The following is a 121,650-nucleotide window of genomic DNA, read 5'->3' on the forward strand; positions in this document are numbered from 1 at the left end:
AATTCTTTTATTTATTGAACATTACACGTTATTAACACAGAGGTAACTCTAAGACTAGAGGGTCCCGAAGAAACGTGCACAACTTTTTGGCTCAGCTCTGGTACTATCTTCGGTCCCAAGCTAATCGATGCACCCCTTGAAACATAGGAAAATCCACGAACCCCTCATTTTATCGAATCAAAACAAACATAGTGTAGTACTAGAATTTCGTCTAGAATGGGATAGTTAATCGTTAATCGATTTGTTTGGGACCAATAGGCTAGTCAAGTAGTGAGCCAATTTTAAATCGTTAGTTTCGTATTGATTGTTGGTACCAGAGCTGAGCCAAAAAGTTGAGCACGTTTCTTCGGGACCTTCTGGTCTTAGAGTAACCTCTATGGTATTCCCTACAGGTCCTTCAACACCAAGAAGATTGGACGTATTAGTCGGTTATAGGGTTAACTACCCCATTTCCGGCCTATTAAACATAGCCCGCACTTAGTCTTTCTTAATCTAGTTCAGTTTAGCACCAAACGGAATGTTATTATTACCGATGGCTCCCAAATATATTTACCTTTCCGTATGTACCGTAAGATTTGAAAACGAGAAACCAATCGTTGAGATATTGTCAAAAGTTCAACACTGCTTCTTGACGCCAAACTCGGCCTACGGATTCTAAACTCGGCCTAACGCATTGAAACTCAATTGAAACGCCAATGAATTCACTTCGGCCTATAGGATGAAGATAAAAATTGATTCAGTCGGAGCGCTTCTTTTGTTTTTGGGAATAATATGTGCAAACCTTCATACCACGCGTTCTCATTGACTTCGTTCGGTAGCTTATTAACTAAAGTATCGTACCAAACGCATAATTGAGTTGTTAACTCTGAAATCATGGATTTATTTGAAGTTTTCTGCTCGATAGGCCCAAAATGGGTGATTAGGCTCTTTATAGCAATTGAAAAGATCAATTATTTGTTTTTTTTTTTTTTTTTTTTTTCATCATTTATTGGAAGATTTGTCATGGTATAATATAATAAGTGCATATATGTTCACATGTTTTGTCATAGGCCCTATTTTTAATCTTTTTCAGTCGAAAATCTTTGTCAGTCGAAAATCTTTGTCAGTCGAAAATAAGCTTCGCTCCTATTTTATTATCCGAAATTGGAATAAAGCAGTGATATTTGTGAGTACCTGGAATTATTTTTGTTTGCTGATGAATCTCATCCCATTCAGCAGCGTCTTCTTCATATTCTACTTCTGAAACATAACAAAATGATATTGCTGTAAAATTGCCTTGTTTTCTCTTACGGAGGCGAACCAGCCTCAGGCCAACAGCCTATCTGATAAAAAAAAACTTAACTTAACTTATTTTCCCTTACTAGCTTAATCATATAATGTTTTCGTACTTGTTATTGGATCCCTAATAAAATTTGTATGGTTATTTTCCATTAATAACGACGTGTTCAAGGTATCATCCAAACCTTTTGTGGAATAGCTCTATCGTTTGGGTTATCGTTCGGTTATGGCATTTTATTTTTATTAGGGATGTTCATGTTATCTAGGCAAGCTTGTTCTTGCTGCCATTCGGTTCAGTTTGCCGCCAATTGTATCACACGGTCCCGTACCATGCGATGTTGTGAAGAAATGCCACTCAAAGTTAATGTTGCATTTCTCCTTAAAATTACAGAGTCTTGCAAAAATTTTCCGATTTTTGTATTGGAAAGCGACCCATCAGACAAAAAACTAAGCATCCTTGAATCCATATAATAAATAACAAACGGATGAATTGTAGCTTGGTCATTATTTCAAAGACCGCTTTGAACAGCATCCTGAAGTACACATTAATAATTCTGTGCGAAATCACAAATAATAACTACACACTTAAAAAAATTCATGTAAATTTAGGTGCTCAGAGACTGACATATACGAACGTCATTTTTGACATAAAATTGAGTCGTAATAGACGCAAAACTCAGCTCAATCAGACGTACTTTTCGTCGAGTACCGAATTTTTCAGTCTCGGAGCACTTAATTTTACATGACATGTTTGTTTACGTCTCATCCTTTATGTCAAAGATGGATTCCGTTACGTGTAAAGTTAGGTATTTCTAAGTGTGTACTTCTCCTTCTTTTAAAGAAGTTTTTGTATATTTTAAAAACTGGGACTGCTTAGTTTTTATATAAGCATGAGTCATACAAATTCATCGCCTGGTTACAAAAGTGTTTCTAAATTACATCTATCTTTAGTAATCCACTGCTCGAATGTTATCTCAGACAAATCATGGTGCTCAATTTCTTCTAAAAACCTTATCTCAAATTCGGATTGGGTAGGACAATTTGCACATTCGCGGAGATAATATTTTGATTGCGATGATGAATTACACAATATTTTTTTTTTGAAAAGTTGCTTATAATCAGTTTTGAATGACACAAAATGTTTAAAGACATTGTCGTGACTCGAGATGGGAGATGACAGGTGGGCAGGAACTCACGGTCTCCCAGTGTTGGTGAGTTCTTTGCCGTTAATGTTCACGAAAAGTTCACTATTTTGCTATACAAAAATTCAAAACAAAATTTTTTATCTGCGGATTTGGACAGTATTTTACCTGTTTCATACGACCGGAAGATGTATGCTGGTCACAAATGCCGTGCCAAACTGATTTCCTACGCAATTAATCAATCTTTGATGTGAATTTCGCTAATAAACACAAGGAGCATTTCTTATAGCAAACTTGCCATAACAAAATGGGCATGCACAGCAAAAAAAAGTTGTTGAATATTACATCGAAACTGCTGCAACCAGGTCAATCCATCGGTTGTGTAATATCACATTGTACGATGTACATCGATTTTGCGAACAAAATTACATCCATTGATGTAATATTGTATCTGCTTTTTGCTATTACATCATTATTTCATACATCAGCTTGAATTACGTTGATCGGTATTACATTTTTTTTTTGCTGTGTGGTTCATTTAAGTAAACAAACTAACACTTCTTCCGACTGTGGCACCTCTCTTACTCGCCTAGGACGTGACCGAACCGAGGTTTCCAGCTTCGGCTACACGAATTAATGGTGCAGTTCCCACGGCGGCGGCTGGTTCCAATCCTTCTGATATTGTTGCTGCTGTTCCTTCTGCTCGTCCGTCTCCTCAAAAATTTGGTACAAGACTGCCGTCAACGATCTTAGGTACCTGCTAACCTATCAAAAGTCTCGAACCAATGAGATTCCGTTTAAATACGGTCTATCACGCTTCACGCTCACTCGATTATACTCATTCTTTATTCCACGCTAACTCTATCTACTACACGGTAAAAAATTTATCAAATCTAATCCAAATGCTCTTGCACTTGACTCAGTCTGTCATCCCAAGTAACAATTTTGGTTTTATGAGGGTTGTGTAGACCATGATTTAGACTTGTAGAATGCTATAAAACCTCTATAAAGCTTGCAATGTTACTTGGGATGCGGCACTACGAATCGAAATTGATTTTGAAGTTATTTGTGTTTTGAATCAAAGTGATTTGTCGTTGAAAAATATGTACTGTACAACACCTTTATAACAAAATGATTATCATTTGAATCGGCACGCCTGTTTTCATCCATTGAATTTGATTAGTTTTGCTTTTGCAAGCAAATGTCAAAAAAATCACATGACAAACATTACTCGCAAAGATGGCAAGTCAAGAACAAGACAAGTGAAGTCAAGCGAGAGAAACGATAATTCTCCATCTCCACCAGAAATAATTTACGTTCTAGAGCGTGAGTAATACGAAAATGTTGCTGTATTCAATAGTAGTGTGTTATTCAGATAAGTTCGATTACAAAACATGTTCAAGCTTATCATATTTATTGCTCAAATTCTCGTCTTGCTTCTACTAAATGCCTTGCGATGTTGTTCAAAATCAATTGGAAATATGTGACCTGAATAACAAATAACAAAGCTTGCAGTATGAACAAGGCTATATATTTATTTAAACCCATTTTCAGCAAAAATTAAACCCAAGAATAAATTTAAACTTATATCCCGTTCATATTACAGCCTATATCACGTAATATAGCCTGTCTTGCAATGAGCACTCATACATGGTATTTCCAGTGAAAACCAGATGTATGAGTGCTCATTGCAAGACAGCGTATAATACGTGATAGAGGCTGTAATGTGAACGGGGTATTAAAGTAATAGATTGTAAATATCAATATGGTTGACATTTCGAGTTCAAAGCACAGCACATCAACAACGATGTGCAATCCAATATAAAATGAAGTGATTGCTGTTGATTTCATCGTGCTTCGATATGATCTCTTCCAAGGGATTTGCACATCGAATTGCAATGTTTGGGAAGTAGTGTAAATTCAACAGCATATCACTAACAATCAATACGAAACTATCGATTTGATATTGGCTCCCCTAATAAACAAATACCATAAACGAACTGCATCGCGGATGGGTAACTCTAAGCCTAGAGGGTCCCGAACAGGGGCCTGGCAACCCTATATCAATCCTATGCGTTTGACAGTAGACAACATCACGGGCCTTATTTAAATACGGCCCGCCTGACGTATACATGGCGGAAAGGGACGGAAAATCGTATTATAAGCAGGAAGACAAGAGCAGATGATAGCATCAAAAACATGGCCGCCAGCCAGGCCCCTGGTCCCGAAGAAGCGTGCTCAACTTTTTGGCTCAGCTCTGGTACTCTCTTCGGTCCCAAGCTAATCGATTCACCCCTCGAAACATTGGAAAAACCAATAACCCCTCATTTCAGTGCTAACATTTGAAAACGGCACAAAAGCCATTTGTAAACAAATGGTTTGTGGGCCCTTTACTCACTACTTGAAGTACACCCACGCGACACAACAGCAACATCGGGTAGGGGAAATTTTCCCCTTCCTGACGATGCTGTTGGTTTGCGTGGGCGTTCTTCGGGTAGCGAGTAAAGGGCCCACAAACCATTTGTTTACAAATGGCTTTTGCGCCGTTTTCAAATGTTAGCACTGATTTTATCTGTCAAACTTTCATAGCGAATCCAAACAAACAAAGTGTAGTACTAGAATTTTGACTAGAATGGGGTACGTTAATCGATTTGCCTGGGACCAATAGGCTAGTCAAGTAGTGAGCCAATTTAAAATCGTTAGATTTCACCGGTTGTTGCTACGCTGTAGATGAAGAATCACGAGAAACTTATGAAAAGGGATTATGTCTTAAAAACGGCTACGTTTAGGATGTGGGTTACCAAAATCATTTCGATTTGTTACGACTTAAAGAATCATATTCAATTATTGTAATAGTTTTTTTTATGAATTATAATTTTGAATTTGAAAAAAATCATGATTTTTTTCTTCAAGAAACTTTTAAATTTGAAACTGCTCCATCTTGGATTAACATATATAAATTGTCTAATAACATAAAGTCATCGCAGAAAAAATGAAAAAAAAACCGTACGTTGAAATGAAGAGAAAATCAACTTCTTCTCAGTCACAATTTTGATACAATAAACGGTTTTAGAGTTAGAAATTTTTTAATAATTCATATGTGAAAACACACATGCCCTTTTCAAAAATCAGTCTCGAGTCAAAAAGTAGAAGAGTATATGCCTAGGGGCACGAACGGGAGCTTGACGTATGTGAAGAAAAAAAAGAGGGGGCGACCCCGGCGAAGTGGTTAACATCCATTCCTCTCACGCCAAAGTCACGAGTTCAAATCTCACCCCCGGACAAGTCACGAATGATCCAAGAGTTTTAAAGTGACTAAATACAAAAAAAATGTGAAGAAAATTTAGTTCTATTAATTCTTGCGTCACTTTTCAAATAGACCAATGTAACATATCCACCATTTTGAGAAAATCGAAGTTGAAGTTCGACAGATTATTATTTTAACTGTTAAAAAACAATACATTTTCCAATACTATTTTTAATGTAGTCATTGTATAAAAACGTTGAAAATTAAGAAGAAACGGTAAAATCCGATAAAATCACAATTTTACTTTGAATATCATGCTACAACATAGAAAAAACTACATAGGACTTTTTGACAAGTCGAGTTGTACATCGGACATGTTATATTGGACGATTTTTCTCAATGACATAATCAATGAGTGTTACATTGGACGTTTTGTCTACATGATACTAGATTCCCTTTCACATATTTCAGAGTAGAGTACCTAACTTTAGATTGGAAAATGAACACCAATCATGTAGGCAGTCCGAATGACCGAAGTAACAATAATGTACCCATCATTTCAAACTGTACATTGGACAATTTATAATCAATGATCAGGGTTCTGCATTTTCGAAAAAAAGAAAAGAAAATGAACTCTCCACAAATCGTTTCATTCCGAGCAATATCATTTTCGTGTAAGTCATCGTGTTTCTTGTTATCGAGTCACGATGAACATTCCTCTTTTCAAACATGACAGGACTATCACTTGTTTCGTTCGTCGAGTGCTTCAGTTCATTTCATTTGAAGCAAAGACTTGTTTCAATTGACGCAATGAATGACTCGAAAACTGCTTCCTTCGTTTTTCCCACTTGCACTTCACGATCTGACGACGCAGGCATTAAAATATAGTATCCGGATAGTATCCGCACAATATAGGTTGCCGATAGGGAAGGCATCCAGATTAGGTGTAGTAATAATATATTATTTTATATTGAACAAAAATTAAATTAACGAGGCCATTCTGGACTCCAAGATGGCGGCCATCGGGGTCAGGGAAATTCTCAAATACCCCACAATATGGGTATTTTCGGAACAAGGACGACATGAAGGTGCGGAAAATCGATATTCGACGTTATTCTAGAGTCCAAAATGGCGGCCATCAAGTTTCCTAAAACGTGTCAAATACCCTAAGATATGGGTATTTTCAGAACGGAGACAACGCGTGGCTGCCGAAAATCGATATCCGATGCTATGTTGGACTACAATATGGCGTCCATAGGGTTTCAGAAAAGGTGTCAAGTAACCTACAATATGGTTAGTTTCAGAACAGGGACAATCTAACCTCGAGAAGACCGCGAGTAATCGGTTCCAATCCTTTAATTTTAGATTTAAGACATTTATAATGTATAAAGAAAATGATAACTTGGCTCTGTAAAGTTTATTCGATTGAGCCTGTACAAATAAAGTAATTAACAAAAAAAAAAGAACAGGGACAACGCGTAGATGCTGAAAATCGATATCAGATACCACTTTGGAATCCAATATGGCGGAAATCAGGGTTCAAAAAGTGTCAAATACCCTACAATATGGGTATTTTCGGAATGAGGACAACGTGTACATGCCAAAAATCGATATTCGATGCCATTTTGGAATCCAAAATGGCGGTCTATGGGTTTCACAAAAGTGTCAAATACCCTAAGACCTGGGTATTTTACGGAACGGGGACCACGCGTAGATGCTGAAAATCGATATTCGATGCCATTTGTAGGCTATTTGACACTTCTTATTAAATTGAATTTCAAGATGGCGTCGCACATCGATTTCTGGCTTCTAGATATCAGCCCGCTTTCAAAAAAAAAAAAAGACGTGACATCAATTTTCGGCATCTATGTCTCATCCCATAGGGTATTTGACACTTTTCCGGAAATCGTAAGCTGCCATTTGGATTACAAAATGGCGTCGGATATCAATTTCCGGCCTCTAGACGTCATCGTGATTCCAAAAATACCTATATTGATGGGTATTTGACAATATTTCCCACTTGTTCTGAAATCGGAAGCCGCCATCGTGGATTTCGAATTGGCGTCGCATATCAATTTTCGATCTGTAGACTTCATACCGATTACAAAAATACCAATATTGATGAGTATTTGACTGTATTTCGACTTTTTCGTAAATCGGAAGCCACCATCTTCTATTTCAAAATGGCGTCGCATATCAATTTTCGATCTCTAGACGTCACCCCGATTTAAAAAGTACCCATATTGATGGGTAAACAAACCACCCAACAATGATACATTTTACAACCACGTGCACAGAGCTATGCGCACACGCTTAAATGAACCGAATAAACAATCAACAAAAGTAATAAAAACTGCGCGAATTTGGATCCAACAGCTTCGCTTCAATGCAAAAGTAAGTTCATTTGACAATGAAAGAAGAAATGAACACGAGTCAAGCCAAAACAAACAGCATGAAAACCGATCGAAAGTGGTTCTGTTGATGTTGACGGGGATCTGCTCGAAAAGAAGACAGAATGACTTTCAATTGAAAGTGATGGTTGAGAGCTTCATCGTCAGTTGAAGATTTTCGATTGAAAGTTACTTTGTGGGGCCCTGTCAATGATCATCTTAAATAAATGAAAGTAAATTTGGATGAATTTTTTTGTATCACATACAATGATAGAAGAGTAATAGTTTGTATCGCTTAACTCGATTTGTTTACATTTGTTACTTAGGACCTTTTGAAAAGTGACGCGAGAATTGATCGATCATCTATTATCTTAACTCTTTCCGTTTTTGATTTGTAGGCGTGTCAAATTTGTAATATATTTTTTTTTCAAAGAGAAAGTTGATGAAGAGAATTGATCAAAATCATCTGCACCCCTGCTTCCAAGTTTGGTTACAAAATTACAACTCTGGAGAGCATTTTGTGTGGTCGTTGGGGGCATGTGGTTCTGAATATGGACCAACAGCTTGTTGGCCCAGAAAAGGGCCGTTTTGTTGCCAAAGTTGGTGATGATTTAACCTCCGAAACTGTACAGAGTTCGTCTGTCGCTTCAAAGCGTAGACGACATCGATGGCCGCTTACGCTTGGCGTGTTCAGCATAGGTGACAGCATCACGGATCACATGTTCCAAGAACACCTTCAGCACACCTCGTGATTTCTCGTAGATCAGACCGGAGACACGTTTGACACCGCCACGGCGAGCCAGACGACTGCTTTTGCCTGCTCACCACGGCGTCTGAAGCGAAAATGAGTTGAGGCTAGACAGCAGCGCTCTTTTATATCTTTTCAGGTGAAAGCAGAATGATGTGCAACCAAGTGGTACTCGATCTAGGCGAGTAAGAGAGGTGCCACAGTCGGAAGAAGTGTTAGTTTGTTTACTAAAATTAACCATGCCCATTTTGTTATGGCAAGTTTGCTATAAGAAATGCTCCTCGTGTTAATTAGCGAAATTCATATCAAAGATTGATTAATTGCGTAGAAAATCAGTTTGGCACGGCATTTGTAAGCAGCATACCCAACAAACAATTTTAGCTGCAGATTAGCTTATGCAGCCAAAATTTGCCTTATGCAGCTAATTATTGCCTGTATAAGCTAAGCTGCAGCTAAAATTGTTTGTTGGGTACACCTTCCGGTCGTACGAAACAGGTCTAAAACAGTACAAATCCGCAGATCAAAATTTTTGTTTTGAATTTCTGTATGGCAAAATAGTGAACTTTTCGTGAACATTAACGGCAAAGAACTCACCAACACTGGAAGACCGTGAGTTCCTGCCCACCTGTCATATCCCATCTTGGTACTCGATTATGACGACTGCGTTTGGGAACAACGTTTATTTCATGAAAACAGTGAAAAAATTATCACTATTTATTTTGGATAATGCTTGACATTACAACTTTTTAAATAGTTTCTTGTTGAAAATCATCAATTGGAAGCATTGCGTAGACATATTTCTGATCGGTTGGTGATAAAAATTATTGAAATTGATACAGGGGCAGCTGAGTTATTAATGTTCAAAATCTTTCATAACGTAGTCCTACGTCAAAATGTCTCGTGATCTGTGGAGAAATCATAATCTCCCATACTGAAGACACGTTGAAAGTTTGATCAAAATTGGAGCGGGTCGTGCCAAATCGTTTGCTCATTAGACAGATAATTGCTGGATCGTTCTATGCCAAAAAAAAAAGAAACCTACAACCTTAGATTTTTTTTGCCGAGATGGGCACCACCGAGCAGCTCGGCATTTTATTTAACTGGATCTCAGTGAATAATTTGCCGAGATTCAGCAAAATTTATGTTTTTTAGCTGAGATCTCGGCAAAATTCCCGTTTGTTAGCTGAATCTCGGCAAGTTTTCCACTGAGATCCAGCAAAATAAAATGCCGAGTTGCTCGGTGGTGCCCATCTCGGCAAACAAAATCTAAGTGTCTACCTTGCTGACAAGATTTTATTGGCAAATGTGAATTCAACTGACATCAATTCTGTGTGTCTTTCGAAGGGTTTCCTTCAATCAAAAGTTTAGCGAAATTTAAATGCCCGTATTTGATTGCAAAAAGGCATGCTCTTATACTGTATTTGCGCTGAATGTCCAGTGTAGTCGCATCGGATGTGATGAGGAGCTTGACGACATCAACATGACCATTTGCTGCCGCTATGTCAAGAAGTGACACACCAAGCTTGCCCTGGATGTTTACTAAAGCTCCTTGTTCTATCAAATACTTTACAACATCACCATGACCATTTTGAGCCGCAATGTCAAGGGGTGACACACCAAGCTTGTCCTGGATGTTTACTAAAGCTCCTTGTTCTATCAAATACTTTGCAACATCACCATGACCATTTCGAGCCGCAATGTAAAGTGGTGTGGTACCATCTTTATCCTTCACATTCACCGCAGCACCAGAAGCGATCAATAGTTTGACAATCTCAATTTTACCATTTTCTGCTGCCACGTAAAGTGCTGTGTGTCTTTTCTTTTCCATGATATCCACTCTAGCGCCCGAATCGATCAAGTGTTGTACGACATCCAAATGACCATTTTGAGCTGCCATGTGAAGTGGCGTCCATCCGCTAGGCTCCTGTAAATATACCAGTGCACCCTTATTGATTAAACACTTCACGATGTTGACATGACCTTTAAGGGAAGCAAATTGAAGAGGAGTTAGCCCGGCCTCATTTTTTATTTCGATCATAGCTTCAGACTCAATCAACAGATTGACTATATCAATATGGCCATTTTGGGCTGCTATGTGAAGGGGTGTGTTGTGCTGAATGTTTACTAAAGCTCCATGTTCTATCAAATACTTTGCAACATCAACATGATCAAATAGAGCCGCAATGTAAAGTGATGTGAAGCCATCTTTTGTCCTAATGTTCACTTTGGCACCAACTTTGACCAGTAAGTGGACGATATTAGCATGCCCTTCCTGGACTGCATAGTACAGTGGTGTATATCCTTCTTTGTCCTTTGTATAAATCAAGGCATTAGATTTGATCAGTAGTTCAACGACATCAATGTGACCTGCGGCAGCTGCAATATGAAGTGCTGATAAACCATCGTTGTTTGTTTTATTCACTAGGGCCCTAGATTTGATCAATAATGAGACAACATCACTCCTATTGTTTTTACATGCAATTTGAAGAGGCGTCCACCCATTTGGCTTCTGTATATCTACCATGGCACCTTTACTGATCAATTGCTCAACGATAAGCGTGAAACCGTTTTGAGCTGCAATATAAAGTGGTGTCATACCTTCGTTGTTTTTTATATTTGTATTGGAATCATGGTCGCTTAACAGTTCAACGAGTTCAGGATAGCCATACATAGCTGCAATGAAAAGCGATGTGTTGTCATTTGGTCCTTGAACGTCTACCAACGCACCATGATTGATCAGTAGTTTAGCGACCAAGGCATGATCTTTGACTACAGCCAGGTGAAGCGGTGTAGCTCCAGCCTTATTTTGGATGTTCACCACTGGCCGCTGATGTTCTACCATCACTTTGGCAACCTCGAAATGGCCATTGAATGCTGCAATGTGAAGTGGTGTTGTTCCATTTTTAGTTCTAACATCTACCATTGCATTATAATCTAGCAATAACTGGGCAAGTTTAGCGTGGTTATTCTGAACTGCAAAGTAAAGCGGAGTCCATTCATTTTTATCCCTGATGTCTAATGCAGCCCCGTTATTAATCAACAGTTCCGTGACTTTCAAATGCCCTTTATCAGCTGCGATGTGAAGAGGTGTTTGGCCATCATCGTTCTTGATATTGATCGTTAATGGTGCGCATTCTATCAATAGAAATGCAACATTCGTGTGTCCATTTATTGCTGCCACATGCAGAGGTATGTTTCCGTCATCGTTTTTGATATCAACTTTGGCATTAGATTCAATCATTAGCTTGACTATATCAAGAAAACCATATTGAGCTACCATGTGAAGTGTTGTCCACTTGTTTGCCTTTTGGGCGTCAACTGAAGCCTTTCTACCGATTAAAAGCTTTGCAACATCAGCATGATCGTTTTGAGCTGCCATATGTAGTGACGTAATTCCGTTGTCTGTCTTACCATCCACCTGGGCATTATGGTCGCTCAATAGCTGAACGATATGAATGTGACCATTTTGAGCTGCAAAGTGAATTGGCGTCCATTCATTTTGATCCTGCGTGTCGACTGAGGCACCTTCAGTGATAAACAATGCAACAATATCGGCATAACCTAATGAAGCTGCCATGTGAATGGGCGCACTTCCTATTTGTCCCTGGATGTTGACCAAAGCGCCCTTCTCAATGAGTAATTTGACAACATCAGTATGGCCGTTTTGAGTTGCCAAGTAAAGAGGCGTCAATCCATCTGACTGTTGAATGTCTATCAAAGCACCACCACCAATCAATAATTGGCAGACCGGCACATGACCATTGAAAGATGCAATATGAAGTGGTGCCCATTTGTCTTGCTTCTCGGTTTTGTCGAATGTATCGCCTATAATTGTTACATGATGAAGACTCAACTGATTTACTGCAACACATTTGTCGATCAGGAGCTCTGCAATATCGCCATAACCCCATTCGGAAGCTATAAACAATAGTGACTTACCATTTTCATTCACGTAGTCAACTTCAGAGCCACATTCTGTGATTAAAAATTTGCATATTTCAGTGCAATTATTTTCTACACCAACATGCAGCATGGACCCCATTTTGTTATGCTTCAAGCTTTTCAGATCATGATCTTTCGACAAAAGTTTCACCAGATTTATGCAGTTTGCCTCACAAGCATATAAGGCCATAACGTTATCTGTAGGAGCCTCATTTTCCCCATTTTGGTGTGTGTTCAATATCATGAAATGGTCGGATTCTTCTGTTGCCTGCCATTTTTCCACCATTGTGAAGAAAAATTTCCTGATGCCAGGATTTTGCTCAAAAACCGCATGCAACTTGGATGAAAATTTCACAACACGCTCAATCAGTAGTTTGGCTACAAAGTATTCTGCAAACGACAAGTGGGTAAACTGAATCTTGCCTTCAACATATTCAACGAGCAGGGACTTGTCAGATCCTTTATTGATTCGTGTTTTAAACGTTTGGTAAGTGTCGGCTAAGATTTTGGGATATTCCTGTATATCCACAATTTCAAGCTGCATCACTGCCAATGATTGATGTTCCAATATAAATGTATCGTACCAGGAATCGTATTCATCATCACTATAATCGTCATTAATTGTAATATTGAGCTTTTTGCTCATTTTAGCATAAAAGCATTTTCTAACAAACTTTTCAAATAAATCTACAATGTCAAGTGTTTTTGGAGGCAACAGACTACCATCTTCATCACAATCAGGTTTCATTATCAATTGCTCTGAATACACTTCACCTAATATCCTAATAATGAGAGGTGAACCGGTAGAATCGCACTGAGAGCGATTAATGTCCTCATAGTGTTTTAGGAATGAAGTTACCAACGAGTTGCATTTGGTTGCTTCATTAGCATCAACGTTCCTAAATTTCAGAAAGAGCTCAACCTGATCTACAAACCCAAGCGGAACTATTCTCATTGACTTAACGGCAAAGCTTTTTTCAAGCGATTCTTTCACATGTCTTCTACCACTGATTACTATTTGAACACATTTTACAGACATCAGTTGCTTCATAACCTGAATCATTTGCTCGGCTTGTTTGGGATGAACCTCGTCGAATCCATCACAAAATATCACAATTCGATCACTGTTCATTCCGCCATCTCCATCGGTGGCAGCCACTTTGATAATGTTACGATTACTTTCCGAAATTGCATCCCGCAATACATTTAGAGCTTTATCCAAATCAGATATGCCTTTGACTTCTTTCAAATACTTTTGCACACTGTTGAGGTATATTAGAAATACGTGACAATTATCTTCCTGCTGAACTTGAAACGAAATGAACTGCAGTAGGGTTGTCTTTCCCATGCCCGGCTCAGCGATAAAAATCAAACATTGCTGTTTCGAAAATTTGTTCATCATTTGATTGGCAAATTCTCGATCGGTTATCTTAACCTGCGCTTCTTTTAGTAACGGCTGTTTGTCTATTTTGAAATTGGTGGTTCCACCTGATTCTTCAGGTTCACTATCTATCCCGTTCTGTTCGGTGTAAACGATTTGACGGTTTACGTAGCGCCTTTCAAATTCTTCCCAACGCTGACCAGATTGATTTCTTATTTGCTGTATTAGCTCGTTTTTAATTTTTTCAAAAAAACTTTCTCCATCGTCTACTTTGAAATACTTTTTCATTTGTTTCTGGTTCTCACCAGTGGTTCTGTTAAAATCACATAAGTCATTAAATTTCGTTGCCAAAAGGGACACCTGTGTTTCAGTCAGTCTGCCAAAGTCGTCTGGTCGTATCCAAGTTTTTATCCAAACTCGAATATCTCGTTCGATGATGCTCCGAAGATTATCCGGTTGCCCGACAGATAGCACCAAATTGTGTATGAAATCCTCAACTTGAGTTCTTTCTACGCATAAAGGCAATTTTTTGATCCTTGATTGACCGGTTAGGACCTTCGTGATGTCTTTGCTGATATTATGTCGTTCCTTTCCGATGATCTGCTTCGCCTGCAGTGAATCGTACAAGCATCTAGTGTTTGAATCCGGGTCATTCGCTGCGAACTTTTCATGGAACTTCAGAACTCCTTTCCGTATAGACAACACATTTGCAAGAGGTGATTTGTAATGATTTAAAATTGAATCTGCGTGTCCACCGTTGAAAAGTTCTATAATTGCTTTTATCAGGGTCTCAAAATCCTGATTGATGTAATCGTGCAGTTTATTGACAATGTTGTTGGTTGACTTAAGCTGGAAGTGTTTAGCTTCATAATTCGACATGCGTAGCATTTGATGTGCCTCGCAATATAGAAAATTATCTTGTATTGCTTTGTTCAATGTCCGGTTGGTGAAAATATAGCACTTTTTTGAACCACTGAAACGGTTTTGAATTTCTAAGTATGATCTCAAATACTTGAACAGAGAAAAATCCGATTTTTCTCGCTCGTTATTGTTCTCCGGAAATAACGTTGCCCAATCGATGGATTTCGGTGGCCCGTTTACCGTATCAGCATGTTTCGTTTGTATCAGTATCCATTCCTTTTTGTTTTCGTCGTACAATGCTACATCGTCGAACTTTCCGGCATCAGACATTTCGTAGGCCAACTTGAAATCATTCTTTGCTCGGGTCGCACGCTCAAGCATCAAAAGGGCCACATCTCGTTGGTATTCCTCTCCATGGGCACCGGATCCTATGTTACTCATGTAGTAGTCCACATTGCGATTTGTTGAGCTTTGTGGGTCCATATTGGTCTGAAATTGTTCAGAAATGGAAGAGTAAATTGTTATGTGCACTGAAACAAATTGGCATGTAAGGTTTATTGAATCCATCTTATAACACAGCAACACAGACAAACAGACATAACTCTTAGAAGGAAATTCTTCTAAAACATCGTCAAGCGTATTTTACATGCACACCAGCACCATAGAGGTACCTCTAAGACAAGAAGGCCCGGAAGAAACATGCTCAACTTTTTGGCTCAGTTCTGGTACTCTCTTCGGTCCCAAGCTAATCGATGCATCCCTCGAAGTATAGGAAAATCCATGAACCTCTCATTTCATCTGTCAAATTTTCATAGTAAATCAAAACAAACATAGTGTAGCACTAGAATTTCGACCAGAATGGGGTACGTTAATCGATTTGCTTCGGACCAATAAGCTAGTCAAGTAGTGAGTCAATTTAAAATCGTTAGTTTCCACCGGTTGCTAGCACCCTCTATCATGCATATTAGACTGCCAATGAATGTATGGGAAAAATTTGACCACCAAATTTCGCTAACAAACCATATACAAAATGTTTATTGCCTCGAAAAATGACCCTTTGCAAAATGTGAGCTCAATCGGACATGATTTACGGGTGGCGCAAACGCGTCGACAGTTTTAGAAGCCGACTCATCAATCTTCTATATTCCATATAGAACTCATGAAAAAAATCTAAGTCCCAGAAAGTCGATTTAAAAAAAAAATCGAGATACCTAACACCAAATATCGACGTCTCATGCATTTTTAAGACATTTGGCATCAACAATTTTTTTTTGATTTCCGAAATTTCATGTACGGGGGGGGGGGGGCCTTGGGAGATTTTCGAGAGTGAAAAAAGTCAAACTTTGACGCGTTTGCGCCACCCCTAAATCACAAACGAAGTGACAGACGGAGCGGCTCGAAATTTGATTTGACGCACTTACATTTGCAGTTTTCGAGTGTACCTCACGGCAACACTATCTACTCATATGTACTAGCTTAAAGTAGGAAGAACCGTATGTTATCTCTTTTTCTCTAACGAAAATTTAAAGGGAGAGCCTGTTGTCAAACAGCATGTCATTATGACGTTTAGTTGTTATCTGCTTTTCTTTTGTATAACAAAAGATCATATGCCAAAATGATTAGGGGTGAACACATCGGGTTAACATTTGCTTGTATATTTGCTTTGTTGAGCTGTCAATGACTCGCGCTTGTTGCCATTGTTGCTACAGATTTCTTCAGTCCGTGCTTCTAACCAAAGTCAGAGTCAACCGCGACCGAGAAGACATCGACAGAACTCCTCCGTAGCGGAACTGTTGACGGTTTTCGGGGAGTCGGAGGATGGTGATAGGAAGGAGGACCTACTGCATTTGCAGGCATTGCTTGGAGTTTGTCGCGAGGCGGTGGATGGAATTCGATGCCGCTTTGTGCTTAGAATTTATAATTCGGCGGTGAAGTTCAGTGGGAAGGTGGTTAGTTTAGTTTAGCCATAACATTTGATAACGGCATAAAAGCATTTGTAAACAAACTTTCTAAGGCCCTTTACACGCGAACCAAAGTACGCCCACGCAAACCAACATCATCGGATAGGGGCAACTATCACTTTTCCGAAAGTGTTGGTATTCGCGTGTAAAGGGCCTTAGGCCGTTCGCAATGCAGAGTTTCAAAATTGTTTTAAACTTCTCGACAATTCTATAATTTGAAACTGTCAAAAATAAAACTGCAACACGATCAGCGCAACGCACAGTTCTAAAAGATGTTTGTAATCATCATGTTCCATAAACTTTACTATTCTCTATGAAGTTCTCCGTTTTTTTTGTGAAGCTCTTCGAAACATCTTTAAATACATACAAAGAAATTTGAAACAGAGTTCCATTCGTGTTTCAAACTCGCTCAGAAATAAAACAGAATACTCGAGCAGTTGCAAATCTGGTGCAAAATAGTGCTCGAATAATGAAGCTGCAACTCAGCATTGCGAGAGGTGCGTTTCTGTTCTAGTTTAAAATTGAAACAGTCCTTATAAAATACAACAGCATTGCGAACGGCCTTAGAAAGTTTATTTACAAATGCTTTTGTGCCGTTATCAAATTGATTTTGGATTCTGGATTCTGTATAATAAATTTTACTTTTTCAGGATAAACGACACATATTAGTGCAATGCGCTTGCTTGCTGGAAGATTGCACATACGAAGAAGCAAACGGATCAGCAAAAGTTGATTTTGTCTGGATTGGACGTGATCTGCTCCACCACAATTCGATTGTTGCGGCATTGGTCCGAGTCTGACGAGTTGGCGATCCGAGCGAAAGCAGTAGGGATCTACAACGATGTGTTCGATAACTCAACGGCGCTGCTGTATCGACTGTTCACTGTGTATCAGAAGCGGCCAGCGAAATTTTTCGCATCAGTGATATATAGAGAAGTTTAGCGAGATGGAAATGGCAGAATTATTCCACAAGAGTTTGTCTTATTTGAAAATAATTCTTAGCTTGGGTGAGGCTTCCAAGCAGTACATACAATTAGTGGAGATTCTTAAAAGGGTTAACTACCCCCTTTCCGGCCAATTAAGCACAACGCGCACTTAGTCTTTCTTAATCTAGCACAGTTTAGCATCAAACGAAATGTTATTATTACTGATGGCTTCAAAATTTATTTACCTTTCTGTACGTACCGTAAGATTTAATAAAGAGAAACCAATCGTTGAGATATTGTCAAAAGTCTAACACTGATTCTTGATGCCAAACTCGGCCTACGGATTCTAAATTCGGCCTAACGCATTGAATCGCCAATGAATTCACTTCGGCCTTTCGGATGAAGATAAAAATTGATTGAGCGCTTCTTTTGTTTTTGTGAATTATGGGTGCAAAGCTTTATATAACGCATTCTCATTGACTTCGTTCGACAGCTAATTGACTAAAGTATCGTACCAAACCCATAATTGACTTCTTAACTCTGAAATCGTGGATTTATTTGATGTTTTCTGCTCGATAGGCCCAAAATGGGCGATTAGACCGAAGTAGTTCTCTACCCTATTTTTGAAAGAATAGAATCTGAGCCAACGGCAAGATCCGTGTGGATTTTGAGTAAGTATCTCAACTTTCAAAACAGCTCTGTTCTGGATATGAAAACGCTGAAATCCCTATCAGAGAAATTGAAAATCCTCAGTGGGAAATCCCGTCCGGATCATATTTTGGTAGAAATCGTTATATTCATCACACTTCAACTGTGGATACATTTGGATCAAATTAAGCAGGATGCTTCGGAGGTAACCGAGCCGATCATTGAATTGTGCAAATCGGTGGTCAAATTCAGTAAATACTGCCCCAGGAATCAAACCCAGATTTGCTCCCGCTGTGGAAGCTCCAGTTGGAATTTTGTGGATTACATTTCAACGATAGTTATAAACTTGGCGATGACCATGTCCAAGGCCGGCAGGAAATCAGCCCAGAACTGGTCGGATTGGTCAATGGATTTCTGAGGTATAAAATGCTTACTCTGGACGATTTGGTATGCGAAAAGAAGCCATCGCTGCTGGACTCCGGGTTGCGATTTTTGGTCAATTGGATACAGGTTGCTGTGCAGCTACTCCCCGGAAGAGAAATGCTGGACCTTGCTCGGTTGGTCGTCGACTTCAAGTACAAATACGGATTCGATTTTCTAACGGATAGTTATTTGATAAGACTCGTGGAGAACTGCCTTAAGGATGCCGAAGTCTGCTCGGCTGCAATTGATATTAAATTCGTAAAACTATTGGCAGCGCTTCGAGATGTTGCTGACGACTCCAAAGACGTGGACGAAACAATTTATGCGATTGTGAACTTTCAACTAAGCACCAATACCGAACCAATTCGTTGAATATTACAACATATAAGTTGCACATAACATATACACACTAATCCAGTCAGTAATGTTTTTACTAGGTTTTTTAATTAATTATATGATTTGAGTAGTAGCTATACTGAAGATCCGAGAGATGTCGCCGCTTCAGTGGTAGGAAAATCATTTTGGCAGTATGGAGAATATCAGAAAATCCACGATTTGTGACTAAACATGCTTTCATAGAAGGAAACAAATAAACGAGTGTTTACCTTATCACCATAGTAATGTACTCGTGCAATTTTTGTGCATCTAAAACTGCCCATAAAGACGATAATGAATAAAAACTGAAAATTTTCATGCATTTCCAAATGGTTACCTACCATTCTCATACATTCGAAATTGACTGGCCCTCTGGATGTGGATGATGTCAAAAACAACATCACATGATTAATTGCGGACTGTTCGATAAAAGTTTAAAACTCTGCAGAAAATTCAAAAATATGAAACTTATTCCGAACTTGTACAGATATAATAGTTCTGTTAATCTCATTTCTTTTTTTTTTCTTTCTTCCTTTGGTTTGTTTTCGGTCGATCTGGTTTTCCGTGCTGAGCACCAATGCTACCGACGCCAGCGAGCTAGCTCTCATACCTGGATCCTACCTATTTATTACCTATTACCTATTATTACCTACATCATTTTAACATAGAAATCTTGAACCACCATGTAACCGATTTGAGAGATAAATTTGATAAAGTAGGAAAAACGCAGTTTACAGATGTGATAGTCCACAAATTTGACGACATAAACCTCTCACTAGGAACTATTTTACAAACCAAGAGACAGAAACGTTGGGACGCAGTAGGAAAAGTTTGGAAATGTATTGCCGGATCCCCCGACGCAGATGATTTAAAGTTAATCAATTCAACCATTAACAATCTCGTAGCAAATAACAATATACAAGTAAAGATTAACCGAGAAATGGCATTACAGTTTAAAGAGACAGTATTTAAAACAAAAGATGCTATTCAACTGTTCAATTCAAAAACTTCGGAACTATATTCCATAAATATTCTTTTCAACCTTAAGGAATTAAATGATAAAATAAACAACATTATTGATACTATAGCCTTAGCAAAAGTAGGATTATTAAATGAAAAAATTCTATCAAAAAAGGAAATTGAACTGTTTAGGAGAGATTTAGAAGAGAAAATATTACAGTTCACTCAAATTCCGAAGTCGTAACCTATGCCAAGACAGCAATCGCCACCAACCGCAAGAAGATCGTATTATTCATCAAGATGCAGAAGTTAGACCCCAGAATTTTTCGTAGAATCTATGTTTTCCCAACATTCCACAACCAACAACAAATCTACACCACAGAGAGATCTTTCATGATCCATCCGACACAGAAATTTATCGTCAAGAACCTAGAACCCATCATTTATCGAATTGAGGACATTGAAGTAACCGAGTCTACATGCATACCAAACCTAATAGATGCGAAACCAGCCATTTGCAATTATTCATCAAATCCCATACAGCAGGAGATTGTTCCCATCGATAAGTATTATTTACTGGTGAATTCAATTCAATGAGCAATTTCACCCTATCATCAGATTGCAGCACCAATGAAAGAATTCTCACTGGATCATATCTGATTCGATACGAGAATTGCACCACACGAATCAACAACATTTCGTATGCCGGCAGAACTCGAACCACGGCTGGAAATCCGGTCCACCTTCATCTGGACGGAATAGCTATTTCCAATGACAGTCATATATTGAACCTTAGTATGGAACATCTCCACAAACTGCAAACAGAAACACGGAAAGATTTGGACTTACTCCGTTTAAAAAGCTACAGTCTGCATTTCCCACACTGGTTCCTTTTTGGAGGGATAACCATCCTCCCCATGATCGGTATCATTATTTTCCTCAGCATTTTCTCCCGCAGAACAACAAATATCAAACTAGAGACGATGCCAAACACCAACGATCATCGTGGAAAATCGGAACCTGGAAAAAACGTCGGAAACCTAAGTACATCGTCATTTGGATATACGATGCCCCTGGAGGTTCATCACTAAGGAGGGGCGAGTTAACGCCGGTGCCAACCGCAATTGGCAAATTCCATCGTCGGTGCTTTCGTCAGCATCTAGGACGGATGCACAGAACGGCAACAGCAGCGAGCTTCATCAGCATTCCGCAATCGGGCGATCGATTGGACTCCGGATTTGCATAGTGGACACTTTTCGCGAGTGCTAGGTTCTCTGTGGGAATTATTGATTGAATAAAGTAGTTTTTAGGTAGCAGCAGTAGTGAGTAGATCTTTTTTTAAAAAGAACCTCCGACGCTCAAAACTTTAGCTCGCGCAATGAGTGAGAAAACAGCGCCCCGTCAATGCGAGCGAGAACGCGAGTTGCCAGATCATTGCACACAAAACCAACTTGAATTAATTCAAAACAAAAATACTAGCGAACCTGGCGGTGAGGGGCGGAAGGTGGACTAGAATTCTATTACAGAGAACCACATTATTTTAATTAATTTCTTCGGAGAAAGTCGTCTGTAACTTCGTTTGTGCCTAAATCATGTCTGATTGAGCTCAAATTTTGCAAAGGGTCATTTTTCGAGGCAATAATCATTTTGTATATGGTTTGTTAGCGAAATTAAAAATTACCATTTTCGTTGGCAGTCTAATGCATATTCTCAAACATTGGTTTGCAACCGGAGCATCCTTCGTTCATACCAAGGGGTTATCAACTCTGCACACTGTGCCGAATTACAGTATGGCACACTATTCGGCACTTTAGGACAAACGTAGACAAGTAGGATACAATCAACATAATATAAAACGGCAGCACTGTCGAGAGTTGACCCCAAGTAACCAAAAGTTCCGCATTCAACGATTAAAATCACTTCCAAGTTCCGTACAGTTCAAATAAATTTCCGACCGTACCTTCAAGTTCCATAAAGTTCAAATAAAGTTCCGGCAGAGCTTTCAAGTTCCATAAAGTTCGAATAAAGTTCCAACAGAACTTTCAAGCCATTTGAAGCAATCCGCACAAGTCTTTATTAGTAACAAAATTTAATGTACGTAATTATGAAATGATCAGTGGCCCGAATAAATCATAATTCTTATATTTATGCAGTGCATCAAGATTCTATCCAAACATAAAAAAAAATAAAAAGTAATTTCCTGGATTCGAACCCGTGTGTTTTCGGCATGCGATCTACGAACGCTAACCACTGCGCCACAAATGTGTTGGAATACCATGCGGGCAAACACCAATTTTAAATTCATCAAGGTGTTGTGCTTCGTATTCAAGTCAGTCAGCTGGACTGAAAACTCCAACAGTAGGCGGGACAACAGCTCACTTTATTATATCTCAGATGACGCAGCGGTTCGTGCTGGAACTCTCACGCAGAAGGACTGGGTTTTAATTCTTCAACCAGCTGCAATTCTCTACTACTAATGCTGATAAATCAATAGACATTAATACCTGCCTTTAGAAATACCTTTCATAAAATTGCGAACTAAATATAGAATTGGTGTAGAGGACAAAAACCTTTTTTAATATTTTCTAAAAGTTCCGTTCAAGTTCCGCCAGAAGCTGCTTAGAATGCTCTTCAATTATGATACCGGAACTTTCGAATTCTTATAACGACTTAAAAATGAGACTGCTTAGAATTCTATAGACCAACACCAACCAAGCTGCTTAAGCCACAAATAGCCTTTTATCAGAACTTTTGGTTACTTGGGTCGTTTTGCCAATCGTTGCTAAGGTTGTCTTCTTTGTTTATACCTTGTACAGACATTGAAAGTACACTGTCGTACTATAGAGGTAACTCTAAGACCAGAAGGTCCCGAAGAAACGTGCTCGACTTTTTGGCTCAGCTCTGGTACTATCTTCGATCCCAAACTAATCGATGCACCCCTCGAAACATAGGAAAATCCTCAACCCCCTCATTTTATCTGTCAAACTTTCATAGCGCATTTAAACAAACATAGTGTACTACTAGAATTTTAACTAGAATGGGGCACGTTAATCGATTTGCTTGGGACCAATAAGCTAGTCAAGTAGTGAGCCAATTCAAAGTAGATTATTGGAGTCATCTTCATCGGAATCAGCGGACGAATATTTCATGTTATTTAATATTCCTGATAAGAAAAGAAAGACAGAGATTCGGATGAGAGGATTTGTAGCGGATGTTGTCGATAACTATTCAAACGAAGAGGTATGGTTCACAAATTGTTTGTAGAAGTTCTATGAACCAATTTGGCTATATTTTTTATTTTTTACAAGATATTTTGCACATGGCTTGATTGATCTGGTGCATTATATGAAGTGAACTACAGGAAGATTTGGAGAGCCTAGAACATCTGATATACATCTTAATGTATCAAAAATGATGTATAGAGGTTTGATGGTTTACATACAACGGACATTGTACCCATCTTGCTTGATCTTCCCTAATAAAATTGTTATGGTTATTTTGCTTAACGATATACGCCTGAGCTTTTCCACAGTTATATCGCTGTGAAGCAACTGTAAACTCTAGAGGGAATTTATGTATATCTGTAATTGTAACCAGTTCGATTTTGTCATATTTAATTATCTTAAAGATAAATCGTCCAGCTCAAACCTTTGTAGGGGTAAGAGGTGGGACCATCATTATCATCATCAACGGCGTGTTCGGGGTATCATCCAAACTATTTGTGGTATAGTTCTATTATTTGGGTAATCGTTCGCTTATGGTAATTTTTATTAGGGTTGCTAGATGTTTAAATCGGATAATTTGTCTGCAGATTTTTCGTCAATGGTATATGTCAACATTAATTAGAGTCGACCTCGCTCCGCTAATATGCGGCTCTTAAACACGTGACACCCGTACCTTGATGGTAGTCCCGAAAAAAAAATTATAATAGAACAACAAATTTGCAATATTTTTTATTGTACATTTGCTGGAACAATAAAATCATTGTACCGAAAAAATACCGATTGCTGCATAAATTTGATCAAAGTATGCCGGACTTCAGGGAAGATATTTATGAAATTCAAGGAAGTTTATCGAACTTCAGGCAAGTTCTACGAACTATAAGGAGGTTTTACAAACTTCGTGAAAGTTTAACAAACTTTAAGGAAATTTTATGAATTATAGAGGAAAGTTCTACGAACTTCCACGAATTTCAAGGAAGTTTTTAGAATTTTAGGGAAGTTATACAAAACTCAGAGAAGTTCTATAAGCTTCGGAGAAGTGAATTGAAATTCGTAGAACTTCCTTCCTTCAGATTGGATTTAGAATCCAATTAATGATTTAAACGTATGTATTGGTTTTGGTGCAGGCATACCAATACATATAGTAAATTAGCGTTTATCTTTATAAAGGGGGGAAGTATTGTAATTTCGCAGTTTTAAGTTTAACTATAAGATTTTCTAAAAACTCCATGGCAAGTGTAAACTTTAGATTCAAATAATTTCATACATGTAAGGGGTCATGCACTTATTACGTAAGGGTTTATCGGGGGAATTGAGTTCAGCATTTTCTTATTTTTCGAAATTGCGTTATTTATTTATTTATTTTTTTTTTCCTTTGATTTATTTTCCGTCGATCTTGTCTTCCGTACTGAGTACCAATGCTACCAACCGCTTCCTCAGCTGGACATTACCTATCGACCCATCAACTCATGGCCCGGGGACCAACGGCTTTACTTCCCTTCCAACTTGGACTTTTGATGTTTTTGGTTGATGCCTATAGCATATTTAACAGGACATTTATATCTGTAATTGTAACCAGCTCGATTTTGTTTGCAAACCTGGTTAAAATGTTTATATTTAATTATCTTAAAGATAACTCGTCCAGCTCAAACCTTTGTAGGGGTAAGAGGTGGAACCATCATCATCATATTTTTACATTCATTTCAAGAGCCACATGTGAAAAGGGCATACAAGCTTTTTGTAAACAAACATTTGTGGGCCCTATTCTCGCCAACCGAGGGTCGCCTACACGAACCAACAATATCAACGGGAAGGGGAATGCTTCACCCGTTAATCTTGATGGTTTGCGTTGGTGTCATATGGGTGGCGAGAAAAGGGCATAAGAAGGTTTGTTTACAAAAAGCTTGGATGCCCTTTTCACATGTTGTTCTTGATTTGAAAATTGATGTTTTATTTTGAATTCGGTGAAATGATTCTAGCAACCTTGTGAATCAGCCCAACTGAAATAAACACACACACCCTCTGAGATTGTGCCAACAAAACAGGACTGGTCATGTGTTCTCACTGTTGTTTGGCAATGGTGATGACGTAAAACATTTTGCATTTTAAGAGTGCGAGAGTAAAAGAAGCAACAAGCCTGACTGCCGACCAATGCATAAAGAATTGAACAACAGAAAAGTGTAAGTACGGCGCTAGGAGAAGCGATCGACGTTTCCAAATTTTTGCATAGTTCGTTTGGTGAAGTTTTCGCGATTTTGTGCTCGTCGCCGCGGATTTTGACGTTGGATAACGTCTTTCGGCAACATACGGGGGTACAAAATTGAAAACAGTCATTTTGGATGCGTTACGAAAAATTAAAAGATTTTGAACGATAATAACTCAACCATCTCTCGATAGATTTACGAGATAATGGCATCAATCGATTGGAAATATTTCTAGCAATTTGCTGAATGTTTCAAAACTATTGATTTCATTCTGTAAACTATTGAAAAATGGTTAAAAGTAAACCATTGTCTAAAGATGGTGAAAATCGATTGATTTTTTTTATATTCTTATACTTTCTCCAACCGAGACATCAGATGCGAGTATCTGACACCTCTGATATTTTCTATTCTACTATATAACCGTCCAACAAGGTCGCCCGTTCCATCATTGTCTATCCGATCGTCGATCCAGCAGCAGAGCAGCAGAGCAGCAGTACCAGAGCAGCGGCAGCAGAGCCTGGGGGCGAAAGGGCAACTACGCCGAGTGCGTTGGTGCCAGTGCTCCGGTATACTGGGCCGCCGTCATGGAATGCCCAGCTGCTGCAGTTCTCAGTCGGTCGTATTCACCGTCTGCTCCGCAAGGGCAACTACACCGAGCGCGTTGGTAAAATGGCCCTTTTCAGGGCCACAACATTATCAAGAAAGAGTTTAACGTACGTATGCGAGTATCTGACACCTCTGATATTTTCTGTTCTACTATATAAGCGTCCAACAAGGTCGCCCGTTCCATCAATGTCAACAACATCAGCCCAACAAAACGGCCCTTTTCAGAGCCACCAAACTTTCGCAAAAGAGTTATTAAAGAATATTCCTAAAATATAATATACACAATTAAGTACAACACATAACTGACGTTATCCAACGCCAACCATGCGGTCGTATCTAGTATACAACCCTTCCTACTTTTTTTTAACGTTTTAATAATAGTTGATTCATAGACCAACACTGTTAAGCCGTGTACAAGAATGGAAAGTGTTGTGAAATATAAAAAAATGAGCAATGAACCAAAACATTGCTTTTTTGGAGTGAGTTAGTGTAGTGTAGTGAGAGGGTGTGCGTTGGCGGCCCAAAATAAACTGATAGCGCCCCTCAATTGAAATGGGCAGCTTTTTTATCGAAAAAGTAGAAGGATCTGTGCCTTGTGGGCACGAACGGAAGCTTGACGTAGGACCGCTAGTGGACGGAACAAATGTGAACATTTAGTTCTTTTAGTTGATCAATCATCAATTATCTTAACTGTAGTGACTAAGACAACTGTTGGAAACAGAATGAATATTTATTTATTCCAATGATGACTAGATCCTATACTATAATCAAAGATCCTACATCTCTCCCTTCTATTATACTATAAATAAGTCAATTAATTAATCATCATAATTTTACCTATTAATCAATTACTTCTTACCGGTGATGCAAGGGAAAGGATCAGATTCAACCACGTTCAGAAACTTGATGACACCCAACTTGATAGCAGTGTCTCCAGAAAGTAACGAACATTTCCCGCCTTGACAACGTTGTTTCTACGCTTCTTCCTTCAAAGGCTACGTCCGTATTTACCTCGCCGAGAACCTTCAACGCAGTTTTGGATTCATAGGCATTGAATACCTTGCTACTTCCTTTCTTGATACTGTATGCCTCGAATCCAGTAGACTTCAACATCTTCCAGTCATTTTCACTGAGAATATCTTCATCAGCACCTGTATCGATAATCATCCTCAGTGAAACTCCACCCACTGCTGCTGATACGAACCGCTTTCTTGATCCAAGGTGAAATAAGCAAGGTTGCAAATACTCATTTCACCTGAAACAATGTCTTTTTTAATTATGAAATAATTAGATGCCATGATCATATTTTGAATTGGTAGGATACAAGAAGAGGTTGCAAAGAATGTTTTTGACATATTAAACCTGTTTATTTCACTTCATGAGAGTCACAACCAGCGATTTTTCACACACTCACTCACTCACTCAGCGATCAGCAAATCGCTGATTGTGACTCATAGAAAGCATAATTTACAGGTTTTATGTTTCAAACGCATACTTTGTAACATCTTCTTGTAAGTTACATGTAAAACATGCCATCATACCATCTTTTGGTTTTATTATTCCGAAAAACATTATTTTAGCTGAAATGAGTATTTGCAACCTTGGAAATAAGTCGAACACTTCGCTCTCCTTTCTCTGACTTGTATCATCTCCACTAACTTCTCGAAGAAACCTCTTCTTCTGAGTACAATTTTCCTGGCGATCATATTTTGGGAACTTCTTACCTCTCGAACAACACCGAGCAAAATGTCCGATCTTGTTGCAAATCTTACACTTCCGAGACAATGCTGGGCAGATGGAATCATTCAAATTGTGCCGTCCATCACACCGGAAACATATGTTTGCGTGCTTCGTTTTGGTTTTATCTACACGGTGTTCCTTCACATCTGGAGCTGCACCTGATTGCACCGTGTTGACAATATTCTTTTCATTGATTCCACTTTCCTAGACATTCAGTTGGAGCTGAACAGATTCATGAGCTCGACTCATTGCCAAAACCTCTTCCAGTGTATGATCTTTTTCCAGGCATTTCCGTTTCAGTTTTTCATCCTTCGACGATCATACTGTCCGTTTGGTCCTCGAATGAACAGTTTGTTGCTTGTTTCTTCAGACGGATTGCAAACCTATCTAGCTTTTCGTTTGCTTCAGGTGCCATTTGTCGGAATTTTTGTCTTTCATAGGTCTTCGACACACGTGGAATGAAATACTCATCAAGTAGTTGGAGAGCAGCTCGGTAGCGGTTGTCCAACGGATGTGAATCGTCAACATTTATCTTGGACACAACCCTCCGTACATCTGACCCACCGAAGAGCATAAGCGTTTTGAATTTTTCATCATGATCAACTACATTTGTCCACTCAAGATAGGCCTCGAAGTGCTCAAAAGGTTCAGAAGTTATGATTGTTTTTGAAAAAAAAAAGCATTTTTGAAAAACAAAAAAAAAAAAAGACTCTTCGGACCACGCATTGAGGATACCAATTTTCATGAAATTCTGAGACTCACTATATTTTTTTCTTTGAAATTGTTGTTATATTATAATCATGTATATTTTATTGGAGTGGATCATTGAAGATGCTGAGGTTTTGACAGCACCGTACTGTGGCTACCACAGTATTTTACATTGGTTCGTCCGTATACAGTAGCGCCAAATGAAAACTGTGGTGGGTTCAAAACTCAGCCATCTAAAATGATCCGTTGCTTTTAACGATTTTTGACGTTTGTTGAAATGTCGCTTGTAAACAGACATGTAGAAACTATTGGACAGTCATTTTTGTTTGCACTATAGGAGAACATGTATATTAATGGAATACCTTCCGATGATTTTTGACGTTTGTAGATTGTAAACAGACCTATCCCAATCATTAGATAGTTATATAGATTTGCTCTTGGATTTGAAATTAATAGGAAGATGACCTGTGTTTATTTAGTTACACTAAAACTGATATCTAGTAAAAGTGAGGGGGTGACGGGCCTACGCGCTCTTCCCATCTTCCAATTAATTTGTTTGAACATCTCAAGACACATTCTAACTCGGAAAACGCCTAAATGTATGTATCACCTAATTAATCATCGCTGATCAACCAATGATTTTTTTGTAATTTTCGATAACTTATAGCGATTGGATCTGCTTAAAACGTTTCAGAAATTAAGTTTAATTATTACTTTAACTAACTCTTTGGTTATTTTGGTGCTAAAAGAATTGTTGACATGCTTAGTAATGTTTCGAAAATGACCAATTTCCCATACATTTTTTTATGTGTCTTTATATTTATTTCCGAAGGAGAAAATCACATTTCCATTTATTTCCCCTGCGTACATGATGCAATTGGTTATTTCTATGGGTGATATTGTAGCATGATAATGTGGCTTCCAAAAATACATGGTTTAGAATTCCTCTGATTCTTATATTTGGTAGGCGCCATGCTTTTTTATGTGTCTTTATATTTATTTCCGGGAGTGTACAAGTGTATTGGATAATCTTTATGTTTTATTGTCCCATACTTGTGCATTTCACAAACGCCAGAGAAGTCTATTGACTTCTCGACGTAAGATCTCACTAATACAACCTAGTGAGCTTAGCCGTGTAAAATCGATATGTTTATTATTTTCAACCACGAAATCAGCTGTCAAAGTTTTCGACTTGACAGCGGTATTTTTTTTATTTTCAACCAGTAAAATGCATGTATTAGTGAAACTTCAAACTGTCAAACTTTCATAGCGAATCAAAACAAACATTGTGTAGTAGTAGAATTTCTACTAGAATGGGGTACGTTAATCGTTTGCTTGGGACCAATAGGCTAGTCAAGTAGTGAGCCAATTTAAAATCGTTAGTTTCGTATTGATTGTTGCTAATACTAACGATGGTAGAGAACTGAATTACACCGTCCCGTGCGATCACTCTCGATCGCTCAGCAGGAAAATATAAAAACAACACACCTCCCGTATAGATTATCTTAGTTCACACCAAACTTCTGTACGCTATAGAGATTGATACACAGCAAAAAAAAGTAATATCGATCAATGTAATTCAAGCTGATGTATGAAATAATGATGTAATAGCAAAAAACAGATACAATATTACATCAATGGATGTAATATTGTTCGCAAAATCGATGTACATCGTACAACGTTATATTACACAATCGATGGATTGACCTGGTTGCAGCAGTTTGGATGTAATATTCAAAAACTTTTTTTTTCTGTGTAAAGTATGATTGTGTCAGTGATTTGTTTTCATCGGGAAAATTTTCCGCTATGAAGTTTTTTTCCCCGATGAAAACATTTTGCGTATATGTATACGTGACGTAGTGTGCGTACGATAAACGTCAGCAATCTCTATACTCGTTACGTACAATATTGTGTGTGGCAGGATAATTTTTCAAAATGGGATTTTACCACCGACAAACCGACATGAATGACCATACAAAGAACCATTAAATTTCTGATCAAAGCACAAAACTGACATCTGCCACCGTGTTCGCGAAAAATGTGTATCCTAGCCACGATCACGCATGCAAAATGTATGAGTTGGTTCGTGTCTAATCTATTCCCGTCTAATTATTTTTATCTAGATAAAAAATTTCTATGGTTTTGACAGATGGGATCGCTGCACATTCGAATCCGCCGTTATGGATTCTCGATCAAGAGTTAAGTTTATGTTTCATGTCGGTTTGTTGGTGATTTTACCATCTGCTCTGTTAATAGCCGTACGACTGCGCCCATTGATTTAACACACGGCGGCTCGTTATCTAGGATTCGCTCCTCAAGCCACTGCCATAAAATACTATCTAAGTTTCACACCTGAGTATAATTCTTATAGACGAGTGCACGGATGGATTTTAGTTCACTCACTCAACAAAAAGTGACACAACAGCGGGGCCCTGTTTACTAAAAATGAACACATGAATAATACTCGCATAACAATTGAAACGGGCCTATCAACTTTTGTACACAAAACATGTTAAGTCCTCTTCGCACGAACCGAATACGCCCATGCAAACTAACAACACCATCGGATAGGGGAAATTCTCCCCTTCCTGATAGTGCTCTTGATTTGCGTGGGCGTACTTCAGTTCTGGTGAAAAGGACCTAGCAAGTTGTTCACAAAAGTCGACAGATCCTTTTCAAATGTTACGCAAGCATTATCCATGTGTTCATTTTTAGTAAACAGGGCCCCGCTGTTGGGTCAATTTTTGTTCAGTAGATGAACAAAAGTTCACCCACAGACAAACAGACATAACACATTGAATATTTCTCGCTGTAAAAGTAAAACATCGTCGCTAAAACATTGCCGCCATCTGTTGAGTACACTATGGTGGGTAGTACGCAGAACAGATGGCGGTAGTGTGTGAACGTCAAACGCAAGGGAATTGACTATGCGCGCCACATGTGGCGGTACTACCAACTAAGATACTTTTAAATTTACCGTTAAATGCTTGTTCGATGAACAACTTGCGAGTGTTATGTCTGTTTGTCTGTGGTTCACCCGTGCACTCGTCTATGAGCGGCGCGCTTCGACCGTCACCAAATGAGAATTTAACATAAGCGCGACAATATATGCGATAAGACCGACGAGGCGAAGTGTTTAGTTTTCTCCCTCCGATCGAAACCACAGAATCAGCCCATATCAAGGCTAGAATCTGATAGAACTGTCTCCACCAAATACCCCGAACCAGTGACCAACCCCAAATCGTGCCACTCCGCCATTACCAGGCGTGGGAGTCGTCGAAGAGGATTCTTTTGCGCACACACACACGCGGACATTGAACTATGTCAAATTATTAAACACAGATTCTTGTACGATATTGGGGTAAGCTCATAGATATATTTGGGATCAAAAGGCAAGTCAAATGATGAACTAATATTGTGTGGCAGGATAATTTCTCAAAATGGGATTATACCATCTGTTCTCTGTTTATAGCTGAGCGGTTCCATATCATTAAAACAACGAGTAATTTTCATCTTTTTTGATTTGCATGAAACCTTGCATACAAGTTTTTGGGGAAGAAAAACGCCGTTTTGCATACTTGGTTCGCCATTTTGAATCTAGCCTTACTTATGAGAAGGGCCTATGAAAAATGCACATGATATCTTCAAAAAATTGTATCTCGGAAACGGTTTGTCTGATTGGCTTGGTGTCTTGCGCGAAGTTTTAGACAATTGTTGGTGTTATATGTAGAAAATATGCACGGTAAAAAAAAAAGTTTGGTATTTGTGTTTTGAACTAAAATATAAATTTTCCCTTTAAAGTGACATGTCAATATTTTTTTTATTATCCTTATGTTATAGCTGACTGAAAATGCTATTTAGTGCACAGTAGGTTGTTCTGGAGAAAAATAGGTTACGATGAAAAAAATTGTTTTTTAAAAAAATACAATTTTCAAAAAAGCTATTAAGAAAAGTCAAAAAAGTTTGTCACTCTAATTTTATGAAAGTACATCAAATTTGCAAACAAAAAGTACTTCGGTAGCATTTTTCTAAGATGCACCGTTTAGAAGATATTACTGATTTAATATTGTTTTTTTTTTATAACTTAATAAGTTTTGGCCCTTTTCGGATGTACTCCGTGTTTTTCCAGTTTCAAAAGTATTTTTTTTCGGAAAGATTGGAAAATTTTGAGTTAAAATGACACTGACAGCTTAAAGATTCGAGTGAAATTCTCTGCCTTAAAAGTATTTTGAAAAACAAGTTACAAAATCCCACTATCAGGAACAATGATTTCTTCAAGTGATTTTTGGTGCGTTGTGCTGAAAATGTGCATTCAACTCTTGCATATCGCTTAACAGTTTAATCCATTTAAACTGGATGTGTTTATACTGTGCATATTTTTTCTCTATTGCCGAACATCGCCACAGACATCAAACCGATGAGACAACTCGATTTCGAGATACACCTTTTTGAGAACTGCAAATGTAAGCTCCTCAATTAGCAAGATTCAAAAGAGCGAATTAAGCTTATTTTTCAGGGATGGTGATTGTGCGCAATAAAAAATAACATTATATGTTGGATATCATCAGTTTATTTTTATTCCTGTATTTTTATAAAATTATTGTTCTACAGGCATCGTGAAGTCTTCATTTGATTTAATTGTGCTTAGCGTTGACTCTGATGGTATCGTGACCAAACTTTCATAGCTTTGCGAATCAGGTACATCAGGTATGGTCTGAACAGTTGGCATCCTTGAGCCGCCGGCTACGCTTTGTTCCTCGTTTTGGGTGAGGTGAGCTCTTGAATCAATATGTAGACGGCAAGACGAACAAACACGAAAATCCTTGGTGTTCAGTGTGGATACCTTGGAAAATCCAATTGATTTTAGTTTTTGGATGATACCATCCGTGAGATATCGCAGCTCTTTCGAACACTGAATGTCTTTGAATGGGCGAATACATCTTATTTTACTCATTTTGTAATCTGTAACATAGAAAATATTTTCCAATTGTTAGTTTTGTACGAAAATATCACAAAACATATAATTAAAATGTGTATTTAAAACTTACCTTTGCACCAAAACGTGTTACACTTTCCTTTACAATTATTATGTTATCAAACAACACTGGATCTCGTTCAAAAACACAGGATTATGAGCTGAAATTACTATAATCACTATGCTACTAGCAACCTTTCTGCATTTACTGTTTGGATTTCCCTAGTAGATACTGGATGAATTCAGAACCGAGTCAGACATTATTATACAGCTCACGGGTAGAAATCATAGAATGCTGGGTAAAGACTGTTGGAAGATAGGTAGAGTTGAACGCTCAGGTATCGTCGAACCTTCAGGTACGAGTTTGGAGAGTTGGAGTGAGGTAGATTTGCTGGCGTAGGTATATTGTTATTGAAGAAGATTGTAAATTGTATATACCTGGAATGAATAAAGAGTGCGGCGGTTGTTGATTGAGGTATCAGTCGGCAGCCCTCTAGTTTGATGGAAGGTGACTACTGCGTTCTTTTTATTTATTATTAAGGAACGGTCAACGACGGAGCTAGCCTCGTTATGGCCAGCGTGGCCATGGTGGACTAGTTCCAACAAAGACCATGTTTACAATCACCAACTGTACGTAGTACAGCTAACTGGTATCTGATTACTTGTATCTAATACTTGTTAGCACGTTTTCAGCACAACGCACCAAACATCATTTGAAGAAATCATTGTTCCTGATAGTGGGATTTTGTAACTTGTTTTTCAAAATACTTTTAAGGCAGAGAATTTCACTCGAATCTTTAAGCTGTCAGTGTCATTTTAACTCAAAATTTTCCAATCTTTCCGAAAAAAATACTTTTGAAACTGGAAAAACACGGAGTACATCCGAAAAGGGCCAAAACTTATTAAGTTATCAAAAAAAACAATATTAAATCAGTAATATCTTCTAAACGGTGCATCTTAGAAAAATGTTACCGCAGTACTTTTTGTTTGCAAATTTGATGTACTTTCATAAAATTAGGGTGACAAACTTTTTTGACTTTTCTTAATAGCTTTTTTGAAAATTGTATTTTTTTAAAAAACAATTTTTTTCATTGTAACCTATTTTTCTCCAGAACAACCTACTGTGCACTAGATAGCATTTTCAGTCAGTACATAATAATAGGCATAAGGATAGTAAAAAAATATTGACATGTCACTTTAAAGGGAAAATTTATATTTTAGTTCTTAACCAAACTTTTTTTTTACCGTGCATATTTTCTCCATATAACACCAACAATTGTCTAAAACTTCGCTCAAGACACCAAACCAATCGGACAAACCGTTTCCGAGATACAATTTTTTGAAGATATCATGTGCATTTTTCATAGGCCCTTCTCATAAGTAAGGCTAGATTCAAAATGGCGAACCAAGTATGCAAAACGGCGTTTTTCTTTCCCAAAAACTTGTATGCAAGGTTTCATGCAAATCAAAAAATACAAAAAATAAAAACGATTTTTTTTTTACCGGAATTTGTTGCCTGTAATGAAAAAGATATACCCAATTATAGTAAAAAATATGACTAAATTCAAATTGATTTTATACGAGTTTAAAAAATAACATACCTCCAATTTTGTCATATTATTGAGAATAACATACGCCCTTTCAAATGCCGTAAAAAAACTTTTTTTTTGTTTGCCCCAACCAGAGATATTAACATTTGAAAAGTGCATATTTTTAGTATAAAAACGTCAATAATTCTTGATCGGCGAAAGATATTGACAAGCTTTGTGCAGCAAAAACTTGCGCCTTCTTAAGATCTAAAAGTTATCTGAAGACACCTTTGCTGAGAAATTTGAAATAAGAAAACTAGAACAAAAAAGCTGTTTTTTCAAGAGCCACCCTAACTCAACTCAAGAAAATAGCTCTAAATCGGCCAATTTAAGAGATACAAAAAAGTTATCTTCAACAAAGTTGCTTGAAATTTGCTCAGCTATAACTTTGCCGAAGAATGTATACCTTAATTTATTCAAACAAAAAAGTTAGATTTTTGATTTTAATGATAATCATAATTATAATCATGATTGTCATAAAAATGAGGGCCTAACTATAAGGAATAACTTTGTAGAAGAGACTTTTAGTCTAAAGTTTCAGTTTCAGGCTCAAAACATATCATTCCACCTAAATCTGCATTCTGGACCACTGTGCAATCATGAAGAGCAACCTCGAAAACAACTATATGAAAACACGTTCAATTTTTGAGCACTAAAACAAGAGATCATAAGAAACACATTATTTTTCAACATCTCCGGCAGAATAATTACCCGTCGACGTTGATAAACAGGCTGATTAACCACACGCGTAATCAACATATAACTCAAGAACGACCTTCACCGATATCGTTAACACAAGAACATTATCTACCGACAGCATCCAACATCCAAAATCACACCAATAGTTCACCTTTAGTCCAGCCACAGACAAACAGACGTAACTCTTCATTGTGTATCTTCGTTCACGCATTTAACGGTTGATTTGAATATTATATGATCCGCGAACTACTCGCCGCAGCGCTGGCATCGGATCGCTTTGACGTTTCTATACATATTATAAAACTTGTATGCAATATTGTTTGCGAGCTAGCGAGCAAGCTTGTTTTCCGCGAGAAGCCAGAGAGATGTCGTTACTGAGGTCCTATGTTTTGAGATACTATGTTTTCAAGAAAAACTTTTTCAAAGTGTTACGTCTGTTTGTCTGTGGTCCAGCTTTCAACGTGTGACGCAAAACATGGAAATAACCAACAAAATCCAGAAGACACTCCTACTACCAGTTAAAAAACGGAGTAGATCCAGTAGATCGGACATAAATCCAAAGCAAACAAACTCGCAGAAATACTACACACGCTAAGAAAAAGGAATGCATTAATACACACACAAAATCCATAGAAACAACAAAAATCTTTGCAGAATATCTTTAATCTTTTTTGCAAATTGCGCCACAAATTTACAGTTCATTGCGTGCCAACGCTGCTGTTTTTCCGAAGCTAGCTGGTGGAGCTAAGATAAATGCGCGAGCAGCCGGATTGCGCGAGCAATGATTTTTTCATAGGCGTAGAAAATGGGAGCAGAACAAGTTCACGTTTACTTGCATACAAGTTGCTCGCGCAAACGAAGGTGAAAGCGGAAGTAACATTTGAAAACGGTGCAAAAGCTTTTGTGAACAAAATTTATAACCCTAATAAAAATAACCATAAACGAACGATTACCCAAATGATTGAACTATTCAACAAATGGTTTGGATGCTACCCCGAACACGTCGTTAAGCAAAATAACTATAAAGTTTTTATTAGGGAAGGCACTTAACAAGCGAAGTTAAGTACACCCACGTAAACAATATCATGCTTCCCTTTCCGATAGTGGGCGTACTTCGGTTCGCGTGTAACGGGCCTTACACACTTAAATTTTATCACCGAGATTCCAGCAGCCGAGTATTTCTGCAATTTATTTTCCTGAGATTCACTAACAAAAAGATATTTTGCAGAAATATCAGCAAAAGTAAACGCCGAGGTATTCGGCTGTTCGAGATTTTAACGAACTAGATAGAGTGTGTACAAATGTTATTAACAAAAGCTTTTATGCCGTTACGCCAAATGTAACGGCAGGTCTCGTTCCAAACCACACTAACGTTCATAAAAATCTATTTTGAAGAACAAATAAATAAAAAATGTTTACAAATGTTTGCGTATATTTTTATTTCTTCATTACCGAAACTTTGAGCCATTGGTAGGTCTATCTCTTTTGTGCTTGCCTGTCTATTTGTTGGTCCATAGTCCTACCGTTTGACATTCGTAACAATCCCAATTTATGGTATAAGAACTCACAGGGACAGTCTAAGTATGACTCTTGCATATTCACTTTGTCCGCTTAGGCCTGGGTTGTTGATAAATAGTTGAATATTCGTAACAATTCCAATATATGGTATGATAACTACTATTGAAAAAATCCTAAAGGAAGCGTCATTTAGGCCAATACCGACCAACACCATTGCATCGAGGACAGTCTTCGGATGACTTTTGCATATTCACTTTGTCTCCTTAGGCCTGGGTTGTTGATAAATAGTTGAATATTCGTAACAATTCCAATATATGGTATGATAACTACTATTGAAAAAATCCCCAAGAAAGCGTCATTTAGGCCAATACCGACCAACACCATTGCATCGAGGACAGTCTTCGGATGACTTTTGCATATTCACTTTGTCTCCTTAGGCCTGGGTTGTTGATAAATAGTTGAATCACAGACAAACAGACGTAACTCTTTGAAAAAGTTTTTCTTGAAAACATAGTATCTCAAAACATAGGACCTCAGTAATGACATCTTTCAGGCTTCTAGCGGAAAACAAGCTTGCTCGCTAACTCGCAAACAATATTGCATAAAAGTTCTATAGAATGTATAGAAACGTCAAAGTGATTCGATGCCAGCGCTGCGGCGAGTAGTTCGCGGAACTGATAATATTCAAATCAACCGTTAAATGCGTGAACGAAGATACACAATGAAGAGTTACGTCTGTTTGTCTGTGGTTGAATATTCGTAACAATTCCAATATATGGTATGATAACTACTATTGAAAAAATCCCCAAGAAAGCGTCATTTAGGCCAATACCGACCGATATCATTGCATCGGGGACAGTCTTCGGATGACTTTTGCATATACACTTTGTCCGCTTAGGCCTGGGTTGTTGATAAATAGTTGAATATTCGTAACAATTCCAATATATGGTATGATAACTACTATTGAAAAAATCCCCAAGAAAGCGTCATTTAGGCCAATACCGACCAACACCATTGCATCGAGGACAGTCTTCGGATGACTTTTGCATATTCACTTTGTCTCCTTAGGCCTGGGTTGTTGATAAATAGTTGAATCACAGACAAACAGACGTAACTCTTTGAAAAAGTTTTTCTTGAAAACATAGTATCTCAAAACATAGGACCTCAGTAATGACATCTTTCAGGCTTCTCGCGGAAAACAAGCTTGCTCGCTAACTCGCAAACAATATTGCATAAAAGTTCTATAGAATGTATAGAAACGTCAAAGTGATTCGATGCCAGCGCTGCGGCGAGTAGTTCGCGGAACTGATAATATTCAAATCAACCGTTAAATGCGTGAACGAAGATACACAATGAAGAGTTACGTCTGTTTGTCTGTGGTTGAATATTCGTAACAATTCCAATATATGGTATGATAACTACTATTGAAAAAATCCCCAAGAAAGCACCATTTAGGCCAATACCGACCGACACCATTGCATTGGGGACAGTCTTCGGATGACTTTTGCATATTCACTTTGTCCGCTTAGGCCTGGGTTGTTGATAAATAGTTGAATATTCGTAACAATTCCAATATATGGTATGATAACTACTATTGAAAAAATCCCCAAGAAAGCGTCATTTAGGCCAATACCGACCAACACCATTGCATCGAGGACAGTCTTCGGATGACTTTTGCATATTCACTTTGTCTCCTTAGGCCTGGGTTGTTGATAAATAGTTGAATCACAGACAAACAGACGTAACTCTTTGAAAAAGTTTTTCTTGAAAACATAGTATCTCAAAACATAGGACCTCAGTAATGACATCTTTCAGGCTTCTCGCGGAAAACAAGCTTGCTCGCTAACTCGCAAACAATATTGCATAAAAGTTCTATAGAATGTATAGAAACGTCAAAGTGATTCGATGCCAGCGCTGCGGCGAGTAGTTCGCGGAACTGATAATATTCAAATCAACCGTTAAATGCGTGAACGAAGATACACAATGAAGAGTTACGTCTGTTTGTCTGTGGTTGAATATTCGTAACAATTCCAATATATGGTATGATAACTACTATTGAAAAAAATCCCCAAGAAAGCGTCATTTAGGCCAATACCGACCGACACCATTGCATCGGGGACAGTCTTCGGATGACTTTTGCATATACACTTTGTCCGCTTAGGCCTGGGTTGTTGATAAATAGTTGAATATTCGTAACAATTCCAATATATGGTATGATAACTACTATTGAAAAAATCCCCAAGAAAGCGTCATTTAGGCCAATACCGACCGACACCATTACATCGGGGACAGTCTTCTGATGACTTTTGCATATTCACTTTGTCCGCTTAGGCCTGGGTTGTTGATAAATAGTTGAATCACAGACAAACAGACGTAACTCTTTGAAAAAGTTTTTCTTGAAAACATAGTATCTCAAAACATAGGACCTCAGTACTGACATCTCTCAGGCTTCTCGCGGAAAACAAGCTTGCTCGCTAACTCGCAAACAATATTGCATAAAAGTTCTATAGAATGTATAGAAACGTCAAAGTGATTCGATGCCAGCGCTGCGGCGAGTAGTTCGCGGAACTGATAATATTCAAATCAACCGTTAAATGCGTGAACGAAGATACACAATGAAGAGTTACGTCTGTTTGTCTGTGGTTGAATATTCGTAACAATTCCAATATATGGTATGATAACTACTATTGAAAAAAATCCCCAAGAAAGCGTCATTTAGGCCAATACCGACCGACACCATTGCATCGGGGACAGTCTTCGGATGACTTTTGCATATACACTTTGTCCGCTTAGGCCTGGGTTGTTGATAAATAGTTGAATATTCGTAACAATTCCAATATATGGTATGATAACTACTATTGAAAAAATCCCCAAGAAAGCGTCATTTAGGCCAATACCGACCGACACCATTACATCGGGGACAGTCTTCTGATGACTTTTGCATATTCACTTTGTCCGCTTAGGCCTGGGTTGTTGATAAATAGTTGAATCACAGACAAACAGACGTAACTCTTTGAAAAAGTTTTTCTTGAAAACATAGTATCTCAAAACATAGGACCTCAGTAATGACATCTTTCAGGCTTCTCGCGGAAAACAAGCTTGCTCGCTAACTCGCAAACAATATTGCATAAAAGTTCTATAGAATGTATAGAAACGTCAAAGTGATTCGATGCCAGCGCTGCGGCGAGTAGTTCGCGGAACTGATAATATTCAAATCAACCGTTAAATGCGTGAACGAAGATACACAATGAAGAGTTACGTTTGTTTGTCTGTGGTTGAATATTCGTAACAATTCCAATATATGGTATGATAACTACTATTGAAAAAATCCCCAAGAAAGCGTCATTTAGGCCAATACCGACCGACACCATTGCATCGGGGACAGTCTTCGGATGACTTTTGCATATTCACTTTGTCCGCTTAGGCCTGGGTTGTTGATAAATAGTTGAATATTCGTAACAATTCCAATATATGGTATGATAACTACTATTGAAAAAATCCCCAAGAAAGCACCATTTAGGCCAATACCGACCGACACCATTGCATCGGGGACAGTCTTCGGATGACTTTTGCATATTCACTTTGTCCGCTTAGGCCTGGGTTGTTGATAAATAGTTGAATATTCGTAACAATTCCAATATATGGTATGATAACTACTATTGAAAAAATCCTAAAGAAAGCGTCATTTAGGCCAATACCGACCAACACCATTGCATCGAGGACAGTCTTCGGATGACTTTTGCATATTCACTTTGTCTCCTTAGGCCTGGGTTGTTGATAAATAGTTGAATATTCGTAACAATTCCAATATATGGTATGATAACTACTATTGAAAAAATCCCCAAGAAAGCACCATTTAGGCCAATACCGACCGACACCATTGCATTGGGGACAGTCTTCGGATGACTTTTGCATATTCACTTTGTCCGCTTAGGCCTGGGTTGTTGATAAATAGTTGAATATTCGTAACAATTCCAATATATGGTATGATAACTACTATTGAAAAAATCCCCAAGAAAGCGTCATTTAGGCCAATACCGACCGACACCATTGCATCGGGGACAGTCTTCGGATGACTTTTGCATATACACTTTGTCCGCTTAGGCCTGGGTTGTTGATAAATAGTTGAATATTCGTAACAATTCCAATATATGGTATGATAACTACTATTGAAAAAATCCTAAAGAAAGCGTCATTTAGGCCAATACCGACCAACACCATTGCATCGAGGACAGTCTTCGGATGACTTTTGCATATTCACTTTGTCTCCTTAGGCCTGGGTTGTTGATAAATAGTTGAATCACAGACAAACAGACGTAACTCTTTGAAAAAGTTTTTCTTGAAAACATAGTATCTCAAAACATAGGACCTCAGTAATGACATCTTTCAGGCTTCTCGCGGAAAACAAGCTTGCTCGCTAACTCGCAAACAATATTGCATAAAAGTTCTATAGAATGTATAGAAACGTCAAAGTGATTCGATGCCAGCGCTGCGGCGAGTAGTTCGCGGAACTGATAATATTCAAATCAACCGTTAAATGCGTGAACGAAGATACACAATGAAGAGTTACGTCTGTTTGTCTGTGGTTGAATATTCGTAACAATTCCAATATATGGTATGATAACTACTATTGAAAAAATCCCCAAGAAAGCACCATTTAGGCCAATACCGACCGACACCATTGCATCGGGGACAGTCTGAGTATGACTCTTGCATATTCACTTTGTCCGCTTAGGCCTGGGTTGTTGATAAATAGTTGAATATTCGTAAAAATTCCAATATATGGTATGATAACTACTATTGAAAAAATCCCCAAGAAAGCGTCATTTAGGCCAATACCGACCGACACCATTACATCGGGGACAGTCTTCTGATGACTTTTGCATATTCACTTTGTCCGCTTAGGCCTGGGTTGTTGATAAATAGATGAATCACAGACAAACAGACGTAACTCTTTGAAAAAGTTTTTCTTGAAAACATAGTATCTCAAAACATAGGACCTCAGTACTGACATCTCTCAGGCTTCTCGCGGAAAACAAGCTTGCTCGCTAACTCGCAAACAATATTGCATAAAAGTTCTATAGAATGTATAGAAACGTCAAAGTGATTCGATGCCAGCGCTGCGGCGAGTAGTTCGCGGAACTGATAATATTCAAATCAACCGTTAAATGCGTGAACGAAGATACACAATGAAGAGTTACGTCTGTTTGTCTGTGGTTGAATATTCGTAACAATTCCAATATATGGTATGATAACTACTATTGCAAAAATCCTAAAGAAAGCGTCATTTAGGCCAATACCGACCGACACCATTGCATCGAGGACAGTCTTCTGATGACTTTTGCATATTCACTTTGTCCGCTTAGGCCTGGGTTGTTGATAAATAGATGAATCACAGACAAACAGACGTAACTCTTTGAAAAAGTTTTTCTTGAAATCATAGTATCTCAAAACATAGGACCTCAGTACTGACATCTCTCAGGCTTCTCGCGGAAAACAAGCTTGCTCGCTAACTCGCAAACAATATTGCATAAAAGTTCTATAGAATGTATAGAAACGTCAAAGTGATTCGATGCCAGCGCTGCGGCGAGTAGTTCGCGGAACTGATAATATTCAAATCAACCGTTAAATGCGTGAACGAAGATACACAATGAAGAGTTACGTCTGTTTGTCTGTGGTTGAATATTCGTAACAATTCCAATATATGGTATGATAACTACTATTGAAAAAATCCCCAAGAAAGCGTCATTTAGGCCAATACCGACCGACACCATTGCATCGGGGACAGTCTTCGGATGACTTTTGCATATACACTTTGTCCGCTTAGGCCTGGGTTGTTGATAAATAGTTGAATATTCGTAACAATTCCAATATATGGTATGATAACTACTATTGAAAAAATCCTAAAGAAAGCGTCATTTAGGCCAATACCGACCAACACCATTGCATCGAGGACAGTCTTCGGATGACTTTTGCATATTCACTTTGTCTCCTTAGGCCTGGGTTGTTGATAAATAGTTGAATCACAGACAAACAGACGTAACTCTTTGAAAAAGTTTTTCTTGAAAACATAGTATCTCAAAACATAGGACCTCAGTAATGACATCTTTCAGGCTTCTCGCGGAAAACAAGCTTGCTCGCTAACTCGCAAACAATATTGCATAAAAGTTCTATAGAATGTATAGAAACGTCAAAGTGATTCGATGCCAGCGCTGCGGCGAGTAGTTCGCGGAACTGATAATATTCAAATCAACCGTTAAATGCGTGAACGAAGATACACAATGAAGAGTTACGTCTGTTTGTCTGTGGTTGAATATTCGTAACAATTCCAATATATGGTATGATAACTACTATTGAAAAAATCCCCAAGAAAGCACCATTTAGGCCAATACCGACCGACACCATTGCATCGGGGACAGTCTGAGTATGACTCTTGCATATTCACTTTGTCCGCTTAGGCCTGGGTTGTTGATAAATAGTTGAATATTCGTAAAAATTCCAATATATGGTATGATAACTACTATTGAAAAAATCCCCAAGAAAGCGTCATTTAGGCCAATACCGACCGACACCATTACATCGGGGACAGTCTTCTGATGACTTTTGCATATTCACTTTGTCCGCTTAGGCCTGGGTTGTTGATAAATAGATGAATCACAGACAAACAGACGTAACTCTTTGAAAAAGTTTTTCTTGAAAACATAGTATCTCAAAACATAGGACCTCAGTACTGACATCTCTCAGGCTTCTCGCGGAAAACAAGCTTGCTCGCTAACTCGCAAACAATATTGCATAAAAGTTCTATAGAATGTATAGAAACGTCAAAGTGATTCGATGCCAGCGCTGCGGCGAGTAGTTCGCGGAACTGATAATATTCAAATCAACCGTTAAATGCGTGAACGAAGATACACAATGAAGAGTTACGTCTGTTTGTCTGTGGTTGAATATTCGTAACAATTCCAATATATGGTATGATAACTACTATTGCAAAAATCCTAAAGAAAGCGTCATTTAGGCCAATACCGACCGACACCATTGCATCGAGGACAGTCTTCTGATGACTTTTGCATATTCACTTTGTCCGCTTAGGCCTGGGTTGTTGATAAATAGATGAATCACAGACAAACAGACGTAACTCTTTGAAAAAGTTTTTCTTGAAATCATAGTATCTCAAAACATAGGACCTCAGTACTGACATCTCTCAGGCTTCTCGCGGAAAACAAGCTTGCTCGCTAACTCGCAAACAATATTGCATAAAAGTTCTATAGAATGTATAGAAACGTCAAAGTGATTCGATGCCAGCGCTGCGGCGAGTAGTTCGCGGAACTGATAATATTCAAATCAACCGTTAAATGCGTGAACGAAGATACACAATGAAGAGTTACGTCTGTTTGTCTGTGGTTGAATATTCGTAACAATTCCAATATATGGTATGATAACTACTATTGAAAAAATCCCCAAGAAAGCGTCATTTAGGCCAATACCGACCGACACCATTGCATCGAGGACAGTCTTCGGATGACTTTTGCATATTCACTTTGTCTCCTTAGGCCTGGGTTGTTGATAAATAGTTGAATCACAGACAAACAGACGTAACTCTTTGAAAAAGTTTTTCTTGAAAACATAGTATCTCAAAACATAGGACCTCAGTAATGACATCTTTCAGGCTTCTCGCGGAAAACAAGCTTGCTCGCTAACTCGCAAACAATATTGCATAAAAGTTCTATAGAATGTATAGAAACGTCAAAGTGATTCGATGCCAGCGCTGCGGCGAGTAGTTCGCGGAACTGATAATATTCAAATCAACCGTTAAATGCGTGAACGAAGATACACAATGAAGAGTTACGTCTGTTTGTCTGTGGTTGAATATTCGTAACAATTCCAATATATGGTATGATAACTACTATTGAAAAAATCCCCAAGAAAGCACCATTTAGGCCAATACCGACCGACACCATTGCATCGGGGACAGTCTGAGTATGACTCTTGCATATTCACTTTGTCCGCTTAGGCCTGGGTTGTTGATAAATAGTTGAATATTCGTAAAAATTCCAATATATGGTATGATAACTACTATTGAAAAAATCCCCAAGAAAGCGTCATTTAGGCCAATACCGACCGACACCATTACATCGGGGACAGTCTTCTGATGACTTTTGCATATTCACTTTGTCCGCTTAGGCCTGGGTTGTTGATAAATAGATGAATCACAGACAAACAGACGTAACTCTTTGAAAAAGTTTTTCTTGAAAACATAGTATCTCAAAACATAGGACCTCAGTACTGACATCTCTCAGGCTTCTCGCGGAAAACAAGCTTGCTCGCTAACTCGCAAACAATATTGCATAAAAGTTCTATAGAATGTATAGAAACGTCAAAGTGATTCGATGCCAGCGCTGCGGCGAGTAGTTCGCGGAACTGATAATATTCAAATCAACCGTTAAATGCGTGAACGAAGATACACAATGAAGAGTTACGTCTGTTTGTCTGTGGTTGAATATTCGTAACAATTCCAATATATGGTATGATAACTACTATTGAAAAAATCCCCAAGAAAGCGTCATTTAGGCCAATACCGACCGACACCATTGCATCGGGGACAGTCTTCGGATGACTTTTGCATATTCACTTTGTCCGCTTAGGCCTGGGTTGTTGATAAATAGTTGAATATTCGTAACAATTCCAATATATGGTATGATAACTACTATTGAAAAAATCCCCAAGAAAGCACCATTTAGGCCAATACCGACCGACACCATTGCATCGGGGACAGTCTTCGGATGACTTTTGCATATTCACTTTGTCCGCTTAGGCCTGGGTTGTTGATAAATAGTTGAATATTCGTAACAATTCCAATATATGGTATGATAACTACTATTGAAAAAATCCTAAAGAAAGCGTCATTTAGGCCAATACCGACCAACACCATTGCATCGAGGACAGTCTTCGGATGACTTTTGCATATTCACTTTGTCTCCTTAGGCCTGGGTTGTTGATAAATAGTTGAATATTCGTAACAATTCCAATATATGGTATGATAACTACTATTGAAAAAATCCTAAAGAAAGCGTCATTTAGGCCAATACCGACCAACACCATTGCATCGAGGACAGTCTTCGGATGACTTTTGCATATTCACTTTGTCCGCTTAGGCCTGGGTTGTTGATAAATAGTTGAATATTCGTAACAATTCCAATATATGGTATGATAACTACTATTGAAAAAATCCCCAAGAAAGCGTCATTTAGGCCAATACCGACCAACACCATTGCATCGAGGACAGTCTTCGGATGACTTTTGCATATTCACTTTGTCTCCTTAGGCCTGGGTTGTTGATAAATAGTTGAATCACAGACAAACAGACGTAACTCTTTGAAAAAGTTTTTCTTGAAAACATAGTATCTCAAAACATAGGACCTCAGTAATGACATCTTTCAGGCTTCTCGCGGAAAACAAGCTTGCTCGCTAACTCGCAAACAATATTGCATAAAAGTTCTATAGAATGTATAGAAACGTCAAAGTGATTCGATGCCAGCGCTGCGGCGAGTAGTTCGCGGAACTGATAATATTCAAATCAACCGTTAAATGCGTGAACGAAGATACACAATGAAGAGTTACGTCTGTTTGTCTGTGGTTGAATATTCGTAACAATTCCAATATATGGTATGATAACTACTATTGAAAAAATCCCCAAGAAAGCACCATTTAGGCCAATACCGACCGACACCATTACATCGGGGACAGTCTTCTGATGACTTTTGCATATTCACTTTGTCCGCTTAGGCCTGGGTTGTTGATAAATAGATGAATCACAGACAAACAGACGTAACTCTTTGAAAAAGTTTTTCTTGAAAACATAGTATCTCAAAACATAGGACCTCAGTACTGACATCTCTCAGGCTTCTCGCGGAAAACAAGCTTGCTCGCTAACTCGCAAACAATATTGCATAAAAGTTCTATAGAATGTATAGAAACGTCAAAGTGATTCGATGCCAGCGCTGCGGCGAGTAGTTCGCGGAACTGATAATATTCAAATCAACCGTTAAATGCGTGAACGAAGATACACAATGAAGAGTTACGTCTGTTTGTCTGTGGTTGAATATTCGTAACAATTCCAATATATGGTATGATAACTACTATTGCAAAAATCCTAAAGAAAGCGTCATTTAGGCCAATACCGACCGACACCATTGCATCGAGGACAGTCTTCTGATGACTTTTGCATATTCACTTTGTCCGCTTAGGCCTGGGTTGTTGATAAATAGATGAATCACAGACAAACAGACGTAACTCTTTGAAAAAGTTTTTCTTGAAATCATAGTATCTCAAAACATAGGACCTCAGTACTGACATCTCTCAGGCTTCTCGCGGAAAACAAGCTTGCTCGCTAACTCGCAAACAATATTGCATAAAAGTTCTATAGAATGTATAGAAACGTCAAAGTGATTCGATGCCAGCGCTGCGGCGAGTAGTTCGCGGAACTGATAATATTCAAATCAACCGTTAAATGCGTGAACGAAGATACACAATGAAGAGTTACGTCTGTTTGTCTGTGGTTGAATATTCGTAACAATTCCAATATATGGTATGATAACTACTATTGCAAAAATCCTAAAGAAAGCGTCATTTAGGCCAATACCGACCGACACCATTACATCGGGGACAGTCTTCTGATGACTTTTGCATATTCACTTTGTCCGCTTAGGCCTGGGTTGTTGATAAATAGATGAATCACAGACAAACAGACGTAACTCTTTGAAAAAGTTTTTCTTGAAAACATAGTATCTCAAAACATAGGACCTCAGTACTGACATCTCTCAGGCTTCTCGCGGAAAACAAGCTTGCTCGCTAACTCGCAAACAATATTGCATAAAAGTTCTATAGAATGTATAGAAACGTCAAAGTGATTCGATGCCAGCGCTGCGGCGAGTAGTTCGCGGAACTGATAATATTCAAATCAACCGTTAAATGCGTGAACGAAGATACACAATGAAGAGTTACGTCTGTTTGTCTGTGGTTGAATATTCGTAACAATTCCAATATATGGTATGATAACTACTATTGCAAAAATCCTAAAGAAAGCGTCATTTAGGCCAATACCGACCGACACCATTGCATCGAGGACAGTCTTCTGATGACTTTTGCATATTCACTTTGTCCGCTTAGGCCTGGGTTGTTGATAAATAGATGAATCACAGACAAACAGACGTAACTCTTTGAAAAAGTTTTTCTTGAAATCATAGTATCTCAAAACATAGGACCTCAGTACTGACATCTCTCAGGCTTCTCGCGGAAAACAAGCTTGCTCGCTAACTCGCAAACAATATTGCATAAAAGTTCTATAGAATGTATAGAAACGTCAAAGTGATTCGATGCCAGCGCTGCGGCGAGTAGTTCGCGGAACTGATAATATTCAAATCAACCGTTAAATGCGTGAACGAAGATACACAATGAAGAGTTACGTCTGTTTGTCTGTGGTTGAATATTCGTAACAATTCCAATATATGGTATGATAACTACTATTGCAAAAATCCTAAAGAAAGCGTCATTTAGGCCAATACCGACCGACACCATTGCATCGAGGACAGTCTTCTGATGACTTTTGCATATTCACTTTGTCCGCTTAGGCCTGGGTTGTTGATAAATAGATGAATCACAGACAAACAGACGTAACTCTTTGAAAAAGTTTTTCTTGAAATCATAGTATCTCAAAACATAGGACCTCAGTACTGACATCTCTCAGGCTTCTCGCGGAAAACAAGCTTGCTCGCTAACTCGCAAACAATATTGCATAAAAGTTCTATAGAATGTATAGAAACGTCAAAGTGATTCGATGCCAGCGCTGCGGCGAGTAGTTCGCGGAACTGATAATATTCAAATCAACCGTTAAATGCGTGAACGAAGATACACAATGAAGAGTTACGTCTGTTTGTCTGTGGTTGAATATTCGTAACAATTCCAATATATGGTATGATAACTACTATTGAAAAAATCCCCAAGAAAGCGTCATTTAGGCCAATACCGACCGACACCATTGCATCGGGGACAGTCTTCGGATGACTTTTGCATATTCACTTTGTCCGCTTAGGCCTGGGTTGTTGATAAATAGTTGAATATTCGTAACAATTCCAATATATGGTATGATAACTACTATTGAAAAAATCCCCAAGAAAGCACCATTTAGGCCAATACCGACCGACACCATTGCATCGGGGACAGTCTTCGGATGACTTTTGCATATTCACTTTGTCCGCTTAGGCCTGGGTTGTTGATAAATAGTTGAATATTCGTAACAATTCCAATATATGGTATGATAACTACTATTGAAAAAATCCTAAAGAAAGCGTCATTTAGGCCAATACCGACCAACACCATTGCATCGAGGACAGTCTTCGGATGACTTTTGCATATTCACTTTGTCTCCTTAGGCCTGGGTTGTTGATAAATAGTTGAATATTCGTAACAATTCCAATATATGGTATGATAACTACTATTGAAAAAATCCTAAAGAAAGCGTCATTTAGGCCAATACCGACCAACACCATTGCATCGAGGACAGTCTTCGGATGACTTTTGCATATTCACTTTGTCCGCTTAGGCCTGGGTTGTTGATAAATAGTTGAATATTCGTAACAATTCCAATATATGGTATGATAACTACTATTGAAAAAATCCCCAAGAAAGCGTCATTTAGGCCAATACCGACCAACACCATTGCATCGAGGACAGTCTTCGGATGACTTTTGCATATTCACTTTGTCTCCTTAGGCCTGGGTTGTTGATAAATAGTTGAATCACAGACAAACAGACGTAACTCTTTGAAAAAGTTTTTCTTGAAAACATAGTATCTCAAAACATAGGACCTCAGTACTGACATCTCTCAGGCTTCTCGCGGAAAACAAGCTTGCTCGCTAACTCGCAAACAATATTGCATAAAAGTTCTATAGAATGTATAGAAACGTCAAAGTGATTCGATGCCAGCGCTGCGGCGAGTAGTTCGCGGAACTGATAATATTCAAATCAACCGTTAAATGCGTGAACGAAGATACACAATGAAGAGTTACGTCTGTTTGTCTGTGGTTGAATATTCGTAACAATTCCAATATATGGTATGATAACTACTATTGCAAAAATCCTAAAGAAAGCGTCATTTAGGCCAATACCGACCGACACCATTACATCGGGGACAGTCTTCTGATGACTTTTGCATATTCACTTTGTCCGCTTAGGCCTGGGTTGTTGATAAATAGATGAATCACAGACAAACAGACGTAACTCTTTGAAAAAGTTTTTCTTGAAAACATAGTATCTCAAAACATAGGACCTCAGTACTGACATCTCTCAGGCTTCTCGCGGAAAACAAGCTTGCTCGCTAACTCGCAAACAATATTGCATAAAAGTTCTATAGAATGTATAGAAACGTCAAAGTGATTCGATGCCAGCGCTGCGGCGAGTAGTTCGCGGAACTGATAATATTCAAATCAACCGTTAAATGCGTGAACGAAGATACACAATGAAGAGTTACGTCTGTTTGTCTGTGGTTGAATATTCGTAACAATTCCAATATATGGTATGATAACTACTATTGCAAAAATCCTAAAGAAAGCGTCATTTAGGCCAATACCGACCGACACCATTACATCGGGGACAGTCTTCTGATGACTTTTGCATATTCACTTTGTCCGCTTAGGCCTGGGTTGTTGATAAATAGATGAATCACAGACAAACAGACGTAACTCTTTGAAAAAGTTTTTCTTGAAAACATAGTATCTCAAAACATAGGACCTCAGTACTGACATCTCTCAGGCTTCTCGCGGAAAACAAGCTTGCTCGCTAACTCGCAAACAATATTGCATAAAAGTTCTATAGAATGTATAGAAACGTCAAAGTGATTCGATGCCAGCGCTGCGGCGAGTAGTTCGCGGAACTGATAATATTCAAATCAACCGTTAAATGCGTGAACGAAGATACACAATGAAGAGTTACGTCTGTTTGTCTGTGGTTGAATATTCGTAACAATTCCAATATATGGTATGATAACTACTATTGCAAAAATCCTAAAGAAAGCGTCATTTAGGCCAATACCGACCGACACCATTGCATCGAGGACAGTCTTCTGATGACTTTTGCATATTCACTTTGTCCGCTTAGGCCTGGGTTGTTGATAAATAGATGAATCACAGACAAACAGACGTAACTCTTTGAAAAAGTTTTTCTTGAAATCATAGTATCTCAAAACATAGGACCTCAGTACTGACATCTCTCAGGCTTCTCGCGGAAAACAAGCTTGCTCGCTAACTCGCAAACAATATTGCATAAAAGTTCTATAGAATGTATAGAAACGTCAAAGTGATTCGATGCCAGCGCTGCGGCGAGTAGTTCGCGGAACTGATAATATTCAAATCAACCGTTAAATGCGTGAACGAAGATACACAATGAAGAGTTACGTCTGTTTGTCTGTGGTTGAATATTCGTAACAATTCCAATATATGGTATGATAACTACTATTGAAAAAATCCCCAAGAAAGCGTCATTTAGGCCAATACCGACCGACACCATTACATCGGGGACAGTCTTCGGATGACTTTTGCATATTCACTTTGTCCGCTTAGGCCTGGGTTGTTGATAAATAGATGAATCACAGACAAACAGACGTAACTCTTTGAAAAAGTTTTTCTTGAAAACATAGTATCTCAAAACATAGGACCTCAGTACTGACATCTCTCAGGCTTCTCGCGGAAAACAAGCTTGCTCGCTAACTCGCAAACAATATTGCATAAAAGTTCTATAGAATGTATAGAAACGTCAAAGTGATTCGATGCCAGCGCTGCGGCGAGTAGTTCGCGGAACTGATAATATTCAAATCAACCGTTAAATGCGTGAACGAAGATACACAATGAAGAGTTACGTCTGTTTGTCTGTGGTTGAATATTCGTAACAATTCCAATATATGGTATGATAACTACTATTGCAAAAATCCTAAAGAAAGCGTCATTTAGGCCAATACCGACCGACACCATTGCATCGAGGACAGTCTTCTGATGACTTTTGCATATTCACTTTGTCCGCTTAGGCCTGGGTTGTTGATAAATAGATGAATCACAGACAAACAGACGTAACTCTTTGAAAAAGTTTTTCTTGAAATCATAGTATCTCAAAACATAGGACCTCAGTACTGACATCTCTCAGGCTTCTCGCGGAAAACAAGCTTGCTCGCTAACTCGCAAACAATATTGCATAAAAGTTCTATAGAATGTATAGAAACGTCAAAGTGATTCGATGCCAGCGCTGCGGCGAGTAGTTCGCGGAACTGATAATATTCAAATCAACCGTTAAATGCGTGAACGAAGATACACAATGAAGAGTTACGTCTGTTTGTCTGTGGTTGAATATTCGTAACAATTCCAATATATGGTATGATAACTACTATTGAAAAAATCCCCAAGAAAGCGTCATTTAGGCCAATACCGACCGACACCATTGCATCGGGGACAGTCTTCGGATGACTTTTGCATATTCACTTTGTCCGCTTAGGCCTGGGTTGTTGATAAATAGTTGAATATTCGTAACAATTCCAATATATGGTATGATAACTACTATTGAAAAAATCCTAAAGAAAGCGTCATTTAGGCCAATACCGACCAACACCATTGCATCGAGGACAGTCTTCGGATGACTTTTGCATATTCACTTTGTCCGCTTAGGCCTGGGTTGTTGATAAATAGTTGAATATTCGTAACAATTCCAATATATGGTATGATAACTACTATTGAAAAAATCCTAAAGAAAGCGTCATTTAGGCCAATACCGACCAACACCATTGCATCGAGGACAGTCTTCGGATGACTTTTGCATATTCACTTTGTCTCCTTAGGCCTGGGTTGTTGATAAATAGTTGAATATTCGTAACAATTCCAATATATGGTATGATAACTACTATTGAAAAAATCCTAAAGAAAGCGTCATTTAGGCCAATACCGACCAACACCATTGCATCGAGGACAGTCTTCGGATGACTTTTGCATATTCACTTTGTCCGCTTAGGCCTGGGTTGTTGATAAATAGTTGAATATTCGTAACAATTCCAATATATGGTATGATAACTACTATTGAAAAAATCCCCAAGAAAGCGTCATTTAGGCCAATACCGACCAACACCATTGCATCGAGGACAGTCTTCGGATGACTTTTGCATATTCACTTTGTCTCCTTAGGCCTGGGTTGTTGATAAATAGTTGAATCACAGACAAACAGACGTAACTCTTTGAAAAAGTTTTTCTTGAAAACATAGTATCTCAAAACATAGGACCTCAGTACTGACATCTCTCAGGCTTCTCGCGGAAAACAAGCTTGCTCGCTAACTCGCAAACAATATTGCATAAAAGTTCTATAGAATGTATAGAAACGTCAAAGTGATTCGATGCCAGCGCTGCGGCGAGTAGTTCGCGGAACTGATAATATTCAAATCAACCGTTAAATGCGTGAACGAAGATACACAATGAAGAGTTACGTCTGTTTGTCTGTGGTTGAATATTCGTAACAATTCCAATATATGGTATGATAACTACTATTGCAAAAATCCTAAAGAAAGCGTCATTTAGGCCAATACCGACCGACACCATTACATCGGGGACAGTCTTCTGATGACTTTTGCATATTCACTTTGTCCGCTTAGGCCTGGGTTGTTGATAAATAGATGAATCACAGACAAACAGACGTAACTCTTTGAAAAAGTTTTTCTTGAAAACATAGTATCTCAAAACATAGGACCTCAGTACTGACATCTCTCAGGCTTCTCGCGGAAAACAAGCTTGCTCGCTAACTCGCAAACAATATTGCATAAAAGTTCTATAGAATGTATAGAAACGTCAAAGTGATTCGATGCCAGCGCTGCGGCGAGTAGTTCGCGGAACTGATAATATTCAAATCAACCGTTAAATGCGTGAACGAAGATACACAATGAAGAGTTACGTCTGTTTGTCTGTGGTTGAATATTCGTAACAATTCCAATATATGGTATGATAACTACTATTGCAAAAATCCTAAAGAAAGCGTCATTTAGGCCAATACCGACCGACACCATTGCATCGAGGACAGTCTTCTGATGACTTTTGCATATTCACTTTGTCCGCTTAGGCCTGGGTTGTTGATAAATAGATGAATCACAGACAAACAGACGTAACTCTTTGAAAAAGTTTTTCTTGAAATCATAGTATCTCAAAACATAGGACCTCAGTACTGACATCTCTCAGGCTTCTCGCGGAAAACAAGCTTGCTCGCTAACTCGCAAACAATATTGCATAAAAGTTCTATAGAATGTATAGAAACGTCAAAGTGATTCGATGCCAGCGCTGCGGCGAGTAGTTCGCGGAACTGATAATATTCAAATCAACCGTTAAATGCGTGAACGAAGATACACAATGAAGAGTTACGTCTGTTTGTCTGTGGTTGAATATTCGTAACAATTCCAATATATGGTATGATAACTACTATTGAAAAAATCCCCAAGAAAGCGTCATTTAGGCCAATACCGACCGACACCATTGCATCGGGGACAGTCTTCGGATGACTTTTGCATATTCACTTTGTCCGCTTAGGCCTGGGTTGTTGATAAATAGTTGAATATTCGTAACAATTCCAATATATGGTATGATAACTACTATTGAAAAAATCCCCAAGAAAGCACCATTTAGGCCAATACCGACCGACACCATTGCATCGGGGACAGTCTTCGGATGACTTTTGCATATTCACTTTGTCCGCTTAGGCCTGGGTTGTTGATAAATAGTTGAATATTCGTAACAATTCCAATATATGGTATGATAACTACTATTGAAAAAATCCTAAAGAAAGCGTCATTTAGGCCAATACCGACCAACACCATTGCATCGAGGACAGTCTTCGGATGACTTTTGCATATTCACTTTGTCTCCTTAGGCCTGGGTTGTTGATAAATAGTTGAATATTCGTAACAATTCCAATATATGGTATGATAACTACTATTGAAAAAATCCTAAAGAAAGCGTCATTTAGGCCAATACCGACCAACACCATTGCATCGAGGACAGTCTTCGGATGACTTTTGCATATTCACTTTGTCCGCTTAGGCCTGGGTTGTTGATAAATAGTTGAATATTCGTAACAATTCCAATATATGGTATGATAACTACTATTGAAAAAATCCTAAAGAAAGCGTCATTTAGGCCAATACCGACCAACACCATTGCATCGAGGACAGTCTTCGGATGACTTTTGCATATTCACTTTGTCTCCTTAGGCCTGGGTTGTTGATAAATAGTTGAATATTCGTAACAATTCCAATATATGGTATGATAACTACTATTGAAAAAATCCTAAAGAAAGCGTCATTTAGGCCAATACCGACCAACACCATTGCATCGAGGACAGTCTTCGGATGACTTTTGCATATTCACTTTGTCCGCTTAGGCCTGGGTTGTTGATAAATAGTTGAATATTCGTAACAATTCCAATATATGGTATGATAACTACTATTGAAAAAATCCCCAAGAAAGCGTCATTTAGGCCAATACCGACCAACACCATTGCATCGAGGACAGTCTTCGGATGACTTTTGCATATTCACTTTGTCTCCTTAGGCCTGGGTTGTTGATAAATAGTTGAATCACAGACAAACAGACGTAACTCTTTGAAAAAGTTTTTCTTGAAAACATAGTATCTCAAAACATAGGACCTCAGTACTGACATCTCTCAGGCTTCTCGCGGAAAACAAGCTTGCTCGCTAACTCGCAAACAATATTGCATAAAAGTTCTATAGAATGTATAGAAACGTCAAAGTGATTCGATGCCAGCGCTGCGGCGAGTAGTTCGCGGAACTGATAATATTCAAATCAACCGTTAAATGCGTGAACGAAGATACACAATGAAGAGTTACGTCTGTTTGTCTGTGGTTGAATATTCGTAACAATTCCAATATATGGTATGATAACTACTATTGCAAAAATCCTAAAGAAAGCGTCATTTAGGCCAATACCGACCGACACCATTACATCGGGGACAGTCTTCTGATGACTTTTGCATATTCACTTTGTCCGCTTAGGCCTGGGTTGTTGATAAATAGATGAATCACAGACAAACAGACGTAACTCTTTGAAAAAGTTTTTCTTGAAAACATAGTATCTCAAAACATAGGACCTCAGTACTGACATCTCTCAGGCTTCTCGCGGAAAACAAGCTTGCTCGCTAACTCGCAAACAATATTGCATAAAAGTTCTATAGAATGTATAGAAACGTCAAAGTGATTCGATGCCAGCGCTGCGGCGAGTAGTTCGCGGAACTGATAATATTCAAATCAACCGTTAAATGCGTGAACGAAGATACACAATGAAGAGTTACGTCTGTTTGTCTGTGGTTGAATATTCGTAACAATTCCAATATATGGTATGATAACTACTATTGCAAAAATCCTAAAGAAAGCGTCATTTAGGCCAATACCGACCGACACCATTGCATCGAGGACAGTCTTCTGATGACTTTTGCATATTCACTTTGTCCGCTTAGGCCTGGGTTGTTGATAAATAGATGAATCACAGACAAACAGACGTAACTCTTTGAAAAAGTTTTTCTTGAAATCATAGTATCTCAAAACATAGGACCTCAGTACTGACATCTCTCAGGCTTCTCGCGGAAAACAAGCTTGCTCGCTAACTCGCAAACAATATTGCATAAAAGTTCTATAGAATGTATAGAAACGTCAAAGTGATTCGATGCCAGCGCTGCGGCGAGTAGTTCGCGGAACTGATAATATTCAAATCAACCGTTAAATGCGTGAACGAAGATACACAATGAAGAGTTACGTCTGTTTGTCTGTGGTTGAATATTCGTAACAATTCCAATATATGGTATGATAACTACTATTGCAAAAATCCTAAAGAAAGCGTCATTTAGGCCAATACCGACCGACACCATTGCATCGAGGACAGTCTTCTGATGACTTTTGCATATTCACTTTGTCCGCTTAGGCCTGGGTTGTTGATAAATAGATGAATCACAGACAAACAGACGTAACTCTTTGAAAAAGTTTTTCTTGAAATCATAGTATCTCAAAACATAGGACCTCAGTACTGACATCTCTCAGGCTTCTCGCGGAAAACAAGCTTGCTCGCTAACTCGCAAACAATATTGCATAAAAGTTCTATAGAATGTATAGAAACGTCAAAGTGATTCGATGCCAGCGCTGCGGCGAGTAGTTCGCGGAACTGATAATATTCAAATCAACCGTTAAATGCGTGAACGAAGATACACAATGAAGAGTTACGTCTGTTTGTCTGTGGTTGAATATTCGTAACAATTCCAATATATGGTATGATAACTACTATTGAAAAAATCCCCAAGAAAGCGTCATTTAGGCCAATACCGACCGACACCATTGCATCGGGGACAGTCTTCGGATGACTTTTGCATATTCACTTTGTCCGCTTAGGCCTGGGTTGTTGATAAATAGTTGAATATTCGTAACAATTCCAATATATGGTATGATAACTACTATTGAAAAAATCCCCAAGAAAGCACCATTTAGGCCAATACCGACCGACACCATTGCATCGGGGACAGTCTTCGGATGACTTTTGCATATTCACTTTGTCCGCTTAGGCCTGGGTTGTTGATAAATAGTTGAATATTCGTAACAATTCCAATATATGGTATGATAACTACTATTGAAAAAATCCTAAAGAAAGCGTCATTTAGGCCAATACCGACCAACACCATTGCATCGAGGACAGTCTTCGGATGACTTTTGCATATTCACTTTGTCTCCTTAGGCCTGGGTTGTTGATAAATAGTTGAATATTCGTAACAATTCCAATATATGGTATGATAACTACTATTGAAAAAATCCTAAAGAAAGCGTCATTTAGGCCAATACCGACCAACACCATTGCATCGAGGACAGTCTTCGGATGACTTTTGCATATTCACTTTGTCCGCTTAGGCCTGGGTTGTTGATAAATAGTTGAATATTCGTAACAATTCCAATATATGGTATGATAACTACTATTGAAAAAATCCCCAAGAAAGCGTCATTTAGGCCAATACCGACCAACACCATTGCATCGAGGACAGTCTTCGGATGACTTTTGCATATTCACTTTGTCTCCTTAGGCCTGGGTTGTTGATAAATAGTTGAATCACAGACAAACAGACGTAACTCTTTGAAAAAGTTTTTCTTGAAAACATAGTATCTCAAAACATAGGACCTCAGTAATGACATCTTTCAGGCTTCTCGCGGAAAACAAGCTTGCTCGCTAACTCGCAAACAATATTGCATAAAAGTTCTATAGAATGTATAGAAACGTCAAAGTGATTCGATGCCAGCGCTGCGGCGAGTAGTTCGCGGAACTGATAATATTCAAATCAACCGTTAAATGCGTGAACGAAGATACACAATGAAGAGTTACGTCTGTTTGTCTGTGGTTGAATATTCGTAACAATTCCAATATATGGTATGATAACTACTATTGAAAAAATCCCCAAGAAAGCGTCATTTAGGCCAATACCGACCGACACCATTGCATCGGGGACAGTCTTCGGATGACTTTTGCATATACACTTTGTCCGCTTAGGCCTGGGTTGTTGATAAATAGTTGAATATTCGTAACAATTCCAATATATGGTATGATAACTACTATTGAAAAAATCCCCAAGAAAGCGTCATTTAGGCCAATACCGACCAACACCATTGCATCGAGGACAGTCTTCGGATGACTTTTGCATATTCACTTTGTCTCCTTAGGCCTGGGTTGTTGATAAATAGTTGAATCACAGACAAACAGACGTAACTCTTTGAAAAAGTTTTTCTTGAAAACATAGTATCTCAAAACATAGGACCTCAGTACTGACATCTCTCAGGCTTCTCGCGGAAAACAAGCTTGCTCGCTAACTCGCAAACAATATTGCATAAAAGTTCTATAGAATGTATAGAAACGTCAAAGTGATTCGATGCCAGCGCTGCGGCGAGTAGTTCGCGGAACTGATAATATTCAAATCAACCGTTAAATGCGTGAACGAAGATACACAATGAAGAGTTACGTCTGTTTGTCTGTGGTTGAATATTCGTAACAATTCCAATATATGGTATGATAACTACTATTGCAAAAATCCTAAAGAAAGCGTCATTTAGGCCAATACCGACCGACACCATTACATCGGGGACAGTCTTCTGATGACTTTTGCATATTCACTTTGTCCGCTTAGGCCTGGGTTGTTGATAAATAGATGAATCACAGACAAACAGACGTAACTCTTTGAAAAAGTTTTTCTTGAAAACATAGTATCTCAAAACATAGGACCTCAGTACTGACATCTCTCAGGCTTCTCGCGGAAAACAAGCTTGCTCGCTAACTCGCAAACAATATTGCATAAAAGTTCTATAGAATGTATAGAAACGTCAAAGTGATTCGATGCCAGCGCTGCGGCGAGTAGTTCGCGGAACTGATAATATTCAAATCAACCGTTAAATGCGTGAACGAAGATACACAATGAAGAGTTACGTCTGTTTGTCTGTGGTTGAATATTCGTAACAATTCCAATATATGGTATGATAACTACTATTGCAAAAATCCTAAAGAAAGCGTCATTTAGGCCAATACCGACCGACACCATTGCATCGAGGACAGTCTTCTGATGACTTTTGCATATTCACTTTGTCCGCTTAGGCCTGGGTTGTTGATAAATAGATGAATCACAGACAAACAGACGTAACTCTTTGAAAAAGTTTTTCTTGAAATCATAGTATCTCAAAACATAGGACCTCAGTACTGACATCTCTCAGGCTTCTCGCGGAAAACAAGCTTGCTCGCTAACTCGCAAACAATATTGCATAAAAGTTCTATAGAATGTATAGAAACGTCAAAGTGATTCGATGCCAGCGCTGCGGCGAGTAGTTCGCGGAACTGATAATATTCAAATCAACCGTTAAATGCGTGAACGAAGATACACAATGAAGAGTTACGTCTGTTTGTCTGTGGTTGAATATTCGTAACAATTCCAATATATGGTATGATAACTACTATTGCAAAAATCCTAAAGAAAGCGTCATTTAGGCCAATACCGACCGACACCATTGCATCGAGGACAGTCTTCTGATGACTTTTGCATATTCACTTTGTCCGCTTAGGCCTGGGTTGTTGATAAATAGATGAATCACAGACAAACAGACGTAACTCTTTGAAAAAGTTTTTCTTGAAATCATAGTATCTCAAAACATAGGACCTCAGTACTGACATCTCTCAGGCTTCTCGCGGAAAACAAGCTTGCTCGCTAACTCGCAAACAATATTGCATAAAAGTTCTATAGAATGTATAGAAACGTCAAAGTGATTCGATGCCAGCGCTGCGGCGAGTAGTTCGCGGAACTGATAATATTCAAATCAACCGTTAAATGCGTGAACGAAGATACACAATGAAGAGTTACGTCTGTTTGTCTGTGGTTGAATATTCGTAACAATTCCAATATATGGTATGATAACTACTATTGAAAAAATCCCCAAGAAAGCGTCATTTAGGCCAATACCGACCGACACCATTGCATCGGGGACAGTCTTCGGATGACTTTTGCATATACACTTTGTCCGCTTAGGCCTGGGTTGTTGATAAATAGTTGAATATTCGTAACAATTCCAATATATGGTATGATAACTACTATTGAAAAAATCCCCAAGAAAGCGTCATTTAGGCCAATACCGACCAACACCATTGCATCGAGGACAGTCTTCGGATGACTTTTGCATATTCACTTTGTCTCCTTAGGCCTGGGTTGTTGATAAATAGTTGAATCACAGACAAACAGACGTAACTCTTTGAAAAAGTTTTTCTTGAAAACATAGTATCTCAAAACATAGGACCTCAGTACTGACATCTCTCAGGCTTCTCGCGGAAAACAAGCTTGCTCGCTAACTCGCAAACAATATTGCATAAAAGTTCTATAGAATGTATAGAAACGTCAAAGTGATTCGATGCCAGCGCTGCGGCGAGTAGTTCGCGGAACTGATAATATTCAAATCAACCGTTAAATGCGTGAACGAAGATACACAATGAAGAGTTACGTCTGTTTGTCTGTGGTTGAATATTCGTAACAATTCCAATATATGGTATGATAACTACTATTGAAAAAATCCCCAAGAAAGCGTCATTTAGGCCAATACCGACCGACACCATTGCATCGGGGACAGTCTTCGGATGACTTTTGCATATACACTTTGTCCGCTTAGGCCTGGGTTGTTGATAAATAGTTGAATATTCGTAACAATTCCAATATATGGTATGATAACTACTATTGAAAAAATCCCCAAGAAAGCGTCATTTAGGCCAATACCGACCAACACCATTGCATCGAGGACAGTCTTCGGATGACTTTTGCATATTCACTTTGTCTCCTTAGGCCTGGGTTGTTGATAAATAGTTGAATATTCGTAACAATTCCAATATATGGTATGATAACTACTATTGAAAAAATCCTAAAGAAAGCGTCATTTAGGCCAATACCGACCAACACCATTGCATCGAGGACAGTCTTCGGATGACTTTTGCATATTCACTTTGTCCGCTTAGGCCTGGGTTGTTGATAAATAGTTGAATATTCGTAACAATTCCAATATATGGTATGATAACTACTATTGAAAAAATCCCCAAGAAAGCGTCATTTAGGCCAATACCGACCAACACCATTGCATCGAGGACAGTCTTCGGATGACTTTTGCATATTCACTTTGTCTCCTTAGGCCTGGGTTGTTGATAAATAGTTGAATCACAGACAAACAGACGTAACTCTTTGAAAAAGTTTTTCTTGAAAACATAGTATCTCAAAACATAGGACCTCAGTACTGACATCTCTCAGGCTTCTCGCGGAAAACAAGCTTGCTCGCTAACTCGCAAACAATATTGCATAAAAGTTCTATAGAATGTATAGAAACGTCAAAGTGATTCGATGCCAGCGCTGCGGCGAGTAGTTCGCGGAACTGATAATATTCAAATCAACCGTTAAATGCGTGAACGAAGATACACAATGAAGAGTTACGTCTGTTTGTCTGTGGTTGAATATTCGTAACAATTCCAATATATGGTATGATAACTACTATTGAAAAAATCCCCAAGAAAGCGTCATTTAGGCCAATACCGACCGACACCATTGCATCGGGGACAGTCTTCGGATGACTTTTGCATATTCACTTTGTCCGCTTAGGCCTGGGTTGTTGATAAATAGTTGAATATTCGTAACAATTCCAATATATGGTATGATAACTACTATTGAAAAAATCCCCAAGAAAGCACCATTTAGGCCAATACCGACCGACACCATTGCATCGGGGACAGTCTTCGGATGACTTTTGCATATTCACTTTGTCCGCTTAGGCCTGGGTTGTTGATAAATAGTTGAATATTCGTAACAATTCCAATATATGGTATGATAACTACTATTGAAAAAATCCTAAAGAAAGCGTCATTTAGGCCAATACCGACCAACACCATTGCATCGAGGACAGTCTTCGGATGACTTTTGCATATTCACTTTGTCTCCTTAGGCCTGGGTTGTTGATAAATAGTTGAATATTCGTAACAATTCCAATATATGGTATGATAACTACTATTGAAAAAATCCTAAAGAAAGCGTCATTTAGGCCAATACCGACCAACACCATTACATCGGGGACAGTCTTCTGATGACTTTTGCATATTCACTTTGTCCGCTTAGGCCTGGGTTGTTGATAAATAGATGAATCACAGACAAACAGACGTAACTCTTTGAAAAAGTTTTTCTTGAAAACATAGTATCTCAAAACATAGGACCTCAGTACTGACATCTCTCAGGCTTCTCGCGGAAAACAAGCTTGCTCGCTAACTCGCAAACAATATTGCATAAAAGTTCTATAGAATGTATAGAAACGTCAAAGTGATTCGATGCCAGCGCTGCGGCGAGTAGTTCGCGGAACTGATAATATTCAAATCAACCGTTAAATGCGTGAACGAAGATACACAATGAAGAGTTACGTCTGTTTGTCTGTGGTTGAATATTCGTAACAATTCCAATATATGGTATGATAACTACTATTGCAAAAATCCTAAAGAAAGCGTCATTTAGGCCAATACCGACCGACACCATTGCATCGAGGACAGTCTTCTGATGACTTTTGCATATTCACTTTGTCCGCTTAGGCCTGGGTTGTTGATAAATAGATGAATCACAGACAAACAGACGTAACTCTTTGAAAAAGTTTTTCTTGAAATCATAGTATCTCAAAACATAGGACCTCAGTACTGACATCTCTCAGGCTTCTCGCGGAAAACAAGCTTGCTCGCTAACTCGCAAACAATATTGCATAAAAGTTCTATAGAATGTATAGAAACGTCAAAGTGATTCGATGCCAGCGCTGCGGCGAGTAGTTCGCGGAACTGATAATATTCAAATCAACCGTTAAATGCGTGAACGAAGATACACAATGAAGAGTTACGTCTGTTTGTCTGTGGTTGAATATTCGTAACAATTCCAATATATGGTATGATAACTACTATTGAAAAAATCCCCAAGAAAGCGTCATTTAGGCCAATACCGACCGACACCATTGCATCGGGGACAGTCTTCGGATGACTTTTGCATATTCACTTTGTCCGCTTAGGCCTGGGTTGTTGATAAATAGTTGAATATTCGTAACAATTCCAATATATGGTATGATAACTACTATTGAAAAAATCCCCAAGAAAGCACCATTTAGGCCAATACCGACCGACACCATTGCATCGGGGACAGTCTTCGGATGACTTTTGCATATTCACTTTGTCCGCTTAGGCCTGGGTTGTTGATAAATAGTTGAATATTCGTAACAATTCCAATATATGGTATGATAACTACTATTGAAAAAATCCTAAAGAAAGCGTCATTTAGGCCAATACCGACCAACACCATTGCATCGAGGACAGTCTTCGGATGACTTTTGCATATTCACTTTGTCTCCTTAGGCCTGGGTTGTTGATAAATAGTTGAATATTCGTAACAATTCCAATATATGGTATGATAACTACTATTGAAAAAATCCTAAAGAAAGCGTCATTTAGGCCAATACCGACCAACACCATTGCATCGAGGACAGTCTTCGGATGACTTTTGCATATTCACTTTGTCCGCTTAGGCCTGGGTTGTTGATAAATAGTTGAATATTCGTAACAATTCCAATATATGGTATGATAACTACTATTGAAAAAATCCTAAAGAAAGCGTCATTTAGGCCAATACCGACCAACACCATTGCATCGAGGACAGTCTTCGGATGACTTTTGCATATTCACTTTGTCTCCTTAGGCCTGGGTTGTTGATAAATAGTTGAATATTCGTAACAATTCCAATATATGGTATGATAACTACTATTGAAAAAATCCTAAAGAAAGCGTCATTTAGGCCAATACCGACCAACACCATTGCATCGAGGACAGTCTTCGGATGACTTTTGCATATTCACTTTGTCCGCTTAGGCCTGGGTTGTTGATAAATAGTTGAATATTCGTAACAATTCCAATATATGGTATGATAACTACTATTGAAAAAATCCCCAAGAAAGCGTCATTTAGGCCAATACCGACCAACACCATTGCATCGAGGACAGTCTTCGGATGACTTTTGCATATTCACTTTGTCTCCTTAGGCCTGGGTTGTTGATAAATAGTTGAATCACAGACAAACAGACGTAACTCTTTGAAAAAGTTTTTCTTGAAAACATAGTATCTCAAAACATAGGACCTCAGTACTGACATCTCTCAGGCTTCTCGCGGAAAACAAGCTTGCTCGCTAACTCGCAAACAATATTGCATAAAAGTTCTATAGAATGTATAGAAACGTCAAAGTGATTCGATGCCAGCGCTGCGGCGAGTAGTTCGCGGAACTGATAATATTCAAATCAACCGTTAAATGCGTGAACGAAGATACACAATGAAGAGTTACGTCTGTTTGTCTGTGGTTGAATATTCGTAACAATTCCAATATATGGTATGATAACTACTATTGCAAAAATCCTAAAGAAAGCGTCATTTAGGCCAATACCGACCGACACCATTACATCGGGGACAGTCTTCTGATGACTTTTGCATATTCACTTTGTCCGCTTAGGCCTGGGTTGTTGATAAATAGATGAATCACAGACAAACAGACGTAACTCTTTGAAAAAGTTTTTCTTGAAAACATAGTATCTCAAAACATAGGACCTCAGTACTGACATCTCTCAGGCTTCTCGCGGAAAACAAGCTTGCTCGCTAACTCGCAAACAATATTGCATAAAAGTTCTATAGAATGTATAGAAACGTCAAAGTGATTCGATGCCAGCGCTGCGGCGAGTAGTTCGCGGAACTGATAATATTCAAATCAACCGTTAAATGCGTGAACGAAGATACACAATGAAGAGTTACGTCTGTTTGTCTGTGGTTGAATATTCGTAACAATTCCAATATATGGTATGATAACTACTATTGCAAAAATCCTAAAGAAAGCGTCATTTAGGCCAATACCGACCGACACCATTGCATCGAGGACAGTCTTCTGATGACTTTTGCATATTCACTTTGTCCGCTTAGGCCTGGGTTGTTGATAAATAGATGAATCACAGACAAACAGACGTAACTCTTTGAAAAAGTTTTTCTTGAAATCATAGTATCTCAAAACATAGGACCTCAGTACTGACATCTCTCAGGCTTCTCGCGGAAAACAAGCTTGCTCGCTAACTCGCAAACAATATTGCATAAAAGTTCTATAGAATGTATAGAAACGTCAAAGTGATTCGATGCCAGCGCTGCGGCGAGTAGTTCGCGGAACTGATAATATTCAAATCAACCGTTAAATGCGTGAACGAAGATACACAATGAAGAGTTACGTCTGTTTGTCTGTGGTTGAATATTCGTAACAATTCCAATATATGGTATGATAACTACTATTGCAAAAATCCTAAAGAAAGCGTCATTTAGGCCAATACCGACCGACACCATTGCATCGAGGACAGTCTTCTGATGACTTTTGCATATTCACTTTGTCCGCTTAGGCCTGGGTTGTTGATAAATAGATGAATCACAGACAAACAGACGTAACTCTTTGAAAAAGTTTTTCTTGAAATCATAGTATCTCAAAACATAGGACCTCAGTACTGACATCTCTCAGGCTTCTCGCGGAAAACAAGCTTGCTCGCTAACTCGCAAACAATATTGCATAAAAGTTCTATAGAATGTATAGAAACGTCAAAGTGATTCGATGCCAGCGCTGCGGCGAGTAGTTCGCGGAACTGATAATATTCAAATCAACCGTTAAATGCGTGAACGAAGATACACAATGAAGAGTTACGTCTGTTTGTCTGTGGTTGAATATTCGTAACAATTCCAATATATGGTATGATAACTACTATTGAAAAAATCCCCAAGAAAGCGTCATTTAGGCCAATACCGACCGACACCATTGCATCGGGGACAGTCTTCGGATGACTTTTGCATATTCACTTTGTCCGCTTAGGCCTGGGTTGTTGATAAATAGTTGAATATTCGTAACAATTCCAATATATGGTATGATAACTACTATTGAAAAAATCCCCAAGAAAGCACCATTTAGGCCAATACCGACCGACACCATTGCATCGGGGACAGTCTTCGGATGACTTTTGCATATTCACTTTGTCCGCTTAGGCCTGGGTTGTTGATAAATAGTTGAATATTCGTAACAATTCCAATATATGGTATGATAACTACTATTGAAAAAATCCTAAAGAAAGCGTCATTTAGGCCAATACCGACCAACACCATTGCATCGAGGACAGTCTTCGGATGACTTTTGCATATTCACTTTGTCTCCTTAGGCCTGGGTTGTTGATAAATAGTTGAATATTCGTAACAATTCCAATATATGGTATGATAACTACTATTGAAAAAATCCTAAAGAAAGCGTCATTTAGGCCAATACCGACCAACACCATTGCATCGAGGACAGTCTTCGGATGACTTTTGCATATTCACTTTGTCCGCTTAGGCCTGGGTTGTTGATAAATAGTTGAATATTCGTAACAATTCCAATATATGGTATGATAACTACTATTGAAAAAATCCCCAAGAAAGCGTCATTTAGGCCAATACCGACCAACACCATTGCATCGAGGACAGTCTTCGGATGACTTTTGCATATTCACTTTGTCTCCTTAGGCCTGGGTTGTTGATAAATAGTTGAATCACAGACAAACAGACGTAACTCTTTGAAAAAGTTTTTCTTGAAAACATAGTATCTCAAAACATAGGACCTCAGTAATGACATCTTTCAGGCTTCTCGCGGAAAACAAGCTTGCTCGCTAACTCGCAAACAATATTGCATAAAAGTTCTATAGAATGTATAGAAACGTCAAAGTGATTCGATGCCAGCGCTGCGGCGAGTAGTTCGCGGAACTGATAATATTCAAATCAACCGTTAAATGCGTGAACGAAGATACACAATGAAGAGTTACGTCTGTTTGTCTGTGGTTGAATATTCGTAACAATTCCAATATATGGTATGATAACTACTATTGAAAAAATCCCCAAGAAAGCGTCATTTAGGCCAATACCGACCGACACCATTGCATCGGGGACAGTCTTCGGATGACTTTTGCATATACACTTTGTCCGCTTAGGCCTGGGTTGTTGATAAATAGTTGAATATTCGTAACAATTCCAATATATGGTATGATAACTACTATTGAAAAAATCCCCAAGAAAGCGTCATTTAGGCCAATACCGACCAACACCATTGCATCGAGGACAGTCTTCGGATGACTTTTGCATATTCACTTTGTCTCCTTAGGCCTGGGTTGTTGATAAATAGTTGAATCACAGACAAACAGACGTAACTCTTTGAAAAAGTTTTTCTTGAAAACATAGTATCTCAAAACATAGGACCTCAGTACTGACATCTCTCAGGCTTCTCGCGGAAAACAAGCTTGCTCGCTAACTCGCAAACAATATTGCATAAAAGTTCTATAGAATGTATAGAAACGTCAAAGTGATTCGATGCCAGCGCTGCGGCGAGTAGTTCGCGGAACTGATAATATTCAAATCAACCGTTAAATGCGTGAACGAAGATACACAATGAAGAGTTACGTCTGTTTGTCTGTGGTTGAATATTCGTAACAATTCCAATATATGGTATGATAACTACTATTGCAAAAATCCTAAAGAAAGCGTCATTTAGGCCAATACCGACCGACACCATTACATCGGGGACAGTCTTCTGATGACTTTTGCATATTCACTTTGTCCGCTTAGGCCTGGGTTGTTGATAAATAGATGAATCACAGACAAACAGACGTAACTCTTTGAAAAAGTTTTTCTTGAAAACATAGTATCTCAAAACATAGGACCTCAGTACTGACATCTCTCAGGCTTCTCGCGGAAAACAAGCTTGCTCGCTAACTCGCAAACAATATTGCATAAAAGTTCTATAGAATGTATAGAAACGTCAAAGTGATTCGATGCCAGCGCTGCGGCGAGTAGTTCGCGGAACTGATAATATTCAAATCAACCGTTAAATGCGTGAACGAAGATACACAATGAAGAGTTACGTCTGTTTGTCTGTGGTTGAATATTCGTAACAATTCCAATATATGGTATGATAACTACTATTGCAAAAATCCTAAAGAAAGCGTCATTTAGGCCAATACCGACCGACACCATTGCATCGAGGACAGTCTTCTGATGACTTTTGCATATTCACTTTGTCCGCTTAGGCCTGGGTTGTTGATAAATAGATGAATCACAGACAAACAGACGTAACTCTTTGAAAAAGTTTTTCTTGAAATCATAGTATCTCAAAACATAGGACCTCAGTACTGACATCTCTCAGGCTTCTCGCGGAAAACAAGCTTGCTCGCTAACTCGCAAACAATATTGCATAAAAGTTCTATAGAATGTATAGAAACGTCAAAGTGATTCGATGCCAGCGCTGCGGCGAGTAGTTCGCGGAACTGATAATATTCAAATCAACCGTTAAATGCGTGAACGAAGATACACAATGAAGAGTTACGTCTGTTTGTCTGTGGTTGAATATTCGTAACAATTCCAATATATGGTATGATAACTACTATTGCAAAAATCCTAAAGAAAGCGTCATTTAGGCCAATACCGACCGACACCATTGCATCGAGGACAGTCTTCTGATGACTTTTGCATATTCACTTTGTCCGCTTAGGCCTGGGTTGTTGATAAATAGATGAATCACAGACAAACAGACGTAACTCTTTGAAAAAGTTTTTCTTGAAATCATAGTATCTCAAAACATAGGACCTCAGTACTGACATCTCTCAGGCTTCTCGCGGAAAACAAGCTTGCTCGCTAACTCGCAAACAATATTGCATAAAAGTTCTATAGAATGTATAGAAACGTCAAAGTGATTCGATGCCAGCGCTGCGGCGAGTAGTTCGCGGAACTGATAATATTCAAATCAACCGTTAAATGCGTGAACGAAGATACACAATGAAGAGTTACGTCTGTTTGTCTGTGGTTGAATATTCGTAACAATTCCAATATATGGTATGATAACTACTATTGAAAAAATCCCCAAGAAAGCGTCATTTAGGCCAATACCGACCGACACCATTGCATCGGGGACAGTCTTCGGATGACTTTTGCATATACACTTTGTCCGCTTAGGCCTGGGTTGTTGATAAATAGTTGAATATTCGTAACAATTCCAATATATGGTATGATAACTACTATTGAAAAAATCCCCAAGAAAGCGTCATTTAGGCCAATACCGACCAACACCATTGCATCGAGGACAGTCTTCGGATGACTTTTGCATATTCACTTTGTCTCCTTAGGCCTGGGTTGTTGATAAATAGTTGAATCACAGACAAACAGACGTAACTCTTTGAAAAAGTTTTTCTTGAAAACATAGTATCTCAAAACATAGGACCTCAGTACTGACATCTCTCAGGCTTCTCGCGGAAAACAAGCTTGCTCGCTAACTCGCAAACAATATTGCATAAAAGTTCTATAGAATGTATAGAAACGTCAAAGTGATTCGATGCCAGCGCTGCGGCGAGTAGTTCGCGGAACTGATAATATTCAAATCAACCGTTAAATGCGTGAACGAAGATACACAATGAAGAGTTACGTCTGTTTGTCTGTGGTTGAATATTCGTAACAATTCCAATATATGGTATGATAACTACTATTGAAAAAATCCCCAAGAAAGCGTCATTTAGGCCAATACCGACCGACACCATTGCATCGGGGACAGTCTTCGGATGACTTTTGCATATACACTTTGTCCGCTTAGGCCTGGGTTGTTGATAAATAGTTGAATATTCGTAACAATTCCAATATATGGTATGATAACTACTATTGAAAAAATCCCCAAGAAAGCGTCATTTAGGCCAATACCGACCAACACCATTGCATCGAGGACAGTCTTCGGATGACTTTTGCATATTCACTTTGTCTCCTTAGGCCTGGGTTGTTGATAAATAGTTGAATCACAGACAAACAGACGTAACTCTTTGAAAAAGTTTTTCTTGAAAACATAGTATCTCAAAACATAGGACCTCAGTAATGACATCTTTCAGGCTTCTCGCGGAAAACAAGCTTGCTCGCTAACTCGCAAACAATATTGCATAAAAGTTCTATAGAATGTATAGAAACGTCAAAGTGATTCGATGCCAGCGCTGCGGCGAGTAGTTCGCGGAACTGATAATATTCAAATCAACCGTTAAATGCGTGAACGAAGATACACAATGAAGAGTTACGTCTGTTTGTCTGTGGTTGAATATTCGTAACAATTCCAATATATGGTATGATAACTACTATTGAAAAAATCCCCAAGAAAGCGTCATTTAGGCCAATACCGACCGACACCATTGCATCGGGGACAGTCTTCGGATGACTTTTGCATATACACTTTGTCCGCTTAGGCCTGGGTTGTTGATAAATAGTTGAATATTCGTAACAATTCCAATATATGGTATGATAACTACTATTGAAAAAATCCCCAAGAAAGCGTCATTTAGGCCAATACCGACCAACACCATTGCATCGAGGACAGTCTTCGGATGACTTTTGCATATTCACTTTGTCTCCTTAGGCCTGGGTTGTTGATAAATAGTTGAATCACAGACAAACAGACGTAACTCTTTGAAAAAGTTTTTCTTGAAAACATAGTATCTCAAAACATAGGACCTCAGTACTGACATCTCTCAGGCTTCTCGCGGAAAACAAGCTTGCTCGCTAACTCGCAAACAATATTGCATAAAAGTTCTATAGAATGTATAGAAACGTCAAAGTGATTCGATGCCAGCGCTGCGGCGAGTAGTTCGCGGAACTGATAATATTCAAATCAACCGTTAAATGCGTGAACGAAGATACACAATGAAGAGTTACGTCTGTTTGTCTGTGGTTGAATATTCGTAACAATTCCAATATATGGTATGATAACTACTATTGCAAAAATCCTAAAGAAAGCGTCATTTAGGCCAATACCGACCGACACCATTACATCGGGGACAGTCTTCTGATGACTTTTGCATATTCACTTTGTCCGCTTAGGCCTGGGTTGTTGATAAATAGATGAATCACAGACAAACAGACGTAACTCTTTGAAAAAGTTTTTCTTGAAAACATAGTATCTCAAAACATAGGACCTCAGTACTGACATCTCTCAGGCTTCTCGCGGAAAACAAGCTTGCTCGCTAACTCGCAAACAATATTGCATAAAAGTTCTATAGAATGTATAGAAACGTCAAAGTGATTCGATGCCAGCGCTGCGGCGAGTAGTTCGCGGAACTGATAATATTCAAATCAACCGTTAAATGCGTGAACGAAGATACACAATGAAGAGTTACGTCTGTTTGTCTGTGGTTGAATATTCGTAACAATTCCAATATATGGTATGATAACTACTATTGCAAAAATCCTAAAGAAAGCGTCATTTAGGCCAATACCGACCGACACCATTGCATCGAGGACAGTCTTCTGATGACTTTTGCATATTCACTTTGTCCGCTTAGGCCTGGGTTGTTGATAAATAGATGAATCACAGACAAACAGACGTAACTCTTTGAAAAAGTTTTTCTTGAAATCATAGTATCTCAAAACATAGGACCTCAGTACTGACATCTCTCAGGCTTCTCGCGGAAAACAAGCTTGCTCGCTAACTCGCAAACAATATTGCATAAAAGTTCTATAGAATGTATAGAAACGTCAAAGTGATTCGATGCCAGCGCTGCGGCGAGTAGTTCGCGGAACTGATAATATTCAAATCAACCGTTAAATGCGTGAACGAAGATACACAATGAAGAGTTACGTCTGTTTGTCTGTGGTTGAATATTCGTAACAATTCCAATATATGGTATGATAACTACTATTGCAAAAATCCTAAAGAAAGCGTCATTTAGGCCAATACCGACCGACACCATTGCATCGAGGACAGTCTTCTGATGACTTTTGCATATTCACTTTGTCCGCTTAGGCCTGGGTTGTTGATAAATAGATGAATCACAGACAAACAGACGTAACTCTTTGAAAAAGTTTTTCTTGAAATCATAGTATCTCAAAACATAGGACCTCAGTACTGACATCTCTCAGGCTTCTCGCGGAAAACAAGCTTGCTCGCTAACTCGCAAACAATATTGCATAAAAGTTCTATAGAATGTATAGAAACGTCAAAGTGATTCGATGCCAGCGCTGCGGCGAGTAGTTCGCGGAACTGATAATATTCAAATCAACCGTTAAATGCGTGAACGAAGATACACAATGAAGAGTTACGTCTGTTTGTCTGTGGTTGAATATTCGTAACAATTCCAATATATGGTATGATAACTACTATTGAAAAAATCCCCAAGAAAGCGTCATTTAGGCCAATACCGACCGACACCATTGCATCGGGGACAGTCTTCGGATGACTTTTGCATATTCACTTTGTCCGCTTAGGCCTGGGTTGTTGATAAATAGTTGAATATTCGTAACAATTCCAATATATGGTATGATAACTACTATTGAAAAAATCCCCAAGAAAGCACCATTTAGGCCAATACCGACCGACACCATTGCATCGGGGACAGTCTTCGGATGACTTTTGCATATTCACTTTGTCCGCTTAGGCCTGGGTTGTTGATAAATAGTTGAATATTCGTAACAATTCCAATATATGGTATGATAACTACTATTGAAAAAATCCTAAAGAAAGCGTCATTTAGGCCAATACCGACCAACACCATTGCATCGAGGACAGTCTTCGGATGACTTTTGCATATTCACTTTGTCTCCTTAGGCCTGGGTTGTTGATAAATAGTTGAATATTCGTAACAATTCCAATATATGGTATGATAACTACTATTGAAAAAATCCTAAAGAAAGCGTCATTTAGGCCAATACCGACCAACACCATTGCATCGAGGACAGTCTTCGGATGACTTTTGCATATTCACTTTGTCCGCTTAGGCCTGGGTTGTTGATAAATAGTTGAATATTCGTAACAATTCCAATATATGGTATGATAACTACTATTGAAAAAATCCCCAAGAAAGCGTCATTTAGGCCAATACCGACCAACACCATTGCATCGAGGACAGTCTTCGGATGACTTTTGCATATTCACTTTGTCTCCTTAGGCCTGGGTTGTTGATAAATAGTTGAATCACAGACAAACAGACGTAACTCTTTGAAAAAGTTTTTCTTGAAAACATAGTATCTCAAAACATAGGACCTCAGTAATGACATCTTTCAGGCTTCTCGCGGAAAACAAGCTTGCTCGCTAACTCGCAAACAATATTGCATAAAAGTTCTATAGAATGTATAGAAACGTCAAAGTGATTCGATGCCAGCGCTGCGGCGAGTAGTTCGCGGAACTGATAATATTCAAATCAACCGTTAAATGCGTGAACGAAGATACACAATGAAGAGTTACGTCTGTTTGTCTGTGGTTGAATATTCGTAACAATTCCAATATATGGTATGATAACTACTATTGAAAAAATCCCCAAGAAAGCGTCATTTAGGCCAATACCGACCGACACCATTGCATCGGGGACAGTCTTCGGATGACTTTTGCATATACACTTTGTCCGCTTAGGCCTGGGTTGTTGATAAATAGTTGAATATTCGTAACAATTCCAATATATGGTATGATAACTACTATTGAAAAAATCCCCAAGAAAGCGTCATTTAGGCCAATACCAACCGACACCATTACATCGGGGACAGTCTTCTGATGACTTTTGCATATTCACTTTGTCCGCTTAGGCCTGGGTTGTTGATAAATAGTTGAATCACAGACAAACAGACGTAACTCTTTGAAAAAGTTTTTCTTGAAAACATAGTATCTCAAAACATAGGACCTCAGTACTGACATCTCTCAGGCTTCTCGCGGAAAACAAGCTTGCTCGCTAACTCGCAAACAATATTGCATAAAAGTTCTATAGAATGTATAGAAACGTCAAAGTGATTCGATGCCAGCGCTGCGGCGAGTAGTTCGCGGAACTGATAATATTCAAATCAACCGTTAAATGCGTGAACGAAGATACACAATGAAGAGTTACGTTTGTTTGTCTGTGGTTGAATATTCGTAACAATTCCAATATATGGTATGATAACTACTATTGAAAAAATCCTAAAGAAAGCGTCATTTAGGCCAATACCGACCGACACCATTGCATCGGGGACAGTCTTCGGATGACTTTTGCATATTCACTTTGTCCGCTTAGGCCTGGGTTGTTGATAAATAGTTGAATATTCGTAACAATTCCAATATATGGTATGATAACTACTATTGAAAAAATCCCCAAGAAAGCACCATTTAGGCCAATACCGACCGACACCATTGCATCGGGGACAGTCTTCGGATGACTTTTGCATATTCACTTTGTCCGCTTAGGCCTGGGTTGTTGATAAATAGTTGAATATTCGTAACAATTCCAATATATGGTATGATAACTACTATTGAAAAAATCCTAAAGAAAGCGTCATTTAGGCCAATACCGACCAACACCATTGCATCGAGGACAGTCTTCGGATGACTTTTGCATATTCACTTTGTCTCCTTAGGCCTGGGTTGTTGATAAATAGTTGAATATTCGTAACAATTCCAATATATGGTATGATAACTACTATTGAAAAAATCCCCAAGAAAGCACCATTTAGGCCAATACCGACCGACACCATTGCATTGGGGACAGTCTTCGGATGACTTTTGCATATTCACTTTGTCCGCTTAGGCCTGGGTTGTTGATAAATAGTTGAATATTCGTAACAATTCCAATATATGGTATGATAACTACTATTGAAAAAATCCCCAAGAAAGCACCATTTAGGCCAATACCGACCGACACCATTGCATCGGGGACAGTCTTCGGATGACTTTTGCATATTCACTTTGTCCGCTTAGGCCTGGGTTGTTGATAAATAGTTGAATATTCGTAAAAATTCCAATATATGGTATGATAACTACTATTGAAAAAATCCTAAAGAAAGCGTCATTTAGGCCAATACCGACCAACACCATTGCATCGAGGACAGTCTTCGGATGACTTTTGCATATTCACTTTGTCTCCTTAGGCCTGGGTTGTTGATAAATAGTTGAATCACAGACAAACAGACGTAACTCTTTGAAAAAGTTTTTCTTGAAAACATAGTATCTCAAAACATAGGACCTCAGTAATGACATCTTTCAGGCTTCTCGCGGAAAACAAGCTTGCTCGCTAACTCGCAAACAATATTGCATAAAAGTTCTATAGAATGTATAGAAACGTCAAAGTGATTCGATGCCAGCGCTGCGGCGAGTAGTTCGCGGAACTGATAATATTCAAATCAACCGTTAAATGCGTGAACGAAGATACACAATGAAGAGTTACGTCTGTTTGTCTGTGGTTGAATATTCGTAACAATTCCAATATATGGTATGATAACTACTATTGAAAAAATCCCCAAGAAAGCACCATTTAGGCCAATACCGACCGACACCATTGCATTGGGGACAGTCTTCGGATGACTTTTGCATATTCACTTTGTCCGCTTAGGCCTGGGTTGTTGATAAATAGTTGAATATTCGTAACAATTCCAATATATGGTATGATAACTACTATTGAAAAAATCCCCAAGAAAGCGTCATTTAGGCCAATACCGACCAACACCATTGCATCGAGGACAGTCTTCGGATGACTTTTGCATATTCACTTTGTCTCCTTAGGCCTGGGTTGTTGATAAATAGTTGAATCACAGACAAACAGACGTAACTCTTTGAAAAAGTTTTTCTTGAAAACATAGTATCTCAAAACATAGGACCTCAGTAATGACATCTTTCAGGCTTCTCGCGGAAAACAAGCTTGCTCGCTAACTCGCAAACAATATTGCATAAAAGTTCTATAGAATGTATAGAAACGTCAAAGTGATTCGATGCCAGCGCTGCGGCGAGTAGTTCGCGGAACTGATAATATTCAAATCAACCGTTAAATGCGTGAACGAAGATACACAATGAAGAGTTACGTTTGTTTGTCTGTGGTTGAATATTCGTAACAATTCCAATATATGGTATGATAACTACTATTGAAAAAATCCCCAAGAAAGCGTCATTTAGGCCAATACCGACCGACACCATTGCATCGGGGACAGTCTTCGGATGACTTTTGCATATACACTTTGTCCGCTTAGGCCTGGGTTGTTGATAAATAGTTGAATATTCGTAACAATTCCAATATATGGTATGATAACTACTATTGAAAAAATCCCCAAGAAAGCGTCATTTAGGCCAATACCAACCGACACCATTACATCGGGGACAGTCTTCTGATGACTTTTGCATATTCACTTTGTCCGCTTAGGCCTGGGTTGTTGATAAATAGTTGAATCACAGACAAACAGACGTAACTCTTTGAAAAAGTTTTTCTTGAAAACATAGTATCTCAAAACATAGGACCTCAGTACTGACATCTCTCAGGCTTCTCGCGGAAAACAAGCTTGCTCGCTAACTCGCAAACAATATTGCATAAAAGTTCTATAGAATGTATAGAAACGTCAAAGTGATTCGATGCCAGCGCTGCGGCGAGTAGTTCGCGGAACTGATAATATTCAAATCAACCGTTAAATGCGTGAACGAAGATACACAATGAAGAGTTACGTTTGTTTGTCTGTGGTTGAATATTCGTAACAATTCCAATATATGGTATGATAACTACTATTGAAAAAATCCTAAAGAAAGCGTCATTTAGGCCAATACCGACCGACACCATTGCATCGGGGACAGTCTTCGGATGACTTTTGCATATTCACTTTGTCCGCTTAGGCCTGGGTTGTTGATAAATAGTTGAATATTCGTAACAATTCCAATATATGGTATGATAACTACTATTGAAAAAATCCCCAAGAAAGCACCATTTAGGCCAATACCGACCGACACCATTGCATCGGGGACAGTCTTCGGATGACTTTTGCATATTCACTTTGTCCGCTTAGGCCTGGGTTGTTGATAAATAGTTGAATATTCGTAACAATTCCAATATATGGTATGATAACTACTATTGAAAAAATCCTAAAGAAAGCGTCATTTAGGCCAATACCGACCAACACCATTGCATCGAGGACAGTCTTCGGATGACTTTTGCATATTCACTTTGTCTCCTTAGGCCTGGGTTGTTGATAAATAGTTGAATATTCGTAACAATTCCAATATATGGTATGATAACTACTATTGAAAAAATCCCCAAGAAAGCACCATTTAGGCCAATACCGACCGACACCATTGCATTGGGGACAGTCTTCGGATGACTTTTGCATATTCACTTTGTCCGCTTAGGCCTGGGTTGTTGATAAATAGTTGAATATTTGTAAAAATTCCAATATATGGTATGATAACTACTATTGAAAAAATCCCCAAGAAAGCGTCATTTAGGCCAATACCGACCGACACCATTACATCGGGGACAGTCTTCTGATGACTTTTGCATATTCACTTTGTCCGCTTAGGCCTGGGTTGTTGATAAATAGATGAATCACAGACAAACAGACGTAACTCTTTGAAAAAGTTTTTCTTGAAAACATAGTATCTCAAAACATAGGACCTCAGTACTGACATCTCTCAGGCTTCTCGCGGAAAACAAGCTTGCTCGCTAACTCGCAAACAATATTGCATAAAAGTTCTATAGAATGTATAGAAACGTCAAAGTGATTCGATGCCAGCGCTGCGGCGAGTAGTTCGCGGAACTGATAATATTCAAATCAACCGTTAAATGCGTGAACGAAGATACACAATGAAGAGTTACGTTTGTTTGTCTGTGGTTGAATATTCGTAACAATTCCAATATATGGTATGATAACTACTATTGAAAAAATCCTAAAGAAAGCGTCATTTAGGCCAATACCGACCGACACCATTGCATCGGGACAGTCTTCGGATGACTTTTGCATATTCACTTTGTCCGCTTAGGCCTGGGTTGTTGATAAATAGTTGAATATTCGTAACAATTCCAATATATGGTATGATAACTACTATTGAAAAAATCCCCAAGAAAGCACCATTTAGGCCAATACCGACCGACACCATTGCATCGGGGACAGTCTTCGGATGACTTTTGCATATTCACTTTGTCCGCTTAGGCCTGGGTTGTTGATAAATAGTTGAATATTCGTAACAATTCCAATATATGGTATGATAACTACTATTGAAAAAATCCTAAAGAAAGCGTCATTTAGGCCAATACCGACCAACACCATTGCATCGAGGACAGTCTTCGGATGACTTTTGCATATTCACTTTGTCTCCTTAGGCCTGGGTTGTTGATAAATAGTTGAATATTCGTAACAATTCCAATATATGGTATGATAACTACTATTGAAAAAATCCCCAAGAAAGCACCATTTAGGCCAATACCGACCGACACCATTGCATTGGGGACAGTCTTCGGATGACTTTTGCATATTCACTTTGTCCGCTTAGGCCTGGGTTGTTGATAAATAGTTGAATATTCGTAAAAATTCCAATATATGGTATGATAACTACTATTGAAAAAATCCCCAAGAAAGCGTCATTTAGGCCAATACCGACCGACACCATTACATCGGGGACAGTCTTCTGATGACTTTTGCATATTCACTTTGTCCGCTTAGGCCTGGGTTGTTGATAAATAGATGAATCACAGACAAACAGACGTAACTCTTTGAAAAAGTTTTTCTTGAAAACATAGTATCTCAAAACATAGGACCTCAGTACTGACATCTCTCAGGCTTCTCGCGGAAAACAAGCTTGCTCGCTAACTCGCAAACAATATTGCATAAAAGTTCTATAGAATGTATAGAAACGTCAAAGTGATTCGATGCCAGCGCTGCGGCGAGTAGTTCGCGGAACTGATAATATTCAAATCAACCGTTAAATGCGTGAACGAAGATACACAATGAAGAGTTACGTCTGTTTGTCTGTGGTTGAATATTCGTAACAATTCCAATATATGGTATGATAACTACTATTGAAAAAATCCCCAAGAAAGCGTCATTTAGGCCAATACCGACCGACACCATTGCATCGGGGACAGTCTTCGGATGACTTTTGCATATACACTTTGTCCGCTTAGGCCTGGGTTGTTGATAAATAGTTGAATATTCGTAACAATTCCAATATATGGTATGATAAATACTATTGAAAAAATCCTAAAGAAAGCGTCATTTAGGCCAATACCGACCAACACCATTGCATCGAGGACAGTCTTCGGATGACTTTTGCATATTCACTTTGTCTCCTTAGGCCTGGGTTGTTGATAAATAGTTGAATATTCGTAACAATTCCAATATATGGTATGATAACTACTATTGAAAAAATCCCCAAGAAAGCGTCATTTAGGCCAATACCGACCAACACCATTGCATCGAGGACAGTCTTCGGATGACTTTTGCATATTCACTTTGTCTCCTTAGGCCTGGGTTGTTGATAAATAGTTGAATCACAGACAAACAGACGTAACTCTTTGAAAAAGTTTTTCTTGAAAACATAGTATCTCAAAACATAGGACCTCAGTAATGACATCTTTCAGGCTTCTCGCGGAAAACAAGCTTGCTCGCTAACTCGCAAACAATATTGCATAAAAGTTCTATAGAATGTATAGAAACGTCAAAGTGATTCGATGCCAGCGCTGCGGCGAGTAGTTCGCGGAACTGATAATATTCAAATCAACCGTTAAATGCGTGAACGAAGATACACAATGAAGAGTTACGTTTGTTTGTCTGTGGTTGAATATTCGTAACAATTCCAATATATGGTATGATAACTACTATTGAAAAAATCCTAAAGAAAGCGTCATTTAGGCCAATACCGACCAACACCATTGCATCGAGGACAGTCTTCGGATGACTTTTGCATATTCACTTTGTCCGCTTAGGCCTGGGTTGTTGATAAATAGTTGAATATTCGTAACAATTCCAATATATGGTATGATAACTACTATTGAAAAAATCCCCAAGAAAGCGTCATTTAGGCCAATACCGACCAACACCATTGCATCGAGGACAGTCTTCGGATGACTTTTGCATATTCACTTTGTCTCCTTAGGCCTGGGTTGTTGATAAATAGTTGAATCACAGACAAACAGACGTAACTCTTTGAAAAAGTTTTTCTTGAAAACATAGTATCTCAAAACATAGGACCTCAGTAATGACATCTTTCAGGCTTCTCGCGGAAAACAAGCTTGCTCGCTAACTCGCAAACAATATTGCATAAAAGTTCTATAGAATGTATAGAAACGTCAAAGTGATTCGATGCCAGCGCTGCGGCGAGTAGTTCGCGGAACTGATAATATTCAAATCAACCGTTAAATGCGTGAACGAAGATACACAATGAAGAGTTACGTCTGTTTGTCTGTGGTTGAATATTCGTAACAATTCCAATATATGGTATGATAACTACTATTGAAAAAATCCCCAAGAAAGCACCATTTAGGCCAATACCGACCGACACCATTGCATCGGGGACAGTCTGAGTATGACTCTTGCATATTCACTTTGTCCGCTTAGGCCTGGGTTGTTGATAAATAGTTGAATATTCGTAAAAATTCCAATATATGGTATGATAACTACTATTGAAAAAATCCCCAAGAAAGCGTCATTTAGGCCAATACCGACCGACACCATTACATCGGGGACAGTCTTCTGATGACTTTTGCATATTCACTTTGTCCGCTTAGGCCTGGGTTGTTGATAAATAGATGAATCACAGACAAACAGACGTAACTCTTTGAAAAAGTTTTTCTTGAAAACATAGTATCTCAAAACATAGGACCTCAGTACTGACATCTCTCAGGCTTCTCGCGGAAAACAAGCTTGCTCGCTAACTCGCAAACAATATTGCATAAAAGTTCTATAGAATGTATAGAAACGTCAAAGTGATTCGATGCCAGCGCTGCGGCGAGTAGTTCGCGGAACTGATAATATTCAAATCAACCGTTAAATGCGTGAACGAAGATACACAATGAAGAGTTACGTCTGTTTGTCTGTGGTTGAATATTCGTAACAATTCCAATATATGGTATGATAACTACTATTGAAAAAATCCCCAAGAAAGCACCATTTAGGCCAATACCGATCACGATTGATGAGCACTACATTCTCTACGGCGTACTTATCCAGCAGTGGAGAAGGAGATTCGCAACAATACTTTGGGAAGCTCGTTGTGACACCAGGCATCCGATGAACTTCAAAGCAGTAAGATTGGTTTGCAGCATTTTCACTTTTCGGATGATACCTAGCAGCGTTTCCCTATATGTCCTGGTTCGGAAGATGCGAAAGAAGATGCTATAATACACAGAACATTTATCGCATCGCGGTGGTGCAAACAGTTTCAGATTACATCGAATTGGGGTGAAATCTCGTGTGAGATAAGCAATCGACGATAACTAAAATTAAAATTTGGGTCAAAAATATATGTATACGTACTTTTCCAGTATGTTTGCCTATATTTACCTAAAACGAAGAGGTGACAATTGGCTTCTTACTCTTTAATTTCTATCTCTATCTCTATCTTAATCTATTTATATCTCTATCTTACGCACATCAAATCAGCCAATCACGAGCTGGTTCGCTGGTTCATTTTCGCCCCGTATTGTTTTCTCTTCTCTTAGATATTTATCTTTAAAAATATGAAAAAAAAAACCTGGCTTATCAAAATGCTCTACGAATACGTGCTTTAATTCTTCATTCTGAAATTCTCTGGCTCGATTGGGAATTTGTTTTATGTGTGTCCACACATAGTTTGGTACTATCTGCCATTACACGTGACGTTTATTTTACATACACATATTTATGGAGCGTTCTATGAAAGTTATATGTGAATCCACATACATAAAATCTTTGCTGTTTTATCAGTGTACCATGGTTGATGGTCCTGAGAAGGACCGATTGTTTTTTTCCATGATTTGTTTTCCGTACTGAGTACCCATGCTCCCACACCTGGATCACATATAGGGAACTTCGGATCCAGAAGTGGCTCCATATTACTGTTGTGAACACTAGCGAACCTAGCAGTAGAAGGCAAGCTTTGCCTGCAGTTTACATGGGCAGCATGCTTTGATGCACACTTAATCACGATTTCTCTGTTCGGTAATTTTATTTACAGTTTTCGGTAGTTTTTGTGATTTACAGTTCAATCACAAAAACTACCGAACATTCAGCTATTATCAATACAACTACTGACGTTCAGTAGCTTTTGCGAAAAACTACTGAATACGATAATAGCAAGTACTGAATTTACCGTAAAATTACAGCTTTACGGTGAATGACTAAAACTCAGTAAAACAGAACACCGAGTTTTCAGTATTGATTATGTTTTACTGGAACAGTCATCAAACTTGATTCCAAAATTACTGATCACACCAGTAAATCAAATTATTTACTTTACGTCATCCTCCTCCGTTCTACCTCGTGCACTTGACTTCTAAAATTTCTGTGTGAAAACTGCAAACCATTCTGAAAATCAGTTAAACGTCTGAAAGTGAACGTCTGAAAGTGAAGTACAGAAATAGTGACGGAATTGAGTAATTTCTGCACTCCTGTATCGACTTCCAGATTTTTAGTTTCTTTCAAGCAAAAACATTAAATTGTGTAAGTAGAGCTCCACACTTAGGCATACAATTTGGCACACAAAGAAAGCAACCAGCTGGCTAAACCGAGGTAGCGTTGATCGCTCAAGCAGGACTATCACTAGATTAGCTCAGTTAAAGTAGTATCATAGCTACTCTGCTTCTAAACATGTTAACCTCAGTCCCCAAATAAAAATCGCCAAGATGTTAAATATTGTGTTTTTTATTTATTATTATTTATTCATCAACATACTGCAAAAACCTACTGAATAAGTCAGCATACAAATATGTAAACAAATACAACAATTATTATACCGACTAAAACGGTAATTTTTGACACTTGCAATTTACGGAGTTTTCAGTTAAAGCAACAACCACTGAGTTGATTACTGAAAACTCAACTGTTTAAAAACCCAGTAAAATTTTACCGACTTCGGTAATCTAAACTCTGTGTATATATAGTTCAAATAAAGTTCTGACAGAACTTTCAAGTGCCATAAAGTTCAAATAAAGTTCCGACAGAACTTTCAAGCCGTTTGAAGCAATCCGCACAAGTCTTTATTAGTAACAAAATTTAATGTACGTAATTATGAAATGATCAGTGGCCCGAATAAATCATAATTCTTATATTTATGCAGAGCATCAAGATTCTATCCAAACATAAAAAAAATAAAAAGTAATTTCCTGAATTCGAACCCGTGTGTTTTCGGCATGCGATCTACGAACGCTAACCACTGCGCCACAAATGTGTTGGAATACCATGCGGGCAAACACCAATTTTAAATTCATCAAGGTGTTGTGCTTCGTATTAAAGTCAGTCAGCTGGACTGAAAACTCCAACAGTAGGCGGGACCACAGCTCACTTTATTATATCTCAGATGACGTGCTGGAACTCTCACGCAGAAGAACTGGGTTTTAATTCTTCAACCAGCTGCAATTCTCTACTACTAATGCTGATAAATCAATACACATTAATACCTGCCTTTAGAAATAACTTTCATAAAATTGCGAACTAAATATAGAATTGGTGTAGAGGACAAAAACCTTTTTTAATATTTTCTAAAAGTTCCGTTCAAGTTCCGCCAGAAGCTGCTTAGAATGCTCTTCAATTATGATACCGGAACTTTCGAATTCTTATAACGACTTAAAAATGAGACTGCTTAGACCAACACCAACCAAGCTGCTTAAGCCACAAATAGCCTTTTATCAGAACTTTTGGTTACTTGGGTCGTTTTGCCAATCGTTGCTAAGGTGGTCTTCTTTGTTTATACCTTGTACAGACATTGAAAGTACACTGTCGTACTATAGAGGTAAGACCAGAAGGTCCCGAAGAAACGTGCTCAACTTTTTGACTCAGCTCTGGTACTATCTTCGATCCCAAACTAATCGATGCACCCCTCGAAACATAGGAAAATCCTCAACCCCCTCATTTTATCTGTCAAACTTTCATAGCGTATTTAAACAAACATAGTGTACTACTAGAATTTTAACTAGAATGGGGCACGTTAATCGATTTGCTTGGGACCAATAAGCTAGTCAAGTAGTGAGCCAATTCAAAGTAGATTATTGGAGTCATCTTCATCGGAATCAGCGGACGAATATTTCATGTTATTTAATATTCCTGATAAGAAAAGAAAGACAGAGATTCGGATGAGAGGATTTGTAGCGGATGTTGTCGATAACTATTCAAACGAAGAGGTATGGTTCACAAATTGTTTGTAGAAGTTCTATGAACCAATTTGGCTATATTTTTTATTTTTTACAAGATATTTTGCACATGGCTTGATTGATCTGGTGCATTATATGAAGTGAACTACAGGAAGATTTGGAGAGCCTAGAACATCTGATATACATCTTAATGTATCAAAAATGATGTATAGAGGTTTGATGGTTTACATACAACGGACATTGTACCCATCTTGCTTGATCTTTCCTAATAAAATTGTTATGGTTATTTTGCTTAACGATATACGCCTGAGCTTTTCCACAGTTATATCGCTGTGAAGCAACTGTAAACTCTAGAGGGAATTTATGTAGGGGAATTTACGTATTCTCGTCAATCTAAGCAGCGTCCGAACTTCTATTAGCGATTTCTCAGCGTCACACACATACATGACAGGTTTGTTTGTTGACATTTTTCTGCTGCTTGCTGTTCTACCAATTCCAATCGACAGAATTGATCAAAACGGGTTGAACATGTTTTTACAACGCTCCAAACTTCTCAGGTGAGAGTGACTATTGTCGGCAGTCTCTTTTTCTTCGGCACCCTTTCCATTTGAACTGCGTGTTAACCAGCTGTTCTATTATCGGCAACTCGAAATCAGCCGTATTTTGTAGTATGTATATTTCATTTAAAGAAAAATATGGTATAACAGGAATTCACAGTCGTAAAAATGTAATCAGATTGAAGCTGAAAAGGTAAGGAATCGGCTTAATACATTCAGCGAAGAGTTTTGATGGGAAAATACAGTTAAATAAGCGTTTCAATTTCGGTTGCCGAAAACAGTCAATGGCCGAAGCCATAATTTACCCTATATCTGTAATTGTAACCAGTTCGATTTTGTCATATTTAATTATCTTAAAGATAAATCGTCCAGCTCAAACCTTTGTAGGGGTAAGAGGTGGGACCATCATTATCATCATCAACGGCGTGTTCGGGGTATCATCCAAACTATTTGTGGTATAGTTCTATTATTTGGGTAATCGTTCGCTTATGGTAATTTTTATTAGGGTTGCTAGATGTTTAAATCGGATAATTTGTCTGCAGATTTTTCGTCAATGGTATATGTCAACATTAATTAGAGTCGACCTCGCTCCGCTAATATGCGGCTCTTAAACACGTGACACCCGTACCTTGATGGTAGTCCCGAAAAAAAAATTATAATAGAACAACAAATTTGCAATATTTTTTATTGTACATTTGCTGGAACAATAAAATCATTGTACCGAAAAAATACCGATTGCTGCATAAATTTGATCAAAGTATGCCGGACTTCAGGGAAGATATTTATGAAATTCAAGGAAGTTTATCGAACTTCAGGCAAGTTCTACGAACTATAAGGAGGTTTTACAAACTTCGTGAAAGTTTAACAAACTTTAAGGAAATTTTATGAATTATAGAGGAAAGTTCTACGAACTTCCACGAATTTCAAGGAAGTTTTTAGAATTTTAGGGAAGTTATACAAAACTCAGAGAAGTTCTATAAGCTTCGGAGAAGTGAATTGAAATTCGTAGAACTTCCTTCCTTCAGATTGGATTTAGAATCCAATTAATGATTTAAACGTATGTATTGGTTTTGGTGCAGGCATACCAATACATATAGTAAATTAGCGTTTATCTTTATAAAGGGGGGAAGTATTGTAATTTCGCAGTTTTAAGTTTAACTATAAGATTTTCTAAAAACTCCATGGCAAGTGTAAACTTTAGATTCAAATAATTTCATACATGTAAGGGGTCATGTACTTATTACGTAAGGGTTTATCGGGGGAATTGAGTTCAGCATTTTCTTATTTTTCGAAATTGCGTTTTTTATTTATTTATTTTTTTTTCCTTTGATTTATTTTCCGTCGATCTTGTCTTCCGTACTGAGTACCAATGCTACCAACCGCTTCCTCAGCTGGACATTACCTATCGACCCATCAACTCATGGCCCGGGGACCAACGGCTTTACTTCCCTTCCAACTTGGACTTTTGATGTTTTTGGTTGATGCCTATAGCATATTTAACAGGACATTTATATCTGTAATTGTAACCAGCTCGATTTTGTTTGCAAACCTGGTTAAAATGTTTATATTTAATTATCTTAAAGATAACTCGTCCAGCTCAAACCTTTGTAGGGGTAAGAGGTGGAACCATCATCATCATATTTTTACATTCATTTCAAGAGCCACATGTGAAAAGGGCATACAAGCTTTTTGTAAACAAACATTTGTGGGCCCTATTCTCGCCAACCGAGGGTCGCCTACACGAACCAACAATATCAACGGGAAGGGGAATGCTTCACCCGTTAATCTTGATGGTTTGCGTTGGTGTCATATGGGTGGCGAGAAAAGGGCATAAGAAGGTTTGTTTACAAAAAGCTTGGATGCCCTTTTCACATGTTGTTCTTGATTTGAAAATTGATGTTTTATTTTGAATTCGGTGAAATGATTCTAGCAACCTTGTGAATCAGCCCAACTGAAATAAACACACACACCCTCTGAGATTGTGCCAACAAAACAGGACTGGTCATGTGTTCTCACTGTTGTTTGGCAATGGTGATGACGTAAAACATTTTGCATTTTAAGAGTGCGAGAGTAAAAGAAGCAACAAGCCTGACTGCCGACCAATGCATAAAGAATTGAACAACAGAAAAGTGTAAGTACGGCGCTAGGAGAAGCGATCGACGTTTCCAAATTTTTGCATAGTTCGTTTGGTGAAGTTTTCGCGATTTTGTGCTCGTCGCCGCGGATTTTGACGTTGGATAACGTCTTTCGGCAACATACGGGGGTACAAAATTGAAAACAGTCATTTTGGATGCGTTACGAAAAATTAAAAGATTTTGAACGATAATAACTCAACCATCTCTCGATAGATTTACGAGATAATGGCATCAATCGATTGGAAATATTTCTAGCAATTTGCTGAATGTTTCAAAACTATTGATTTCATTCTGTAAACTATTGAAAAATGGTTAAAAGTAAACCATTGTCTTAAGATGGTGAAAATCGATTGATTTTTTTATATTCTTATACTTTCTCCAACCGAGACATCAGATGCGAGTATCTGACACCTCTGATATTTTTTATTCTACTATATAACCGTCCAACAAGGTCGCCCGTTCCATCATTGTCTATCCGATCGTCGATCCAGCAGCAGAGCAGCAGAGCAGCAGTACCAGAGCAGCGGCAGCAGAGCCTGGGGGCGAAAGGGCAACTACGCCGAGTGCGTTGGTGCCAGTGCTCCGGTATACTGGGCCGCCGTCATGGAATGCCCAGCTGCTGCAGTTCTCAGTCGGTCGTATTCACCGTCTGCTCCGCAAGGGCAACTACACCGAGCGCGTTGGTAAAATGACCCTTTTCAGGGCCACAACATTATCAAGAAAGAGTTTAACGTACGTATGCGAGTATCTGACACCTCTGATATTTTCTGTTCTACTATATAAGCGTCCAACAAGGTCGCCCGTTCCATCAATGTCAACAACATCAGCCCAACAAAACGGCCCTTTTCAGAGCCACCAAACTTTCGCAAAAGAGTTATTAAAGAATATTCCTAAAATATAATATACACAATTAAGTACAACACATAACTGACGTTATCCAACGCCAACCATGCGGTCGTATCTAGTATACAACCCTTCCTACTTTTTTTTAACGTTTTAATAATAGTTGATTCATAGACCAACACTGTTAAGCCGTGTACAAGAATGGAAAGTGTTGTGAAATATAAAAAAATGAGCAATGAACCAAAACATTGCTTTTTTGGAGTGAGTTAGTGTAGTGTAGTGAGAGGGTGTGCGTTGGCGGCCCAAAATAAAATGATAGCGCCCCTCAATTGAAATGGGCAGCTTTTTTATCGAAAAAGTAGAAGGATCTGTGCCTTGTGGGCACGAACGGAAGCTTGACGTAGGACCGCTAGTGGACGGAACAAATGTGAACATTTAGTTCTTTTAGTTGATCAATCATCAATTATCTTAACTGTAGTGACTAAGACAACTGTTGGAAACAGAATGAATATTTATTTATTCCAATGATGACTAGATCCTATACTATAATCAAAGATCCTACATCTCTCCCTTCTATTATACTATAAATAAGTCAATTAATTAATCATCATAATTTTACCTATTAATCAATTACTTCTTACCGGTGATGCAAGGGAAAGGATCAGATTCAACCACGTTCAGAAACTTGATGACACCCAACTTGATAGCAGTGTCTCCAGAAAGTAACGAACATTTCCCGCCTTGGATGACGTACAACGTTGTTTCTACGCTTCTTCCTTCAAAGGCTACGTCCGTATTTACCTCGCCGAGAACCTTCAACGCAGTTTTGGATTCATAGGCATTGAATACCTTGCTACTTCCTTTCTTGATACTGTATGCCTCGAATCCAGTAGACTTCAACATCTTCCAGTCATTTTCACTGAGAATATCTTCATCAGCACCTGTATCGATAATCATCCTCAGTGAAACTCCACCCACTGCTGCTGATACGAACCGCTTTCTTGATTCAAGGTGAAATAAGCAAGGTTGCAAATATTATTATTATTATTTAGCTTTATTTAGGAGGCTTTCAGCCTTAGGCTGGTTCGCCTCCAACGGTTGCAAATACTCATTTCACCTAAAACAATGTCTTTTTTAATTATGAAATAATTAGATGCCATGATCATATTTTGAATTGGTAGGATACAAGAAGAGGTTGCAAAGAATGTTTTTGACATATTAAACCTGTTTATTTCACTTCATGAGAGTCACAACCAGCGATTTTTCACACACTCACTCACTCACTCAGCGATCAGCAAATCGCTGATTGTGACTCATAGAAAGCATAATTTACAGGTTTTATGTTTCAAACGCATACTTTGTAACATCTTTTTGTAAGTTACATGTAAAACATGCCATCATACCATCTTTTGGTTTTATTATTCCGAAAAACATTATTTTAGCTGAAATGAGTATTTGCAACCTTGGAAATAAGTCGAACACTTCGCTCTCCTCTCTCTGACTGGTATCATCTCCACTAACTTCTCGAAGAAACCTCTTCTTCTGAGTACAATTTTCCTGGCGATCATATTTTGGGAACTTCTTACCTCTCGAACAACACCGAGCAAAATGTCCGCTCTTGTTGCAAATCTTACATTTCCGAGACAATGCTGGGCAGATGGAATCATTCGAGTTGTGCCGTCCATCACACCGGAAACATATGTTTGCGTGCTTCGTTTTGGTTTTATCTACACGGTGTTTCTTCACATCTGGAGCTGCACCTGATTGCACCGTGTTGACAATATTCTTTTCATTGATTCCACTTTCCTAGACATTCAGTTGGAGCTGAACAGATTCATGAGCTCGACTCATTGCCAAAACCTCTTCCAGTGTATGATCTTTTTCCAGGCATTTCCGTTTCAGTTTTTCATCCTTGGTGGTTGATACGATCTGATCGACGATCATACTGTCCGTTTGGTCCTCGAATGAACAGTTTGTTGCTTGTTTCTTCAGACGGATTGCAAACCTATCTAGCTTTTCGTTTGCTTCAGGTGCCATTTGTCGGAATTTTTGTCTTTCATAGGTCTTCGACACACGTGGAATGAAATACTCATCAAGTAGTTGGAGAGCAGCTCGGTAGCGGTTGTCCAACGGATGTGAATCGTTAACTTTTATCTTGGACACAACCCTCCGTACATCTGACCCACCGAAGAGCATAAGCGTTTTGAATTTTTCATCATGATCAACTACATTTGTCCACTCAAGATAGGCCTCGAAGTGCTCAAAAGGTTCAGAAGTTGTGATTGTTTTTAAAAAAAAAGCATTTTTGAAAAAAAAAAAAAAAGACTCTTCGGACCACGCATTGAGGATACCAATTTTCACGAAATTCTGAGACTCACTATATTTTTTCTTTGAAATTGTTGTTATATTATAATCATGTATATTTTATTGGAGTTGCTTTTAACGATTTTTGACGTTTGTTGAAATGTCGCTTGTAAACAGACATGTAGAAACTATTGGACAGTCATTTTTGTTTGCACTATAGGAGAACATGTATATTAATGGAATACCTTCCGATGATTTTTGACGTTTATAGATTGTAAACAGACCTATCCCAATCATTAGATAGTAATTTAGATTTGCTCTCGGATTTGCCTTTTAAGAAAAAAATTGTTTTGGTATAGTTTGGCGCTCTCAATAAGATACATCCTATATGATTGTTCTGCATAAATTATTGAAATAAATTTCAACCATAGAGGTAACTCTAAGACTAGAAGGTCTCGAACTAACGTGCTCAACTTTTTGGCTCAGCTCTGGTACTCTCTTCGGTCCCAAGCTAATCGATTCACCCCTCGAAACATAGGGAAAACCAATAACCCCTCATTTTATCTGTCAAACTTTCATAGTGAATCAAAACAAACATTGCGTAGTACTAGAATTTCGACTAGAATAGGGTACGTCAATCGTTTGCTTGGGACCAATAGGCTACTAAAGTGGTGAGCCAATTTAAAATCGTTAGTTTCGTATTGATTGTTGTTTCAACGATGTTTTCGTACACTCATTAAACAGAGTCAAAATTAAAAGTATTATTGCTAGCAATAATACAAGTGTATTGGATAATCTTTATGTTTTATTGTCCCATACTTGTGCATTTCACAAACGCTAGTGAGCTTAGCCGTGTAAAATCGATATGTTTATAATTTTCAACCACGAAATCAGCTGTCAAAGTGTTCGACTTGACAGCGGTTTGTTTTTTATTTTCAACCAGTAAAATGCATGTATTAGTGAAACTTCAAACTGTCAAACTTTCATAGCGAATCAAAACAAACATTGTGTAGTAGTAGAATTTCTACTAGAATGGGGTACGTTAATCGTTTGCTTGGGACCAATAGGCTAGTCAAGTAGTGAGCCAATTTAAAATCGTTAGTTTCGTATTGATTGTTGCTAAAATATAAAAACAACACACCTCCCGTATAGATTATCTTAGTTCACACCAAACTTCTGTACGCTATAGAGATTGCTAAAGTATTATTGTGTCAGTGATTTGTTTTCATCGGGAAAATTTTCCGCTATGAAGTTTTTTTCCCCGATGAAAACATTTTGCGTATACGTATACGTGACGTAGTGTCCGTACGATAAACGTCAGCAATCTCTATACTCCTTACGTACAATATTGTGTGTGGCAGGATAATTTTTCAAAATGGGAATTTACCACCGACAAACCGACATGAATGACCATACAAAGTACCATAAAATATCTGATCAAAGCACAAAACTGACATCTGCCGCCGTGTTCGCGAAAAATGTGTATCCTACACTGATAAATTGAACTATTCCCATTTTGCTTGATATTTAATCAATTTGACATTAAACTCAGTTTAACCATATCGAATGATTAAAAATTAATCCGAGAATTAATCCTCTCTTTCTAAAAAATAAGCATCTGATATTAATCCCAGTTTAATCATGGCTGACTAGATTGTACACTCAAAATTATTATTATTCTGAAATAGATTAAAATTTAATGCTTTTTCGGATTCATTCCTTATACATAGCGCTTAGATTTAAAATTAATCCATAGAAGATTGAATTTCTATACTAGGTTATCATAGTTTGTTAGTAAACACTTCACGCGTGAAAAATCAGTTGCTACACACATAAATTTTTACGCTGAGATTCCAACAGCCGAGTAGTTCTGCAATTTATTTTGCTGAGATTCAGCAAAACAATTGCCGAGACTCAGCTAAAAATAAGATTTTGCTGAGGCATCAGCTAACAAATAGATATTTTGCAGAGATATCAGCAAATTCAAATGCCGAGCCAATCGGCTGTTGGAGAATTTACCGAGCTAGATTAAGTGCGTAGTTCGTTGTCGAAAACAGTCGGAACAAGAAACAAATATAAGCTTTAGACGAAGAAAACCAAGAATGAAACCAATGTTCGCTCTTTCGCTGACTAAATCTTAGCTGAAAATTGCCTACAAAACGAAACGGCCGGGAAATGGAAGCCTTTATTTTTATTCTACGGCGTAGATCATAATTAACGCATTCCTGTATTCCGTAGTTCATTCTAGTCGAGTTGAACGTGTCCTGCATCACTTCCTGTTCTGGACGTCCAGTGCCACGCAGCCGGGGGCTACAAAGTTATTGCTACGTACTAAAACGTCCACTTCGGACACACACAAGCCTGTGCGAGCTCAGCAGATCCAATCAGTGGTTTCCAGTTGAAGGTTGAGTAAAACGAAGCAAAATGATTAAGGATTTAATATCAACTTATGTAATTATCAAATTTAATTAATACATTATTCGTTGATATTCATAGATATGCAAGTTTAAAAGTGAATTTTACAAGAAACAACAACAACAACCATCGAAAATACAATTTGGCTGATAAATCCCTTTAATACATCATTCGCATACTCGCTTTTTATACTTTCTCATGCATAAACCATTTTTATACTAAGTTCGTATTCTCTCTCTTTATACGGATCTATGCGAGGGGCGATTCACTTGTGTATTTTCGATTCAGGCCAACGTTAATCGTTTGCTTGGGACCAATAGGCTAGTCAAGTAGTGAGCCAATTTTAAATCGTTAGTTTCGTATTGATTGTTGGTACGACTGCGCCCATTGATTTAACTGTTGAGATGGCAACCACTGCACCTTTGGTGCCCCTTTTTTTCCTACACCACTGTAGTTTCTTTTGCTGGTGTTCATTATTCATTTTTCATCACTTGTAAACAAAACACGAGAGAATACACATTAACCTTTTTATCGCTTCTTGTAAATCGCGTTGTTAATCGTTTTATTCCTCCTGGTCCATCCGAAACTCTCTTTAGGTTGTGGGCCCAGGTCGCTTCGGAAGTGTCGGGAACCGAGTAAAGTGTAACGGTGTTACGATGGTGGAGGAAATACAGAACGATCGGTATCATCTGGCGTTGTTCGACGGAAGCAATTATTCGGCGTGGAAATTCCGCGTGACGGTGCTGCTTGAGGAGTACGACTTGCTCAACTGCGTCGAGCGGGAGTTGGCTGATATTGCTGAAATCAAAGAAGAAGCCGGTGATAATGCAGAAGTGAAGAAGCAGAAGGCGGCCGCCCGTGAGAAACGGGCCAAGCAGGAGAAGAAGTGTAAATCTCTCCTGATATCTAGGATCCACGACTCCCAGCTGGAGTATGTCCAGGACAAGCGTACCCCCAAGGAGGTTTGGGACGCGTTCCGGTCCGAGTGGTCACCAGAAAACGAAGGCGAACGTTGCGGAAAGCTCCGACCGAAATGGTGTCAGTTTTGTTGGCGTGAGGTGGCAAGGTGGTTCATTGATTCCGGTGCGTCTGACCACCTAGTGCGCGACCGGGAGTTATTTTCCGAGCTACGTCCGTTGAAGAAGCCGGTAGAGATCGCTGTGGCCAAGGACGGCGAATCGATCGTCGCGAAACAGTCCGGTACGGTGTAACCGTTGGTTCCAATGTTTACTTGTTGGCTCCTCCACAAGTCCAAAACCTCCCTCCCTGTAACAGTCCCACCTGAAATAAAATAAATAAACTAACACCCTGGAACAGTGGCTCTCATTTGTAGGCTTAGCAAGTGAGAGAGCCTGTTCCACTCTCACGATTCTCCATGTGTGTGTTGCCAGTGTCAAGGAGTTTGAACGAACGGGCGAAATACTTCCCCGCCAAGTTGTTTAGCTCAATCACAGGTGGCGCATGAGGAAGAAAAATGAACCAACCAGGCCGAAATGTCAAACTTCGGCATTTCATCGGCCCTGTGGTGCCGAAAAGCAGTTAAAATAAATAAAATTCCAAAAGCAGAAGGCTATCTAATTTCAACTCTCGAAAGGAGAAGTGCGCGCGAAAGTCAAATTGATTATTTTGCGACTTCGGTGGAAGTGGCGTGACCATTGTGCTAGCAGGTGGTCAAAGGAACAAAGGAATTTTCATTGTTCTAGTGGTAGTCTTTTGTGTAAATTGTAAGTTCCAGTAGTGGAGAAGAAAGGAACAGTGTTCTAATGTAATTTTTGAATGTTTTGTGAAACTAGATTAAAAAAAAAATTAGAAGGAGAAAGGAGATTCCTACGAATAGGAGTAAAGGAACATAAGGAAAAAGGTAAATTCTATACTAGTCTATGTAACAAAAATAGAGGAAAGAGAGTGACGTCACAATAAGGGTCTAATCTGTGGTGGGCAGGTCCAGGAAGTGGGCCTTTTTTTCTTTCTGTTTGGAATTATTTGGCAGGATAAGGAGAAGTACGTGGACGACTGGCGTGAGTGGCAAACGGCGTATCATACTCATCGGCAGACCGCCGATAACGTCCACCAGTCATCTCGGTGGAACCTCCAGACAGTCCCAGCATTGTTCATGCCGGCATCCTTTGTGCGGAGCACAAATACCAACCGCACCGCCGTCGCCATCCCGCTGCCTAGTTCACCATCGTTGCTGGCAGTACGGCCACCGCACCGCCGTTGACATCCCGCTGCCCAGTTCACCATCGTCGCTGGCAGTACGTCTATCACACCGCCGTCGCCACCCGATTGTCCAGTTCATTGTATTCGTTGGCCTTTCGGCGATTGCCTCGCTGAAGCTAGTTTCCATCCGCAATGAATACCGGCCAGCAAACAACATCATCAGCTCCACCACCCGTCGACAACCGCCACCATCAGTAACACAACCAGATCACCAACTACATCATCAACCAGAAGCAGTATGCCCGCAGGTAACCCTTTTCAATGTGACGTCACAAAATAAATGTTAAAATGAAAAGTTGCATCTATAGCTTTATTAGGTAGAGCACGTCCTTAGGTCATAGCACTTCCACTTCTTGTTGTTGTTCCGCTTCTTTCTGGGCTCACAAAGGAGACATTAAGCCTCGCCGTTCCCGAATTGATTTGGAAAGCCTTCGTATTAGTTTTTTTAAGCACACACTTTGGTACAGCCTGGTGGGTTTATTTGTGTCTGAATCTAGCAACACCTTTGAAAGGGTACCTTCATTTCACGTGTTTCTACTTGATGTCAACGACCTTACGTGGATGAGAGTTATAAGCAGTTTAACGACCCTGATATCCTTCAATCCCTGAGCTAGCAGGTAACAACGGTGAAAGTGGTATCGGTGGTGGACGGGAAGTCGATCGATTGCACTGTCAACGATGTGCTGTACGTTCCGCAGCTACGGTGCAATTTGTTCTCGGTGTTGAAGGTGGAAAAAGCTGGCATGCGGGTAGTGTTCGAAGACGGCAAAGCTAAAATCTTCAACAACTCCGAACTGGTAGCTTGTGGTGCGCGCCGGGACAAGCTTTATGAACTGGATTTTTACTCGTTGGACCAAAGTGCGTGTGAGACATCGTTGCTTTCGTGCGGTCGAATCAGCAAAGACTTCAAGTTGTGGCACCGCCGGTTCGGCCACATCAGTGAGAAGAATCTCAAAGTTCTTGCTCGGAACGGATCGGTAGTGGGTTTAAAACTGAACCCGGATAAGAAAAGTGACATGATCGTGTGTGGACCCTGTGTCGAAGGGAAGCAAACCCGGCAACCGTTTTCGTCGCGCGGTGAAAAGCGTTCGTCGCGAGTGCTTGAGCTGGTCCACTCGGACGTATGTGGACCGGTTACGCCAGCAGGGCTGTATGGATCGAAATACTTCGTGACCTTCATCGACGACTGGAGCCACTTTACCGCCGTGTACTTGATGGAGTCAAAGAATGAGGTGCTGGAGTGTTTCGTGGCGTATGAAGCCATGGTGACGGCTAAGTTCGAGAGGAGGATTTCCCGCTTGAGAAGCGACAACGGCGGTGAGTACTGTGGAAAGCGTTTCAAACAGTTCTGTAGGTCGAAAGGGATCCAGCAAGAGTTCACTGTGCCGTACACCCCGGAGCAAAATGGGGTTAGCGAGCGCATGAACAGGACCCTTGTCGAGAAAGCGAGAGCGATGCTGCAGGATTCGGGAATAAGCAAGGTTTTCTGGGGTCAGGCGGTCCAGACGGCTGCGTACCTGATCAACAGGAGCCCGACCAGTGCGCTTGATTCGAACCGAACTCCGTTCGAATTGTGGGAGTCGTGAAAGCCGGATATTTCGAAACTTCGAGTATTCGGATGTCGAGTGTTTACTCACATTCCGAAAGAGCTGCGGAGGAAATTGGATCCGAAATCGTGGCAAGGCATCTTCGTTGGCTACTCTCCGAATGGCTATCGGGTATGGGACCCGAAGAAGGAAGCAATCGTTGTGGCTCGAGACGTGGTGTTTGTGGAGACCGAAGCACCATCGAAGGTTGATGGCCGGACCGAGGGCCGGGCAAACCCCGAGGGCGAATTCTTGTTTTTGCCTCGCAGCCGGAACGAAGAACTGGATGAGGATCTGGAAAGTCGGAACGCTGAAACGGATGAAGAAGAATCGGATGAAGAAGGATCGGATGATGAATTCGGAAGTTTTTCGGAAGATCCAGCTGAGGAAGATGCGAATTCGAATGCAGAAGCAGAGCCGGTGGAGGAGTCTACGCCAGTTGATGGAAATCGGCCGGTACGTAACCGGCAACCACCGAAATGGCACGACGATTTCGATGTCGAGTACGCGGGATTCGCATTGAGTGCTTTGAACTATATCGATAATATTCCGAGCACGATTGCTGATCTGCGGAAGCGCGAAGACTGGGGTCGCTGGAAGGAGGCGATTGAAGATGAGATGGATTCGTTGAAGCGCAACAACACCTGGACGCTGACGCGACTTCCTGAAGGCCGAACTGCGATTACCTGCAAATGGGTTTTTCGAGTGAAGCAGGGAAGCGGCGAAGCGGGCGACCGGTACAAGGCCAGACTCGTGGCTAGGGGCTTTAGCCAGGAGAGAGGGTTCGACTATTCCGAGACGTATTCTCCAGTGGCGAAGCTGGATACCCTTCGAGCTGTTGGGTGATGGGTTTGAGCAGGGAAAAGGCCTCGTTTGTCGTCTTAATCGTTCCTTGTATGGCTTGAAGCAAGCGTCCCGCGCGTGGAATGAACGGTTCCACACATTCATAGTGAAGATGGGTTTCGTCCGCAGCGAGAACGACCAGTGTCTTTACGTACGAGGCGAAGGGAAAAACAAAGTCATCGTTGTGCTCTACGTGGACGACATTTTGATGGCCAGCTCGTCTCTGAAAGTCTTGGAAGCTGTGAAGCGTGGATTTTCGGCGGAATTTGAGATGACGGATGCAGGAGAAGTAAAGCAGTTCTTGGGAATTTCCGTGGAACGAGATGCGCCGAACGGGATCATGCGGATTCATCAGCGCAACTATTTCGAAAACTTGCTGCAACGTTTCGAGATGAATGACAGCAAGCCGATATCCACGCCTTTGGAGAATCGGTTGAAGCTGACGCGAGGAATCGAAGAACAGAGGACGTCGAAGCCGTACCGCGAGCTCGTTGGCTGCTTAATGTACGCTTCGCTAACGACGAGACCGGATCTTTCAGCAGCCGTGAACTACTTTAGTCAGTTCCAGTCTTGTCCGAACGAGAATCATTGGGTTCACCTCAAACGGATGTTAAGATACGTCAAGGAGACTCTGGATGTTGGACTGATCTTCCGGGATGATGAGTGTTCGCCAGTGTTGGAAGTATATTCGGATTCAGATTGGGCTAACGATTTGGTTGATCGTCGTTCCGTAACCGGTTGCATCTTCAAGTTGTTCGGTTGCACTATAAGCTGGATAACACGGAAGCAGCACACCGTGTCATTATCATCGACCGAGGCCGAGTTGTCGGCGTTGTGCACAGCAGCTTGTCACACGCTGTGGCTGATACGCTTGCTACGGGATCTGGGCCAGAAGATCGATAAGCCGATAGTGGTTCATGAAGACAATCAGTCTACCATTCGGATCGCCGAGGACTGTCGTGATCATGGCAGACTAAAACACGTTGACACCAAATATCATTTTTTGAAGGACTTGATACACCAGGGCGTACTGAAGATTAAATTCGTCGGAACATCGGAGCAACAGTCTGATATTATGACGAAGGGACTTCCGCCCTCACCATTCAAGCATCTACGATCGTTGCTAGGACTAGGACGATGCTGTGGTTGAGCAGGGGTGTTGAGATGGCAACCACTGCACCTTTGGTGCCCCTTTTTTTCCTACACCACTGTAGTTTCTTTTGCTGGTGTTCATTATTCATTTTTCATCACTTGTAAACAAAACACGAGAGAATACACATTAACCTTTTTATCGCTTCTTGTAAATCGCGTTGTTAATCGTTTTATTCCTCCTGGTCCATCCGAAACCCTCTTTATTAACACACAGCGGCTCTTTATCCAGGATTCGTTCCTCAAGCCGCTGCCATAAAATACTATCAAAGTTACACACCTGTGTACACACTTAATCTAGCTCGGTAAAATCTCCAACAGCCGATTACCTTGGCATATACTTTTGCTGACATATCTGCAAAATATCTGTTTGTTAGCTGAAATCTCAGCAAAATGATATTTGTTAGCTGAGTCTCGGCAATTGTTTTGCTGAACCTCAGCAAACTAAATTGCAGAACTACTCGGCTGTTGGAATCTCGGCGAAAAAATTTAAGTGTGTATAATCCTTATGGACTGGGTTGCATCAACAATCAATACGAAACTAACGATTTTAAATTGGCTCACCACTTTAGTAGCCTATTGGTACCAAGCAAACGATTAACGTACCCTATTCTAGTCGAAATTCTAGTACTACGCAATGTTTGTTTTGATTCGCTATGAAAGTTTGACAGATAAAATGAGGGGTTATTGGTTTTTCCTATGTTTCGAGGGGTGAATCGATTAGCTTGGGACCGAAGAGCTGAGCCAAAAAGTTGAGCACGTTATTTCGGGACCTTCTAGTCTTAGAGTTACCTCTATGGTTGCATCGCGCTTATGAGCGGCGCGCTTCGACCGTAACCAAATGAGAATTTAACATAAGCGCGACAATATATCAGTACTGAAAAAGAATAAAATTTAATACTGGAAAGATTATTTCGATTTGAATCATGCATGACTACTGCCGAAATAATCATTGCTCGGACTCAATAAGGTGAAGCGGGAATCTGCATACTTTTTAAGCTTTTTTGATTTAATTTATCTTTGAGTGTAGCCACGAACACGCATGCGTATGAGTTGGTTCGTGTCTAATCTATTCCCGTCTAATTATTTTTATCTAGATAAAAAATGTCGATGGTTTTGACAGATGGGATCGTTGCACATTTTAATCCGCCGTTATGCATTCTCGATCAACACAGAAAAACAAAACTACCCACCGCTTGGGTTTTTTAAACTCAAATTTGAGTTATTTGACCTCTGCCCATTTCATTTCCTCTCGCTATTGTTGTCAAAAAAGAACGAAAGATTCGACTCAACCGTCTAGTTCCGTACGAGAAGCCAAAATTGAGTAATATGCGATATACCCAAATTTGAGTTAATTGAACTTAATTTTGGGTAGAAAAAATAGAAAATAACTTAGCGATGGGTAATTTTTTTTTGCCGTGCTTCAATGCAAACTACTTTGAGCCGGTTTACCCAAATTTGGCTTATCGTACGGAACATAGGAGATGAGTGAAAAGAACTTAATTTTGGGTTGTTTTGAATTTCTGTGAAGAGTTAAGTTTAAGTTTCATGTCGGTTTGTCGGTGATTTTATCATCTGCTCTGTTAATAGCCGTACGACTGCGCCCATTGATTTAGCACACAGCGGCTCGTTATCTAGGATTCGCTCCTCAAGCCACTGCCATAAAATATTATCTTAGTATCACACCTGTGTATAATTCTTATAAGCGGCGCGCTTCGACCGTCACCAAATGAGAATTTAACATAAAGCCTAGTATACAGATCGAAGCGAAACGAAAATTGAAGCACGCGAAAAGTCATGAAATTTCACTAGCGAAAAAGGTTGTGAAAAAATGTTTGTGGAACATTTTCCAGTTCCCTTTTTTCGCAGTTTACAGTTCATGTGAAACGAAATCGATCAGTTTACACCTCCGGTGAAGTGAAAATTTGACAGATACGCTCTCCCGAAACGTCAACTTTTCGCTTAGCTGCTGCTCTTTTCGCGAGCGCTGCATGCGTGAAAAAAAAATAAACGTAAGCGAAAAAGATACGATCCACAAAATTAGATTTCGCTGGATCGTATCTGTTTACAGTTCAAAGCGAAGCGAAAAATTAGCCAATTGCGTTTTTCACGCTGGTGAAAAATTTTGTATTTTGTATGAGATTTTCGCTTCGCTTCGATCTCTATACAGACCTTAAGCGCGAATATATGCGATAAGACCGACGAGTAGGGTTACCATATGGTATCCTAAAGGAGGACATGTCCTCCTTTTTCAATATTTTTTCTACGTCCTCCTTTTGCCCAAAAATGTCCTCCTTTTTAATCCTTGCATTTTTCCAGTAACATATTAATAAAAAAAAATTCAAAAAGCGTTGTTTGCAGAGCTTATTTGTTTAATTATGTCGCAACTTTATCTTATCTAGCAAATGCCATTCGATGGTGGGACTAGGAGTATACTACAGCTGTCAACTCCCCACATGAGGCATAAAAATCTCTGGTCACGTCTTCCTTCGGATGGGAAGTAAAGCCGTTGGTCTCAGCCCATGTGTGTTTGAATGGGTGCGATATTCTACGCAGGTGTGGAAGCTGCCTTCCTGCACATTCGATTGCCGTCAATGGATGGCAATCGATGTCCGTCGGTGATTGGCACTAGATTGCGGAACAGAGACCGACGTCAAATAAAGGAAAAAACTCCCCACATTTAGGCTGCGATCAAGGTTGCTGTCCATTTCGTGAATTTAACCTAAATTTGACGTATGGAAAATTTTTAAATAAACCTGCATATTTCAGACAAACCAGGAATCAATTTTGACAATCAATTTCTCGAAAATCGGACGATCAAAAACAGAGGGATTTTCGAACATTATATATTATTTTCGAAGAGTCAGTGAAAATTCATCAATTTTTCTGTATTTTTACTAAAAATTTGACATTTCGAAAATAAATTATAATGTTCGATAAACTCTCTGGTAAATTTAACAGGTTGCTTAGATGTTCCATGTTGGTTTCAATCAGCGATGACATGTATCCTGATTTTTGTACATGATAAAGGCTGGGATGGTTTTTAGGCTGTAAAGCTGCAGTTTTCATTTCATGAATTAAATTGATATCTACCACAAGTTATGAACCATCTCAATTGAACCTTAGCAAATCATGAAATTTGTGATAGCGCACATATTATTAAAACGTTTGATAAAAACTCATTGTCCTCCTTTAATGTTAAGAAAAGGAATCATTGTCCTCCTTAATCTCCAAACCTCAAATGAAATGTCCTCCTTTTCAAGTTTTTGATATGGTAAGCCTACCGACGAGGCGAAGTGTTTAGTTTTCTCCCTCCGATCGAAACCACAGAATCAGCCCATATTAAGGCTAGAATTTGATAGAACTGTCTCCACCAAATACCCCGAACCAGTGACCAACCCCAAATCGTGCCACTCCGCCATTACCAGGCGTGGGAGTCGTCGAAGAGGATTCTTTTGCGCACACACACACGCGGACATTGAACTATGTCAAATTATTAAACACAGATTCTTGTACGATATTGGGGTAAGCTCATAGATATATTTGGGATCAAAAGGCAAGTCAAATGATGAACCAATATTGTGTGTGGCAGGATAATTTCTCAAAATGGGATTATACCATCTGTTCTCTGTTTATAGCTGTACGACTGCGTCCACGGCGCTCGTTATCCAGGATTCGCTCCTCAAGCCGCTGCCATAAAATACTATCTAAGTTACCCGAAAAAAAATAACAACAAAAATACATTAAAAAACAATGTAACAATAAGACGAAAATTATTGTCTTAACAATGATTTATATTGTTACGTCTACAATAAATTTACCTTGATTTATGTTGTACAAAACAATAAATTTCATGGTAAATGGAAAATTTACAATAAAAAAGGGGGGTTGTTAAGTATCTTAACAATGAAATTTTCGTGATTTTCCCATATAATTTTTTTTCAATAACATTATATATTATTGTTATTTTACTGTTGGTTGGCGAATTTATTGATTAAAAAAAATAACAGTGTACTTTAGAGTGTATGTGTTGGCTTGACAGATCTACTTTATCGACTTTAAAAATAAATCGAAAAAATAAAACATTGCCCGGGAAGGGAAGGGGGTGGTATGTCTGTTACGGGTGGTCCTTTTTTTACTGGTTATGGATCGAGATTCGATCCGGAACTTGTGAGAAATGCAGGCCAACTCCCCTGCGCTCGATATCCCTAGGTCACGTCTCCTTGGTGGTTGAGCGTCGTTGATAAGTTAATGCATTCGACTGGAGAGAATCGCCCATGAAATATGCTTCCACCTGAGAGTTCCTTCCTGACATCTTCAAGTGGTGGAATTTTTTAATTATTATTGTATGATTATTGACTGCACGGAAAAGATCTCCATTAAGCTTTAAAGAGGGTCTAGGATAAGATATGAGCGGACGCGGACTGCCTGGTTTTGAGCCAAACGAACTGTCAAAGCCAGAGCCATACGAGCAGCGCCTATCTTAATTACATTGGCAGTGTTGCTGACCCTCTCATAGTCTGCATGCTTCAATCAGATTTATTTTTATTGTTCGTGAAGTAGCCCACAATGAAAATACACCAATATTTAATGTAACAACAATTTTTATTGTAATAGAGTTGTTCATTATTGTTCATGATCGAATCATGTTAACAATAAAATAAATGAAAAATACGATAAAAATCACTGTAACAACATTTTATTATGTACATTCATTGTACAGCTAGGTAGCAGTTTTGCCGTTTTCGGAAGGGTACCACATCATAACAATAATTTTTATTCTCGACAATAAATATTAATGTTAGAGCATTGTTTCCACTGAAAATTTCACTGTAATTTTTTTTTCGGGTACACACCTGTGTAGAATCCTTATGGGCGGGGTTGCAGCGCGCTTATGAGCGGCGCGCTTCGATCGTCACCAAATGAGAATTTAACAGAAGTGCGACAATATAAGATTGTTAGTTTTGTATTAATTGAATGACACCCTAGTACCACCGACTTGGCAACAACGACCAAACCATGCACACACAGTGTTATTCAATCCCCATCGCCTCCGGGCAGTTGGTGACTTACCACTCTCTTTCCAACCGACAATCATGAAGAGCAACCTCGAAAATAACTATATGAAAACACGTCCAATTGCTGAGCACTAAAACAAGAGATCATAAGAAACACATTATTTTTCAACATCTCCGGCAGAATAATTACCCCTCGACGTTGATAAACAGGCTGATTAACCACACGCGTAATCAACATATAACTCAGGAAGGACCTTCACCGATATCGTTAACACAAGAACATTATCTACGCAATCTGTACAATCACACCAATAGTTCACCTTTAGTCCAGCTTTCAACGTGTGACGCAAAACATGGAAATAACCAACAAAATCCAGAAGACACTCCTACTATCAGTTTAAAAAACGGAGTAGATCCAGTTAAAGCCCTACAATAAAAGTATGGACGACTGTCACCACAAAACTGAAAAAAGCTGTTCCAATCGAGCAAAGCGGTGCATTTTGACGGTTCGATTGGAACAACTTTTGACAGACGTCCATACTTTTACTGTAGGGCTTTAGATCCAGTAGATCGGACATAAATCCAATTGGCGATGACGGCGACTCTGTAGCTCTTTACTCCTATGAGAAAATCCATAAGCAAACGTCACACTGTGCGTGAAACATGGCGGACTTTGTACTATCCTTTCGCTCCACCAAAAATGCCCATAAGAAACTGTCTATATTTGCTGGAAGAGCAAATTTTTCGACGGTGCCGTCAACGCCAATACAAACAAACTCGCAGAAATACATACACACGAAGAAAAAGGAACGCATTAATGCACACAAAATTCACACGCTAAGACAGGAATACCTAAAAGTCAGTAAAAAATAACGATAATCGAACAGAAGTGCACATACCTACACTATTGGTAAACATCGATTACCGATTATCGCGAGCGCTGCATGCGCGAAAAAAAAAACGTAAGCGAAAAAGATGCGATCCACAACATTAGATTTCGCTAGATCGCATCTGTTTACAGTTCAAAGCGAAGTGAAAAATTTAGTATTTTGTATGAGATTTTCGCTTCGCTTCGATCTCTACACTGATAAAAATAGTATGGTATCGCTTACTATTGAAATGTGTTTAATTATACTATGACAGTTCATAGTAAAATCAACCGATATTTCTTTCCATTCTATTATGTTTTTAACTTTTTTTTGGAACACAAAACTATTACTATTTCACTGCTAACCGTGGTAATCACAGATTATTGCATGATCGCCATTTTGTAAAAACTCATTCGACAAGTGCGCATCAGCGGGTATTTTTCATGTTGCAATTAAAAGTGGCAGCTAAAGTTGAACTATTGAAACATTCCTGGAATCATTGCTGTTAGAGAGGTAAAACTAATTAACAATAAACAATTTTAATTTAATTAAGGTTTATTTGTGTGGAAGCAGACAAAATACCGGAACAGCAGAATTGTCTCGATCAGGAGCTAGATTCATCTGTTTATGGCAATTGGTAATCAGTAACAATTATTAAATATACAATTTTTAACATTATATTTTTGACAGGCTTCGAACCATATGCAATAACGGACACAAACATGCACTATGATAAAAGTGTCGTTATCTGACCGACACCGCCTTCCTGCAATCCTGCTAAATCTCTGCCGGGGTCTCGGGATCAATCCATTACCATTGCTCAACCAGGACCATTCAGTGTGTGTGTGTGTGTTGTGCAGAGTATTTCAAAATAAATAAATTATGACTATATTCTACATTGCTTCTCAGAACAACTTTTTTTCTGAGCTTTCAATTTAATAGAAATTTTCATAAATGATGAAATTTTTTATTTCATTGGAATCTACAAAAAGGTCGAAAGTCTCAAAGTAATGTAATTTTATTTTCGCAATAGAAATTACTACATAAATATGGTTAACAATACTATTCTCAATAGTAGTAGAATTAACTGAAATTTCGTTTACTACAACAATAATTTACGTTGTAGTTGATGCAATCACTTTTGTTTTTGTTTATACTAGAAGAATGGTTCACCGTGCTACGCCAACGTTTTTGACGCAGCATGGTAATATCAGCAACAGTTGTTTTCATTTCAAATACAAATTCGTTCTACCGAAATTTAGTGGTATTTTGTTTTCATTTTTAACCTACGAAATAGTAGTGGTTACCATGGGACTGTTTTCAGTGTATACAGGCCTAAACTGGTTGTAGGAGTGTTTTGGATGTTTTGATCGTACTTAGAGTCTGTGTTAGAGCCAGGGGGAACGACACTCATTCAGATGAATTCTTTTTTACCATGCTTGCCTGTAAAAATAATGTAATTGAAGAGAGTTTTTGAGTTTGTCGTCTTGACGAAAATTGAGTAAGGATAGAAAAAAAAAATATAGGATTCCTAGTGGGATTGCATTGGATGCGAGGGTGCTTTAAATTGTCATGGGGATGCGTGCAACTGAAATGAAACAGTACGAAAGAAAAACATCGAAGTAGCCATTTTAGTCAATGCTCAGTGAAAAATAATGTTTGGATGGTGACAGCTGGACTACAAAAGCCCTCTACTTATAGAATGTATCGATTCCACGACGAAAAAAACACTTAATTCTAAACACGCAAACGAAATTTGTGAAAGCCAGTAGAAGTGGCAGCATTTGCAGGAATAGCAGCATCGCGGATTCATGTAGCCGTTACCGAGGCTGGAAACCTCGGTACGGTCACGATACTGTGATCTTCGCAACCGATTTGCAATTCTCCACAGATTAACTTAAAAATTCTACCCTGAATTTGAACTCACAAAAGTGACTTGGAGTGAAAGTCTAAAATCTCTTAGAGCGCTTTCTAAAACTACCTTTAATACCATCTGAAATGACTTGTTATCCCTAAAATCTACTCAAAATTCCAAAAAAGTTTAGTCTGGTCCAAAAATCTTAAAACTTTACAAAGTCCCAAAATCTTTTTTTCTAAAAAATAGATGAAGTAATTTTTTCCCCGATTTGTCATTCCCGGTTTTTTTTCGATTTCTTGGTTCACTGGTCATCCTGCTCATCCCACACCTGCCCTATAATATTCGATCGACTCTCCACAAATGAGAGAGCGAGATATATTGTCGGATTCGTGCAATACTGGCACCACTCAAAATCTGTGAATTTTCACATTCAACGTTTGAAAATTTGGGGTTCAGTTTCAATTTTATGATTCTTTTCATTTCCATTGGACTGAATCACAGAAAAACTGAATCGAGTGTGTTTCATTAATTATTTCAAATTCAGATTAAAAAATAAACAGTTTAACGATTTTTACTGTTTCTTATTTCAGATGTTCTCATTTGTCATTTGTCTCCTCTATGACGTTCTTGATGTATTTGCCCCGCGACCAATTATAGACGAGTGGTCCGTCATCTATTTTAATTTAAGCTCCCTCGGGAATCCAATCGAGAAATCACTTCATCCTTGGCCAGGACAATCGCCACCTTGAACGACTCAACACATATCAAATTGTTTTAACACCATGTTTATTATGAAGATCGTTGAAAACTGACAGTGCTTCGCGATCGACCTGAAAACTGCACGGCTTGCTTGATGATTTGTGTGCATGCAGAAGGGATAAGTTGGGAATAGAAAGAATAGATAGGATGGATTGAAATTTTGTGCACGTTGAACATTTTAGGAGTGATTTGGGTAAAAATGGGATAATCCTGAAGTGTCGTCCCCCCTGGTTAGAGCTATTTTTACTGAGGGATATTCTGCTATTCTTTGGTGCAAGCACTGGAAATAATTACCTTATCAAGTTTTGACAAAACCCAGGTAATCATGACGTTTAATTATTGAAAACAATTTGAATGAAGAAAAGAGACTTACTGCTTTCATGATTACCTGAGGCTTATCAAATAATGTAAATATTTACACCGATTGCATCGAAGAATTAGGATTGCAAGTGCAGGCGTCACGATTGGGATGTGTTCTGCAAGGATTTAGCTCTCCTGCACGCTTAGATAAAATAACCTAAAATTAGGTTTTTATTTTACCTAAAATTAGTTATTGATACTTAAACCCAGAATATAGGTAAAATTTACGAATAAATTACGTTACTTTTTACTAATATTATGAGTAAAGAGCGTTTTCAAATATTAACTTTACTTTTTACCTAAAATTGGGTGAAATTTGTGCGCATTAAAGTGACCTGCTTGTTCCTGCTCCTGATGCAGCTGCTGCAATCCTTCCGGAAAGTTACTCGAGCTTTCGACGGCTTGCGGAAACCGAACGACAGTCAATCCGTAGGGTGAGTTTAATGAATTAAGATTAAAGATTGAAAAGACCTCATCAGTTTTAGTAAAGAAAACATCTTGCGGCCTTTTCTCGTGGATCGGAGCTCACCTGTTGAAGCTTCCCTTATCTGAAAGTGTTGTTGGTATGCGTAGGCGACCTCCGATTCACGAAAAAAGGCAACAAAAAGTTTTGTTTACAAATGCGGATGAGGCCATTTCAACTGTTGATATGTTGTTTGTTTTGCCTATTCTAGTTATCAGCATCCCGGGGCATCCCTCCCGTCCATCTAGCTGGCATCTCCTCTGCTTCCTCTCGCTGCTGCTGAGTTGCGGTAAGGTACTCGAGCGCTCGAGCTATCAAAGGTTTGAGGAAACCAGTCAAATTCCGAAAGCAGAGTAGTCCTCGGAGTGGTCGATTAGAGTCAGCCACCAGCCAGCTTCGGAAAAACAGTAGCGTTGGCACGCAATGAACTGTAAATTTGCGGCGCAATTTGCAAAACAGATAAAGATATTCTGCAACGATTTTGTGTTTCTATAATTGTGAGTGAGTACATAATGTACCATCAAATCCAAATCAAATCATCTGTTTCAGATGAAGCCGTTCCAGAGAAAAGTCTTCGCCCGTCCAGGCGTTTGCGGCGAACAGGGGTCTGTTTGCCGCCATTTTGTGACGTCAATAAAGGGTGATACGGTCAAAATTTGGTCAATATCAACTTGACGTATTTCTTTCAATTTTGCATTTAAAAAACCTGAACACCCCTCATTTTGAAGGTGTGTGTGTGTAGAATGTTGCTCCTATTTTTATTTTGGAATTAACTCTTCAGTTGTCAAAATGCCGTCCAAGCAAGAAGAGCAGCGTATCAAAATTTTGCTCGCGCATTGCGAAAATCCGAGCTACTCGCACGCAAAGTTGGCAAAATCGCTAAAAGTTGCCAAATCAACCGTTACAAATGTAATTAAAGTGTTTGGGGAACGTTGGTCGACAGCCAGGAAGTCTGGATCGGGGGGAAATCGAAAACCGGAAGCCGCTGAGACGACAAAGAGAGTTGCCGGTAGTTTCAAGCGAAACCCTAACCTCTCTCTCCGAGATGCCGCAAATAAGCTGGGTGTATCGTCTACAACCGTGCATCGAGCCAAAAAACGAGCCGGACTATCGACTTACAAGAAGGTAGTGACTCCAAATCGCGATGATAAACAAAATACGACGGCCAAAGCGCGATCCCGGAGGCTGTACACGACGATGCTGACGAAGTTTGACTGCGTGGTAATGGACGACGAAACCTACGTCAAAGCCGACTACAAGCAGCTTCCGGGACAGGAGTTTTATACGGCAAAAGGAAGGGGAAAGGTAGCAGATGTTTTCAAGCACATGAAACTGCCAAAGTTCGCAAAGAAATATCTGGTTTGGCAAGCCATCTGTACCTGTGGCTTGAAAAGCAGCATTTTCATAGCTTCCGGGACTGTCAACCAAGAAATTTACGTGAAAGAGTGTTTGAATAAACGTCTGCTGCCTTTCCTCAAGAAACACGGTTGTTCCGTACTGTTTTGGCCGGATTTGGCATCTTGCCATTACGGTAAAAAGGCCATGGAGTGGTACGCCGCCAACAACGTGCAGGTGGTTCCCAAGGACAAGAACCCTCCCAACACGCCAGAGCTCCGCCCAATTGAGAAATACTGGGCTATTGTCAAGCGGAACCTAAAGAAGACCAAAAAAACTGCTAAGGGCGAGCAGCAGTTCAAGGCAAACTGGCTTTCTGCGGCGAAGAAGGTGGACAAGGTGGCTGTACAAAATCTGATGGCAGGGGTCAAGCGTAAGGCCCGGCAATTCGGATTTGGAAAAGCGGAAGCCTAACTGAATATTTTTCCTGAATTTTATACTAATTGAACTTGAAAAAGAAATTTAATTTGATTTTTTAAATAAACGATTTCACCGATTTACACGCGTTTTTCCCTTGACCAAATTTTGACCGTATCACCCTTTAATGTCTTTTTTTATGTCGGAAAAAATTTATTTGTAAACTTTAATGTTCAATAAACAAGAATCCCAAAGAGTTAGGCGCATTACTATTCATTTTCCTTGAAAAAAAAAAATAATTGAAAAACAGGCCGAAAAAAGGCAAAAGATTGGGAATACCCCCTTAATGTGTGTACAGCAAAAAATATGATATGTATCAATCAATGAAATTCATGGTGAAGTATTGAACATCAATAACTGGTAAAAGAGGTAAAAGTTGATAGAATATTACAGTCATCAACATTATTTGTTCTCGAATTATGTGTTAATCGCACAGCGTAATATTAGGAACGGAATGACTAATGTGCAGCACATTTGATGTAATATTCAACAACTTTTTTTCAGTATTCGTCAGAAGTGGTATGTGTCTCCAGTGGGATGGCTTGACCACTTATCATTTTCAAGAGCTGACATCTACTTACTAGACGTGAAAAAGAACTGGCATCACTGATAAGTTCGAAATTTGTTGGCTTGCTCAATGCTTCAGTGGCGCCTCCATGACTAATGCAAGCACATTCCCAACTAAAACATTATTTGCGATGAATGTGATTGTGAGTGTTATGTCTGTTTGTCTGTGATTACATCCAAACTGCTGCAACCAGGTTAATCCATCGGTTGTGTAATATATCGTTGTACGATGTACATCGATTTTGCGAACAAAATTACATCCATTGATGTAATATTGTATCTGATTTTTGCTATTACATCATTATTTCATACATCAACTTAAATTAAATTGATCGATATTAATTTTTTTTGCTGTGCAGCACGAAGCTCCGAAGGGAATCCAGATGTTCTTTTTCCTGTCATTTTAGTAAACACTGATCGAATTCCACTCCGTTATTCGGACTTAGTATAATTTTGACGAAAATTTTAATCGAATCTATGTATGAATTTTGAAAAATCATAAAATGCATAAAATTTAATCTATATTCGTTTTGTAATATTTTTGAGTGTACACTAAAAAAATATTGAAATCCACACACTCCCGACCAACCATTTCGTTAATTTTCTTTAATTTTCTATACATCGATCTTCAGAGCCATTCTCGAGCCATTCATAAGAAAAATCGATAGCGATCGTCACCATTTCATGAATAATTGTAAAGATGCTAAAAGTCTAATCGTGAATCGTTTATAAAGATATTTCTCAAAATATTGCTACCAATCGTTACCAATGTTAAAATATCGATTGTGTTGCCAGATCAAAATATCGATATTCGATTTGTAAAATCAAAATATCGATACTCAACTGCTGATTTTATTTGTGATTTTTTTTATCTGCATAATTTCTAGTTTTGATCTGCCGTCTGGGGTGTACTGATTTCATTTTTGGTTGCTAATCCTCGGGTCCACGGCTGCTGTTGATGAGCTTATCAACGACAGGCAAACACACTCTAATAGAGTAGAGCGCTACTTCGTCGTAATCGCCCATTTCCGTTCTATCGATCAGAAAAGATCAATAATATCAATGATTTCACCGTGCACAAATCAATAATATGTTTATTCCCATGCGTTAGTTCATTAGCTACAACATAAACCCGTTAGAGCGCATTGTATGAATATTTACGCTCATTGTTCTCAAAACAAAAGAAGCGCTCCCTGCGTATTCCCTTTTTCTCCGTGTATCCGTAGGACGAAGAAAATCTAATGGCGTTTCAATGCGTTAGGACGGAATTGAAAATCGTAAGACGAATTTAGAATCAAGAAGCAGTATTAGATTTTAAATCCCTGCGCTTTGGTCAGAGAGCGTATAGGGCGTCGTTGTGCCAATTTGGTCGTGGCACATTACGAGTATGAGAGAGTGATTGCAGTTTGCTCAAAAGTGCCTGAGTAAAATGCAAGTATTTTCGATGATTACCCGTAGTTGTTACAGTGAAGATATACACCCATATTCTCGTTTATGTCTGGACGTGTTTGCCATACAGAAACGTTTTTATTTGATTTTGTGTGGTGGATGGGTTTCGGGCGTGGACAGGCATATGGGTGATAATATTAAGTTTACGTTAGGATAACGTTGAAACATTGAGAAATGTATCGCTTCAGTTTAAGAAGCACTTCACTTCGCAACCGATGAACCATTCTGACGGCCCACATTGCCGTGCAGGCGCCGTGTGTTGGCAGCGTCCAATATTGAACAGTTTGACGTTAATAAAGTACCATCAGTTAAAACTGTATTTTTGAACTTTATCTCTATACATTCTTAGATGTTTCTTAGTAGATTATCATGCTGGTGTAAGCTGATTCAAAGAGTAAATGGTATTAACATTGAGCTGTCCATAGTTGGGCGTTGTTGAACTTCTGGTACTTGCACAACATTTCATGTGAATACCAAAGTAACCATATAATCACAAAATAGCTTTGGGTATGGGTTCAGAGTGGTACAATGTCTCTGAGATATGGTTAGTTGGGTATTCAGATGAAACTATTACTTTAAAAAACTAATCCTGGTTGTATCTCTTTTTCGTTTTTCGTTTGCATGTAACACTGTTTGATATTACTAACCGCACCGAGCCTTCATTCTGGGTGGTGAGCGAAGCTGAAGAAGAAGAAGAAGAAGACCATAAACCCCATGTTTTGTTAGTAGACCTGGTCTGCGATTCAAGGTTGGACTCTGTGATGATAAGTATCACATAACAGGTAAAGTAGGCAGCATCATCTTTATCGAAATGTAAGTATTATTGACAATAATCGTAACTAGATTATATGCAAATTTATATGATAGGTACCTGGATCAACGTTGTTTAAACATGCGCATTCAATCGTGACGGCTAATATATATATATATATATATATATATATATATGTATATATATGTATACATATATATATATATATATATATATATATATATATATATATATATATATATATATATTTAAGTCAAATATATATATATATATTCAATAAAATTACTCACTATAAATTTCATGCATTGTTTCTTCTCATTGTAGACAGCGAATAACGAATAGCGAGCAAGGGCGCTATAACCTAGGCGAATACAGCATTCCCTCCGTATAGGTTACGTCCGCACACCGCTCTCTGTTGTCCTTCGACTTAGGTCGGCTGGATCGATTGAGGGATGGCAGTGGGTGGGCGGTGCCGTCCACGCTTGTACGGAGGGAGGACTGTACGCAATGACATTTATATAAGGTCTGGGCCAACAGGCAGCTTGCTGGTGTTAGAAGCAAAAATGTTGTAAACATTGCTGAACATCTCCGAACAGATAGAAATACGTCACTGCCAACATACTGAGAACAGATAGAAATACGTCACTGCTAACAGCTGTTTCGTGTAAAAAGATAAACATTGCAATAAAATACGAACACCACTAAACATTTGCACATTTCACTAACACCAATAAGCCCTTTGGCCCAGACCTTATATAAACGTCATTGGACTGTACGCTCGAACACAAGGGGTAAATACCTGTGTTCCAATCCCAGGAGATCGGACAACCAAGGAGTGTACATTAACTTTCTTAGCTCTGTCACTTCCAACGATTTATATAGCCTATTTTCAAATCCTGCATACGGAGCGGTTGGTACGGTATGTCCCCGCTCTTTGATTACCTGTGGATTAAATGTTAACCACTGTCTATACTTATTAAGTAGACATGGTAAACATTCACTTCCACAAAAATTAACTAAACGCTACACAGTAGGCCTGGTCGCTTTATTGTTTGTTTCACATCCTTGATGTGCAGCAGGCATTAATAATGACAAGAAAAATGATAGATGTATCATTTTCCAGGATTCTTTCAAGTACTGGCTGTGTATGTGTAGACTAGACTAGACTAGAAGCAGTATTAGATTTTAAACAATATCTCAACAATTTGTGGCTTTTTATCAAATCCAACGGTACGTCTGGAAAGGTGAATTAATTTAGAAGTCATCTTTGACAGAAAAATTCCATTTTTAGTTTAAACTGTGCTTAGTAGGGCGGAAAAAGGATCAAAAACCCTATGTGGTGTATTAAAATTTCTGCAAATCTTTTCATACATGAATTCAATACTTATTTGTCATAACCATGTCAGCCATGTAGGTGTAATAGAGGTAAAAAAGGTGTAAATTTTCCTCATTGGGTTCCGAATGCCGAGAATCCCACCATGCATGCTATCACGGGTTATTAAATATATACACACTAACTTTAGATTACTGGAGTCAGTAAAATTTTACTGGGTTTTTGAATTGCGGATCGCCCGGTAGTCATCACAGAAATAATTTGCATTACCGAACTGTCCGTAAAGTCAATCTGTCAAAAATAACTGTTCATTCAGTAATTGGTTCGAGTTGCGTATACTGGAAAACCCAGTAGTTTCTTTTTGTTTATTTTGCTGCAATTTAACTGAAAAGACAGTTATTTGGTTCATTATTATACCGTGTTACCCAGTTAATTTAAAAGTAGTGAATTTGCAGTCATAAAAGCATGAATCCTGGTGCAATTCACCATTTATAATATGCCAATTAATATGACGACTTAATCCCTTGACGTACCCCGGAATAGCGCGTCGACAGTGAAAGCAAACAATGCAAACATCCATTTTGTTAATAAAAATTTGTTGGAGATCAACGAACTGCAAAAAGAGTAAATAATAATTGTTGGTACTAACGAAATAGTACTTCAATTTCGCTGTCGAGCTTTCTCAGTTCCGTCATGATATAATTCAAGTTTTAACAAAACCGCGCGATTAAACACTTGCTCCCGGATTTTACTGAAGCTAAAATGGCGGCGGGAATAAAATTGACAGTTTAGAGTTTTACAATTCGTGGTCGGTAAAACAAGGTGGCTATTCTGCTGACCAGTCGGTAAAAAAATAAAGACTACTTTGTGCACAGTAATTATTTTTACTGACTTTTCGTGAAATCACGAAAATTTGGAAAATAACGACTTTCTCAGTAAATAAATATTCTGTGTACAGTATTTTGCATCAAACGATACCGAAGTTCAGTTTGTGTTTTACAGAACATCGGTTATTCACCTGATTTAAACTGAATTTTCAGTAAATCTTTCGTTTTACCGTTTAAGCCCAGTACAAAAAAATACCGAACAACTAAATGCTGGATTAGTGTGTAGACGTAAAATTGAAGAACTACAATGGTAAACCTTTGCTGCGTCGCGGCCATCGGTCTTCTCGTTCATTTACCGGCAGATTGCTTCTTCCGATGAAATGCCGAATATGTCGATAAATAATATAACTATTGCCATCTGTCACCTAGTGTGTCTCGAACTCTCTTTAACCAGCGATGCAAATCGATCACAAGGAGATTATAAATGTGCATCGATGGCAATCTTTGTTATTCTTTGTCAAAGTTCAAAGTTACGATGATATCAGTATTTAAATATTTATTGATGAATATTTGTAAAGAATACTAAGGTCCATGTGACATATCGAAATTAAAAGAAATTTCGTATGGCACATTTAAAGATTAGTATCATATGACCGATGAAGAAATAATCTTAAATGTAAGTATCGATCAATAAAGATTTTTAAATGTGTACATCGAAATCCTCGTCGAAATCATAGAAAATTTAAAATAATGAATTGCCGACATAAATCTTTATTTCTGTATAAAGAACTTCGAAGAAGTGTCACGAACGGTTGGTCCGTATTCGGTAAATTTTACCGAAATCAGAACAGTTGAACCAAATATGAATACTAAGATGAAACCATGGACCCAAAGGTCAGGACCAATAGCGTGGAAGGAATTTATCGAAAAATCATGGTTCTCGGTAATAGAATGGAAGTGCACGCAGTAGTAGGTTTTTTAGATTTGTGGGTAGTTATATTTTTGAGTGCATGGGGGAATGCTCACGGCGAATGAGAACGACTCAAATTTGAGTTTAGTTCACTCATAATCGCCAAAAGTGCAGGAACGCAGCGATGAGTAAATTTGTCAATTTACAACAATGCTGTCGGTTTGTTTACCAACAATAGCTGACGTTTTGTTTTAAACTAACTTTTTTCCTAACCTGAACTTCAGAGCTAGGATTAATGTCATTGTTGATGTTGAGCAAAATGGTCAACTATGAGAAACTACCCTGTGGGACATTTCGGATCGAAAGCTTTTGATCGCGAACTAACTTACGAGAACAATATTGAGAAATCCAACTTAAACTCCTGCGCGCCTGGTGGCAAGAATAAGCACTAACCGACGGTGATAAGTCTGTGACAGCCCTTGAAAATTTCATTAATTGTTTGCCAAATTATTTAATTTCAATGTAATTTCATGTAAATTTGTTGTTAGTATGGATGAATCTTGTACAAAATGCATAAAACTATTTTGTAATGCATTGCTCTTAAATAAAAAGCTACTTCAAGACTTATAAATCACTGAAAACATGTTAAGGTTTGAAATCATCTGCCGATTAAATAGAAGACGAAGTCGGCCGACTAAATCCATCGACGAAAAACTATTAAATAGGCCGATTGCTCGGTGTATCATCAAACGAAAAACGATTTAATCTGCTGATTAATACACCAACTAAAATTAATTACAAGTGGCAATAGATTTAGTCGGTTGGCGAATCGGGTGATTTGGATGATGTTAAAATACACCAGATTTCGCCACCGAATCTTGCGTTGATTTTCGCAGTAATGGTCAACCTATTATCAGCACACGTTTGATACATAATTAAATACGTAGAGGCCAGAATAAAATTCGGGTCAGCTCAGCGTTCGCAAACTAGAAGTTTTCAGCAATCAAGTTTCGCTCAATCTGACTGCCACGGCAGCGGGTACCGCGCTTTTTTTTTGCTGGCTCTTTTGCTGGCAGTTGTGCTGTCTGTGTCACTTTTGACACCTGTTCTGGTACAAATTGCTGTCTTTTGCTTTAGTACCGGGTGCACCAGGTACACTAAAAAAAAACAGCTAGGTGAACCAAAAAAAAAATCGAGTGAAGGAGGTCCTTACCCTTTGGGTCCATGATGAAACTGTCGGAAGAAAAACTTTCTATTTTAGTGTCCTCTTTCAACGGTCCCTTTCATCCAATGGATACCCCCCGTATTCAAGGTAATTTTGTGGTTTTGCTGCCCCCTCCGTAGAGATTAAATTTTGCGCTCATTTTTATCAAAACAATCACACCAAAATCAGAGATGTCCTATTTTTTAATTACTCGATTAACAACTAATGTATTATTTTTTGTTCGCTGTGCTGTCATTTTACAACCAATGAGAGTGCAGCACATGTTTGAAACGATCGGTTTCTCTGGAGAAGTTAATGCTTATATCGGCATGATATAACCGATTTCAAATATTTTACTTTTCGGTTCGTTAATCGATTAATCGATTAATCGAATGAAAATCAACCATCACTAGATGAATGTGAAACGTCATTTCATATATAAGGACCGTACATAAATAATGATACAATTTGAAAGGGACTGGGGCTAATCAGAAATTACGCCCCTACGGTAATTGAAATAAACACGAGTGTTCACCGGTTAGGTATACCTCGATATAAACTAACTGTCACTTTTGACTTTAATCGTCAATATCTCGCTTATAACAATTGAACCATACAAATTAATATTATCAATAAATGGAGAATTATTTCATCTGTCCGATGGTGGTATTACCAACAATTAATACGAAACTAACGATTTTAAATTGGCTCACCACTTTAGTAGCCTATTGGTCCCAAGCAAACGATTAACGTACCCTATCCTAGTTGAAATTCTATTACTACACTATGTTTGTTTTGATTCGCTATGAAAGTTTGACAGATAACATCAGGGGTGTGTGGATTCATGCAGAACATGCAGGGGTGAGTGAAATAGCTTGGGACTGCTTGGGACCGTTGTTCTGGTACTGAGTGAGCCAAAAATAATAATGATTTTCTTCGGGACCCAGTGGTCTTAGAGTTACCTCTATGGTATTACCATAAAGGTAACTCTAAGACTAGTAGGTCCCGAAAAAACGTGCTCAACTTTTTGGCTCAGCTCTGGTACTATCTTCGGTCCCAAGCTAATTGATTCACCCCTCGAAACATAGGAAAATCCACGAACCCCTCATTTTATCTGTCAAACTTTCATTGAGTTCTCCAAGCACACTGAACCAAGATTACATATTCCTGTTATGTGGAAGTCTAATAAATTTTCACTATAAGATAATCCATTGAAAATGATATGATTGAAAATGTGTCAGGTAATATCTGATACATTAACAATGCTGATAATTTGGTAACTTTTATATGATCGTCATATGATAAATGAAAATCGGTCAAATTATAATAATTAACTGACATGGATTTGAAACCCATAAGCATAAGCTTTACTTTTTACCACAATATAATATATGTGTCATAAATCAATCGAAGCAAAGTTTATGTGAAAATCACATGAAATTTCCTTCTTTTTTTGACACATATATTTAATCGAATTCTAAAAATTAATTAGAAAAATAAACATCAGGCAGTTAGAGCTTTCACAGTTGTGTCTTTTTTATTGCAGCTGATTTGGGATTCGATCAAGAACTGTTGAGGTGTGATGGTTTCGATGTCTGCGCTCGATTCCACTGGGCCACGACCGAGGCCACGACTGACTTCAAGATTGAGCTCGTTCAATTAGCATGAAGTAAGAACAGCTCTCCCGACATGGAATGTAGTGCAACGTTATGCTCGTTTTGCTAAGTGAAGAAAAATAGCACTGACAAATGTATGCTCCGTTTCGGTGGTGTCGTGTATTCAAATCTTTCTTAATGCTCATGTGTGCAATAAAACAACGACAACATTATATGAGTTCATGGAACTGATTCATCAGGTTCGAGTACTAGTGCTGGAATCTGAATGAGCCGTGTAGAAGGCTTACAATTAGAATCTTAGCAAAGTAAATATTGCAGTAGAATCATTTTGTTTTTCAATCTCAATACATTCTTTTCCAGAATCCCTTATTGGAACAATAACAAACAAAGATTATTCAATACAGTATCATTGTTGTTAGCAATATTTAGTTCAACTAATCATTTTAATGAGTGTACAATAACATCGTTGAACATTGTTTCAATAACTTATAAAGAACAATAATGTAAGATGTTTTTTTTTATTGGGAGCGATATTCATCCCGGAAAACCATGCCAAAACAAATGTTTGCTGTTGGATTTCTTAAAAGGCAAATCTATATAACTGTATAATGATAGGGATAGATCTGTTTACAATATTTAAACCTCAAAAATCAAAGGAAGCTATTCCAATGAGATATACATGTTTTTCTAAATTGCAAAGTTAAACTTGACTTACTTGACTGTTACCGTGCAAGCGTAGGGTTTGTTTTCGTTTTGTTGTTTATTTTTACTTTAGAATGACAGTTCTTACAACAAACAAAAAATTTCTCACAGCTTACAACCTTCTAGTCTTAGAGTTACTTCTATGGGGGTACGTTAATCGTTTGCTTGGGACCAATAGGCTAGTCAAGTAGTGAGTCAATTTAAAATCGTTAGTTTCGTATTGATTGCTGGTATTACCACAAACGAAGTGACAGACGGAGCGGCTCGAAAACTTTGGTGACTAACCTTCTATTGCAATTTTTCAGTGTACCACATGGCAACACCACTACTACTGCATTGTACCATATGGCAACACTACTATTGGATTGAACTAGCATTTTCACCAAATGTACTAGAATATTTTGGTTCTATCCTATCTCTTTCACTCTACTCAAAACTGAAATGCATAAAAAAATGACAAAATGATACGCACTCGTTGCACACTGTCAAAGAATCATTGTACACAAAATCAACTTTGTTCAAATCAAAACAAAAAAACTAACCCATCTGGTGGATGATGGCACAAGCTTCCAAGAAAATTCTATTGCAGTGAACCACATTATTTTAATGGATTTCTTCGCCAGTAAGTCGTCTGTCACTTCGTTTGTGGTATTACTTTGCTTGTTTGAATTATAAATTTCGGGAAATCGACGATGGAAGTCACAAGCGACAGTTACGTCATAGAGGTAACTCTAAGACTAGAAGGTCCCGAAATAACGTGCTCAACTTTTTGGCTCAGCTCTGGTACTCTCTTCGGTCCCAAGCTAATCGATTCACCCCTCGAAACATAGGAAAATCCACTAACCCCTCATTTTATCTGTCAAACTTCCATAGCGAATCAAAACAAACATTGTGTAGTAGTAGAATTTCGACTACAATGGGATACGTTAATCGTTTGCTTGGGACCAATAGGCTACTAAAGTGGTGAGCCAATTTAAAATCGTTAGTTTCGTATTGATTGTTGGTTACGTTATATCGAGGTATACCTGTACTCACTTTTCCGAGTAGAAGCGTAAGAAGAGCAAATGTTCAGGGGTGTACATATTTTTGAGAAAGAGTTGATCTTAAATTTCTTTAGAAATGGACAGAATGTTTTTTTTTCCGTAAAATTATGATTCACTTCCAGAACTCGGAGACTAACCTGAACGGAAGAAGAGCAGCGGACCAAGCCCATACAATTCTGATAAAACCTGGAACGAAAATGTATGCACGATGCTGTGGGGGCCTGATTCAAATATGGCGTCCAATGTTGAGGGGAGGTGGAGAGGGGGTCCTAGAATTTGTGACTGTATGGTAGCGTAATCAAAAAACCTAGAAATCTCACAATTGAAAATAAAGCACCTGATACTGCAAAACGTAGTATTAGAAGAATTTCATTTATTTCTGTCGATTATGATTGTACATTGATATAACATTTCAATTGATTAACCTACCTGGCCCTCCATCATAGTTTAACCACAGACAAACAGACATAACACTCACAATCACATTCATCGCAAATAATGTTTCAGTTGGGAATGTGCTGGCATTTGTCATGGTGGCGCCTCTGAAGCATTGAGCAAGCCACCACATTTCAAACTTATCAGTGATGCCAGTTCTTTTTCACTTAACTTAAAAACTATATACGAAATGCACATTTTCAAGTCAGCTAGATGAATCGAAAATACTCAAGTTGGCCGCCCCTCGGTGATAAGCGGTGGTGATGCATTACCTCGTTTAAAAACTTGTTTCCAGCAATAGAAAAAGCAAACTAAGTAAACAAAACAA

At 38.8% G+C, this 121,650-nt stretch overlaps 1 protein-coding gene across 1 annotated transcript; it reads right to left on the reverse strand.

Annotated features, from left to right (window-relative positions):
* Positions 1 to 9,368: 9,368 nt before the first annotated feature.
* LOC135712516 (uncharacterized) lies at positions 9,369 to 104,719 on the reverse strand. The gene is made up of 3 exons (XM_065235461.1): positions 104,534 to 104,719; positions 104,399 to 104,474; positions 9,369 to 15,478 (listed from the first exon to the last, which is right to left on the reverse strand). The coding sequence occupies exon 3, from the start codon at positions 15,470 to 15,472 to the stop codon at positions 10,127 to 10,129; it is 5,346 nt and encodes a 1,781-aa protein (XP_065091533.1). The 5' UTR covers positions 15,473 to 15,478; positions 104,399 to 104,474; positions 104,534 to 104,719; the 3' UTR covers positions 9,369 to 10,126.
* Positions 104,720 to 121,650: the final 16,931 nt, after the last annotated feature.

This window comes from Ochlerotatus camptorhynchus, unplaced genomic scaffold (assembly GCF_037179485.1).
Source record: "Ochlerotatus camptorhynchus isolate MF236.1 unplaced genomic scaffold, CSIRO-AGI_Acam_v1.1 ptg000491l, whole genome shotgun sequence".
NCBI lineage: Eukaryota > Metazoa > Arthropoda > Insecta > Diptera > Culicidae > Ochlerotatus > Ochlerotatus camptorhynchus.

Coding starts and splice junctions, on each gene's coding strand:
- LOC135712516 (XM_065235461.1), bottom strand. CDS start 15,472: ATGGACCCACAAAGCTCAACAAATCGCAATGTGGACTACTACATGAGT.